The 131,125-nt window shown below is 46.9% G+C and overlaps 3 protein-coding genes and 1 non-coding gene across 5 annotated transcripts; 2 read left to right on the top strand and 2 right to left on the bottom strand.

The window, feature by feature from the left end:
• Positions 1-967: 967 nt before the first annotated feature.
• LOC118641093 lies at positions 968-1,094 on the top strand. The gene has a single exon (XR_004961553.1).
• Positions 1,095-3,761: 2,667 nt separating this feature from the next.
• FSD2 (fibronectin type III and SPRY domain containing 2) lies at positions 3,762-27,282 on the bottom strand. Its single transcript, XM_036277932.1, has 15 exons — positions 26,927-27,282; positions 26,555-26,741; positions 24,133-24,334; positions 20,511-21,234; positions 20,277-20,372; positions 18,253-18,483; positions 16,935-16,957; positions 15,938-16,059; positions 14,509-14,664; positions 12,420-12,554; positions 11,570-11,720; positions 10,673-10,806; positions 7,948-8,080; positions 6,355-6,531; positions 3,762-4,611 (listed from the first exon to the last, which is right to left on the bottom strand). The coding sequence occupies exons 4-15, from the start codon at positions 21,081-21,083 to the stop codon at positions 4,359-4,361; spliced, it is 2,184 nt and encodes a 727-aa protein (XP_036133825.1). The 5' UTR covers positions 21,084-21,234; positions 24,133-24,334; positions 26,555-26,741; positions 26,927-27,282; the 3' UTR covers positions 3,762-4,358.
• A 59-nt stretch (positions 27,283-27,341) lies between these two features.
• Positions 27,342-44,933, top strand: WHAMM (WASP homolog associated with actin, golgi membranes and microtubules). Its single transcript, XM_036277931.1, has 10 exons — positions 27,342-27,962; positions 28,649-28,822; positions 30,793-30,943; positions 32,077-32,246; positions 33,347-33,512; positions 36,421-36,608; positions 37,688-37,774; positions 38,173-38,268; positions 41,360-41,852; positions 44,131-44,933. Exons 1-10 carry the CDS (start codon positions 27,402-27,404, stop codon positions 44,436-44,438), a joined length of 2,394 nt encoding a protein of 797 aa, XP_036133824.1. The 5' UTR covers positions 27,342-27,401; the 3' UTR covers positions 44,439-44,933.
• A 14,015-nt stretch (positions 44,934-58,948) lies between these two features.
• On the bottom strand, positions 58,949-125,922 carry HOMER2 (homer scaffold protein 2). Of its 2 annotated transcripts, none has more exons than XM_036277818.1 (9): positions 125,783-125,922; positions 90,090-90,246; positions 80,227-80,358; positions 70,433-70,525; positions 65,315-65,421; positions 63,223-63,379; positions 61,363-61,473; positions 60,633-60,713; positions 58,949-59,787 (listed from the first exon to the last, which is right to left on the bottom strand). In XM_036277818.1, the coding sequence occupies exons 1-9, from the start codon at positions 125,785-125,787 to the stop codon at positions 59,599-59,601; spliced, it is 1,032 nt and encodes a 343-aa protein (XP_036133711.1). In that variant the 5' UTR covers positions 125,788-125,922; the 3' UTR covers positions 58,949-59,598. The 2 variants fall into 2 exon arrangements, with proteins under 2 accessions (XP_036133711.1, XP_036133712.1); XM_036277819.1 differs by lacking the exon at positions 125,783-125,922 and adding an exon at positions 98,821-98,933.
• Between the last annotated feature and the right edge of the window lie 5,203 nt (positions 125,923-131,125).

The following is a 131,125-nucleotide window of genomic DNA, read 5'->3' as shown; positions in this document are numbered from 1 at the left end:
TTTAGCAGAGGGACTTCCATATCGGCGATATCCCGTGTCGCGTAACGTCCGGGCCCGTAAGAACCCAGATACTCGGAATCGGTGACCCCTGCTCCAGGCATCAGCTTCTGTTGTGTTAATTTGGTCATTTTGAAGCGTTCTGAACCTGCCAGCAAAGTTACTTGGTGTCAGAGGCGGAAAGAGCCACCTAAGGCATCCATCCCCCTTGGCTCAGTTGAAACGGAAACAGTGAGAGGAGACAGGCTGGAAGTCACAGCTTGTTAGAGCCGGGACTGGAAGCGAGCTGTCTCCATTTCCAGCCCAGAATTCTTTCCTCCACACGGGACTGTCTCTTTGGATTGCTAAACAGTTCTTTTTCTGCGGGTAGTGAGGAGGAGGGAAGAGGATGTACCTACGTTTAGGTGCAGTTCACACTCCATCAAAGGCAGAGTCAGTACATGTCAGGCGTTAGAATGTTTTATCTACATTTTAGATACTCTATGGATGGAGATAAGTCGTGTCACGTCTGTCATTCTTATTCAGCAATGCATGTGGAGTAACAACATGTAACAATATGTTGCCTGTTACACAGAAACGGGGTTTCATAGATATGTGCTCATCCTGGAAGACTTCAGCGAACTATTTATTATCTGAGCTCTCACTATGAATGCTTGCTGTAACCACCTGTGGAAACATTTACCCAGAAGGCTGTCTGAATCAGCAACCAGTTATAAAGGGCTTTAAGTTCCTCGTAAGTCTAGGTAAGCTGCTGTAGAATGCGCTGCAAACCTCAGCTGTCTTCTTAGGTAACGTTGCATTTGGTACGCATGCATTTAAATGTATTGTGTATTACATCTCTCATATTAATGGAAATGTCTTATAGGGCGTGAGCAAGCCTTGGAGGTCTAGAAGACAACCTGTACATTAGCAAATTTTGAAAAACTGTTAGCATCACCTAGAGGAAATCTTACTACTTGGTTGTGTTCTTCTGGAGACTAAGAAAATAGAGTCCTTGAAGTCAAGCTGACTCGGCTTTTAGCCTCCTAAATAAAAAGGTAGATAGAACAGGTCTTCTTTGCAAAATAAATCCAAGACCTACTGATCTGCCAACAACAATTAGGTACTTTCCATTGTCTTACTATAGAATAGCAGTGGTAAATTTATAGTTTAGAAAGGGTAGAGAAAGACAGGGTGAACCCATGAGAATCTTACTGTATTCAGTGATAGCAAGTGACCAGAAATTGGAGACGTTTAGGAAAAAAGGAGGAGAGGACCTTTCCTGTGGTGCAGTCTTCAGTGGGTCCAGGAAGTTTTCCGGTAGCTAAACCTCCCTGGATAGACACCCACATAGTCTCATTGACAGAAGGCCACACACATTGTGGTGAATTGTGCTGGGGGCCCCTGTCATTGTGTGAGCCATATAAGATTAGGATTTTAACAAATTTTGGAGGGTGAGAAGTATTTTAAAAAGGCCTCACTGCCCATGCAGTTGCTCTGCTTATATGATGTGCTTCAGAAATATTTTATTGGATGTGTACAAGTGATCATATATCATTGTTTGAACCTGCAGAAGTCACTGTTAAGCATACACTTTCCCAAATAAAAGGCAATTTATACCAGAAACCAATGTCATTTTATATGCCAAGTCTAACCATCTTTCTAGTCCCATGTAATGAGGGTGCCTTCAATTATGAGTATTCTGAATTACTAACCTGTTAGTTTATACCAAGATTTTGGGCTTTTTTTTACCACATATTCTCTTTCCCCTTTGTTGACAGAAGCCAAGCTTACGTTAATGCTCAGTAATTATAAAGTGATAGAGGTAAAACCAAGAAAAGAATAGATTTTGATGTCTTTTGTTTTAAATGCCCAGTGTCAGGGATTGTGGCTACAATGGTTTGGCTTTTTCTTTTTCTTCTTTATAGATTTTAGAGAGGAAGGGAGAAAGAGAGATAGAAACATCGATGACAGAGAACATCGATTGGCCGCCTCCTGCATGACCCCTACTGGGGATCTGGCCTGCAACCTGGGCATGTGCCCTGACCAGGAATCAAACCGGCCACCTCTTGGTGCAGGGGTCGACGCTCAACCACTGAACCACACTGGCTGGGCTGGTTTGGCTTTAAAAAAAATTTTTTTTTTTTTTAACAGATTGCAGGTTGCATGTGAACATGGCCTTGAGGTAAGTCCTGCCCCTTGTGGAAGTTTAGTTTCAGCAGATTATTTCTGTATTTTAAGGAATCGGAATATTTTACAAGAAAACGAAAGTTTTGTTTGCTTCTGTTCTAGACATTTCTCCTTGTAGAAGAAACAGTTTAAACAAAAATTCTTTATGGTAAATAACTGTGATGTTTGAAATTGGTCATCTGCTTTGCTTACATGAAGTGTATTTTAAATGTCAAAGCTACTTCTAGATGGGTTTTATTCTTGGTCAAATAAAATTTTCCTAAAACCTTCTAAGTGTCAAATCTATTTTATCCACTTTCATGTTGTTTGTATAGTACTTGGTAAAGCCCACGAGAACCCTGAATTCAAACTGGCCTTATCTGTGAATAGCCTATTTCCTACTCCTTAGTTTCTATTCCAGGAGCTGAGAACATTTTTCAGTATATGCACATGTATATTGTAATTGTTTACAGCTTGCAGCATCTCTGAGCTTACATGGGCAGTGTCTTCCATGTTGCAGGTAGTGATCCATTTTGGCAGGGCAGGTGCACGTGTGCGCGCGTGCGCGCGTGTGTGTGTGTAAAGGTGAGTTGTTAGTTCAGGAATCTGAGCTGCTCTTTATAACAAGAGGCAGAGTTTTGAGACAGGAGATGAGAGGTGTTCAATGTGTCAGACTTTGAGCATGACTGTTTAAAGTGAAAGATTTTTCAGTTAACAGAAAACTTTAAGTGATGAGATGATGGACTGTAGTTCAGAGAGGCTCCATGGGGCACAATACTCGGTTGCCTCTGGGAATTGTTTCACAAATGGAGTCATTTACTCTGCATCTTGACTCAAAGGTTGAAACTGCTGTGTTTGCGGAGCTTTCAGTGGCAACTAGAAACTTGAACTGGAGAGCCAGGAATGCAGGCAGTGGGGCCGGGCACTGAGGTCATGGAATGGCATGAGAGTAGTGAGGCAGGATGCCCAGGGCCCTGGCTGGAGACCACTTCTGCCACCAGGCTCAGCTTTGCACTTGGTAGGGTGATATTCTCTTTTAAGAAATTGTTGTGCATTTACTATATGCCATCCACTGCTCTGCATTCTCACATCTGTCATGAAACCTCCCAATCCTGTGAGTCAAAAACATAGTATTTTTTTCTATTGAAAGGGAAACGGAAGCTCTGGAAGGTAAAGTGACTTTTCTAGGATTATAAGGCAAAGTAACTACAAAGTAGCAATCACACCTAGGTTTTGATTTCAGATCTGGTTTTTACATTACAGGATATTCGTAGAATCTGTTACAACTAATGTTTTACGTTTCCCCCAATAACCCCCCCTCCCCCATACACACAGTGAAAGTACCGTGTTTATGTACAGGTGTCTGTGACACGAGGAAGTGTGCAGTGTAAGTGGTGTTCCATTCTCCCCAGTCTTGCCATCGAGCCACAGGTGCCCTCCTGTTCCTTCCTGCCTCCCTTCCAGGTTCTCCACCTGCAGGTCCTTTGTTAGGTTTTGAAAGAGCCCTACCGCCCTTCACATGGGGGCAGAGAAAGGACCAAAAGCAGGGTTAGACGAACAAAATCCTGGTTTATTCAACATACAGTTGGTGTGCACCTTCTGTGTTAGCCCTTGGGGACCGAGTGATGAACAAGACTCACTGTCCCTGCTTCATGGAATAGGCATAGAAGTCATTTCACAAATTAGAACAGGGTGAGTGCTATGGAGGAGGAATGGTGTTACAGAGCTTGTACCTCATCACAGTGCTGCCAATTACTAGGAAACAGGAGAGGAGACGGCACATGGCTTCCAGTTCTCTATGGAAAACCTCCTGCCTTCTCAGGTCTGTTCCTGGCTGACTAATGAATGGAGCACGCTGGGGCTGTTGCATCCATTGACATTCACGCATCTCTTCCCCTTCTCTCCCCCGGTCTCAGTAGGCCTTAGAGACTAGATACTTTGCATAAACACAAACAGACCAACACCATTTGACAAGCCAAGGGACCTCTGAGTTTATTTAGTCTGAGCCCTCACTTTACAGCCAGGCCCAGTAATGACTAACAGAATCTCACAGGTGGCACAAGACAAAACCCAGGCTGGGGAAGCGCTGCCGGAACACCATCTGCAGGTGACATGAGCCGTAAGCTGTGCTGGTGCACGGTGCTTGAATGCTGAGGCAGAGTGGCTCAGAGGAGGGTACAGAAGACAGACAAGGAGCTGGGCAACAGACTGGTCTAGTAGAAAGTGACGTGCTTGGGCATTGAAATGCCATTGTGTATCTTTAGACACCCAGGCTTTTCCAAAGAAAAACAGGGATGCACAAACTGGTGAAGCTGACAACTAAATGTGTATAGATGCTGAGAAATGTCCACATTAAAAAATGACAATTTTGAATTTTCATAGTCTAATAGAATGCCAATCTTCTTTGGGGAAACGGTTATTCTTATGTCTGGAGTCATCTTGTTGTGTAGAAATTCGTACTTATGCCTGAAATATATATATATAAAACAAAATTTAAGAAATTCTGTAGATGGTTATTTTCAGAACTTATATAGCTTTATTCAAATTCTCCTATGTTTATGTTCTTTTATTAATGACTACCAAAGTAACAAGCCACTTCTATAACTATTCTCTGTATCTCTTTTCTAAAATTTGTCCTAAAAAATGTGTTTGAAACTTGATTTTTCAGCAACCTCTTAACCTACAGTGTTATAAACTCATATTGCATCCAAATTTGTATAGATATATGTTTTAAAATTCTGGATTTTGAGGTTCAAAATCCTTTGTAATAAAGAGATTGAAAACAGGGAGTGTCGTGGTCTTTCATGTAACAGGATGGGCCTTTGGGTATAATCTGTGCACAAAGTGCTCAAAGGCACCCAATTCTAAAACTTCCAAACAGCAGGGCATCCTGGGGGCCTGTCACTGGTCTGTGTTATATGGCTCCAGCACCCTTTTACCATGCTGTGTCCTATGTGCTTTAAAAAATGGCTGAAACCAAAACCAACCCCAGGAATTCCCTAACCCTGCTACCTACAGACATTTAAAGATCTCTGTGCCAACATGCTGGTTCACATGATTGGGAAGAACACAATGTACAATCTAAACATGTCAGAGCCAACTGGCCTGTCTCCATCCCAGTCTACCCGTCCTCCCCTCAGCTTTTTTTAACTAAGCAGCCACCAGAAGCTAAATGAGTCCTTCCCTCTACCTCACTCCCACCACCAATAAAGTCTAAGACTGAACCAAAAAATACAAGTCAGCTAGGAAACCTTACTTCATCCTCCACTCATAACTGTCTCGTACATCTTTCCGAGATGGGGCTAAGAATATTCTGCTCCAGCGGCAGTGCTGGCTTTGTCTTCCTTTTCATGCTGTTTCATGTTCCTGCCCCCTCTGCCTTCTAACCTCACCAGTACACAGACACCTACTCTTCCTTTACACTCCTCCCATTTTTCTCTGCCCTTGTTCTTACCCTCCTAGGAGAGGAGACCAATTTCTAGTCTTTGTTCTTACCCTCCTAGGAGAGGAGACCAATTTCTAGTCTTTGTGCAGGCAGAATCTCCAAATAAAGTATTTGGCTCAGTGCACAGTATTTCCCTACATTCCCCCACTGGGTCTAAGGTGCAGAAGAGTCCACTATAGTCTAAATGTCTTTAGGGGGAAAACTGGTCTTCCTACATACAGTGGAGCATGACAAGGTTTAACCACAGTGGAGGCTCATGGGCACAGAACGTCAGATGAAACGTTAATAGGATTCAGCAGGACAATGAGGGCCAGAGGGCCATAGTGCCAGGGTGCTGGGAAGGTGGTGTGGTGATCTTTTTGGAGCAACTTTTGAGATGAAGGGAGGTCAGAACAATGAAGGCTGCCTTCTAGGTCTGAAAGTGTCCTTGCCCTGGGCCTTCTGGGATTTTCCCAGCTTTGTGGAACTAGTATAAGGACAGTGCTTAGCAGCAGAAGCAAACCAGAGTTAGCCATTCCCATTAAGTCTCTGCCCACATTTACTTTAAAAGATGGAACTGGGGCTTCAAATCCAACTGTCTTCATGACACTGAAGACGAGCACAGATGAAAACCCACTGCTCAGCGGTGAAGAATGCTGTCTGGGGTGGTAATGAGTCCTGCTATATCTTAGGCTATAACACACACTGTAGGCCTTATTTTTGCTAATGCAAACCTCCATTCTTTCAATAGCAGATATTGGTCTTGGGTGTCCAGACTGCTTTACCTTGGTTTCGCCCACGTATGCCTCATGCACCAGGACAGGCAGTTCGCTCCCAGCTCTTCCTGTTTGGGAACATCTTCGAAGGCCACACCCACTGTGTAGTCCAAATGCTCATCCACTTCCACCTCCCAGTAGTGGCGCCCTCGGACTGGAATTAGGTCTCCCATGACAGCAACACACCTGGTTTTAGAAAGTGGAAACACATGACTTGAGGTGACCCAAGCCTGGCTGTGCTGGTGAGTGACTGCTGGGGTCAGTCAGTAGATGGTGTGTCTGAGTGGAGATAGGTGTGAGCACCTCACCTGTAAAGTGGCGCACCTTGAGCTCTCCAAGCTCACCTGACTGATACTAGAGGTTAGATGATGACACTGCTGGTAATGGAAGAGGAGATAAACCAATAGAAAAGGCTCTGTTTGCTTTTTTAAATGATGGGGCTTTTTAGTAATGGGTTTGGTTCACTTTATAGAAAAGGAAAGGGGCTGAAACCTCAAGAATCAAGGGACCCACAAAGTCACTTCATTCTGCATGGCTCCTCGGAGCTCCTTGCTCCCTGCTAGATGGGATGCTGCCCGACTCATGAATTGCTGAATAAAGCCATTAAGATCTTTCAAATTTACTTAGTTGAATTCTGGTTTTTAACACAAGCAGGACCCTCACTGCTTCTCGCTCCTCTCCATGCCACCCACCCTGGGCTGAACGGGCAGAGGCGGAAAGGCTGAGGTGACTGCTGCTGTGCCATGTGCAGTTCTGTTCCATGCTAACGGTACATCCGGCAGAGGCTCACACACGTGCAGGGAGCCAGCGTCAGAGGGAGAGCCAGCTGCAGACACAGTAGGACCCAGGCCGGGAAGCTGGATGCAGTTCTCCATCGTGACCCTTCCAGCCCCCACAGGAGAGTCATTTTTCTTCCTTAGAAGACCTCCCTGGCTCTAAAATCAACCCACCAAGACCTCTTTCTGTCATGACTACCTGGAAGCTACGAGCTACATTTAATGTTCAACCATGGAAACAAAATCAGGCCTTGAAGTTAACTGGTCTGTCCTTCATTTTCTCTCACACTTTCATTTGCCCCTTATTTTAAGTCTTTGGAAAGAAGTAAGGTTGTTTCAACATTAACTGAGTACAAGCTCTAGAAGTAACCCCAGGTCTAGACAGAGCCTTCTTGGTGGCCCGCCCCTCCCCCACACCGTGCCTTAGGACGATCAGCATTTCCCCAGCAGCTCTGCATGGGCTCACCGCAGGGCAGTCCTTCATCAGAGTTTAAACAGGGCTTCAGCGTGTGGGAGGAACAGCACTGGACTAAGCAGCAGGAGACCAGAGCCCTAGTTCTCCCACCGCCTGACAATGCGACCCCCACGCCATGGCTTGTGGTCTGATTCCTCCAGGTCCCACAGCCCAGGGCTGGACCTCAGAGTTCACGCAGGTCTCTTCTGCTGCACCAGTCTCCTCTCATCAGTGGGCAGGTCCTCTCCCCTCATTTATTTCTGGGGTTTCTTCCCCTCAGCTGCATCTGCCATAACCCGATTTCCCCCCAACGACAGCGTATGTGAGGGAGGTTCACAGAATGTCCCAGTGAGCGGTGGATGCAGTGCCGACCTGGTAAAGTGGGTGTTGCTGGGGGGTGGCTCCCCTGCAGGGGTCCTCCTCTCGCTTCGTACAGCTGTCAGCCCATCTTCAGAAACGGTCAGCCAGGGATGGCAGGTCTGCTCGTTCAGGCGGAAGTAGCTGCCTGTAGGGGAGCAAACCCAGGTGGGTGATCAGCAGCCAGTCATTCCTTTCTCAGCGTCGCTGCTTCGTGGGCACAGGGAGCACTCCAGGTCGCCTGCTTAGCTTCCTGAGAATCAGGCGCCAGCGAGGTCCTCGCATGAGAACCCCGGTGCCCCTGGGGATGGCAGTGCACAGGTACTGGACACTTTCCATGTCTTATCTCGCTCAAGACTCACAATCACCCTTGGAAACAGGTGTTATTACTTCCATTTGTAGATATGAAAACTGAGGTAAGGTGGTTAAGAAATCAGCTGGCAAATGCTAGGACTCAAATGTGAACCCCAAGCCCGATGCCGGAGGCTGTGCTCTGCACAGGGAGGCCGTGAATGCTGCACGTGGACAGGCATTTCTAACCCACAGGGAAACAGGAGCGGTGGGAACTTTTAATGATCAATATGACAAAGATAAGCAAATTTCAACATTCAACTTTCAATTAGAACAGTGGGGTGACATATAGCCATCATCCCCAAGTCATGGTTAAAACAAAGTTCATTAGGAAGTGGTACAGAATATTTATTAAAAATTATTTACTAAAAAACCATTATTTGGGATCCTTCTGTGCATCTGCTGTCCCTGCGCTGCTGTGGCTCTGAGTGCTGAGCTTCGCAAGGAGCACTAAGTCAGGTGGCTCCTCCCTCCCCTCCCAGAGCCAGTGCGGCTCATTCTCCATCACTGTCTCTCAGCCAAATTCTTGTAACTTCCCATTCTATCACCTCTCATCATCTCAAACCCTCGTTCAAGCATCACCATGAAGCTGTTCATAATTATTTTTGCATTCCAATGCTGCTGGAAATGTCATTTGCCATCTGAGGTGACTGGCAAGAAGCAGGCAGATTCCCACCTGGCAGCTGACACACATGGCCTCTGGGTCCGCTGCCTCATCTCAAACAAGCACCAGTTTTAAATATGTCTTTTGCTGATTCATGTTCTTTTGAGTTTTTAAAAAACACAGTCTTAAAAAATAATTTAAACAGCCTGGCCTGTGTGCTCAGTGGTTGAGCATCGACCCCTGCACCAAGAGGTCACACTGGTTTGATTCCCGGTCAGGGCACATGCCCAGGTTGTGGGCCTGATCCCCAGTCGGGGGCATGCAGGAGGCGGCCAGTCGATATTCTCTCTCATCGATGTTTCCATCTCTCTCCCCCTCTCCCTTCTCCTTTCTCTCTCTAAAACCAATAAAGAAAAAATATTTTTTTTAAAATTCTTTGAACTAATTCAGGACAACTATATGATCCAGAGCTGGCTATACCTTTCACTCTGTTCTCTTACTGAAATAGCCAGAGTCTGGCACAAAGTCAGCAAAGGAAACCAGAAGAGCAACCAAGCACAGGAGGATCCAGCACAGAATAAAGGAAAACACTGAGCCCTGACCCAGCACTAACACCTCTCACTGCAGGGGCCACTTAACTTGTCTTCCCATCTGTATGGAAGGAATGTAAGTGGGAACTAATCAGACCTCGCCTCCTGGCACTGAAATGAGGACAATGACACAGTGTCCCTCAGCCATCATCCCAGCAGAGGGAACGCTGTCCTCCGAGCCCTGGGCCCAGGCTTCTGGCTTCTGCTTCTTACCTGCACAAGACTAAATGAGCCAGCCCGAGCTGGACTGGCTCTGGGAGGGGTGGGCAGAGCCACCTGGCTTCAGTGCACCTTGCAAAGCTCAGCACCCAGAGCCACAGCAGCCAGGGACAGCAGATGTACAGGATGTTTCCAGTGATGTCCCTGCTGACTCAAGACTTGGACATGCGATGTGACAATCTGATAACATGACGATGGCAAGTGAGAAGGGCGGTGCTGGACTTGGGGGTGTGGGCACTCACAGAGGGCCTGGGAGGAGGTGGGTGGCCAAGTCTAAGTTGGGCCTGTGGGTGGGGACATGCCTGGGCTGATGGCAGGAACAGGGAGATGAGCCACAGCAAAGGGCTCTTCCCGGAATTTCATGAAGACCCCACCCCTGGGGGTGGTGTTCAGGCTATGAAAGATATGAGGTGTCTGGGCCACCCAGGTCCAGTGTGACAAGCTTCTAGTGCACCTGAGGGGAATGGAAAAAACCCTGAGTTCTCACACTTGTTCAGGCAAAAAGTGCTGTGACTTAGACCTTCAGTTTCCCCATCTGTAAAATGAGGCCACAGGGCTTTGACCACCTCTGAGGCCCTTCCCAGCCTGGTCTGCCATGTGTTCCTATCTAAGAACACTTATTTCTTTTCTTTTTTTTTTTTTATCCTCACCTGAGGACATTTTTCTATTTTTTGTTCAGGTAGAGTGGGAGGGGGAGAGAGGAAGAGAGAGAGAAACATCGATGTGAAAGGGACACATCGAGTGGCTGCCACCCGCACAACCAACCAGGGCCAGGGACAAACTGCAACCGAGGTACGTGCCCTTAGCGGGAACCGAACTCGGGTCTCTCAGGACCGCAGGCTGATGCTCTAACCGCTGAGCCAAACCGGCCAGGGCCTAAGAACACTTATTTATTTTCCAGCGAAGTCTCAGCAGCGCTAAGTCTGTCAGAAAGTGGCCACTGTGGAGCCCAGAGTGTGTGGCCCGGGGTGCAGACCTGTGGTGTGGACTGTGGCAGGCTCGCTTCTCGCGCTGGGGCCCCCGACGTTGAGGGCTCGCACGTAGATCGTGTAGCTCTGCCTGGGCTGCAGCTGCACCAGGGACGCGCAGGTGGGGATGCCCACAACAGACCTTGGCAAGAAGCAGAGCTGCAGTTACCACAAGGCCACGCACCAGGCCTTCCTTTCAAACCAGGGGACACCTGCGTTTCCCAGACAGCCTCTACCATGGACATGATATTCTTTGTACACTTAACTCTAATCGTTTCTGCCTCTTGCTGCTCTCCCTCTCCCCTTTCTAGTCCAGCAAGTGAGTTTTTAGTTCCTCCTGCACATCAAGTCATGCAGCTGCCTCCCCCAGGGGGTCCCTGCATCCATTGCTCTCAGACCTCCGTCCTTCCCACCCATTCAGGTCACCAGTGCAGGTCTGTTTAAACATCCACTCTGTCCAGGGGAGTTTCCCACCTCATCCACCACTCCTGTTTTCCTGCATTTCTTTCTCCTTTTAAAGAACATTTTATGCATTTGTTTTCTTGTTTCTTGTCTGTTTTCCCCACTCAACTGTCAGCTCCTTAAAGGCAGGGAATTTGTCTGTCTCATTCACGCGGACTCAGGAACAGGCCCTGGCACCACGTGGGCCCTCAATACTTGTTGAATGAATGAATGAATGATAAATCTTTGGGCAAAAAAAGCAAACCTGAGGTTTAACCATTTACTCACTTATCCCTCACTCTTCATTCACCTTCAGTAATAACATTCCTGCTACTTCTCATGAAAACTAAGCAAATTCTGTGGATCACAAATTCTGACCTCTGCAGACTCCATACATTTCCTGGGTCGTGTCACCATGTCAGGGGTGAGGCCTCCCATGCCCAGCAAACGCCCCTGTGACTCACTCAGTCACGCCCGAGGCTCCCGGCGTCTCTGCCTGGGTCAGCTCCACCGTGTACGAGTCCACAGGATTCAGGTTCCCTGACTCCCAGCAAATCAGTGCAGCCTCCTCGCAGCTCCTGACCTCCTTGGTCTTTATAACGGGGGGAGAAGGTGCTAAATGCAGGGGAAAGGGAGAGGTGAACCACCGCTCTGTTCATATCCAGCCACTCTGTCCAGAAAACATTTCCAAAGAAAACATTCAGGACAGTAAAAAGAAAACCAGGTGTCACAGACTGAATATGTACAGCCCCAAATTCATCTGCTGAAACCTCGTCCCCAGTGTGATGGCATCTGGAGTCTTTGGGGGGGGAAACTGGGTCATGAGGGTGGAGGGGTTTATTATAAGAGAACCAAAGAGCTCCTTTGCTCCTTTCCTCCATGGAGGACACAGCTGAAAGACAGCTGCCTGTGGACCACAATGGTCCACCAGACACTCAGTCTGCTGGCACCATGGCCCTCCCAGCCTCCAGGGCTGGGAGAGAAGTGTCTGGTGTCTAACCCACCCGGTCTGTAGTTCTGCTACAGCAGCCAAACCGACAGACACCAGGGAATCCTTCGGGTGTACCTGGGGTGGAGGACAGCTGCAAGGTTCAAAGGGCCTTGTGACCGACAGCAATACTTTCCAATACTTTGAGACCAACTACGAGAAAATGTCCCTAACATATAAGGTGTGAGGACTGGTATATTAAAGAAAAAAATGCACAGCTACTCCTGTCCATCCAAATGAAATAGAGACTCTGTCACATCAAAAAAGCTGTGACTCCTGTGTGCCCTTGAATGAAGGGCCTGCTACAGAACAAGGGGCCCCTTTACCTGTCATGTACACTGCACACTCACTGGCGGGGCTGACACCAGCCCTGTTCTGAGCTGTGACCCAGAACTCATACTGGGTATTTGGCACAAGGTTTGTCACTGAGCAGTATGTTTCTTTGACAGTCATTGTAAACTCTGGAAAAAAAAGAAAGAAAAAATAATTCAATCTAAAATAGGCCAAGTGGTTGCACAGGCTACGAATTCCTCCCTTCCCTGTACACACACCCTCTGCCATGTGCCATGTGCCATGTTTTGGCCAATGGGACAACAGCAAACATGATGTAAGCCAAAGCTTGGGAAGTGCTGCTGCATAGCTTGTTCCATGTGAACCAGCCCGAGCCTCCTCCTGGAGGATGTGACCACATGGACAGAGGCCCCAGCCACCAGAGTCATCCCAGGCATCCCAACTGAGGCCCCAGATATATAAGCAAGGACATCCTAGGCCATCTGGTCCTATCCAAGCTAGCCCAGACCAGAAGAGCTGTCCAGCTAATTCACAGAATTGTGAGAAGTAGCAAACGTTTGTCATTTTAAGCCAAAGTGGTGTATCAGCGTGTGAGGGGTGTTGCTATGCAGCAAAAGCTAACTGCTACACCTGCAAATCTCCCCAGACTCTTGAAAGGCAATGAGAATTCATTAACCCACCCCCGATATCAGTTCCTTTAGAATACAGTGGTCCATTTAAAAGATCTTTGATTGCTATCACACAGCCCTAACACAATGGCGTCTGTGTGTCACAGAGGGCACCAGCAGGGTTCAGTCATGGCATAAACTGTGATTAATAGGATCTGACTTGGTCCCCAACCTCCCTTCTCCCCTCCATGACCTTTTAAGTCCTTATTCTACCACGCTTGCCCTCCCTCATCACTGCTTAAACGTACTCTTACTTTTCTCAAGAATTTCCCTTCTTTCCTAGTCCCTGGGCAGAAAAACCATCCTCACCTTCAGCACTCAGACCCTCTACCTGCACGAGCTGGACAACGACCAGAGTTCTTGGCAGGGAGCCTGCAGACTTGATTCTTGTCTTAGTGCCACCATAACTCACGCCGTCTCCATGGACAGTTCATTTCTCTCTGGGTCTGTTTCCTCATCCATAAAATGGAAATCTCTAAGTCCATTTCCAGCATTCTCACTCTGACCCCACGCACACAGGATGGTCCTTGCCAGGCTGGCCCTGATCCGATCCCTTCAGATGCTCAGGTGCCTGACCCTCCCCTCTCAGCAGGAAAACGGCTTGTCTGTTGTGGGAGAGGGTACAGGGGTGCAGCTACCCCAGCCCTCACTCACACCAGTCAGTTCCATTTTCCTGGGAAGAGGCTGGGTCAAGAGCTGCCCGTAGTTGCCCCGGCTGGTTTGGCTCAGCGGTTAGAACATCGGCCTGTGGTCCGGAGAGACCCGGGTTCAGTTCCCGCTAAGGGCACGTACCTCGGTTGCAGTTTGTCCCCGGCCCTGGTTGGTTGTGTGGGTGGCGACCACTCGATGTGTCCCTTTCACGTCGATGTTTCTCTCTCTCTCCCTTCCTCTCTCTCCCTCCCACTCTACCTGAACAAAAAATGGAAAAATGTCCTCGGGTGAGGATGTTAAAAAAAAGAGCTGCCCGTAGTGGAGATCACTCCCAATCACTGGGTCAATCTGGAATGGGGTCTGCAGACAAACCCTCCATTTTCTCCAACACAGGGCTGCTCTGAGGAGAGCCAGCCAGTCCCCACATGCCAGGTCCTGCTAGATAGAACCCACCAGCTCAACTGGGCCTGCTCAAGCAAGGGCGTCCCCACACTTCCTGCACACAGTACAGCCAGAGACTTGTCCCGAGGACAGCGCTGACCTGACAGTGCAGGTGCACCGCAGACACCACAGCCTGGCCTCGTGGTCCCCCCAAGTCAGGCCCCAACTTGCCTTCCGAGCCCTTTCTACCTTGCTCACCTGCCAGCATCACATCCTCTGGGTAGTTCCTGGATGGTGACAGCTCCAAGGGGCTGGGTGAGCAGACTGATCCCATCCCCACTTTCCCAACTGCCAAGAAGGCAGGGCCAGGGTCTCTGAGGGGCCCTAGCCATTCTGGAGCAAGCGGTGTTCCCGGCAGTCTCACCTGCTTGGTCCTTCCCACGTGAGCCCTCCTGCACTGGGCGGCAGGACAGCTGGTAGCTCTCCACGGTGTCATCAGAGTACAAGCTCCAGCACACGCGGACTGAGGAACCTGTGGCTGAGTTGGGGGCCTGTGGGTTTATCACTGGGGCAGAAGGAGCTAGAAAAGGAGAAGGGAGGAAAAAAACACCAATAAGGAGACTTTAGTAGAGGTATGGGATGGGGTGGCCTCTTATACAGGACCACTGATTTCCCAGTGCACCCATGGGCTCAGGAAACAGACGAGGCAGTCCAGAGTGGACAACGATGTGAAGCCAAGCCTCCCAACCAGGAGCCTGCAGACCACAGCCAGTATGTCCCCTCCTGCTTTGACAAATCAGTATGAGATTGGGGAGGCGGGGTCAGTGACAGGTACTCAGGCTGGCATATGGTTTTCGAGTCTTGCCCGAGGTATGGTCCTCTGACCCTACCATACCATCCTAAAGGGCAGGACAGCAGGACTCCCAGCACTGCTGCCCCCAGTGAATCTAAGAATAGCACTCAAGTTCAGCCGATGTGGCTCAGTGGATTGAGCGTCATCCCATGGACTGAGAGATCCTGGTTCGATTCCCGGTCAGGGCACATGCCTGGGTTGTGGGCCAGATCCTCAGTGGGAGGCATGCAGAAGGAGGCCAATCGATGTTCTCTCTCTCTCTCTCCCTCCCTCCCTCTCCCTTCCTCTCTCTAAAACGAATAAAGAAAATGTTTTTAAAAATCTGCATAAAAGAAAAACCTAAAAGGAGATATACAACATTGTTAACAAGTTGCTGGGTGTTGGTAAGGAGGGAAGGCGAACTATCAGAAAAAGCTGAATTCCAGTATTTTCAGAAAGAAGTAATCAAAGGAATGGTTTTGGGAGCTGCCTGGCACCATGTGATGTGATGTGCATATAGCACCTCATTCAGTTCTCCACTTGTCCCCACAAGGCATCATCATGTCCATTTTATAGATGAAGAAACCAAGGCTCAGAGTGGTTAGGCAATTGTCTAAGGTCACACAGCTAAGAAGTAGCAAACTTGGGATTCTTGCCAACTCTATAGGATTCCAAAGCTCATCTTGTAACCAAAATGCTGGTAAGGAAATAAAAGTCAGGCTCCTTGTTTGGTGTAAATCAGATAGGAACGTGGTGTTTATGAACTGAGGCAAGCTGTGAATGAAAACTATTTCAAAGCTTCCCTGGGCCAGATGTTGGCACCCTGGAGAGTGAGGGTGGGCACTTACCCGGGGAGGTCAGCCTCTGTTCTCACTCATACAGGCCATAAAGACAAAAACACGAAGCCAGGGGAAAAAATACATTTCTAAATCTTTATGAGTTTTCTAGCCATCCAAGTTTCTACTTCGAAGCTCGGAAACTGGAACTTGCTATAACGTGCACACCCAGGGGAGAGGAGCACCTGGGATGGTGTTAATGGAGCCCAGAAGCTGCTCCACATCAGAGAAGTCCAAATTCTGGTCCTCCAAGGCAGGCTGTGCAGAGATTTCCACGTCTGTTTTTGTTTCCAGAAACTGTCTGAGTCTGTTGGTATAAAAAGACACACTAATCAGAATGGAGAGGAATCCTCCTCGGAGTCTCTTTATTGTACCGGGCAACTAGTAACACATGAAGAGGACTCTGCAGCTTAGGTGACTGACCCAGGATGTCTCCAGTGGGGACGTGTGAGAGGGGAGTGGAGGGGGGCGGGTGGTGTCAGAAAGTTGGGGTAGGGAGACATGCACCAACAAGCTCCCTTCCCCACACCACCCCAGGCCCAAGATGTGCAGACTCCCTGGGGATCTCCCCAGGGCCAAGCACCCTCAGCTTGGCCACCATGGAGTGGGGCTCTGGGTCTTCTCATATCTGCTTCCTGGCAGTCACGGGCTTTGTAAGTAGCAGGGGCAGAATCTGAAACCAGATCTGTCTTTTGCCAGCACCTATTACTAACTCTTACAGTATTAAGCTTTAGTGTTTGTGTTGCATTAGAGAGATTGTCTTATTTAACTCCCACAAAACAATCTCTGTTTGTAGATAAGGAAGGTGGGTCCTAGACTGGTTGGACACCCATGGTCATGAGGACAGCAGGACTTGAACTCCCATCTGACCCTAGGATGGAGTCTGGGTCCTGGCACAGCTGGGAACACTGGGGGCACTCTCAGGATCTCAGCTCCCCTGGTGGAACGAGGGGCTCATGGAGGAGATCTGACCGTGAGCTTGCGGGCTGGGCCTCCCCATGCACTCCCTACCAGCCCTGAGATTCTGAGATTCTGAGATTCGGTCTACAGTGTCCTTGTGCCTCCTCATCGCTGTTCTGAAACCAGTGCTATTTAATCTTAGGGGCACACACAGAAGCTGAGACTGGAAGTATACAACAAAGGAACAGAAGAAGAAAATACATGTGAGAACAAAAGTATTACCTGTCAGCCATAGCCATAGCATCCTAAAGAGGAGGAGAAGGAAGATAATAGTAAATTGCCTTTGGAAATAATGTTTAAAGCGATGTAACAATATAAACATATTTAAAAGCTTGGAAATTAAAAGAAGAAAATCAGCCATATCCCATGCTCTAACAGTCACTGCAACAGAGCCTGTGCAGTTTTTCTCATACGACTTTTTCACATTCACAGTACACAAGCACTTTCCATGTCACAAATGGTCTGTGGACCACCAATTTGAAAGACTGTATAACAGCCTGCCCAGTGTGGCTCAGTGGTTGAGCATCGACCCGTGCACCAAGAGGTCTCCAGTTCGATTCCTGATCAGGGCACATGCCCAGGTTGTGGACCCGATCCCCAGTGGGGGGCATGCAGGAGGTGGCCATCGATGTTCTCTCTCATTGGTGTTTCTATCTCCCCCTCCCTACCTCTCTCTCTCTCTAAAAATCAATAAAGAAAAAAAAAATTTTTTTAAGTCAAAAAAGAAAGACTGCATAACAGTTTATTGAAGGGGAACTCCATCTTTTTCCTGTCCTTCTATTGTTGGACATCTAGAGTGTCTGCCAACTTGCTTTCCAGCTTCGGTTGCAGGTCTCTTTCCCCAAGCGTGGCTGGAAGGAGGTGCTGATGGGTTTTAAGGGACCACAATGGGCTTGGTCAATGTGGAAACCATATTTGACAAACAGAAAGCTCTAGAGGCTGAAGGCCCCGCCCCTCCCTCACATCCTGGACTGCCCCATATTCCTGTGGGGCCATGTGAACAAAGGGGACCAGACTCTGACTGAGATGAAATTCCTATAGCCCAGCTGCATGCGGGCTTGGCATCAGATTTAATTAGATTTTAAGGAAATTATAAAGTGGATTTTTTTTGCACGTCTAAGTTTATGAAATAAGATGTATAATCGCTGCACTTGTAACCGGGAAACTGGAGGTGCCTTAACCTGGACAGCCTTCTCCACAGAGCTCCAAGAGGCCATGTGAATTGACCAGAAAACTCAAAGCACTGTTTTTGCTCAGCTCCAGGAAGAGGAGATGGGAGGCAGATCTCTAGGCAACCAGGACAGAGAAACAGAGACTCTGGTGTTACCTGAGCAATGGTGGAGGGAAGGGGTCAGCTGGGTATGAGCCCACCTGGCCACTTGTGGGTGACAACCCCACCATCATCAACATTCAGTGGAATCAAATGGATGCTGACCATGAAAGTCGATTCCAACACCTCCGGGCAGAGAGGGGACAATCTAACCTCCTCCAGCCATAACTGCCATTTCAGTTCATTATTTCTTTTCACTTCCTGACTGACCTTTATGAAGTCAACCTTTTCTTCATGACAAATCTCCTCTACTGTTTCCATTAGTTCTTTACAGGTATCCAGGTTTTCTCCACAGCTGACCAGTTGTCCATACAAGGCTTCCAGCCTCTCTTTCTTTTTCTCCACTAGAGCTTGTATTTTTGATTCATATTTTTGAGCAAGTGTTTCCAAGATCTCATTGTAATGGTACTCAAAGTTTTGTTCTTGTCTTCCAAAATTCTCCTGCAAGATAGTGGACCTCAGGCATCAGTTCAGTGTGTGGGATGTATCAGCCACAATCATTTGGGGCATGAACGTGTTATTTATGCAGAGATGTTTTAGTCCCTCCCTGTCATCTTATCATCTCTTGCCAGGATGCTGGAGTGGATGCTGGGGGACCTGAGACCAGGAGTCTCCAGCTAGAACCGCAGGGCTAATCCTAACAAAAAGTACTGCTTTCTTTCCTGGCAGCATTTTGCCATCCTCCTCCTCACCCTCAAACCACCTCTGTTTCTGCCACCTCCCATCACCATGACAACCATCCAAGGTGATTATCAGTGATGAGTCAGCCTTCCACTGGAACCTTGGACCTTAACACAGAGATGTTTGCTCTGGGAGACTCCCACTTGAGCTCTCAACATCTCGGGACCCTCAACATCCACTTGCTGATTTGTGGATTATACAAATACCAGGGCCACACAGATCTTCCACAGCAGCTAAGGGAAAGATAAAAGAAAAGGGGAAGGCAGAAGGAAGGTTATGACAGCATTTATCCTGGAGCACAATTGGTGGGAAATACTGATCAGAGCTTATCAACCTCTGGTCCCCAGGAGAGCTCTGCAGGTTCTGATTGATGTCATCCTCACCAGATAACAGGGACATTTACAAAGAAAAGAATCAATCATTCAGTGGGTGTTTACTGAGCATCTACTGTGTGTATAAGACTTGGCTCAGCGGTTGAAGCGTCGGCCTGCGGTCCAGAGAGACCCGGGTTCGGTTCCCGCTAAGGGCACGTACCTTGGTTGCAGTTTGTCCTCGACCCTGGTTGGTCGTGCGGGTGGCAGCCATTCGATGTGTCCCTTCACATCGATGTTTCTCTCTCTCTCTCTTCCTCTCTCTCCCTCCTGCTCTATCTGAACAAAAAATGGAAAAATGTCCTCGGGTGAGGATTAAAAAAAAAAAAAAAAAGACTTGCTCCGAAGGGCAGAAGGGAGGGAAAGCAGTAGATGCCTCCCCAGTGCTGAAGGTAAAGGGAAGAGCTCAGTCCTCTGAGGTGAAGGTACTCTGATTTGACAGTGAGCTGGCCGTTCAGAGTGTCACTTACCCCTCCTACCACCACCTTGTGCTTATAAAGGGAAGGACTACCCCCTCTCTGTGCCTTCCCTAGGGGATTAGTGCAATACCTCTCCTCCCTTTTAAGACTAGGGGTAAAGAGGATCTAGCTTCAAGGAAAGGGACCTGGGGCTTTGTTAATTCAGTGTTCAATCTCCTGATGGTTCAGTCTCAGGTGGCATTAACAGAAGTAGAACGTCCACATGAAGGGAGGGGGAAAGGGCAGTCCCAGGCCCTCAGTCCTGGTCTACTCATCTGGATGGCACCACAGTGATATGCTGCATACTTGTGGGGCACCCCCAGGGCTTTGTAATACGTTTGGGGACAGACACAGAAACTTATTCATCTTATGAGAAATAGATAATGGCTGAGGAAAGGAATGCTAATCAATGACAGAATGGGGCTCTTGCAAAGCCTTGTCAAGGTTAGCCCACAAAAGAGTCCTGCCTGGTAGTGGAACTGGAGACAGAAAGATGCAAAAGACACAGCCTGCCTACCGAGAGCTTATAGTTCTGTAGGGATGCTGCCAGGTAATCGGTTCCATGAGGTGTATGCCCAGGGCGCTGTGGGAGGGCGGGGAAGAGGGGCAACAGTGACAGCAATGTTCTAAGAATACAAACTCTCACTCCTCCCGGACCCAGCTGCTACCCAGACAGGGATGGAAGAAGCACCATGTGTCCAGTGGCTTCATCTTGTGCTCTTACCTCCACAGTGATGAAAACCTCCTCTAGGTGACTGGCAAAGTTTTCCATCTCGATAATCTGCGTTTCCAATTTGTACATGTTTTTGTGAATTTCATCCTATCAAACAGAGGATCACAAGACGTTAATGCTATTATATCCTTTCTGTTTTGCAGAAGGCATCTGAGACTTATTCCCTGCCTACTTGAGAAGAAGATGCAATATCAAGAGAAAGAAGAACTAACGAGACCTACTTACCTTGGCACTTTCCAGTGCTTTACTGAGTGGGATCACCTCATGCTCTTTGTGTTCATCCAAAACCTTCTCCAAAGCTCTTATTGGAGTTTTGCAAGTGACACAGAAGACGTCGGCAGCTTCTTCCTCGTCCTCCTCCTCTGGGATAACGTAGCACTCGTACTCCTCGCTGGCACGGCCATGAGTGTACCTGTAGGCCTCCCGAAGGTCTTGGCACTGGCCCTCTGAGCCCCACCCTCCAAAGCTCAGGTCTTCAGCCTCAGCTGCCTCTCCGCTACATCTCCAGTCTCTCTGCTCCATGGCTGCTTCTCTCCTTGCCATCATGTAAGGAGAATATTCTGAAATTTCTATTCTGGGTGTGTTTACGTTAACAAACTCATCCCCTAATTCATCATCATCTTCAAGTCCATATAAGTGCACAAGTTCGTCCACGTCCTCTTCAAGGTCTCTTTGGGGCTTACCTTTTACTGCCCCTCTTGGCTCACTGGTCATTTCAGCTTGGACGACTTCTCTTCTCATCCGACTGCTTTCTTCCGGGAAGATCTGCAGTCTGTCTCCAGAGTCATACAGATCCATAGGATGAAAGTGGAGGTCCTTGAGGGCCGAAGGCCTGTCCAGCTCTGGCTCCTCGACAGCTTCCTCCTCCACTGTCGCTCTGGAAGCCCTGGGCAGCACCTCTGCACTAGACAGATCCTTCCTGGACAGTTAATAGTGGATATCCTGAGTCCTAGTACACAGAAAGATGGGGGAAAACTAGTTTCTGAGAGAGTCATTAGATTGGGCTCAACTCATTCATAATTTTTAAAAATGATCTGATCAGCTCTGTTATCATTTCACTTCAAAACATCTGTAAAGAAGGGCTTGCTCTCGATTGGAGGATTTTCAGAAATGTTCTAAAGGTGTTCACAAGCACAAAAACCTTGAATACCACTGATCCATGCACGCAAAAAAAGATGGTCCTTTTTGTTTAGAGAAGCCGGTTTTTTCCATTTAACGGCACAAGTCACAAACAGGTATAACTAATGTCGATATTGGCCTAAATTTCCATCCACCAGAATTGTTGTACTATACTGTGACCATTAACCTGCACAAATACTTTATCAACAACATACTTCTACATAAATCTAGGAATTATATGAACTGCTTCTCTTATTCCCTAATATCTTTTAAAAAATAACTTTATTGAGATATAATTTATATGCCATAAAATTCCCGATTTAAGTGCACAATTCAATAATTTTTAGAAAATACCCCAAGTTATGATTATCACAATCTAGTTCCTAAGGCCCCTTTTAAAAAATTGTAGTAAACCTAATGCTTAAAAAAAAAAAAAAAGTAATATTATTAAATTATTCTAATATGACACATATGAAAAAAGTTTTGAGAAAAATAACAAAAGCAAAAATAATTTTTAAGGTACAGTTTAGCACCCCCCCCCCAGCCATAACTTTTATATCCAAATAGCTTCTTAACAAAATATTCAGAATTTTGCGCCCGGCCGGTGTGGCTCAGTGGTTGAGCATCAACCCATTCACCAAGAGGTCACATGCCCAGGTTGTGGGCCTGATCCCCAGTGGGGGGCATGCAGGAGGCAGCCAATTGATGTTCTCTCTCATCGATGTTTCTATCTCTCTCTCTCTCCCTGCCTCTCTCTCTAAAAATCAATAAAGAAAAAAACAATTTAAAAAAATTCAGAATTTTTGGGAAAAGGAACATGAATAATTATCATTTTATAAATTATGAAATTTAGGCTTAGAGAAATAAAGTAATAAATCACAGTCTATAATGACTATATCAGCTAGATAGCTTCTACTCTATGTCATAAGCTACAGTTAAAAATAAAAAGACTTCTGCAAGTCTTATACGGGAGGTGTGTCCCTGTGCTTTAATTAGAAAAGTCCTCCCAAAATGTTTTTTAACCTTTTATGGGTCATGGATGCCTCTAAGAATCTACTGAAAGCTGTGAATTCTCTCCCCAAAAATGAGCCCATAAGGGCACACACAGTTTTGCATATCATTTTAGAAGCTCAGCCATGTAGCTCCCCAAGCAATTTCTGAGCCACAGACAGCTAAAGAAACCTGTTTGAAAGTGTTAGCTGTACTGTTACACAAAATGGTTCAAATCAGCTTTACTGGCGTGGTCCAAACCTGACAACTATCTACGAGAGGAGGGGGCATACATAACAAGTAAGAAATGATGACAATGCTGTTTTTCAGTATTTGAACCAAAGCACGGATTTATGCTTTGTCAACATGCACAATTAGGGTTTGAAACTGTACTAGCAAATGGACCTCTGCACTAAAAATACTCTAAAGACACATGGCAAGACTCCCCACCATCAGAGGCCTTCACAGCTTGTACCAACACCACATTCAGCAAAGGTGAATCCCTGCTACAAGAAGGCACTGAAAACATCTGCAATTTACAATGCTATCTCTTCCACATAAAGGAAAGATACTGCATTAACACTGTGGCACTAAGTTAGTGGGTTTCAATAATACAATTAGCATTAGAATATTACTATCCAAAAACTTGCCTGTTATTTTAAGGATCCATAAACTCTTCATTTAACACTGAGGCCATGGGTAACTGCTAGAAAACTGCACCCCAGTTCCGGAGGCTTTCCCTCCCGGTGACCTCTGCGTGCCCGTGGGCTGCCCCTGCCTATGTTACACCAGGGTTCTGTGATGGGGCAGCAAAGGAGATGGAAACACGAGCTGGCTCCGGCTGCAAATAGCAACAGGCCTGCTATGAGTGAACGCCCAAATATAGACCTGCCCAGGCTGTCCTGTCACTTCTGCTCAAGTGTGGCCAGGAGAGGTCACATGCTGTACCCTGAGTTACTTCTTACTAGGAGATTTGAGTCCTGTGGTTTCACCAAGGGACTTCTGGTTGTTCATGAATAGAGGGCTAGGGCAGGAGGGCAGCACAACCACCTAGAGGGGGAGAACTTCTGAGAGCCCTTGCGCTGTGCACCTTGCACCTGCGCTGAGGGTCTTTCTCCAAAATGTTTGGAATAAGCACAGCTCTAGAGGCAGTCAAACACAACTTAAATTTTCCTCCCACTGTTCCTTTAACATCTGCTCGGGGTGGAACTTGTTCCCCATGCTGGATAAAAATCCAGCAGACCCGTTAATTTTCTGTTCCCTCTTAGGTCACGCACATTCCCAGGGGCACTTGAAGACCTAGTCTCCATTCAGTAATTAAATGTATGATTCAATATATTAGTCAAAAAGTCATACTGGTTTAGCCAGCATGAAAATCTTCTCTCTCTCCAGCTGGCCTCTGCCCTGGGAAAAGAGGAATGAGGTGGCGTCTCCTCCCCACACCTCCTCCCTGAGCTGCTGGTTTGGAGGCCAGGGCAGAGGTGCTAAGGTGATAAGACAGCTCCTATTTGAGTTGGTGTCACAGTTGGTGCAGCTGAAGGCTCTCTGGGGCTGGCAGATGCTTAGAGCTCTCAATCTCTCCCTCTCCCTCGAAGCCTACGTACTTCTCTGGAGTTTCCCATGGCCACCTTTCCTCTGAAGTTCCCACAACGAGGCTAAGAAACCCTCTATTCCAGGGGGTCCCTTGCATTCCTCCCCTAAGCCCTGGTGGGCCACCTCGCAAATGAGGTCTTCTCACCCAAGCAGCTGGTTCTGTCAGGCAGATCTAGGTGACTCCTTGCTGGGTCTGACTTCCTGCTGGCCCACATCTGAATTTTGGGAAGTAGGTCTCATCCTTGGTCCCAGAAAACTCTGGGATGCAGATGTCCCATTGCAGCCACCTCCCCTGGCTCTGCCACTGAAGCAGCCAATCCTCTAGCCTCAGGCCACCGTTGGTCCACCTGCAGGAAAGATAGCGAGCTCCATGAAGGATCCCTTTGCAGACCCTCACAGAGCTTAGGGGTTGAAGATGGGATTTCTAACCCTTCCCCCAGCCCAACAACAGCCCTCTCCAGAGAAACTGCTCCACTAGTCTCTTGACTCTGATCCAGTTTTATTTTGTTCAGTTAGCTGAGAACATAAATCAAGTTCTAGACTATTTCCTTTAAAAATCTGCAAACAGTCCTGTCTGGTTTGGCTCAGCAGTTAGAGCGTTGGCCGGCAGTCCAGAGAGACCCAGGTTCAGTTCCCGCTAAGGGCATGTACCTCGGTTGCAGTTTGTCCCTGGCCCTGGTTGGGACGTGTGGGCGGCAACCACTCGATGTGTCCCTTTCATGTCAATGTTTCTCTCTCTCTCCCTCTCTTCCACTCTATCTGAACAAAAAATGGAAAAATGTCCTCGGGTGAGGATTAAAAAAAAGAAAGAAAGAAAAATCTGCAAATAGCGATTTATCTCAGACTTTTACATCTACTGCTTTTGGGAGCCTCAATCAAAATCTCATTTTAAAATGTTTCTGTTTTATATGTTTCTATTTATTTATTTTGAGAGAGGAAGGGAGAGAGAGATAGAAACATCAATATGAGAGAAAAACACCAATCAGCTGCCTCCTGCATGCCCCTACTGAGGATCAAGCCCACAACCCAGGCATGTGCCCTGACTGGGAATCAAACTGGGACCTCTCAGTGCATGGGATGATGCTCAATGCACTGAGCCACACTGGCCAGGCTCAAAATCTTGTTTTAAAAATACCATTACTGCAAGACATCTGTGAAATAAAAATTTAGAAGCAAAACAAAATATCGAATCCAAAAAAATAATTAAAAGAAAAACTATGCAAAGCTGTCTGTACAAGAGTGTTCATCACAGCATTGTCTGTATTGGTAGAAAATTGAAATAAATCTATCATGGGGACTTTATTAAATAAATCAAAGTAGTCAAGTCAATATTGGCAAGATTTAAGAATAACAATATAGCTCTGGCCAGTTTGGCTCAGCGGTTGGAGCATCAGCCCGCGGACCAGAGTCCCGTGTTCAGTTCCTACTAATGGCACATACCTTGGTTGTGGTTTGTCCCTGGCCCCGGTTGGAGTTGTGTGGGTGGCAACCACTTGATGTGTCTCTCTCACATTGATGTTTCTCTCTTTCTTCCCATCTCTCTCCCTTCTGCTCTATCTGAAGATGAATGCAAAAATGTACTTGGGTGAGGATATTAAAAAAAAAAAAAAAACAGAATAACAATGTAGATGCCAATTTTTTTAAGTGTGAAAAATGCCCGCAATATCTTTGTAAGTAGAAAAAGAGTATGTAAAATATCATTACAGCATAATCGCAAATATATGTAGGTATGTATATACACATACACATACATAAAATGAGAGCACGTTTATTTCTTCTGAATTATTTTGCTTTATAGCTTTTATTTATTTATTTATTTATTTTTAATCCTCACCCGAGGATATTTTTCCATTTTTTGTACAGATAGAGTGGGAGGGAGGGAGAGGAAGGGAGAGACAGACAGAAACATCGACGTGAAGGGACACATCGAGTGGCTGCCACCCGCACGACCAACCAGGGCCGGGGACAAACTGCAACCGAGGTACGTGCCCTTAGCGGGAACCAAACCCGGGTCTCTCTGGACCACAGGCAGACGCTCTAACCGCTGAGCCAAACCGGCCAGGGCTAAACAGACTATTAAAGAATTATAAGTAAATCACATTAGCTAAAGTAATATATTAAAAAATAGTCTGAAGAAAAATAAAACACATCAGCTAAAAGGTTCTGTCCAAGAGGACTGGGTGACAGAAAGAGAGCAGCAGTTCTAAGTCCAAGGACCATAGTCCCACACAGGTGTTAAAGTGGGGGGACCTTCAGACAGAGGCAACTTCACAGCTAGATGCCCTGGGGTCATCTTCAGGGAAAGATATGTGCTAACCATAGCTTCCGCCTGGTCCTGTTTCATTTTGTCTTGTTTTTGCTGTTTACTTTGGACATAACAGCAAGTGCAAATCTGATTCAAGGCTATCCCAGCTCAAAACCTTCAAAAATCTGCTTCAACAGCTCCTGAATCAAGCCTTCACAAGTCTTGTTTTGGTGAAGGGTTCCAATCTTGGCTCCCTAGGACCTCCTCACCCCCTTTCATCTCTCTCAGTGCACTGATAGGATGGGAGCTGACCGGTACATACCTGGGCAGAGACCGGGGCTGTCGTCTTCCCCGTTGCCCGAGCTGGTCCAGCTCCACCCCACACTCCATCCTCACATGCAGACTATATTTCCCCATTTCTTAGAGGCCTTCAGCAGCCAGGTGGTCTTCTTTAGCTGGAGCGTCTCTGTATCTCGCGACGTTTCTCTTCTGGGCCTGGGTCCTTATTTCTAAAACGAAGAGGCAGCACACAGCTTTATTTAAACGTGCTGTGAAGACGAAGTGCAACTTTTCCGATGTCCCCCTCTGCCCCACCCCTACCCAGGCACACAGCAGACCCTCCACAAAAGCCTGCTGAATTGAGAGCAATACATTTTTGGCTCGTACCCAGTGGCTGTACGTCAGTAGCTCTTACGTTTAATTTAATGCTTGATCTCTCCAGGAAGTCTGCACCTTCCTTGAGAGCAGGAACCATAAATTCACTGGAGGCCCGACGCAGAAGACGGAATCCGCTGGGGCCCGGTTCTCAAGGGTTCACGGCAACGCGTTCTTTCGACAAGTGCCTCTTCCACCGCAGTGTGTACACAGGTGGGAAAGTTTCGGCAAGTTGGGAATTCCCGGACTCCGGGCGACGTTGCGTCACTGATGAACTCCGAGGGCCGGGTCCCAGACCAACACGGGCCTTTTCATTGGCTGCCGAGGACCCGCCCTCTGGGGCCCGGCCAATCCCGGACGCCGCTGGAAGCCTCCCAACAGCACACAGCCAATTAAAAGACGCGCAGGAGGGCGTCGGTGAGGCGCTGACGCGATGACAGTCCAGCGAAAAATGTCGCGGCGCGGGCAGTCCTGTCGAGGGGCTGCGAGGAGGCCGGGGTGCTGACCGCGGCGCCATGGAGGACGAGCAGCCCGACAGCTTGGAGGGATGGGTGCCGGTCCGCGAGGACCTGTTCGCCGAGCCCGAGCGGCACCAGCTGCGCTTCCTCGTGGCCTGGAACGACGCGGAGGGCAAGTTCGCGGTGACCTGTCACGACCGCACAGCGCAGCGGCAGCGGCGGCGCGAGGGGAGCCGGCCGGGGTCTCCGCCCAGCTGGGCCGGCCTGCTGTCGGCCGCCGGGCTCCGCGGCGCGCACCGGCAGCTGACGGCGCTGTGGCCGCCGCTGGAGTGCTACTTCCCGCCGCTGCCACCGGAGCTGGAAGCGGGCGGCGGCGCCTGGGGCTTGTGGGCGTTCGTGTGGCCGACGCGCGCGGGCCCCGGGGAGGCGGCGCTGCAGGAGCTGTGCGCGCGGCTGGAGCGCTACCTGGGCCTGGCGGCCGACGGCTGCGGCGGCGCGGCCGTGCGTGACGCGCTACTTCCGGCCGACGGCGGCGCGCCCGACTGCGAGAGCCCGCGCGCCTTCCGGGAGCGCGCCCTGCGCGCGCGGCGGGCCGAGGCGGGTGCACGGTTGCGCCAGGTGCGCAGAGGGACCCCTCGGAGTATCCTTGGGCCGTCGGGGTGGGGGACAAGGGCGGGAGTTAGGGTGTCCCACGAGACCCGGGCTGCGGAGGAGCAAGTTCATCGTCTGATACGGAGAAGTGGGCGCAGGCTCACAGGTGCCGTTCACCTGCCCGGAGCAGCCAGGGGACGCTGCGCGGTGTGCGGGAGGCCCAGAGAGGGGACCTGTTCACTTATATCAGAGCGCAGTTCATTTTCTACCCTGTATGCACGAGGAGCGTTCTGCAGACACTAGAGCCACCGTTGTAACTCTAAATGCATCCACCTGCTGGGGGCCGGATGGTACTGTTAACCTGGGGAGCTGAGGGCGTCTGTACGCCGGAGAAGTATTTGGAGGCACCTCTGTAATGTCCTCATGAGGTTTTACAAAGGAATACAGCATCACGAAACCTTTATCATCAGAGAAGTGATGAAGAAACATCCCCCGAAGTCTACAACCCAGAGTTAACCGCTGTTAATATTTGATGAAGTCTCTCAGGGCCTTTTCTCTGTGTACTTTGTGCGCAATTGAGAAAAAATGTTGAACTTTGCATTCCTCCTTGATGTGCTGAAGTTTAGAACATTAAGGTTTTTACATTTTGTCTGTTTGGTCTGATCTTACAAATACTGGCTGTACTTGAGCTTTATTTACTTTTTGCCTTCCAGATTCTTCAAGGCCATGAAAGAGCCAACACCATGGTAGCATTAATGGAAGTTTATCGAGAAGAAGATGAAGCCTATCAGGAGTTCGTTACCGTGGCAACCATGTTCTACCAGTATTTGCTGAAGCCATTTAGAGATATGCGAGAAGTTGCAACTTCATGTAAGCTTGATATTTGGGTATGTTTTCTTTGTTTTTACCTTATCTGATTTACTATTTGTCACATGTCATTTCTTTAGTCCCATTTAAGATTCAATCTGTGTTAGGCTGTTAGGTTCACCCTTATGTTTAAATGATATTGTAGAAGTCTTATTTTTAAAAAGTGATATAAAAAATGAAGATGTTTTACATAGGTCATCTTCTTTTTTTTGGGGGGGTCATCTTCTTAATACATTCAGCTTTCTGCAGATCTTCAAGGGTTAAACACATTCTTTGCTGATGACTTGTTTTTGATGTGATGTATATTTAGCTTACTTTCTGCCTGTAAGGACACGTGGAGATTTCTCAGAAATAAGATGACACGTTAAGTAGCAAGGCTTGGAATTGTAATTCAGTAATTTAAACTTTAGTAGACGCTGTCATCACTTATTTCCTTGAGTCCTGTGACACTAGTTAGAACAGGCATTCTCACTGTGTGTTACAAATTAATCTAGAGCCCACAGGGTTTCAGTAGCTTTCCTTGGGTCTCACCCCACTGGAAAGAGAAGACATCAGAGTGATCGCTTGATCTCTGTCCCCTGCACTGGACTATCCTTCCACACTTGTGATCTCCCTAGGCTACTGTACTGTAAAAACAGTATCATGTGTATATGAAACTCATGCCACTCTAACCTGTAGAGAAAGTTGTTCATTCATTATTTCAGATGTCTATTTGGATAATCTTTACTTCCTGTATATAGTTTTCTTTCTTTAAATAACAGCTTTTTTGAGATATAATTTACAGACCATACAACTCATCTATTTAAAGTGCACAATTCAGTGGGTTTGGGTATATTCAGAGTTGTGCAGCCATCACCACTGTCTAATTCCAGGACATTTTCATCACCCCCAAAAGAAACTCTGTACCCGTTAGCACTCACTCCCCATTTCTCCCCAGCCCTAGGCAACCACCAGGCTACTTTCTGCCTCTGTGGATTTCCCTGTTCTGGATATTTCACATTCTATGGAATCACGCAATACGTAGTCCTTTGTGTCTGGCTCTTTTCATGTAGCATAATGTTTTCAAGGTCCATCCATGTTGTAGTATGTATCTGAACTTCATTTCTTTGTATTGCCAAATAATATTCACTATAAAGAAATAGCACATTTTACTTATCCATTTAACAGTTGATGGACTTTTGGTTGTTTCCACTTTTTAGCTATTATGAATAATGCTGTTATGAACATTTGTGTACAAGTTTCTAAGTGGACATGTGTTTTCATTTCTCTTGGGCATTTGCCTAGGAGTGGAATTGCTGGGGTTACATGGTAACTCCATGCTCAACCTTTGAAACAAACTGCCAGACTGTTTACCAAAGGAAACGCTCCATTTAACATTCCCAATCGTAGTGAATGAGGGTTCCAGTTTGTCCACATCATTGCCAGTACTTGTTATTATCTGTCTTTTTTATTATAGCCTTCTGAATGGATATGAAGGGCTATCTTATCATAGTTTTGATTTACATTTTCTTAACGGCTTACTTGAGTATATTTCTTATATTACTAGTTTTGCAGAAGAATTGGATGCTGGATGATACAGTACATGTCATAATAATGAATGTATAGATTTTATTGTTTTGGGGTTATTGTATTATTTTTGCCCTTCAGAAAAGAACAACACAGAGCTCATTTAAACAGCTGTGCATCATTGTTAATAGAGAAACACAACTTGACAGCGTTCCTCTCCAGAGAACGTTACCCTAGTAATGCAAAGTAAAAGTAGGGTTTATTTTCCCTTTATGCCCCAGAGTATCCCTTTGTCTTCCAGGTAGTGGCCAACTTAGAGCCTTATTCATTCTCAATAAAGAAATCGCCAAATTCATGAGACTTTATTGACTGAGAAGTAGCAATAAATGCAGCTGGAATAATCCGTGACCAATTTTCTTTCCATTTCCTAATGTCTGTACGTTACTATTATTTCTTACTGTTCGGTTTTCTGTTCTTTCTATAGAAATCCTTGGATGAGGATGATCTGGGTCCTAAAAGGATAGTGGCCCTGAAGAAGGAAGCTCAAGAATGGACCAGACAGGCTGAAGAAGCTATAGTCTCTATTCAGGATATAACAGTGAATTATTTTAAAGAAACAGTAAAAGCATTAGCAGGTAATATAAAATGCTACACTAACATACATGTAATTTTAATTTTATTCAAAAAAAACATTTGTGTGTCTCTTTAGTACTAGGCACTAGGTCCGGGGGTCCAGTATAAAGATAAGCATAGACAGACACTCCAGCCTGCCGAGGGGAGATACATCTTAGCTACGTGTGCATCCAGACACATGGGGAAAGGGAAGTGGCAACAAGGCTCATGAAGATAAACATGGGCCCCTGAGCCTGAGAGAAGAGTTAGGCTCCATCGGAGCGGTCAGCAAGGGCCTCTGAGAAGTGGCAGTGGCCCTGACAGCCGAAGGGTAAATGGAATCTGAGGGAGCAGGTGAGGGAAGAGTGTTCCAGGGAGAAGGAATAGCACTGACAGAGGCCTCCTGGTTTGAGGGAGCTTGGCAAGCGTGAGAACTCTGAGAACACCATGGGGCTGGGACAGTGGGTGGGGAGCATGGGGTAAGGTGTGCAGGCGAGACTGAAGGATGAGACCATGCTGGCCCCTGTGCGCTGGGTAAAGGATGTTTCTCATCTCAAATCACTGTTGATGGTAGTTCCAAAGGGGAAGAAGCACTGTTTGTCAATCAGTTAGATCATTCATAGGGCAGAGTACCAGGCAGCTACTAAGCATGATTCTCTGCTTTATGAATGGCAAGAATCCCTAATACAGTAAGTGAAATAAACAAGATACACAGGGTTAGGCAAAAGTAGGTTTATAGTTGCAAGTATGCAAAACAAAGCTTATCCTTGTATTATTATTTATTAATTATTGTATTATTTTCTGTATGAACAACTGTAACCCTACTTTCACCCCACCCTATAAAGAAGACTGATTTTGTAGGGTTTTTTTTTTTTGTCAAACTATATAACCTTGTCAGTCTAGTCTAGAAGCATATGCACCAAAATGTAAGAAATAATTGCAAGTAGGTGAGATTCATGATTATTTTGCTCTTTTTTTAAAAAAAAGTATCTAAAATTTTATACCAAGGACCATGATTGTTTGTGTGATAACAAAAAGTCATTAAAATTTTCTTTTGCAGGTAATATGGGAGGCCATAAAGAATAAGCTCAGGATAAGTTTTTCCCTTTTTAATGAGTTGTAACTAAGTTTTATTTTATTCACTGTAATCTGACAGGGATGCAGAAACAAATGGAACAGGATGAGAAGAGATTTGGCCAGGCTGCCTGGGCCACAGCAACTCCCAGGTTAGAAAGACTCAAGCTGATGTTAGCTCGGGAGACACTGCAGCTCATGAGAGCCAAAGAGTTGTGTTTAAATCACAAAAGAGCTGAAATTCAGGGAAAGGTAAGACAAAATGAAGGTGACTTTGTTTTAGAAATAGACTTTGATTTCAGATATTTTTCCTTCCAGCCATTGTTAAAGAGCATCCTTTCTTATTCCAACACTGTCTTCTAGTAGATGAGAATTTCAAGACTAGGGAAGGTTGGCCATAAAGTTTCCCTTTGCTCAGGACGGTTTTGAAATATTATGTTGTAGCAGTCACTTGATTATAACATTGAGCTCAGTACTGAAATAAGTAATATACTTTAAAGCTTCTTTTATTATTATTTGTTATTGATATTTAGAGCAAGGAAGGTAAGGAGAGAGGAGAGACAGAGACCTCCATGTGAGAGAGCAACATTGCTCGGTTGCTTCCCACATAAACCCCGACCAGGGATCAAACCCGCACCTGGGTATGTGCCCTGGCTGGGAATTGAACTCACCACTTCTTGGTGTATGGGATGATGCTCCAACCAACTGAGCCACCCGGCCAGGGCCTGTAATATACATTAAAGTCAACCAAGCAATATTTTCAGCACAACTTTAGAATAATCAGAGGTGCTTCATTGTAGAATCATAGTCACTTAAATTTCTTCCTGCAATGTTATGACATTAAAGCAGAAAACACTGGCCCTGGCCGGTTTGGCTCAGCAAGTAGAACACTGGCCTATAGACTGAAGGGTTGCAGGTTCAATCCCCGGCCCTGGTCAGGGTGCTTGCGGGAGGCAACTGATCGTGTGTCTCTCTCACACTGATGTTTCTCTCTCTCTCTCTCTCCCTCCCTCCCTCCCCGACTCCCTCCTTTCCACTCTTTAAAAAATCAATGGGTGAGAATTAACCAAAAAAAAAAAAAAGGGCGGAAAACACTATAAAGATTTCATTGCCATTTATTTTTCTCAAAACTTAAAATGCTTTCATATGTTTCAAGGATGAGATAAAGTATTTGTAAAAATGTTTAATGGGGCATTTTTGTTCCATTAAATGAAATGGAAGAGTGTTTCTTCTCGATTTGCTTTTTTATATTTGGTACTGAGCAAGGAATAGAAAATAGCTCAAATGCTTCTAGAGTTTGTTTTCAGTATACTAAATATTTTATCTTGCTTTTATTTTTTTATGAAAACAAGATGGAAGATCTTCCAGAACAAGAAAAATATATAGATGTTGTAGACAAACTAGAAATACAATATTATGAAGTTCAACTAGAACTATATGAGGTTAAATTCGAGATATTAAAATATGAAGAAATACTACTTATTACACAGTTGGACTCTATTAAAAGACTTATCAAAGGTAAATTTTATATTATATTTAAAATATATATTAAAATGTTTAAATTACACATTTAAGGAAATACAGACCATATTATCAGTTACTTCTTGTAAACTGTCTAAAATATCTACTGAAATTTCCAAAAGTTTCCCTTCAGTATTTTTATTATTCAAGTAATATATTCATTGTTAAACATACAGCAAAATAAAGGAAAACTATTATTACCCCAGTTCCATCAGTTAGAGATACGTAGTGATAACAATTTGCTGATTAGCTTTGTAGCCTGATGTATATAGGTATCAGTTTTTCAACTAAAGCTGTCTATTCTGTTCAGTATCCTTTTATTCCTTTAATATATAATAACCATCATTCCATTTCAGTAACTAATAAAAATCTTCAAACATTTTAATGGCTGCATAGTATTCCATTAAATGGATATACTGACTGTGATTTTCAGTTTTTCACTGTTGTGAACAGCACTGTAGTGAAGAACCATCCTTTAAACATGTGTTTTTGTTTGTGTAGAGGACAGATTATTTGCTTGGAATACATTTCTAAAGATGGAATCATTGGGTCAAGGACGATGCAGAATTTACATTTGACAAATATGTGTTAACACAACATCATTTGATATATATTTTTCCTCACCTCTGTTATTTTCTAATTTCTAACTTTCATACTACATAATGATTGTACAAAATGACACTCCCATCAGCAGATTATGAAAACACTTGTTTCCCCATTCTTTCCAATTCTTGCCTAACTGATAAAAAGAAATGGTACCTTCTAATTTTCGTTTATTTGTTACAAGTGATGTTGAACTCAATTTTGTATGTTGACTGGCCATTTGTATTTTTTTTAAGTGCCTATTCACGGTCTTTGCCAATTTTTCTTTGGAATGTTTCCTTTATATATTAATCCTGTTACTCTATTAATTTGTCATATGTTGCAAATAAATTCTCCCCACTTGATTTTTCTTACATTGCAGAAATATTTATTTTTTACAAAGTCACATCTATGATTTTTCTGCTGTGTGTGTCATACCTGGCAAAGAAATCTGTGGTTTCTGCTTTTGGTAGCATGCCTGGCAGAGTCCTCCTCATCCCGAAATTGTGCCAATATTTCACTTATCTTTTTTCTTTTAGTACTTTTATAATTTTTAAAGGAACATTTAGCTGTTTAATCCAGACAAAATTTATTTTGATGTGGGATAGGAATCTAATGTTTCCCCCCAAGTTGTTAGCAGTCCCAGTCACTGATTCTGAAACCATTTTCCCCTACTGCTTTGACTTGCTAACTACTCATATCCAGAATTATTACATTTATTTGTGAGTGGCTTCTAGTCCCGGTACCAAACTCCTCCCATTGTATCGTGGAGGTCCATCTCAATACCTGGTAAAGCGCACACCTCCCTTATTACTCTACTGTTCCACACATTTTCTGACTGTTCTCCTTTATTCTTCCAGATGAACTTTAGAAACATTTTGACAAGTTCAAAACAAAACAAAACAAAAAGCAATAAACTCGGAATTTTTATTGAGATTGTGCTTAAAATTAGAGATTAATTTGGGGAGAATTGTCGTCTTTGCAATTTTGACTCTTCCCATCCAGCAACATGGTATGTCTCTCCATTTACTTAAGTCTTTTTTTCCTAAAGTTTCTCCAAGTTTTATCATTTTTTTATGCAGATCCTGAACATTTAATTTAATCCTAGGTATTCAAAAAAATTTGTAATAGTTTCAGGTTATAAGCATTTTACATATTTAGGAAAAATTTTATTTTAAAAAAGTTAATCTGGAAGGATGCATGCCAAATTGTTAATGTTTTCCTCTGGAGGGTTGGGATTCCAAAGGTATGAGAAAGGAAGAAGGAAATTTTACTTTTTAAAAATATATTTATTTTTATTTATTGATTTTAGAGAGAGAGGAAGGGAGAGGGAGAGAGAGAGATAGAAACATCAATGAGAGAGAACATCAATTGGCTGCCTCCTGCATGCACCCACTGGGGATCGGGCCCACAACCTGGGCATGTGCCCTGACTGGGAATCAAACCAGCAACTTCTTGGTGCAGGGTCGATGCTCAACCACTGAGCCACACCTGCCAGGCGAAAATTTTACTTTTTATTTTATGTACTTCTATAGGGGGTTGATTCTGTAACAGTTAACATGCATGTCTTTTTAAAAAATCAACGTGTAATCAAGATTATATATCATTAAGGCACCTTAATAATATACTGCTGGTAGAACATAAGTTGCTTTTCTGGAGGGAAATTTGATGTTAGTTACCAAGAGTCTTAAATATTCACCTGCTAAGGAAGTAATAAAAAATGTGCACAGCCCTGGCCAGTTTGGCTCAACGGTTAGAGCGTCAGCCTGCGGGCCAGAAAGACCCAGGTTCAGTTCCTGCTAAGGGCACGTACCTCAGTTTCAGTTTGTCCCTGGCCCTGGTTGGGTCGTGGGGGTGGCAGCCACTCGATGTATCCCTTTCATGTCGATGTTTCTCTCTCTCTCTTCCTCTCTCTCTCCCTCCCACTCTATCTGAACAAAAAATGGAAAAATGTCCTCGGGTGAGGATAAAAAAAAATGTGCACAAAGATCTATATTCAGAGATGTTCATCACAGTGAAATTTATAATAATGGAACATTCTAACAACAGAGATTGTTTAAGTTAGAGAATACTGTGTTGCCATTAAAATTACATTTCTATCATATGGAAAACGTCCTCTTAGAATTGTTTTATTGATATATGTAGCTATATAAGTTGTGTGTGTGTGTGTTTTTGTACACACACTCATACATAGATGTTAATAGTGGCTCTCCTTGGGTGGTGGGAATTACACATGATTTTTATTTTCCTTACATTAAAAAAAAATTTTATGCATTTTATTAATAAAAACATGTCTTTAAAAAATCATTAAATTTTGTTTTAGATAAACAGGATGAAGTTATCTATTATGACCCGTGTGAAAGTCCAGCAGAACTCGAAGTCATTGATCATGTGATGGGGCTGCAGAGCGGTAAGAGTCTGCAGATGAAAGAGCTCAGCCGGCAGTGTCAGCAGCTGGAGCACCAGCGGGGCAGGATCTGCGCCAGAAGAGCCCATCTCAGGAGCAGAAAGGTGGGCGCCAGGGCCCCTTGCTTTCTTTCCCCTTCCAGGCAGTTCTTCCTCCATGAAAGATAAAGAGGTAGAAAAAACAAAGCTCTTACCCTGTTTTTTGCGTGTTGATATGGATACCAGTAGCTGCAATTACAATATTTGCAAAATTTTTCTTAAAATGATTGTTTCTTTTGGGATTTAAGCATTTATCATAATCTCTAGCTATTTGTTGAATGCCTATTGCATACACTGGTATTTTTTAAATCTTTTTTATATTCTCTTTTTTATATTCTCTATTTTATATTCTCTTTTATATTCTCTTTTATATATTCTTTTTATATTCTCTTTTTTTTTTTTTGGTATGTGCCCCTAGCGGGAACCAAACCCGGGACTCTCTGGTCCACAGGCCAACACTCCAACCGCTGAGCCAAACCAGCCGGGTTTTTTAAATCTTAATAATCTATTTTTTAAATCTTAATAAATAAAAACTTCTAATCAGCTATAGTGAATTCTAAAATTCACTCTCTTGCATTGATGTTTCTCTCTCTTTCTCTCTCCCTTCCACTCTATCTAAAAAGCAAAGGAAGAGTATCCTTGGGTGAAGATTAAAAAAAAAAAAAGCAACATGCTAAGAATGGTTAAGCATTATTGCAATATAGTTTTTAATGTGATTTTCAGGTATTTGTAGGTTGACTATGCTTATTTAGGTATGTTTGGAAATATAATTACTATTTGTAACATTATGGGGAAATTTGCGTAAAACAACAGCATTGAAACAGAGTCTTCGGACACATCTCATTTAAGAATGGGGGACTCCTGCATATCCTCCCATTTCCCCTTGGTTGGAGAATTCTCTTTTTCATCTCTTAAAGCACTAAATCTGGCCCTTCTAATCGGGCACAACTGATACCTGCAAGTACCCATCAGCCCTTACCTTACCACATAGCTGAGGAGGCAGCAGTACCATTGAGCCTCTAGAAACTCCTACTCATGAATGCCTTACACAGCAGCCCAAATGCAATGCTTTTGTCTTTTAACCTCTTATGCTATAGCCCATGGTAATAGTAAAACCAGGTAGGTGATTTGTATTATTCCACCAGGATCAATGCAAAGAAAATCATCGGCTCCGGTTGCAAAAGGCTGAAGAAAGTGTAAAATATTTTCATCAGCACCATAATATTCAGATGGTGAGTAGTTAAAGAAAAATACTTTAGATTTGCATGATGTGACACACCAGCTTAACTGTGTGGACATTGGAGCTCCACTATTCTGGACCTCAGAGAGACACATCGATTGGTTGCCTCCCACATGACCCCCACCAGGGCTGGGGATCAAACCTGCAACCCAGGTATGTGCCCCTGACCAGAACTGAACCTGCGACCCTTTGGTCCACAGGCTGATGCTCTAACCACTGAGCAAACTGACCTCCAGAGGACCACTGCTCTGCCTCAATCTGGGGGAGACTGTGGCCCAGGCCTGCAGACACAGTGGTGGTCCGGGGAGCGATAATGTCAGGTTATAGTCCCTTTCTCTCTCAAGATTTTTATTTTAAGGAATTTACAAACACATATTTGTTTAAATATAGAAAAGAGACAAGATAAAAGAAGAGGAGCAAAAGAAAAAAGAATGGATAAACCAAGAACGCCAGAAGACACTGCAACGACTGAGAGCATTTAAAGAGGTAAGTCCCAGAATAGCGCCCTGCCTCTGTGTCTTCTGGGGAAATACATCAGGATCACCTGTCCTCAGAGAGAAGTATGAAGCATGGGCAGATCGTTTGGAACACAAAAGGTTCCCCAAATGCCATTATTTTTAGTATATAAAAGCCAAGAATATTAGAATATTGAGATGTTTTAACATTGCCACATGTTCTCCCCTCCTGAGTGGTGGTTTTTTTAAAAAGTAAATAGTTTATTTAAAAATAACCTTAAATTTGTTGAATATAAAACATAAACCTGTTCTCATCACACATCTATGCACGCACCATCATCATAAAGAATGATGTTTATTATTGTCCCCAAAGAGAAAATAGACAGGCCTCTGGAATAAGGTACTCAAGGTGTACTATGTGATCCCAGCCAGAAAAGTAGGGGCTACTGGAGTGAAAAATCATGACATACCAACATCATCTTTTTTTTTTGAGGCACTTACTACTCTGACCATTACCAAGTGCCTCCCATATCCCAGGCACAGTGCTAGGCTCTTACATTCTCATTTAACTTTTGAAACGACCTTGTAAGATACTGTTGTCACCACTTTACAGATGCGTAAGCTAAGCTCAGAGTGGTTATACCACTTAGCTCAGGGTTATACAGAGCTATGTCTTTCTAACCCCGGGCCACAACAGGGATTCTCCAACTGGAGCACATCAGAGCTCCTGGGGAGCTTCTGAAAAGTACTGATGCCCAGCACACCACCAGAGATGCTGGACGGGGTCCTGGGCGTGAATGGAAGTAGGAGGGGCGCACTGAAGGGGAGCTGCGTGAGTGTCAGTGGAATAGAGGGCAGATGAGCCAGAGAGCACCTGGTGAGCTGCCAGCAGAGGGTGATTGGCAGAACAGAATGAGCATGGAGGAAGGGAGTCGAGGAAGGCCAGCCAGCTCCTTAGCCCTGAGCCAGTCAGATAGATCGGTGATCGACTTCCAAACAGAGCTGGTGTGGAGGTGGGAGCTGAGACAGACAGAAGGTGGCAGAAGCAGGCCACCGAAGCTCTCAGCAAACTGGAACAATTAATTTAAAAAGTCTAACACATTGATCTCAAACTGGTTTAAGTTTCAGATTTTTTGGTCTAAAAATGCACTTATACAGGGGGTGGTAGGAGGGTGTGTGTGTGTGTTATTTAAATGTAGGGAAAGAACCTTGAGAATTTAGTTGCCTTTGGTTTAATGTGAAACACTTGGGATGAAGCTGCAGAAAAATTCATGAGTTTAGAAAGAACAGTAGCATCCTGTGTAGGATGAGGGAAGCCAAGAAATGCCACAGTTAAAGAGGACAAAGCCAATCTGAGCACATTTGGAATGAAGGAAGAACAAGGAGAAGACTAGAAATGAAATCATGTGGTATGTGATACTTGTGAAGCCAGACAAGTTGTTTTTAAATATCTCAAGGGCTGCTGGGAGATAAAGGTTTTCATTTGTTCTGGGTGGTCCCTCGGGGACGCAGACTGCCCAGCAATGTCAGCTGCAAGGAGGGAGTGCTTGGGTGGTTGGGGAGCCCGGACATCGGGATGGCTGGGTGACCCCTGGAGTTTGGCCAGTTTCTAGGATTCTGTTCTACTGGCCTGCTCTCTGAACAAAGAAGTGCAGGACGGCAGCTGCATCAGTCAGAGGGGCTTGTAGCCATTGCTTCGCTGTTTGCTTTAGAAAAACATGGGAGAGACAGAAATATGGAGTTTATCATGAATTGCGATTTTGTGTGTGTTTTAAGTTTACACATAAACTTAAGTATTTTAAATTGCAATGTTTTTTATTTAAGTTTACAATGGTAGTGTCCTATTGCATACATCCTCTGCCAATTTATTTTTTCACTTAAATTATGTTTTTGAAATGTATTTATTTTCATATGTATAGCTCTGGGTCTTTTTAATGGCTACATAGTATTAATATTTTGTGTTTTATTGGTTAATCAATGCTTTCATTAAGGAATAATCCCCACCCCTCAAGATTAGTTCTTTGTAAGGTTAGGTTTTTCTTTATCAAATGAACACCTGAGACACCAGAACAATTTTTTTTTTTATCCTCACCCGAGGACATTTTTCCATTTTTTGTTCAGGTAGAGTAGGAGGGAGAGATAGGAACAGAGAGAGAGAGAGAAACATCGATGTGAAAGGAACACATCGAGTGGCTGCCACCCGCACAACCGACCAGGGCTGGGGACAAACTGCAACCAAGGTATGCGCCCTCAGCGGGAACCGAATCCGGGTCTCTCAGGACCGCAGGCCGACGCTCTAACCACTTAGCAAAATCGGCCAGGGCATCCAGAACTATTTTTAATTCACATTTTTAAATTATAAAATTTACTATAAACCTAAAAATTAGAGAAAAGAAACATCCATAATTCCTGTTATAACTATCATTTTGAGGTCTACTCTGCTGGTATTTTCCACAGATCTGTTTTTTGCATAGTTATAAATTTAATACTGCATCATCTGTGTTTTTTCAGGCTGTTTCACAGACTTTATACTATTTATGATTTTTTTGTAGCTGCCTAATATTTTATTAAAAAATTTTTTTTTCCTTTATTGATTTGAGAGAGAGTAAGTGAGAGGGAGAGAGAGATAGAAACATCGATGAGAGAGAACATCAACTGGCTGCCTCCTGCATGCTCCCCACTGGGAATCAGGCCCACAACCTGGGCATATGCCCTGACCAGGAATCAAACTGGCAACCTCTTGGTGCAGGGTCGACGCTCAACCTCTGAGTCACACCGGCCGGACTGCCTAATATTTTAAATTAATTCACTATAATTTTTTGAGCTAACTTCCGATGGTTTATATTTAGTTTCTGATATTTCATACTAAAAATATGATGAATATTTTTATCTATTTGTATCCTTCCATGTCTGTTTTGTTACAGAGAAAGCATTCTATGAAAGGATATAAATGCTATTCTTAGATTGACTTAGTAGGAGTCTGCACAAAGTGGAGAGGAGCCACTCTGGGAACTAGCACAGTCCCTGCAGAGACTCTTCCGTGTTCATTGTTTACAGAAAGCTCCAGCATTTTAATGGTTTGCATTTGTGGCAAGTTTCTCACAACAGTTTTCCACTTGCAGAGATGTCAAGGTGGGTCTGTGCCAAAGACCCCTGGCCCAGCACCTGAGGCTGCACACCTGCCAGGCGCACTTCCTCAGCAGACCCCGCGGACTTCTCAGACGGAGACAGTGACCCACCCCTCCTCCAGGAGACCCAGGAGTGCTCCCTCTGCCGTCAGCAGTGTGAGAGCCCCCGAGATTCAAGACTGTCCTGGGAACACCCCTGTCCAGAGTTTTGTTCCAGGTGGAGACCAAACACACTCCAAATCCAGGGAGGAATTGTCACTGCAGCCACCACTTCCTCCCGCTCCCCCTCCTCCCCCTCCTCCGCCTCCTCCGCCTCCACCACCACCACCACCGCCGCCTCTACCTGCGTCCTCCTTTTCTTCTCAATCTGCAAATCATCAGAATTTACTTGTGAGGACTTCAGTCAAAGATGATCAGCCACTTCCTCTAGTGTGTGAGTCACCTGCTGAAAGACCGTGTGATTCCTCAGGCAGTTCTGAATGTCCAGGTAATCTGCCGGAATTCTGTACCTGCTCCCAGTGGGTTGTCGAGCATTCTGGCTTTAGAAGCCATCATCAAAATCCTTTCCAGAACTCTCTGCACTCTTAAAATATTCCAGTACTTGCTGCCTTAAATATTACTCTTTTTTTTGCAAAGTTAGCATAGCCTAAATCAGTTTGATAAATGAGACCTCATCTTGAACAAACCACGTCTATACATTTAATGGTCACACGACTTGAGATCTCTGAAGCTGTTAAAGAATCAACCTATTTCAGGTTTCTTTTTTTTTTTTTATCCTCATTCGAGGACATTTTTCCATTTTTTGTACAGACAGAGTGGGAGGGAGAGAGAGGAAGAGAGAGAGAGGGAAACATCGATGTGAAAGGGACACATCGAGTGGCTGCCACCCGCACGACCAACCAGGGCCGGGACAAACTGCAACCGAAGTACATGCCCTTAGCGGGAACCGAACCCGGGTCTCTCCGGACCGCAGGCGGACGCTCTAACCGCTGAGCCAAACCGGCCAGGGTTATTTCAGGTTTCTTAAGACTTCAGTATGTGTTTGATTTCTGCCATTTGCATGTTATTCATTGTTACTTTGAATTACACTTACTGTTGCACATCAGAGTCTGTTACAGAATTAACTTATTGCATCTTAAGCAGAAGATTAGTCGGGAATAATTGCAGAGGAACTAGTTAGAATATGGAGGGCTCTTCTTGCAGACTGACCAGTAGACTAAGGAACCTTCCTGTGGGAATCTTTTTAAAATGAAGTGGTTAAAAAAAAAGTGGACCACTTTTTACCTTTGCAAATATAGTACACTGAATATATGAGGGCTGTAGTTCTAACTCATAATCCTAATTAAGGTTTAGACATTGAGTACTGAGGACACTGGCTTAAATGTGCCCAGACTCTAGCCTGATGCTGTGTGTGTGTGTGTGTGTGTGTGTGTGTGTGTGTGTATGTGAGGGAGGGAGAGAGAGAGAGAGAGAGAGAGAGATCCTAACAGAATCCTGTATACATTTATTTTCAAGAGTAAGCTTGAGTGCCTCCTCCCAGAACATGCACAGGTACTGTGATAGGTGATGTGAATGACAGAAATAGAAGAGTTCCAAACTGTGGTTCTGGATAACTGAGTATTCTGGTTATTCTGAGTTCAAGGTATCACCGACCTAGAAGCAGGTATAAATGAAAAGGCCCCACTGTGGGGTTTGCAATAACATTAAGTGGGGCGGGGCAGCGTGAGTGCCTAGCCTGGAGTTTGGATGTGGGCAGATCCCTGTGCGCCTCATTCCACCGAAAAGAATAAGAAAGTGTGAACTAGCACTAAAAAAATGTCCTTGCCAGTAAACCTGTCTCCTTATTCCTAGGAGAGTATCATAGTAACAAGTTATAGGTTTAAGTCCAAAGTGAAATAGTGTTTTGTTAGCCAGCAAATGGCACTCAGTTCTGGGCCAGCAACGACGATTCATCGTGAAGCCTCCCTGGAAGATCTCTAATTAGTGGCCAAGTCCTGCCCGTCTTCGGTGGGTGGGCAGATTTCTCGCACTCAGGGTCTAACAGTGCCAGAGTTAAAAATAGTTTCTACTCACCAAGGCTTTGAAACTCTGATCTAATGTGTGTTTTGACAGCACTTCACAGTCAGGATAGACAGAGCGTGCATGTTCCCCCGGCGTGACGCAGGTGGGGCTGAAGACACTGCACAGATGCGCCAGTGCCACCCCCGCCTGGTTCATTGAGCTCCTGATTCAGGTTTCACTTTAAGCCTTTCATTGTGTGGAAACCTACTTGCTTCATTGTCACATTGACTCATTAGTCATCACTGACTAATTTCCCAGACTGAAGTTAGAGAAATACTGCAGGGTATATTTTTCAAATAGAGTTTTTCCAAGGTAGGAAGGGAAACAGAGGAGATACGGGTTTAGAGGTGTGCAAGTCACGCACACGGGATCCGACTATTCACCCGCAGGCACTCAGGATCGCGCGGAAGTACCAGCCTCCGTCCTGACGAGAGGTGCGCGGCTGTGCCTGTCGGTTGAGGGGCTTGAGCAGTGGAAAATGAGTGCAAAAGATAAAATGTCCGCCATTGAACTGTCCCGGATTCACGCGGGCTTATGGTCGAGCTCTGTAGATCGTGAAACATCTGTTTACTGGAATGGTGACCGTTGTTTATATCATGGCATTAACTGACAGTGACTCAGCACCTTTAACTAACACAGAAATGTCTCCATCTCGGGGAGAGAGGATGACTCCTTGACAGTGCTCGCTGTTTGCTCGCTTTCAGGGTCTATGGATGCAGTGCTGGCCGCATTGAGGAGTGGCAGAACCCCTCTCCGCAAGGTCGAAGAGCCCCCCGTGGCCCCTCCCCGCGCCTCCGTCAACGAGCACATCCTGGCTGCCATAAGGCAGGGTGTCAAACTGAAGAAAGTCCACCCTGACCCTGGCCTGAGCCCCAGCAGTAAACCAACCAGCGACCTGGAGAGGAGCATCAAGGCTGCCCTCCAGAGAATCAAGAAGGTGTCTGCCGACTCGGAGGAGGAGGAGGAGGAGGAGGACGAGGACGACGACAGCCTCGGGGAGTGGAACCACTAAGCTCTTCCCAAGGCCAAGGGCACTGCAGTGTGCTGGAGTGAAGCCACGGGGGCCCAAGGCCTCTTGAAAAGCATGTGAACAGGGTAGACTGGCCATATGACACCCGGAAGGTCGGGAGGACTGTGTGATATTACAGCTGTTATTTATGTTGTGGCTCCTAAAACCTGGAAGTGGGGGGGGGGCTTGCACACACCAGACTGTAGTTGAGATCTAAGAACCCACAGAATAGTATTTATTTTCACGTGGACGTGCTAGAATCATTCCCTTATTCTGAAGACGTTTACACGACAATGGTATGTGGTAAGCAGCACTCTAGACTACTGACCGTGTCCTGTGTGTGCATAGGGTTCCTCAGACTTGAAGGTTTGAATGTGAACATTATGTTAGCAATAATCAATGAATTGCTGATATTCAGGACGTATTTTAAATGAAATGTATTTTATGTATTGAACACTCTGTAAACTCATAATAAAGAACTAACACATCAGTGTCACCATGAGGAAATGAAAACATGAAATCTTAACTGATGAAAAGCACAGCCTTCCCTGTGTGTGTGGGGGGGTGCTATTAAAGTTTTTAATAAGATTTCAGCTAAACATTTGTTTAAGCAAATACTAAGGTTGGTGGAGGGGAGTGTTGTGCTGGATGGAACCCCTTCTCCTTGCTCTGTGTTGCAGTAGGGAAGGGGAAGGGACCGATACAGCGCAGAACGCTTGTTTGTCCAGTGGCCTGAAGTGTCCCGCTAACCTCGGACCCCCCCACTGCCATGGCATTGCCGGGTTCCCACAGCGTCCACTCCAGATCCCAGAGGCAGGTCAGGTGGCTGTGCCCCAGCCCGCCTTCCCCACCACAGACAGGCCAAGCTTGGCTCCGAAATACTTATTTGGAAAGAAGGTGATGTTTTTAAAAATGGCAAAATCAGAACTTTGTTGGACTTTTAAAATTATTGTCAATTCAATATTTTGAGACACCAGTGAGCTCATTTAGGCATGGGAAACTCAGATTTTGCTTTCTAAATTCTGCCAAAAATGAGAAGCCGTCAAGAAAAGAACCTTTTTCGAAAGAGTTCTCCCAGTTAAACCTCCTGGCCCAATTGTGTTGTTATGCATCAAAACTTCCTCTCTGGAACCTTCTCTCCCTCATTTCTCCCTTTCCCCACTTTTTCTAGCCAAGCCTTGACGTCAAGACTCTAGCCTCAGGGAATTCAGGCCAAGGAGAGGGGACACTAGCTCCAAAACTCTCTGACCCACCCTCTCCAGGGCTGCCCTTCAACTTCGCCTCCCCACGCAGAGTTCCTGCCCCCCAGGCCGTGGTGCCTCAGCCGATGGACCAGCCTGAGACCTGGCTGCTGTCCTCAGTGGCCCCTTCTCCACCTCAGGGTTCACTCCAGCAACACCAAGCCTGCGCCAAACAGCCCTGCTGACTTAGGTCCGTGGGATGCCTTCAGCCCTTTGCCTTCGGGTCCTGGCAAATACACACCATCGTCCTTCAGTCTCAACCCTGTAGCCCCCTGCTGTACAAGTCTTCCTTGCCCTCCCTTTCTCCTACATGACCACCTTGTCCTGGACGCTGGTCATGCTGCCCCCCCACCCATAGCCCTGGCTATAGGGGCAGCCATGTTTGACACCCTGGGCTGGCCCTGTGGGCAAAGCTGACGTGGGATAGCCAGTCCATCACTGGCAGCATCTCACCGATAGCCTTGGGGTACAAAGCGAGGAGCGGGGCCAGCAGACCCATCCGTTCCCTTGTTCTCTCCAGAAGGTGAACTGAATGAAGCAGGTGGCCGCAGGAGCTACAGCCACCAGCTGTCTCATTGATGGCCTCCCATCGTGTAAACTGGGCAGTGCAGTGGATTTATACAGCAGAGGTTCTCAAGTCTTGGTGTGTAAGCTCATGTGAGGAGTGTATTGGTTCTCTATTGCTACCATAACTAACTAACAGGCTTAAAACAACACCAGTTTATCATCCTACCTTTCCACAGGTCCCAGGTCCACATGGGTCTCGCTGGGCTAATATCAAGGAGTCGGCAGGGCTGCATTCCCTTCTGAAGGCTCCAGGGGAGAAGCTTGCCGTTTCCGGTTTGTAGAGGCTGCCCGTTCTCCTTGGCTCGCAGACCCTTCCTCTGTCTTCAAAGCCAGCAGCATCACATCTCTCTGACTCTTATTCTATCATCTATCTTTCTGACTCCAGCCGGGAAAGGTTCTCTGCTTTTAAGAACTCATGTCATGCCCTGGCCGGTTTGGCTCAGTGGTTAGAGCGTCGGACTGCGGATCGGAGAGTTCCGGGTTCGGTTCCCGCTAAGGGAATGTGCCTCGTTTGCAGTTTGTGCCTGGCCCTGGTTGGGGTCATGTGGGTGGCAGCCACTCGATGTGTCTCTCTCCCATTGATGTTTCTCTCTCTCTCTTCCTCCCTCTCTCCCTCCCACTCTATCTGAAGATAAATGCAAAAATGTCCTCAGGTGAGGATGAAAAAAAAAAGAACTCATGTCATTAGCGTGGGCCCACCCAGGTAGTCCAGGATCATCTCGCGGTCTGCAGGTCCGTAACCTTAATCACACAGGCAAGGTCCCTTCTGCCGGGTCAGGTAACATGTTCTGAGGTTTCAGGGATGAGCACGTGGACACCTTTGAGGGGCCGTCATCCTGTCTAGCACAAGGAAGTGGTTGGACTGCAAAGGTCCTAACACAGGGTTTTCAGAGAGGGGCTGGAAACCCCAGAGAGCCCCGAAACAGCTAGCCTGCAGACCACCCTTAGAAAAACTATTACACACAAGTCAGACTGGACATGAAGGGGCTGTGATGAGGGAAGAGGGAGGCAGGGGAGCGTAGAGTCACTGTGGGTTCCTCTGGAGGTTATGAGTCATGACACCTGATGTCTCACAAGGTCTTCAGGGTGGCCTGAGGTCACCCCAGGTCTGGAGAGGTGGAGCGTGCTCCGGCCCCCATTACTGGCTACCTGCGAGAGCCCTGCTGGGGGACAAGCCAACCCCATCAGTTCCGTTAGCAGCTCACTCCTCCACTGAAAGGTCACCGATCTGTGGGAAATAGCTATGTCCCAAAAGAAAAAAAAAAGGAAAGAATAAAGAGAGAGAGAAAAAAGTAACGACGACAAAAAGAGAAAGAAAATAACAGTGTCTTTTCACTTTTGTGTTCCCAGGGTCTGGGCAACAAGGTGCTCAGAAGTATTTGTTAAACGAACACACAAATTCTTGCTTTAAGAGCCGGGCGTTGAAAAGGGCGATGGACGCAGCACGAGAGAAGGCCCCTGGGCACCGCTGAGTTTGGTCTCGGGGGCAAGGCCTTTGGCCTGGGCCTTCGAAGAGACTGAGGTTAGAACAGGGAGAGGGTTTCGGGCCGCGGGATAGGCAGGAGCCGGGGGAGCCCCGAGACATGAGCCAGCCAGGCAAGGGCAGGTCTGGGAGGCGCGTGGCGTGGCCTCGTGGGAGAGGCGGGGGGCAGCGTGGCAGACAGAGGGCCACCACCTGCCCCATCCCCAGCTGTAGAAAGAGGCCTCTGGTGCTTTCGTAGGAGGAACCAGAAGACGGAGGAGACCCTGGAGTGAGAGGACTGGGAAGAAGGGGGACAGTGCTGAGAACAGAACGTGGCGACCAGGGTGAGAAGCACAAGACGGCGTGACTCACGGTGCAAGGAACAAGCCCCTCCACCCAGACCTTTGCTGTCGACCACGGCCGGCTGCGGAGAGGGCCTGGGGCCGCTCACGGAGAATTCCGCAGCCAGGGGGTATCTGCGGGATCCCTGTGTTCCCCAGCTAGTGGGGAGGTGCGGCAGGGGCGGGGCAGGGGCTGGAACAGGAGACATCTCAGCAGACACGGACCCTTCCCCCTGACACCTTGGGGATATAGAAGCTCCCCAGAACCTTTGAAGACTCACATGTGGAGAAGAGGGCACGGGGCCCCCAGAATGGACTGAGATCAACTCTCATGAGCCTGGTAGAGCGAAGGCTCAAAATAGAAAGGAACTTGAATGAAAGCTGTAGGCTGAGAGGCACACCTCCTACACCGGTTTGGAGAAGCTGGTCCTCGGCCCAGCACAGCCTCTGCCATGTGGACAATCTGTGCGAGCAGCTCTGGAAAACTCTTTTCTGGTGGAGGGAACCTCCGAGAGGAGCTTTTCCCTCAAGAGCCAGGAACACAAGCACACAGCCTCCGCTGCTTTCTGCCTGGAAGGCGAGCCCGGGGGAGAAACACGCCCCTTGGGTTGAGAAATGTGTTGGTGTTGGTCCCAAGGAGGCCACGTGCACCCAGCTGAAGGGCAGGTGTCCCCTGAGCTCACCTGAGCGCGGGGCTGTCTCCGAGCAGGAGTCCGGAATGTTACGTACTCAAAACCCCTCATTCTCATGCCTCCACCCACCCTGCCGCCTTGCTTGCAGCCCTGAAGAACCTACCCCCTGGGGGGACAGAGAGCTTTCAAAATCTTCCTAAGACACAGAGGCTTCTGAAAGACCTTTGTGGGCTTAAAGAGAGACACAGACATTTTACTGAACTATGTATTTCGACATAAACAACTGTTACAACAAAATCAGGTAAAATTCACAAAGGTATACAAGTCTTTAAGGGAAAATATTTTTTCCCTTCGATGTTAAAAGAGAATTTTCCAAATAACATCATACTGAAACCCAGAAGCGAAAACTGTAGAAACACAAGGGAAACAGACACAGTCGCAGTGGGAGACTAACACTTTCCTTAGTCTTTAATGACGCAAGTACGTAAAAATGAAAGGGCTATAATATTATAATTAATAAGATCAAACTAATACATATAGTTTGAATTTTGTTCCCTTCAGAGATTATATCATCTTTTGCAGTTTCCTGGATATTTATTAAAATAAACATTTTTTTAGATCCTAAGAAAACATAAATAGACTCTAAAATACAGAAGTTGTACAGGCCATACCCTCTTTGACAGCAAGGCAGTAAAACTAGACATTTATAGCAAATGTGAAAAACAACAACAACAAATATCAAACTGTCTGGAAATAAAAAAGTATGATTTTAAATAACTCCAGTAAAAGATCAAATCAAATTTGAAATTATTTAAAATACTGTATCTAAACATTTAAGGGATATGTATAAAAAAGTATTCAGAAAAAAAGCCATAGCTCACAATTACTAATAACTGCAGCTATTATTAAACAAGAAAAAGTTAAAATGGTATTCAACTTGAGAAGGAGAAAAAATAATAAAATAAAGAAAGAAATTAATGAGAACAAAAAACAAACAAACAAAAAATCATAAAATGGTAAAACAGTAAATTAAGGTATAAGTCCCAGAGTTGGATTTTTGAAAAGACTAATAAAACAAACTAATTTTTGGAAAAACTCATCAGAATAAGAGAAAGCATGACACCCAACATAAGAAATGACAATAGAAAATACAATAACTTCTTAATAGAATCATTATTTAGGACATTTAAATGGCCCAAAACGTACAGAACAGGAAGAAAGTTTGAAGACACCAATGAGCACAGAAAACACTGAAAAAATTGTCAAAGGTTATTTCCTAAAAAGGCACTAGACTTGGACAATTTTATACATGTTATAAAAACTTTAGGAGCAAAAAATTCTAAATATTATTTAAACCATTCCAGGGCATAGAAAAAAAGAGAGCTTCCCAAGTTGTTGTTTTGTTTTTTAAGATGTTAACATAATTGAAACACCATACCTGACAGAACAGAAAAAATAAATTATACCATTATCCATCTTAATATATGAAAAATTCCAAAATTAAATGAGCAAACTAAGTCTAGAATATTTTTCTTATTTTATAGCTCTTATTTTTATTATATAAATAATATATGAACATTATAGAAAAATCAGAAAATACAGATAAGAACACAAAAATCTACCATAACCAACCCATCATAAATAACCACTGTTAACACTGAAAGGAGATGTACATTAAAAGGATAATATACCATGACTAAATCAGGGTTTTCTAAAAATGCAGAGAGGGTTTACCATTAGCAAATCTATTAAAATAATTTATCTTAGGTCATGATAAAGAAAAACCACTTGATCATCTTGACAGATGGTGGGATAAAATGGCATTAAAAAAATTCTAACATCATTCCTGATAATACTTTCAGCACACTAGAAAAAAGAAGGGTATAGCTTTTAATATATAAATTCAAATATTAACAATATCTATATTAAGAGTCAAATTTATGCTTTTGGAGAAACACTGGAGGTAATCTTGCTGAGTTAAAAAAAAAAAACATATAAAGAAGAATGCACAATACTAGCACAATTATAGATGGTATGTAATGTTCTAAAAGTGCTGGTAAATAAGTTAAGAAAATGAAATAAGATTATTAAAAATATGGAAGTAAAATTATCATCGTTGCCCAGAACTATTAATCTACTTATAAAAGGCAAAAGAATTAACAACAATAATACAACAAAACTATTAGCATGAACGAGTATTCAGTAATTGGCTAGTTATAAAGTAAACAGATAACCAATTACCACGTTAAATAAACTACCACACACTGCTCTCTGTGCGGAGTTCAGAAGAATGAGGTAGATTGTTTAAGCACTGACACAAGGAAATGCCCAAGATCCATTGCCAAGGGAAACACCCAAGCCACAGAAGTGTTGTATCATATGGTCAAAATGATAAAACTTACCCAGCCGGTGTGGCTTAGTGGTTGAGCATTGACCCATATACCAAGAGGTCGCCGGTTCGATTCCCAGCCAGGGCACATGCCCAGGTTGTGGGTCCAATCCCCAGTGTGGGACATGCAGGAGGTGGCCAATCAATGTTCTCTCTCATCGATGTTTCTATCTCTCTCTCCCTCTCTCTCTCCCTCTCTCTCTCAAATCAATAAAGAAAAAATATTTTTTAAAAAACTGATAAAACATGTTTTAGAAAAGAAATGTGAGACATATGCATCAATTGTTGATTGTTCATCTTGGGCAGAGGGATTTTAATCATGAGGCATTTTCAATGTCTACATTATGGTTTTTTTATGTTTACATTGATACTTTTTTTTTCTTTTTTGATTTTTAGAGAGGAAGGGGAAAGGAGAGAGAGATAGAAACATCAATGAGAGAGAACACTGACTGGCCGCCTCCTGCATGCCCTCCACTGGGGATTAGGCCCACAACCTGGACATGTGCCCTGACCGGGAATTGAACCAGCAACCTCTTGTTGCATGGTTCAATGCTCATCCACTGAGCCACACTGGCTGGGTGACACAACTTTTAAAAAATATGTATGTATGTATGTATTATTGTTATTAATCCTCACCTGAGGATATTTTTTCATTGATTTTTAGATAGAGTGGAAGAGAGGGAGGGAAGGGGGGAAGAGAGAGAGAGAAACATTGATGTGAGAGAGACACATCGATTGGTTGCCTCCTGTACAACCCCCTACTGAAGCCAGGGATCAAACCTGCAACCCAGGTACATGCCCTTGACCGAGAATCAAACCCGTGACCCTTTGGTCTGCGGGCCAATGCTCTAACCACTGAGAAAAATCAGCCAGGGCAACACAACTTTTGTTTAATTTTCTTTTTTAATCCTCACCTGAGAACACTTTTTGCATTCATCTTCAGACAGAGCAAGAGGGAGAGAGGGAGGAAGAAAGAGAGAGAAACATCAGCGTGAGAGAGACACATCGACTGGCTGCCACCCGCACGACCCAACCAGGGCTGGGGACAAACTGCAATCAAGGTACGTGCCCTTAGTGGGAACTGAACCCAGGTGTCTCTGGACCTCAGGCTGACGCTCTAACCGCTGAGCCAAACCCGACAGGTTTGCTAATCTTCTTTGTATTGCTCTAATTTTAGTACATGTGCCGCTAAAGCGAGCACTATTCAATGTTTTAAATCAGAAAATCAACGGATTTACTTTTCATTTTAAAACAGGAGTGGTGTACCCTTATACAAACAATAAGCCATTGGAGAGTTCATTTACAATGATAATTACAACTACAAAAATTACCTATACCAAAAAAAAAAAATACTGAGAAACATAATACTTTATACATTTACTGAAATGAAAAGTTAGCTGTTATACATACATTAATTCTTTCTATAGTAACCTATAAATTTTATGCAATCCAATTTACAATTCTAAACATTATAAAGTGATCCCAAATTTCAGAAATATCAACATATAAAAACTACTAAAAAAGTTTGATAAAGTGTAGTCTACCTCTGGGTGGTAACAGTGCCAGAATGCACACAAGAGACCACAGCAGAAGTACAGGTAAGGCTACATAAGAATTGGATATATAGTAAAAATGGGATTTCATATCAGGAGAGAAAGGATGGATTAAAAAAAAAAAAAAAGATGTTGGGGCAATTTAGAAAATAAATTCCAGAAGAATCACAGATTTGTTTTTGTTTTGTTTTGTTTTTTTTAAAAAACAACCACACACAAAAAAACAATAATGGTACACAAGAATAAAACACTAGTAAATAGTTATAAATCTTGGAATTAGAATCAGGAAGATCTTCATAGCATGATGGCAAAGGTAGAAACCATAAAGGAAAAGACAGATTTGACTAAAAAGTGTTTTCGATGTTTGAACATTTTTTTTTTTAATCCTCATCCAAGGATATTTTTCTATTTATCTTCATATAGAGTGGGAAGGAGGGAGAGAGAGAGAAACATACATGTGAGAGGGGCACATTGGCTGGTTGCCTCCCGCACAACTCTGACTAGGGCCGGGGACAAACCGCAACTGAGGTATATGCCCTTCACCAGAATCAAATGTGTGACTTTTTGGTCTGCAGGTTGACGCTCCAACCGCTGAGCCAAACTGGCCAGGGCTGTCTGCACATTTTTAAAAAGCCTCACATACAACTTATTTTTATTTTATAATATTCATGGGGGGAAAAGACTCTTAGAAATGAATGAGATCGTTAAAAACATTATGAGAAAATTGGCCAGAGGAAATGAATAGGTAAATTATAAAAGAATATCATCCAATAAATATCTTTGCTAGTGAGAGTCTCATTTTAATTTTAAAAGACGCGTATGAAAACTAGTCTTCCAGTCCCACGGTAACACCAGTGTTAAAGATGGAGCAAGACATTTCCACACACTGCTGGTGGGAATAGAATTTGGTATCTCTCTGGAAGGCAATTTGACGCAATATATACTGAGAATCGCAGAAATGCGCACACCTTTTTATTGTTAGCCGGGATAGGGTATGCTGTGCTGCAGGAATAAATTAACCCTGAAACCCCCATGGTGTCGCATTTAAGGTTATTCTTTATCCATACTACATGTCCGTGCAGGGGGGTGGGTGGGGGTGTCATGGAGGGGGAAGGGGGCTGCTCCACAGTTACTCCCGGGACCCAGGCCGACAGGCGCAGCACCCCTGGGAACATCGCCAACTGCAGAGGGAACAGAGCTGGAGAACTGCATGCATGCAGGCATCGCAGTCACGGCCTGCGAGTTCCACGCGTCACTCTGCTTATGGTGCACTGGCCGGATTGAGTCACAGGGCCCTGCGTGACTCTGCGGGGCTGGGAGCGGAGCGCCCGTGCGCACGGAGGGGAAGGAGGAGACACGGAGCACGGGGACTGCCCACCACACCTCTGAGGCAGCCGGTCCGGCGTCAGAAAATGAGCCTAAGTAAACATTCTGAAAAGTTCAAAGATGTTGGAGAAGAAAGGATCTCATCATATCCTTGACTTAACAGTAAAAAACTGCAAACAACCTAAGTATCCAAGGAACCACCTACATAGGTGTTAAAAATGATGAAATTACATCTTTACTGACATAGAAATATATTACAATATAGTGCTAAGAAGAAAAAAAACAAGTTATGAAACAGTATGTATGCCTGCATTTTGTGAAAAAAGTAATAAAACAAATATAGAGGCATAGAAAAAGAGTCTGAAAAGATATATACCAAAATGTTAACAGTGGTTATAATCAGATGGTGAAAAACATGTGATTTTTTTTTTCTTTTCATTCATCTGTAGTTTCTTTAAAAAAAAAAGAAAAGTATATATTATTTATGTACCAAAAAGGCATTTTAAAAAGGGGAAAAACCTAGTACTCTTGGGAAAGTCTACTTGTCCACCTCATACTGATCATGAAATTCTTACATTTGATGCAAGAAATGCCTAATTGCCTGCCACATCATAAGACATCGCTACAACAATTAATTTAAAGTCAGGGCTTTATATTAAAAGTGGTACAACAGGGTGAGAACTAACACATTCCCCACAGCTGCAAATCATCAGACCCGTCAGCCATCTGCCAACATGTCCCAGAGTCTGGAGCCCACCGTGGTTTCTCCGGGCTCTGCCAGGGGCGCAGGAGGTCTGTGTGGCCGGGGACCACTCTTCACAACGTTCTGCATCGTCAAAGAGAGTAGGGCGCTGTACAATTCCACACAAAACAAGAGACCCACACACTCTTCTCATAAATGGATTCCACAACAGATAACATCACCACCAGGGTTATTCAAGAGTCTTCAACTATGTACACAGCTGTACATATTTTAATTGAAAATATTGTTTCTTCAACTTGCCCTTGCTACTTCCTCCCCCAACACACACACACACACACACACACACACACACACTCTCTCACTCCCTCCTAAATTCACTAGACCATTTCATCTAGCTGTCAGATTCTTGCCAAAGTCTCTTTTTTGCCTGGCTGGCATTTAAAGAGGAACTAGGAAACCCATATTCTTGAGATGGGCATATCGGAGAGACATGTAAGTCACACACACTCTCTAAGGATCCCCTCTCCATGCTGTCACCCCCACCATCCCCAGAATATATAACATTTCTTTTGGAGAAACCATGTAGTCAGAAATTACGATCCTTTTAAACCATGCATATCATTTAAAAATATATATGGACATTCATTTTGCAAGCTTTTAGTTTAAATCGTCAGCACTTCAAAATCCCGGGACGTTTCACGAGAACAAAAGAATCGTAACCTTTAGGACAGACAGCACAAAGAACCTGCTTTCAGTGATCCACAAAGAGCGGTGGCTGGCTCCCTCTCCAAGCTCAGCCTCTCTCCAGGGCTGCTAAGTCACATCACGGCTGCCTTCCTTCTGAGAGGACGCCTGGCCACATGGGAGGACTGTGAGGTCCCTGGAGGGAACGCTGGTTGGCTCTCGAGAAAGGCAGACTTTTCTATGAAAACTCTTTGTCAAATGGGCTGACGGTGATGCATCTGGGCAGCATGTTAGCTATGTTCTGTTCCACCCCTGACGTGATGTTTCATATCAAATGACTACATACCGGTCATGGGTCAGCACACCACCACCCTAAAGGCCGGGGTCGTGGCCTGCCTGAGCCTAGAGAAGCCCACGAGGAGGCGGCAGGCTGGAGGCCAGCTGCCTGCTGTGGACAGTCCTCCCGGGGTTGGGCAGGTCCTGTTCACCCTGCTCTAACCTGAGAAGGCTGCTCCCTGCAGAGCGGGCTCTCGTCTAGGAAGGGGGTGGGCAGTGCACGGCCGTCTCCCAGCCAGACCTCAGTTTACTGCCCTGGGGTCCAGGGCTTCCCACGTGCCTTGAACAAACCACTGCCTCCACTAAAGCCATCAACAAAGAACTCAACACGAGTCTGCCACAGGTCTGGCCTCTCGGAGCGTGGACATCAATGCGGCCAACACTCTTGGAAAGATCTCTGCAAAATCAGGATCCTTCCATTCTGATTTTGATTCCATTCTGATTCACTCATTTGTAAATTGTCACTGGCTGTGGACATTTGTAAAAACAGTGTATCTGCGGTATGTGCTCTATCAGAGTAAAAGACAATTCCTTTTCTTGGCCCCAGGGGTGACCAAAGGGAGAACAGCGGCGGGGCTCATAGAAGGGCACTGGACCAAGGTCCAGGAGACCTGGATGTGGGGCCTACGCAGCAGCTCACTCACTACCTGGTGACCCTGTGCATGTCACTTTCTGACTCTGCCATCTGTCTACAAAACAGGGTATGATCTCTGCTCAGTCCTCCCACCGGCTGAGTTCTGAGGTGACAGCATGCAGGTGAGCATGGCAGTGATGTACCCACCACACAAGTCTCAGGTCTCGAGTGGACACTGCCTCTCCTTCACTGCAAGGCCTGACCACCACCGGTCTCAACCTGCCTCTCAGGTAGCTTTCCATTCCCTGGACACTAGGAAGAGGTCACCCCCACTCACCACTCTCAACTTTGCAATGCATCCAGTTAGGTCTTCACTGGAACAAAAGTGATTTTTTTTTTTTATCCTCACCCGAGGACATTTTTCCATTTTTTTTTTTTTTTGTTGTTCAGGTAGAGTGGGAGGGAGAGAGAGGAACAGAGAGAGAGAGAGAAACATCGACGTGAAAGGGACACATCGAGTGGCTGCCACTCGCACGACCAACCAGGGCCGGGGACAAACTGCAACCGAGGTACATGCCCTTAGCGGGAACCGAACCCGGGTCTTCTCCGGACCGCAGGTCGACGCTCTAACCGCTGAACCAAACCGGCCAGGGCGGAACAAAAGTGATTTTTAAGGGTCATTACAAATAAAGGGCTTCAAGTTTTACTTTTGCCTCTTTGGGGCCCCAGGGTTCATGGATGCAGAAAGCAAGCTAACCCAGGACCAGGCAGCCAGTCTTGGAGATGTCCGGGTCAGGAGACATCACTTGCGAATGAAAACGCAGCCCTGGCCCTAAACCTTCCAGCAGCACAACGTGGCTGGATATTGGTTTCTGTCCTGCCTGCACCTGGCTTAAGAGAGTGACAACGAAAGGACCTCGGTGCCGAGACTGGAGATGGACGTCCTAATATACATTAGGGCGTGTTAAGCTGGTGAGAGTGACAACCAGGATGAATTCAGTGGGTCGTTTCCATTAGACTGAGTCCACCCTCAATGAGCCAGGGGCTGTCAGACAGGGCCAGTCTCTCCACTGACTGTCCAGGTTGTCCCTGGGTCATTTTTCTTAAGAGAAAGTAAATGAAGAAACATCCAGATCTTTAGAGAAAGCAGAGGGACAGAAAATTCAGTGCTTAGTGAAGCTGTGCTCTCCCTGCTGAACCCAACTTACCTTCCCCTCCGCTCCGCACCTGCAGCGATGTCAGAGCTGGATGAACCACCCAGCGGGGCCCTGAGCTCCTCACCTACGACCTGTGAGGAGCTCACCAAACTCCAAGGGTTGGTGAGCAGGGTCACAGGACACAGGGTCGCAGCAGCCACCATGCTAACAGCTCTACCGCTTCTGTGTTTTCTACAGTCACCGCCACGGAGCTCAAGGGCCGTTAGCAAGTCAACCTTCCTACGAACATGCCACCTGAGCCTGCGATCAGCTGGGACGGCTCCTCCCAGATCAACAAGCCACAGGCAGGGGAGGCGGGCGTCAGCAGACCCATGCTGAGGTTTTGAACTCCAGTGCCCACTGCTCCTGGGCAGCCATGTGTCCAGTCTGCTGATGGGTGGGCTGACCTGGCCTGAGAAGAATCCCTCTGTCCACTGCTGGGCCGCAGGCCGCACTCAGGGCCAGCCCAGCAACCTAGTCTCCTGGCACAGCCAGTGAGGAGTTGCCACCAACGGTCCTGAGAGCCACCTGGAGCTCTGGGGAAAGGGCAGGCCAGCAGTGCCTTATCTCAATCACCAGGAGGGCTGACTGCGCTGCATCTCCTGTGCGACATGCACACAGCCTGTGGGGTCTCCCCTGACGTGCCTGGAGCTCCAGGTCACCAGCTCTCCTTCCTTCCCCGCCCCTGCTCAGAGGGTCTCAGCTACATGAAGGAGAGCAGGAGGACCTGTCAACTCCTTGGGGCCCAGGTCATGTCTGTGGGGACCCCGCCCTCCCTCAGGCTGTTTTGTCATTTATCCAAATTCATCAGGGAGAAGTTCTACCCATGTGAGAGAAATCTCATAGAAGGGGAAGCTCTCTTAGTGGTTCTCAAAGCAGGTAAGGGGGCACCGAGGCCTCCCTTCTCCTGAAGGCATTTAGATTCAAACCGTGTTGCCAGGCATGGGCAGTCCGTCTCAATGAAGGATGCCAATGGCACACAATGCCCACTGAGAAACCCTGTCAGCGAGGAGAGGTTGGTGGCTCCAGTCTTCCCTTGGCAAGAACTGAGAGACAGAGGCAGACCTGAGCAGAACACCTCTGTCACCAAGACCAAGCCCTCTCCCCACTGAGCTGACTCATGGGCTGGTGGAATTCCTTTCTCAACTGGCCAAACCCAACAGAGGATCCCACCCTGTGGTCCTGGAATCCCCAGGCTACGGGCTCCCAGGACTGGAGAATAAGGGTGGTTCCAGTGGCAGACCCCAGGGGCAGAGCACCCAGGGATGTGCTCCTGGGCGGGAGGACTCAGACCAGCTCCTGTTGTCTCCACTGCCACCCTCCCTGCCCCAGGGCCATGCAGCCAAACCATGGGTTTGACCACACGGGTGCATTCACATCTGATAATGACCCTCGGCTCCAAGACGCTGATCTGTTCAACAGGGATTCTGCTGGGTTTGATTAAAACACTAAATTCTGTTTACATGTTTAATTGAACAAATATTTATTAAGCACCTACTCTGTGCCAGGTGCTGTGCTAGGCATCCTCGCTGCATGCTGTTCCCACGGCACAGCAATCTACTCAGAAAGTAAAACCAAGAAAAGGAGCATTGTCGCAACCTTACAAACTGGGGCGGGAGGAAGGGGGCAGAGTGGATCAGGGGCCCCCGGCCAGAAAACGCACCCTGCGGAAGCTTGTCTTCTTTCTCCGGGCAGAGCTGCTGAGCAGCTGCTTTAAAGCATCGGGACACTTACTGAGGGGCAATTTCCCATCTCCACGCCCCACACAAGGGCGCCTGGTGGACATTCAAATTCTTTGAATGCTATTCAGAAAAGGAGGGGTACAGGAGAGTCACATCTGGATTAGAAAACTTGTTTCAGTTCATATGGTTGCAACAATCCTTAAGAAAGATAGAAACATCCCTGCCCTGACTGCGTAAACGTTTAAGGTAGACCTAGTCTGGATTCCTGAGTCAGAATCTTCCAGTTGCCCACAACCTCGAAAGGCCAGAGAAGCGAGAGATTTCTATTCTGGAGACGAGCGAGTGGACGCACCATGGTGCTGGAGTCACGCCCAGCTGCGCCTGCGCTTACAGAAGCCACGCAAACAGCAGGACGTCCCGGCCCTGTCGATCTCACACACACCTGCGACTCCCGCGCGGGCCCAGGTCCCGACGCGCCTAGTTGTCGGTGCCCAGCTTGGAGAGGCCTCGGCGGAAGTCGTGCAGGTCGTCGATCTTCCCGTCCAGCACCTCCAAGAAGTTCTTTAACTCCACCTTTAGGTGGCGCTGTCGGTATTTACTCTCCTCAATGTCCGTCTTCAGCGAACGCACTTTGTCCTCCAGGTTTTGATTGTCTCTCTCTGCTGTCTGAAGCAAAGCAAATGGGAGAGGGTTTGAAGGGTAGTGATGGGAGCGTCCGCTGGGACCTACAATGGCCAAACTGTCTTTCTCCTGGGGGGCTGTCAGTCCCCCAGCACACAAGGCAAGGGGCATTTCACTGTGTCCTTCTTTTCTGCCTGTTCCCCGGCAGAGGTGCCAACAGACATGGTGTATGTCCAACATCTGGCCAGGAAAATGACGTTCCTACACAAAACTTAGAACTCGGAGGCCTGCCTGGGGAGCCCAGGGCTAACTGACCCTTTCACAAGTGCCCAGCAGAGAAAGTCTGAAATCACAGCATAAGGCATTTTCAGCCCCCGTCCCAGAATGGTCAGCAGGGGCCCATTCAGTTCCATTCTGATAACCCTGGCCCTGACCAGTTACTAACACTGGGGGTGTGCATCTGAATAAAGGACTCCTGACAGGAGGAGACCCTGGGAAGTAAAAGAGGAGGTTAAAACCCTCTTTTTGCGGATCGGAAATCTGAGGCCAGGGAGGGGCCTCTGCCCCAAGGTTGTGTGCAAGGTCACTGGCTGGGGAGTGGAGAGGTGGAACAGCACCCCAGTCTTACTTATGCCCTTAGCCCCTCCTTCTGCTCCCACTCCTAACCACCTCTGTGGTTCTGCAGGGGTTTCTGTGGACTGGAAACCTGCACTATGCTTATGGCAGAGGACACCTTCATGTGAGTGGAAAAGCCAGAAGACAAACACTGCTGAGCCTCCTCTGGGAGCAGAGGTGGCCTCTGGCACGCAGCCACTGCTGAGTATGAAGGGGGCCTCAGAGAAATGAGTAACATGACAAATGCCTCCTCATCTGAGCTTCCCTGCCCTTACCTCTAACTTCTCAGAGATGTATTCACACTCTGACATGAGCTGAGGTATGATTTCACTTTGTTTTCGGAGATCTTTCAACTCCTACAAGAAACAGAATTTGAAGAAGAACGTGAAAGCAAGTCAGATAAAATATATTCTTGAAAATCCCCCCACTTGTGCATATAGCAATGGAAGTAGCATCTGGAACCTGTGTTGTTTGCACAAATAACAAAGGTGATGACATTAACAGTTAACACACATCAGCTACTCTAAGGGCTCAGTGCACGACATGCATTATTGCAAGAGGTGTGTCACCACCACAGTAGATAGGTCTTCTTATGGTTCCCGCTTTGTAGACGGGGAAACCGAGGCTGAGAAAGGTTTGGTAACCTTCCCATGGTCTCCGGCGTCTGTGTACTTAGCTGTCCTGCTCCCCAGAAATAAATGACTTATTGCTGGCTCTCACTGCATTAACTTGACAGCAGAATTCAAGTTCTGATCATAGGGCATCTAAAAAACTTTCCAAGTGTGTGGTACAATGTTCACTTCCCTCCTGGACCTGAGTGACTGACCACATAGTAAACACAGTGCGGAGGCTGTAGTATTTGCGCCCCAATGTGACTCTTGGCTCTGTCGCCGAGCCGATGTCCAGGCAGCTGCCAGGGCGGTCATGTGCCCACAGTCACCTGCTGTGTCCTTGGGCAGAGCTCACCCCCAGGCCCAGAGGGCACCGAGGGGCTCCATCACTCACCATCTCCTTGTCTCGGAGCTCCGACTCCAGCTCCTCGATTCTCCGCTTCAGCTGGGCATTTTTCTCCTTCTCTCTGTTTATCTCACTGCGCTGTTCTTCCAGCTCATCAATCTTGGAGAAACATCACACATGAAGCAGCATGTAGTCCACTTTCGCCATTAAACAAAAGATCACCACAGCTCTGTCTATGCTTTCTTTTAAAACAAACCACTTGTGTTTCTTAGAGGCCACAATCAAACTCCATGCGGCTCCCGGAGGGGCTGCTTGTCCCTTCCAGCAGGAGCTGCCTTACTCACTGCCAGCAGAGCCGAAGAGTCACCAAACCTGGTCTTAGGGTGCTCTGGGCTTCTGGCTGCTACCGTGGCCACAGGACAGAAACCTTAGGTTTGCTTTAAGGATTCATCACAAGGAGGGGCCAAATGTTCCAAGAATTTATCTGCTTCTCCCAGAATGACTTTATATCATTTTGATCACATCCTGAATTATTCTGTTTCAAGGGTTTAATAAGCCAGCAGGGTAGACAACAGAGCACTGTGGGACAGTGGCTACCAAATGGGACATGATGACATTTCAAACGTTTTAAATCAAGATGACCTTTCCCTACTGATGCATGCAGGAGCCTGGCCTGCAGACCTCTTCCCAGGGGGGGGGAGGGGGGCGCAGAGGTGTCTGCTGAGTCGGCAGATCCCCAGAGTGCACCTTCCTCTCCCTCCCCATCCTGACCCCTCAGAAGAGAAGCTGAGGCCGAGAACCCTAGCATTGCTGTCTAGTGGTGAACATTTCTGGAGGCCAGAGTGAGCGTGCAGAGTGGATGGCAGGAGTGCAACCGATGTATAACACAAAAGCGCCACACTGACAGGTCCCTACAGCAGCAACAGTGGTCCTAGAGGTGAATGCACTGGGCGATGGCTTGAGGACACTTCCCAGAGGTGGCCTGAGCCAGGCCTCAGGACGTGAACCCCCCAGCCAAAGGGCTGCTGGAGATGCCTCCAGCTCCAGGGCCTCCCATCAGGGAAGCCGATGCTCCTCTCAAGGTGCACTTCCTCCACGCCCCACCCTGCACAAAGAAGAAAGAGGGCAACTGACCCCTCTGGCGGGCAGACCAGCCAGCCTGGAAAGGGAGCGTGCAAAGTCAGCACTTGGCCAGTGCCCCTCGCTGTCAGCACTGTGGGCACTGAAATGAAACCGTGTGCCATGTGTGCCAAGTAAGATGGTGAAACAGAGCAGTGGTCTCCGGGGGCTCCACTCAGCTCAGGTAGGCAGGTTATAAACTGGGGGCGGGAGGAGTGAATACCAATATCAATGTGACGTCTCCCCGACACGTCCAATGTGACATGTCTCCCTGACATGTGGTAAACGTGCTGACCATTGAAACACGGTCTGCACTGAGGACTCTCTGGCCACCCAAACCACCTCATCAACTGAGCCCAACTACAAAGAGTGTGCGTGAATTCCGAACAGGTCAAAATGCTCGTAGGTCAAGGGAGAGCAGCGGGCACATGAGAGCGGCCAGCAGCCGCCAACCTCCCCCTTTGAAGGCTGAGTCCCTTTTCTCACGTCCACACTCACATGTTCAGGAATAGCACTTTGCATGAAGCAGCACCTCAGCAAATGCTCCTCACCATTTCCTGCATCTGTTCTCCTCACTCACCCCCTGTAGCCCTGTTCTCCACCTTAGGTCACAGGACCACAGAAAATGCAGGAGTAAGAAGTCAGTTATTGGAAGGGAGGCTCAAGGAGGGAAGGCAGACAGTCTTCCTCCTGCAGTGCAGATGAAGGCAAAGTGGGCGTGGGGAGAAGGAGCCTGGGCCCCCTCCCGCCGCCCCTCCTGGCTGCGCCCGAAGCTCCCCCAGAGCCCACCCTGTGCCGCAGCCGGTCGTTCTCGTCGCGGCAGATGGAGAACTGCCGCTTCCACTGCTCCACACTGGTGGCAGACTCCTGCAGCGCCGTGGTCAGCCGGGCGTTGCTCTCCCGCAGGGTCTGCAGCTCGATCTCCCATTTCTTCACGTTGGCAGCACTGCAAGGCAGAGGCCGGGTGGTGACCGGGGCCCTGCACCCCCTCCCCACATGTGGCCTGCCTGGAGGAACGAGTGCCAAGAGGGACGGGCCGCGCTCTCTCAGGAGGACCGGTCACCTTGCTGGGCTGTTTCCTTAAAGAATCGCTTTAGAAAAGAACAGAATTCTTAGAGAAGAAAGAGACCAGGCTCAGAATGAAGCCATAGAGTAAGACCCCCTTCCTCCTACTCCCAGCTGACCTGACACAGAACAAGCCCCGTTCCGCCCTGAAATGAGCCTTAAGGACAGAGTTTCTGAAGTGCTGGGTCGACCATGGGGCACTCTGAGAATTTCACCGATCTCGGAGCCAAAGGACCCCAGATTTAACAACAAACAGGTGATAATGGTCCCACTTGTACCTCCCTCAAAGCCTTTAAAGGAATTCAGATTTGCCTGGTGTGGCTCAGTGGTTGAGTGCCGACCCATGCACCAAGAGGTCCCCAGTTTAATTCCCGGTCAGGGCACATGCCCAGGTTGTGGGTCTGATCCCCAGTGAGGGGCATGCAGGAGGCAGCCAATCGATGTTCTCTCTCATCGATGTTTCTATCTCTCCCTCTCCCTTCCTCTCTCTCTAAAATCAATAAAGAAGAAAAAAAAAGGTTTTTTTATCCTCACCCGAGGACATTTTTCCATTTTTTTGTTCAGATAGAGTGGGAGGGAGGGAGAGGAAGAGAGAGAGAGAGAGAGAGAGACATCGATGTGAAAGGGACACATCGAATGGCTGCCTCCCGCACCACCCAACCAGGGCAAAACGGCAACCGAGGTACATGCCCTTAGCGGGAACTGAACCCGGGTCTCTCTGGACCGCAGGCCCACGCTCTAACCGCTGAGCCAAACCAGGCAGGGTAATGAAGAAAAAATATTTAAAAAAATAAGTAAATAAAGGAATCCAGATTTGACAGCAGAGGAGGCAGTGACTGGGACTCCCCTGAGGGCAGAACTGGGGTTCTAACCACAGGCCTGAAGGATACCTCTCCGCTGCCACGAACACCCGAGTTTATCCGTGATCCTATGCATTCAGTGAAGCTGCTCTAAAGAACCAGCTCAGGCTCCCCAGATTCTGCTTGCCTCAGGGGCCCCTTTCGTTTCCTTGCTGGGGACCCCACGGATCTGTGCTGAGTGTGACCTCAGGTGACGGGCAGAGATTGCACTACTAGCCAAGAGAAAGTCCTGGCTTCTACTCAATTCTGCCTGGCTGAGGAGAGTTCTGCTTCTAAAGGCTGTTTTAAAGAGCAAATACAGCTGTCTCTGAATGATCTGCATTATCTTCACCCCACAGCCTCGAGGACCTGGGAATGTGATAGGAATATATATACATTCAGTTTCAAATTATACAGACTGAAAGAATAGAAAGTATTATTGTCTGATTAATTCCAGGGGTAATGATTGAGAACTTAAGCTGATTTGGGGAAATGGCTTCACCCCCATTCCTATAATTCACTTCTCCATTAAATCAGAATTTTAAAACATCGATTTTTAGGGCTAAAACGTTTTCATCGGGCAGCTCACTGTGACTTAAACAGCCAAGCATCGTCCTTATAACTGCCTGATGAGTGAGAAAACAGACTGGTCACCGTTCTGTCCTTTGAAATACCTGCCCAAAGCCACAATCCAAAAACGGTGGCTGGGCCTAAGGGTCACGGTTCTCCCTGGAATCCTCGGTCAGGTCACAGGAATTAGGCTCCAAGAACGGGCCAGGCCAGCTGGGCTGAGAGGTGGGTGCCAGCACATTGTGGATGATGTGGTCGGCCGGCAGAGAACAGCCACGAGGCCAGCTGGTTGGTCTGCCTGTGGCCAGGAGCTGAGACTGGTCACGTCTCCTGAACCCAGCCCAGCAGGAGCGCCGTCAGGGAAGCACGGAGCCTAGAGAAACGGCGTCTGGATTTAAACCACGTACCTCTGTGTCAAGGCGATCTTCAGCTTGTTGTTCTCAGACTTCAGGTGGGTGTCAGCAGGGCCCGCGTGAGACGCCTTTTCATCGTCCGTCCCATTGACGCTGGATGCCTGAGTGGAAGATGAGGTCTCACACCCGACTCCTGGCCGGAGTGGATTACACCTCACACAGTACTGAGGCCTGTCCGCGCCAGCAAGCCAGGCACAACGAGAAACTGTCTCTGCCTGTGGGAGAACAGCTCATCTGGCCCGCACACAGCAACGACTAACAAGTCGAGGACCACCGAGAACAAGGACGAGGCCTAGAAGGGTCCATGTGAGCTCGGTCTGTGCGCTTCAGGACAAGACAGCACCTGGGGCCGTTACTCAGGGCCATTTTACTCACACTTTCCAGATAAACCTACACGCCTGGATACCTGGTCTCCTTAAGGAACACAGGCAGAAGCCACAAATTAAAACAGGAGGAAAGGTTTATAATAAAGAACAAGAAACAGTAAATGAGGACAGAGAAAAACTATTACACGCTGAGAGAGTCTAAGAGTCATGGGCTACAAAGAGGAAGACCCACACACTCATTAAAACAACAGGAACCAGACATGGACGTCTGCTGTCTCCATTACTGTTTAGCATTGTTATGAATATTCTGAGATGTTTTCTGTAATGAGTTATCCCACATGGTGGTGAAATCTCATCTGGTCTTGGATAAGATCTCAGCAAGATCTTATTTAGCCTCCAATATGCATAAAGGCAAAGGAAGGAACCATGAAGGGAAGGATGTATAAATTTGACTAATTTTACATAAAAGCCATAAACAAAATTAAAACACAAACAGAAACCTGGGGAAATATCTGCTGCTAAATATTTGCAGATACTAAAAGCAAAATGTTAATACCATTCCTACACTGAAAGACTCTTAGGAGAGAGTATTCATCTTTTAGAGCTAACCACTGAAATATTGGTGGATAAAATGATAGGATGTCTGGGATTTGTTTTAAAACTTAAGGGGAGGGAGCCCTGGCCAGTTTGGCTCAGCGGTTAGAGCGTCAGCCTGCGGTCCAGAGAGACCCAGGTTCGGTTCCCACTAAGGGCACGTACTTCGGTTGCAGTTTGTCCCCGGCCCTGGTTGGTCGTGCGGGTGGCAGCCACTCGATGTGTCCCTTCACATCGATGTTTCTCTCTCTCTCTCTCTCCCTTCCTCTCTCTCCCTCCCACTCTATCTGTACAAAAAATGGAAAAATATCCTCGGGTGAGGATAAAAAAAAAAAAACTTAAGGGGAGGGAGAATGGGTAATAGATGAATCAATTGGTCATAAATTCCTAACAGTTAAAGCTGACCTATGGGTCGATGCGTGTTCACTATAGAATTGTGCCTAGCTTTGTATACATTCAAAAATAAAGTTCTTGGAGATCAACACAAAAAGATGAACAGTTTAATTTTTAAAAAGGAAAAGAACAGGCCCTGGCCAAGTAGCTCAGTTGGTTAGAGCGCTGTCCCAATATGCCAAGGTTGCAGGTTCGATCCCCAGTCAGGACACATAGAAGAATCAACCAATGAATGCATCAATAAGTGGATCAACAAATCAATGTTTTTCTCTCTCCTTTTTTCTCTCTCTCCCTAAAATCAATTTAAAAAAGGAAAGAATTCACAATTGACATTTATGGAAAAAAATGCAAAGATGATTAACATTAAAAATATTAATCTCACTAGTAAAGAAATACAAAATGGAAAAAGCCAGTAAGATACATTCTTCTCTTGTCAAATCGACACGATGTGTTGGTGAGGGTGTGGCATTCTCATTCAGGCTGGCAGGGGCTAGAGCTGCGTATTTCTGAGGATGAGCTTACAGTGTTCATCAAAAATTTTCTAAATGTCCCTACTTTTAACCTAATACTTCCACTGCAAGAACTTATCTGCACAAACCACGCAGTGCACAAAGATGTGTGAGAATGGTCATCACAGTGTTATTTATATTAATGGAAAATTAGAAAACACAAAAATGTCCCAAATTACAGGATGTTAATGGAATAAATTCTGGCACAAACACTGGCATACTGTATAGTCATTAAAATAGTTTTGCAAAGGGATATTTGGAAACATGAGGAAATGATGACATAAAGTAAAAAATAAAAAGTTAACAACAGTATAAACTAAAGTAGGAAGATACACACCAAAACATTAACAAAATATCTTTGAATGATGAGAAAGCAGGTAATTCTTATTCCCTTTCTTATAGTATGGCATCTTTTTTATTTCTGCAATAAATACAGATTGCTTCTATAGTCCGAAATAAACCCCAGATGAAATGTTTTTGAATTAGATGATTTAAAATCTTCATATATTTGGAAAACTTTGTCAAAGTGTTCATTCCTTAAGCGATTCAGGAAACCAAAAAATTGTATGATTTCAAATAAAAACAAAATAAAAAATGTACAATGGTTTCTGTAGCTGGAGAAACATTAGGAAACATAAGTAAAAACTAAAGCTTAGAGGCAAAAACATTATATATAATTTATATGTGTGTATATATATATATATATATATACACACACAAACACACACACACACATAGTCATATAGAAGCATCTCATGGATATACTTAAATTTTTTAAGGCTTAAAATGCTTTTAGGGGGAAACAAACATTAAAACAAAAAGACATATAAAAAATTCTGATATTAAAATGTAAAGATGTTGTTATGTGGTGTAAAAAACTGTATGTTAGAAATTTTCTTTAGAACATGGACTATTTCAAGATCCCAATTTTATAGATCTTCAGAGATTTCTCAGTATGGTAATTAAGTATACTAAATTAATAGTATCACTTAGATTATATTAAAAATTATTTAGAGCCCTGGCCAGTTTGGCTCAGCGGTCAGAGTGTTGGCCTGCAGTCCCGAGAGACCCGGGTTCGTACCTTGGTTGTATGTTTGTCCCCGGCCCTGGTTGGGTAGTGCAGGTGGTGGCCACTCGATGTGTCCTTTTCATGTCGATATTTCTTTCTCTCTCTCTCTCTTCCTCTCTCTCCCTCCCACTCTATCTGAACAAAAAAATGAAAAAATGTCCTCGGGTGAGGATAAAAAAAAAAAAATTATTTAGAAAGACTTAGGGCCCTGGCCAGTTTGGCTCAGGGGTTAGAGCGTCAGCCTGCGGACCAGAGTCCCAGGTTCGGTTCCTGCTAAGAATACGTAACTCGGTTGTAGTTTGTCCCTGCCCCCAATTGGGGTCATGTGGGTGGCGGCCAGTTGATGTGTCTCTCTCGCATCGATGTTTCTCTCTCTCTCTTCCTCCCTCTCTCCCTCCTGCTCTATCTGAAGATAAATGCAAAAATGTCAAGTGAGGATTAAAAAATAATAATAATAGAAAGACTTAGGAAAGTTGAAGTCTAATATACATTCATTTCCATAAATCCATAGGGGGCATCTTTTATACAATAAGCACGGGACAAGGTGCTGGGACTATAACTCAAAACAAAGAAAGGTTCTGCCTTCATGGAACACCTGAGCCACCCAATCTCTTGTCCTAAGAGTCAGTCACAGCCGCTGACAAACCCAGGGCTCCCCTGGCATCCTCTCCCCTCCTCTCAGTAGCAGACATGCTGAGCGGGCTCCTTCCTTGGGTTCAGTGATGGTGGGACTTCTCTGCCTCCCTTGCGGGCTCCCTGCCCAAATGCTGTTCATTTCCCCGAGGCTCTGGCTCTAGCCCTCCTTTCCCCACTGCTTCTTAGTGACCCTGAGCTTTAGCTATTGCCTCTGTGAGATTGATGGTCAAGCCTTGGGTGTCAATCTTGACTGCTCAAGGTGCCCAGGCCTCCTGTTCTCTTCCTACCAGCTGTCCCTAACATCCATCCCTTCCTTTTCACCCCTGGGGCTGCCCTGGCTGGGCCATTCTCCACCCCACAGTCTCCTCGATGATCCTCTCTTGCACCCTGACTTCCTTACCACCCACATGGAATTCTCATGTCAATTCCACATCAACAGTCATAAAACACCTCCAATATCTGCCAACTCCTCAATAATAAATAATTCAGTTAAAATCTAATGAGCCCTGGCCAGTTTGGCTCGGTGGTTAGAGCATTGGCCCGCAGACCGGAGAGACCTGGGTTCAGTTCTCGCTAAGGGCACGTACCTCGGTTGCAGTTTGTCCCTGGCCTTGGTTGGGGTCGTGTGGGTGGCAACCACTTGAGGTGTCTTTCTCACATCGATGTTTCTCTCTCTCTCTTCCTCCCTTCCTCCCTCCTGCTCTATCTGAAGATAAATGCAAAAATGTCCTTGGGTGAGAATAAAAAAAGCAAAACAAAAAACTAACGAATAATAAACTATCTGCTAGTGAAGAGGTTTTTCCCAGTATCTCCAGGTGCATCTCTGTCCTTCCCACAGCACATCCCATTCCCAGTCCCACTGTCTCCTGGCCATTTCGCTGTTACACATGCTTAATCCCAAACCCAAATCTTTGCTCCTGATGTCTGCCTTTCCCTGTCTCTCTACATATAACTTTGTCACTAGGTCAAGCCTTCCACCCACCACAACATACACCAATCTAGACATCAGGAAGGCAGATATTTTTATTTCAGGTCACAATAGGTCCCTCTTAGTCAACCATCACACCATTAAATAAATAGACTATTCAATTCTTAGCAAAGCCACATCTCCTTTGGCTAAACCAAAGCAGTTTGGAATTCCATCTGCCACCTGACTTTTGTTACAATAGGGAGACAGAGACGAAGGCTCTCTGGCATCAATCAAGTTTTCTCTCTCACAGGCACTGGTATCCGAATTTGTTCATGAGCATCCTTCACGTAGACCCCACCTCCCACCCTGGAAGGAAAGCACACTGCCCTGTCACTGGTACTGAAACACAGTGACCAGAGAACGCCTCTTGGGGGCCAGGGACAAGCACTGTCCTAATCTCAACAACCATTTTCTATCCAAAATACATCACCACATCCCCAAAAATTCAGGAGTCTCACAAACACAAGTCCTGTCCACCTCGGTGTGAGCAAGCTAAGAGTCAAAAAGCCTTTAAGATGCCCAGCCGCCAAATCCCCTGTTTTTTGTCAAAGTGACAAGGAGCAGAGTCGCGATCACGAGTCACATTCAGATCTATGCTACGGACAAATGACTCACTTGGGAATGATTGCTTGAGGTCTCGATTTTCTCCTGCGACTTGTCTCTGGCTAGTCGGGCAGCTTCTTTCACCTCCTGGAATTTCTCTGCAAACTGAACGTGAAGAACAATTATTAAGGTTTTTCTTAACCTTATACATGGCTGATATTCAGAACCTACCTTTATTATTTTGCATTCATTTTAGGCCAATAAATTCTGTACAAATCCAGAAGAAGAATTTTACTTGAGATAGAAAAAGAAATGATTATAAAGGAATACTTCTTCCAGTAAACACCGTTGGCCAAGGTCTGATCCGAATCAATTCCTAAGCTACTGAAGAACTCTTACAAGTCAACGTGATAAAAAATGAAAACATCCAAAAAGTTGGGGAGAATGAACTGTTCTAGATTTTAAAAGCTTAAGATATAAAATACCAAAATGGCAAATGGCAAAATACGCCAACCCTGTTTTGAATGGACCAACCATAAACCACTGGGGAAATGTGACCATGGATTGGATGAGATGATACTGAGAAATTACAATTAATTTTATTAAAAGTGCTAATACTGTCATGGTTATATTGAAAAATGTCACTGTTTCAGACATAAATTCTAAAGTTTTTAGGCATGAAATGCTTTCTTTGTTGTCTGTAATTTAAAGTACTTAAACAACAATAAAACAGATAAAGAAATGTAGCAAATGTGAACAATGAGGTCATGTGTATTGTACATGGGTGTTTATTCTACCATGCTCTCTAATGTTTAAAAGTAATAAAAAATTCTTAAAATCCCAGAACACTTACACCAATCACAGGCTTATAGTCACTGGCAAGGCAACCGATTTTAATTAGCAAGTACATTGTTTGAACTGAGAACATTCTGTGATAGACAGTGCTGGCATTACAAAGCAAGAGAGCTCAGTGTGGTTGCTGAGAAACAAAAACAGCTAGCAAGTGGCAAGGCTACCGACAATGCTGTGGCTTCTGCTAAGGGCTCATTAATTTTTGAGCACAGGCTACCCTCTGAGTACGTTCAGGAGGCCAACACCGTGGACTGCTTGGGAACCCTTGCCAGAGGTCGAACGCTGGTGAACTGAGCACCCTGGTCAAAGCAGAAAAGGTCAGCCTTTCTGTTCTAGCCCGTGTTGCTCCTATAGGCATGTCAATAAAGCCACAGCCATGGGGCTTCATATTTAACCATCCCCGAGCTGTCAGAGGAAAATCACAGTACCTGTTGATTAGAACATATGAGGTCCCACAAAGGTTGAACAAACCATCCCCCATTTCCTTTTAGGGGCCCCCTTAAGGAAAAACATTCTGTCATGAACTGCTTGATGGGCAGCAGGGTCTACACCTTTCCTCTCTCAGCCTCGCCCCCACCTCACGGAAAGCAGGCACAAGTCAGTTTGTTGAGTGAATGAATGAGCTGTGGCTTCCAGACTTGCACACTCCTATCCACTTGAAAAAAAAATCATGTCGCGTCCGCCTGCGGTCCGGAGAGACCCGGGTTCGGTTCCCGCTAAGGGCATGTACCTCGGTTGCAGTTTGTCCCCGGCCCTGGTTGGTCGTGCGGGTGGCAGCCACTCGATGTGTCCCTTTCACATCGATGTTTCCCTCTCTCTCTCTTCCTCTCTCTCCTTCCCACTCTGTCTGTACAAAAAATGGAAAAATGTCCTCGAGTGAGGATAAAAAAAAAAAAAAAAATCATGTCAAAGGTACAGGCCTAACCTAAGAATGACACAGCTCTTTGTCTGCTGGACAATGGAGAATTCAGCCCAGGGATGTACTACTGGGGAGAATATGTGGAAGTATTCCGCCCCAACTTCCCACTTCCTAAGCTTACCTGACTGGATCCACCTAAGAACTAGGTAGAGTATCACTCAGAATACGAATGTTAACCCCGAAGAGATTTTGTGCAGGCCACAAAGGCCTTTCCATCTTATTATGACATCAAAAGATGCAATTTTTAGGAGGTTTTATTTTAAATGTTTTTGTGCTCAGAATCAATTAAAAGTCAAATACGGTTTGAAGAAAACTGTAATGCATCTGGTTCTCTAATAACAGACACCCCTGCTAATCGAGCCTGGCCCGTGCTGTGCTCTGCTAGGTGGGGGCTGGCTCTGTCCCCACAAGCATGTCAATCCTTTACAAAACAAAAGCACTGGTTTTTACAGCCCCTTCTTGACCCTATCAAGGTCCCTTTCTCTCATGCATCTTATTTGAAGTTGCTTGTAAACTAGTTTGAAAATGTCATCAGGCCCTGGCCGGGTAGATCAGTTGGTTAGAGTGTCATCCCCATTCAGCAAGGTTGTGGGTTCAATCCCTGGTCAGAGCACATACAAGAATCAACCAATGAATGCATGGATAACAAATCGATGTTTCTCTCTCTCAATAAATAAAAATTAAAAAGAAAGAAAGAAAGGAAATGTCATCAGCCAGTGTCACGTTCATTCAGTCAACAAAAAAGGCCTAAGCACCACTCACGACTTCACTGGACAGATATTTCCACTGTACCTGAGCTGGGCTGTGCACAGAGCTGGGTGCTGAGATGTCATGCACACTGTGTGAGTATCAGATACTGCTTCTGCCTCCCAAGAGGCCAAGAGTTGAGCAGCAAGAGACAGTGGCACACAAGTCAGTAAATAAAGCCTTGACATGCTTTGATAAGACAAGTTGCCTGTAAACAGAGCTCAGGGTCTCCATTCTCTCTGTCCCCTCCTACCTTACCCTGAACATCCCCAAATAGTGAAGACCTTAGCTCAGCTCTTGGAGACCCAGGGCTCAAACTTTTAGTTCCAATGCACTTTCCTTTTTTTTTTTTTTCCCAATGCACTTTTCTCTGTCCCCAGCACCCACCAGTGGCCCCTCCAGCTGTCCCACAGCTTGCACGCGTGAACATACTTGCACCCTCCTCCCACAGTCTCTCAGAGCTCAGTGGCTTAACACACTTTCATTCTCTTGCTCCTCGCCATCACTCTGTAGGACAAGATTTCTCATTTATAGCTTCCATGTAAGAAAATGGACTTTAGAGAGGTTAAGACTTGCCCATGGTCACATGGCTAGTAAATGGTAAACCTGAACTTGGGCCCAGATTGAATTTCCACGTGGTCATTCTACACATTTAGTAACCTCCTGAGCCAACAAGAATGCCAAGAGTCTTGCCCATAGCAGCTGCTAGATATTTACTAACTGGATTTTCTATTTGCAAGGAGAAGGCCCAATACTTTTAAGTGTAAAATAGAATTGTACTCACTTCCTCTTCAAAAGAAAATTTTTTTATAAAAGCCTTAATTCCAAAACAGGCCAGACGACTTCCAAGGCAAAGACAAGGCCTACGGAACAGAACACCAGATACGGACTGAGGGGCCCGGACAAGAAATTTTGACTTCACAGCCCTCCTCAGCTCCATCGTTTAACTGTTCTCCTTCTCATTTATAAAAGCAAGACAATGAACAACTGTCACACATATGTCGAAACACACATCCTACATGACTTCAAGGTGATAGTGCTATTATAAATAATAACCGCCCAGAACATCAAAAAAAAAAAAGGAAGAAAGGACATGGATTCTTGGCTCTTCGAGGTGAGATACAAAGAGCAGTTAGAACATAGAAAGTCTTACTACACGCTCACAGCGACCCTCAGGTCCTTTTACAACTGTCAGTATACAAATGGAGCACAGATGGTCTCATAACTAGCCAAGGCCACGCTGGGATTGAACACAGGCCGCGTGACGCCAGCACTGGACTATAGTGTCCCATCATTTACCTGCTTAACTGCTACCTGAGCTAAGCTGTCCAACCCTGACCCTACGGGCCTTTCAAATGTAGGAAATGAACAACTTGAACCTCAGTCTCTTCATCTATGAAATGTGAACGATGGCACGACCTCCATGGATCACTGGAGGGTGAGAAATGGGGTCTTGCTAGGCATGTGACGGGTTCAACAAAAGGAAATGAGACTTCTCTTGCCTTGATTTGATTTCTTTCTACAAGGGAAATGACAGCTTAAGTCTTAAAACCACAACCTGTAGTAAAGGAGCTCCACAAAAGGGCAAATTCATTCACTCAAAGATATTTACCAGTTTCTCTGTGCTGGACTGTGCTGGGGACACTGAAATACTTAAGAAAGATCGAGTTCCTATCCTCAAAGGAATTCTGTAGAGGACTTTGTTTTACATTCAAGTGGGTGATAATCAAAAAGAAAATTTCATAAAATAAGCTGAAAATGTAATAAAGTAGGATAAGCCAATCAGATAAATTTAAAATAAATAATCACTTAAAAAGATGTGGTATTAGCCCTGGCCTGTTTGGCTCAGCGGTTAGAGCATTGGCCTGCAGTTCAGAGACCTGGGTCGGTTCCCGCTAAGGGCATGTACCTCGGTTGCAGTTTGTCCCCGGCCCTGGTTGGGTCGTGCAGGTGGCAACCACTCGATGTGTCCCTTTCACGTCGATGTTTCTCTCTCTCTCTCTCCCTCCCACTCCATCTGAACAAAATATGGAAAAATGTCCTCAGATGAGGATAAAAAAAAAAAAGATGTGGTATTAGCAGATATATGATGGAAACAGGCCCTACCATTTATATAAAAATTAGTGTATAAGAAAGGAAGAATCCTAAATTAATGTGGGAAATTATTCATCACAGGACTGAGATAACTTTAGTCAATTGGGGCAAAATGAATTTAAATCCTTACCACAAACCAGTAGCATGATAAATTATTGATGAGGTTTTTTTCCAATCAAACTTTTAAAAATCTGCATGCAAATAGAATTGAATATCAAAATTCTGCTTGAGGGGTGAGAGGGTAAAATAAGTTTGGAAGAAATAAAAGAAAATCACAAAAGTGACAGATACTGATGACATAATAATGTAAAGCTTTTAAATATAAAAGGAAAAAAGACTCCATCAGAATGGAACGGAGCGCCTGGGGAAATATCACGGCCAGGCCAGTCCAACAGGAAAGGGGTCGTTATCTTCAGTAAAGACAGAGTTTGTACAAATTTGTGTTGTTGTTTTTTATCCTCACCGGAGGACATTTTTCTATTTTTTGTTCAGATAGAGTGGGAGGGAGGGAGAGGAAGGGAGAGAGAGAGAGAGAGAGAGAGAGAGAGAGAAACATCGACGGAAAGGGACACATCGAGTGGCTGCCACCCGCACGACCAACCAGGGCCGGGGACAAACTGCAACCGAGGTACATGCCCTTAGCGGGAACTGAACCCGGGTCTTCTCCGGACCGCAGGCCGACACTCTAACCGCTGAGCCAAACCGGCCAGGGCCAAATCTGTGTTTTATAAGAGAAAGTTTATTTAGAAAGTCACAGAGGTAGTAGAAATGAGCCAGCCGGGCTGTGTGGGCTCAGGAAACAAGTTACAGAAGCAAAGAAGGGCCCTGGGAGCTTAGGAGAGGGAGAGACAAAGGAAAGGAGCCCGTGAGGAGCAAGCCGGGGAAGGGGAGGCTCAGGCACCATCCAGAGAGGGAGGATGCTGAACTTGTGCATTGAATGCAAACTGAAAAGGAAAATATAAAAAGCCCAATAGAAAAATGGCAAAATTCATGAATAAAAAATACAATGAGTAAGCAACTTACAGAAAAAAGTGCTCAGCCTCACTAAAAATGCAAATCAAAATAATGAGGTCCCATTCTTTGCCTGCTAAATTAGCAAACACTAAATACAACTATAATACCCGGTGCTGGCAATGTACTTCTGGTAGCGTGGTGTACTGGTACAACCCACTGAGAAGCAATTTGGAAAACTGTACCATGAGTGAAAAAAAATCATGCCCACTGACTTAGTGATATCACTTCTGGGAAACTATTCTATGAAAATAATTGAGAATATGAGAAAGAAGGCCTTCAGTATATTAAGATCCTAGGTTTATTTGTAATAATGAAAACTGGAAGCAAGCCAGACACCCCGGGAGAACATTCCCCTCATAGCCTCCAACTGTTAGAGAAGCACTTGTCACTGAGAGAGGTGCCAGATGGCTGTTCTTTGCTAAAACATCCCTCCCTCCAAGTCTTCAGGTTTATAATATTCCTCCTTTATTATAAACAAACAAACAAACACATTTGCTTATCAATTTAGAAAGCAAAGTTTAGGAAAAACATTTTAAACCTGTAGTCCCGTCTCCCAGAGACAAACACTAACCACATAAACCTCTGATATTTTTCTATCTATAGCTATACATCTGTTACACATATTTCTTTTTTAAATGAAATTATATTGATCTCATTTTATAGCTACTTTCAAAATTAACAATATGACATCGACATTTCCATGCAATTACATGATCTTCTATTAGATCGTCAAAATTTCAGTACTATATTACCCTAAAGGACACACTGGAGTTTATTTAACTAATTTCCTACCTCTGGACATTTAGGTTGATTTGGGTTATTTGTTTTTACTGTTATAAATGATGCTTCAAGAAAAACCCTTATAGCTGAGTCTCTGTAGTCAGTTACAATTATTTCCTTAAAATAGATTCCTATAAATAAAATCCATTAATCAAAGGATATTCAAACCATAAAGGTTTCTGAAATATATGCCGAGTTCTCATTCTTTTCTTATTACAGTCATTTTCTACAGTGGTTATGTAATCATTTTAATCAAAATGAAAATCATCATCATCATCACAGAAAAAGAAAGACATTTATTTTACTTTATTTGTGGCTGTTTTTGGCCTTGGCAACTGAAGACACTACAGCAGACACTACCTAGTTGCTTTCAAAGATCATTTATTTTTCTCCCTTAGCTTAACACAATCTCAGATTTGTCTGGAGCAAAAAACTTCTTCTTTTTTTTTTTTTTAAGTTATCCCAGATGTTTTGGTGGAGCAAAAAACTTCTTAGGTGATAAAGAATGAGAACGGGTCTAAGCCAATCATAGCAACCCAATTCCCTGGCCCCCTTTTTATTCTGGGGGAATGGGAGGATGGCCGAGGGACCCAAGACAGACAATGGCACCCGAGAAGTCTGCCACGGGAGTTTACAGGGAAGCTCTTATGGTGCCACCCCTCCGCCTCCTCCCTCTTGCCACAAATGCAGATGGGACAGACGAGTTCAAGAAGTCATCTTATCACCACGAGGGAAAGGCTAACAGAGAAAAGAGCAGAACACACACAGCCCTCAGACCCAACACCATGGAGCTCTGTGCCAATGCTGGCAACCGTGTGCATGACTCCTCTTCCATATGAAAAGAATAACTCCATCTGCTGAAGCACTGTGATTCGGTTCTGGTACTTGCAGCCAAAGCATTCTAACGGAAACATCAAAAGGATTAATAACTCTCATTTAAAAAAAAAAAAAAAAAAGGCCCTTAAATGAGGAGAAAGAAAGGTATGAGATGGGGTAGTGTTCTTATGGCGACACTGAGTTAGTGACGTGAACATGAGCGTACAGATTTGAATTGCAGGTGACATCACCGAAAGGGGTCAAAGCCGATGCCAGTGAGTGTCAGGGCTGTGAGGGATCAATCACAGAGCCCGAGCACCCCATCCTGCATCGCTCCTGGTCATGGCGGAGTGTCCCCTTCTGCCCGCCAGGAGTGAGACAGCAGCACACCTGGAAGGTGACATCTCAAGGTCAGGGGCCAGAGAGAACCTACTTTAACGACGCGCTCACTCTCACATTTGGCTCTCTGTCCACGGCTCTCCCTCTTGTCGGACAGCACCGTGCCCTTCCAGCATTCCCCAGCAGACTGAGCCGCTGCGTCCTCCCCAGGGGGCGGACAGGCGAGTCCCAGTCTGCCCCTGGGAATACGTAGCTTCTGTTATTTTTGGAAAGCTCATCTAAGGAGCAGTGTCCCCGTGATACTTGCTGGGTTGTGGTGTAAAGTGGTCCTTATATGGAAGCAGTGAAGATCAAAGTATCTATTTTCTTTCTGGGAGGTGGAGAGAGCAGTGTGTCTACAGTGTTCTTAAATGAGAACATCCACACCGGTGTTCCTTTATCTAGCCTAGTTATAGTGTTTGATTACCAAGCCCCCGTTCAGGTCTGTGGGTGGCTGCTCTGTGGAGTCAGGAATATCCAGCCACAGCATCCCCTCAGCAACATGCCTTGGGAACCCTTTCGGCCCAGGCTCCTCTATGCTAGTTAATTGCCACTTGCCCAGACTGCCAGCCTCACTTCATAGTAATTTATCAGCGTGCGGTTAATCGTTCCCTCCGAAGAGAAGGGAAAAGCTGATTTGAAACATTTTGAACAAAGGAGACATCTGAGTGCTTATCTGATAAGTCTTTGTGACAAAGGCAGGCCACAGTCACAGAGCAGGGGCTCCAGGCTGCCGGAGCAGGTGAAATGACTCAGGGAGACCGGCACTCCTCACCTTAAGGAAAGGACATTTTCTTATGTCGGGGAGAAATTCGAAGTGGCCACACTTGGAAGTAGGCAGGTTAAGGTCTCTCCAGAGCTCAGAGCACCAAAACCTGAGCTCTAACAACTTGCTCTGATTTCTGTTTTGAGTTTTTCCTTCTTTCAAATCTTTTCATTGGAACTTTCCCCCTTTATCCTTCCTACTTTGATTCCTCCAAAGACCGAAGAAGGACCGGATCTCTGGCAGGAGCCTCCCCATCGCGCCCTTCCCCAGCAATCTGAGGCTTCTACCGAACCAGTTTGAACAGGAGGAAGGTGTGGGAAGGGGCCACCTGGCAGGGGAGGAATTGATCCGCCCCCCGCCCCCAACCAGGCACTAATTCAGGATGGAAAGGCAGGCAACCCTCAAACCCACTTCAGACAGAGGTTCTGGTGGCATTCTTTCAAGAAATCACGGTCAGCCCTGGCCTGTTTGGCTCAGCGGTTAAAGCATTGGCTTGTGGTCCAGAGAGACCCAGGTTCAGTTCCCGCTAAGGGCATGTACCTCGGTTGCAGTTTGTCCCCAGCCCTGGTTGGGTCATGCGGGTGGCAGCCACTCGATGTGTCCCTTTCACGTCGATGTTTCTCTCTCTCTCTCTTCCTCTCCCTCCTTCCCACTCTGTCTGAACAAAAAATGCAAAAATGTCCTCGGGGGAGGATATAAAAAAAAAAAGAAAGAAAGAAATCACGGTCATACTTGCTTTTATTTGATGTAAATCCTCTCTGATCCTCTTCGTTTCAAAAAATGGCATCACTGTTCTCCCCGCGGCCTGGACTTTAAACTCTCCCTTGGATTTCTTGAGCTGCTCTGACATTCTTCCACTAAGTTCCCATGTCACTTAAATTAGCCAGTCTTGCTTTCAACCAGTATATCCTCAATAATCACAGAGTGCTCTCCTACCACCCACAAGGAAGCCAATTTTCCTGAAACAAGCTTTCGGCTCCCGTCATCGACTAGGTGAGGCATCTCAAGAGGCCCCCAGTCTGTACCCTCGGGCCTGCGGTCTCTGAGTCTGGGATCAGTCATGACGGGCTCCCCATCTCTCCAACCATCCAGAGTGTGTCTTAGACCCCTCAGAGAAGCGAATCAAGGCTATGAACCCTCTCCCTAGGAAAAAACACTGTGTGACATCTTAAACAGTGTGGGGACTCCAGGTTAAGAATGCTATCAGGTGTCATCTTACTCCCTCCCTCTAAGGGCTCCAACTCGAGGGTCCATGACACCGAGGGCTGACGCGTGGGGCAGGAAGGGCTGGCAGAGCTGCCTCCACGCCGCAGGCTCAGGCTCTGAAGCAGCATTTGTCAGATACGCTTTCCTTCCCCAGACGACATCTCCATTTCAAGGAACCTGGCATTTTTAAAAGGTCATCTGGTCTGGCAGCCCTGCGGAGCCAGACGGGGCGGAACTGCAGGCAGAGAGGCGTCCGGCTCCCCAAGCACTTCTCCGTGGAGAGGACCACGTTACCTTTGTCAGCTGCTGCTCCGACGAGAACCCCAAACCAAACACCGTGTTGGCTCTGCTGTCGGCCCACTGCCCAAACTTCTGCGACGTTTTGGTGAAAGTCATATTGGGTGTGATTGTGCTGTTTATAATCACCTGCAGGGAAACAGCCCAGAGAGCGGAAATGTGAATACTGAGTCAGACGCCACAGTGATTCTCACAAAGTCTTCCGTGGGTAAAGCCGGGACCTGATGCATAAAGCAGGCCCCACCAGCCTCCCAACTCTGTTGCCTCTGAACGGCCTTCCTCCTCTCCTGGCACCTCCCATGCTGAGTCACATGCACAGCCGGGGCGAGGGGCCACGGCAGAGACTTAGAAACAGACTCTCAGAAGAAAATAAGAACCTACAACTTATCAGTGGGAGAGTCTCTCCTAAGTATAATTTCCAAAGCTGCCATTCCCCAAAGCTGCCAGGCACCCCATGGCCCTTAATGGCCAGCCATGCCACACGTTCTCTGAAGAACTTCATGTCACACTTTCTCAGGCACCTGGTGTCCCAGTGTCCAGCTCAAACAACTTAAAAGTTTTCATGAGCAGCTGGGCCTTGCTGCTTCCACACAGGAAGGAGGATACACTCCCACTGATTTACAAAGAGACTAATTACGCCAGCGTGAGCAACTGCAGGGGACGGTGCAGGGACCTGCTGCTGGCCATCACGCCTCCTTGGCCTAAACAGGTGAGGGAAGGAAGAGGCTACAGGACGTGGAGGGAGAGAGTCAGGGAGAGCAGACTGCCATGACAAGAGAGGTGGCCTTCTGCTGAGGGACGCACCAGGAGGGGAGCCAGCAAAACAAACACGCTCGCCCTGGCTGGTTTGGCTCAGCGGTTAGAGCGTTGGCCTGCAGTCCAGAGAGACATGGGTTCGGTTTCTGCTAAGGGCATGTACCTCGGTTGCAGTTTGTCCCCGGCCCTAGTTGGGTCGTGTGGGTGGCAGCCACTCGATGTGTCCCTTTCACGTCGATGTTTCTCTCTCTCTCTCTCTCCCTCCCACTCAATCTGAACAAGAAATGGAAAAGGTTCTCAGGTGAGGGTAAAAAACAAACAAACAAACCCCCTCACCTCCCTCCCTCTGATATGCCACCTGCACACCTAACCAGAAGCCAGCGGCCCAGGGAGCTGAGTGAAGTAGTCTGCAGGTCAGCCTCTCAGGGGCAGAGCAGGGTGAAGAAGGGCAGAGAATGGATCTGGAGGGGTAAGAGGATGACATCCAGCACACGGCGCACTCATTCATTCAATACACATTTCCTGAGCATTGACTGCAGGCCGGGCATTCTTCCAACCAAAGATACAAAGGTGAGTGAGTCCAGAGTCCTGCTCTTCGAGTTACAGATGAGCAGGAAATGGGTAGAGACAGGTATGTGAAGTCACCAAAGAACTGATGTATTATAAAGTATCAACGACAGGCTCACTCTGGCAGAAATCCTTGGAAGCCCTAAGACTCTAAGAAACACTCATGAAAAATGCCCTTGGAAATAAGAGATGGCTGGACGTCTGCTGGCCAGCACAACTCACTGGTTACTTCCTCACAACGTGGCTTTGGATAATCTGAGCAGGAGCAGTGGCAATCTGAGTGAAGACTCTAAAAAGTGAATTTACCAGCAGCTTTATTTATTAAGGCTATATTTATTCTCAACAGTAAACTCAGAACACGTTTTTTAAAAACAGATAAAACAATGAAGAGAAAACATTTTTGAATGGCAGAGCCTTGCTTTCTTTGGTAAGAGCTTCAGTCCATTATTTTGCTCAGGGACCGATGTCTGGACACAGACTCTTTCTTTCCTTAAATAATAAAGACATCGGGGCAGGAAGTTACACTTGTCACTGTCCGATGGCCTGGGGGACTGGCGCCAGGCAAAGTGCTCGACCATTGTCTCCTTGCTCAGCCTGTCTCCCACCCTGAACGGCCTGCCTCCAGCCTATAGATTAACTCCCATCTTATCTATTCATATTCCAGAGGCTCCATGCATAACCCCCGCAGGGCCAAACCCTAAGAGACAAATTCCAGCTGCAACAGGCAGATATAAAAGACACAAGCCCCTACATTGAGCGCGGCTTCTAGGACTCGACCCCCGGAGTCTGTGAACCCGCCCGGAGTGTACCCAATAAAGCCTGATCCCTGTTTATTCGGCTGATTGGCTCTCCAGTCTCTTCTCTGTTTTATTCGGCGGCGCCCCCCGATTCCTTACAGTCACTAGTAAAGGTGTCAGTGCAATGTATATATGTAAGAGCCTATTGAGTTTGCCAATGAGGCATCAGCTTAAGAATAAACCTTAGTTCATTTAGGAAAACAATTTTCAAAGTTAGCATTAACAGCAGCAACTACTACTTATTGAGCACACATTGAGTGCTTTCCTTATATCAGCTCGCCTAACTTCACGACAAGGCTAAGAGGTATGACCATCACCTTCATTTCACAGAAGGAGAAAGGGAACTGGTAAGTAGCAGAAGAGAGGTCATCATGTATGAAATGAGAACTAAGCCCCCCTGAGTCCCCTAGGTCCCATCTCCTTACCCCCATCCGCAGGATGTCCCTCCCATCCACATGCCTGCACGGCACTCACCACCACAGACCTAGAGCAGACAAAAGTCTCTCACCCCTGGAACACAAACGGCTAGCCTTGCAGGAGGAGCCCTTCATCAGAATTTTGCAATGGGAGTGCCTTTGTCCCCCTCATTCCCTACTGATGTGCCTGCCCTGAGGGGGTGGGGGACTGCTTTGATCCTGATTCAGCACAGCTACCTCTCACTCTGTCACCAGCATCGAGGTGTGCAAGCATTTACCAAACACCACCTACAGGATCCCCCAAGCTGGAGGTCAGCCAAGCAGATAAAGGAAGCCCCTCCTTTCACTGTGCTGCTCTCGCAATCCCTCGGGCTGGTTCCTGCAGGCTTTGCAAAGCCCTGGCTGTCTCCTGACAGCTTACCAAAGGCTCTGGGGCTTCTGGAAATTCCTAGATCCAGGGGGGGCGGCGGGAGGAAAGGGGAAGAAGGGAAAGAAAGGGGCAGGAAAGCCATCATTTACTTCTACATGGTCCTTTACATTCCCTTGACTCGACAGAGGTAGCCCCTCTGAACACTCAAGGCCCTACCAGCGAGCCCATCGCTCGGATCAGTGAGACCACTGCTGCTGCTCTCCCGGGAAAGCCAGGGCACTGGCCTTCTCAGAAGCAGCAGACTGACCGCAGGTGATCACGCTGCCAGAAAGGGTCAGCCCCAGAGCCGTCCTCCCTCATTTCCCACTAGCACGGGAGCCATCCTGCGCCACCAGGACTGAGTCCTCCTGCAGAGCTGGGCCAACAGAGCTCTGAAGAATATGCTCCTTCTGCGCAGGGTCCTCCCATGCCCTCGGGTCACTTCTGGCTGACCCTCCTGCACCTGGAATCCACCTGAGTGCTTCAGTTTTCCTTTGAGGCTCTAAGGCATTTCTGACTCCGCCCTCCTCAGCATGAATGAAGAGGTGAGAGAAAGCTGGCCCTTATGAAAAGACCTTTGTCTGCTCTGGGTCTGCGGTGCTGGTGCCCAGTTCAGTTGTGTGGATGGGAGGGACGTCCTGGGGGTGGGGGTGGGGGAGGGGTGGGGCCTGGGGACTGAGGGGAGCTTAGTTCTGGGCAGGTGCATGGAGAGACAGTCTCTTGTGAGACTGAAGAGGACAAGGACCTAAGTTATACGCTCAATTTCACTAGCAATGTGGAAAATGCATTACTGTTATTATATACTCACAAAATTCAAACTGTCCGGTAAGACCAAGGGTGGGGCGAGGAGGGGGGGCAATAGGGGCTCACAGAATGGCAAAATCACTGTGGAAACAATGTGGCTTTCTCTGATAATGCAGAAAATGCACATTTCCTACCACCCAGCAATCCCAGTCCTAAGTGCATACCCGAGAGAAAGCTTTGTGCACGCAAACCAGGGGAAATGGACAAGAATGCGCACAGCAGCCGTGTTTGAAAAAAAAAATGTCCATCACCAGTGAATGGACCAACTGTGGTACATTCATGCAGTGAAATACTACCCAGCAGTGAAAGTGAACCAGGGCTGCAGGCCATCAACCTGCATGAATCACACAAATTTAACATGAACCAAAAAATAAAAATAAAAAGAAAGTCATAAAAGAAGACATACAGTATGAGTCTCCAGTATGATTCATTTTACATAAAAGCCTAAAGCACTCAAAACTCAGTAATATATCACTTAGCACAAGGATCCACCAACTAGTACAGCCCTCTGGCCAAGTCCACCTGCAGTCTGCTTTTGTAAATAAAGTTTTATTGGCACACAGCCACAGACATTCGTTTACACATTGGTCCGTGACTGTTTTCTTGCTACAAGAGAAAAGCTGAATAGCTGCCACAGATTATACAGCTCATTAAAAAATTACTATGAGGCTCTTCAGAGGAAAAATTTGCCAACCTCTGATTTAGGGATGCATACACAGGGGGCAAAACTAGAAAGAGAAGTAAGGGAATGCTTGATACAAACTTCCGAGAGAGTGGTAACCTCTTGGGGGGCAGTGGCAGGAGCATATAATTGGGAAGAGGCCCAGAAAGGCACTTCCTCGGCTGGGTGGTGGGTAGGTGAGTGTTCACCTTATTATCAGACAGTAAATGGTACAGATAAACAGTTAAAAATAAAGTCCACAAAACTACAACCAAGTCCTCGGGGAATCTGATGGTCACGGTGAGCAAAGGTTGGGAAAGAGGAGGTGGTACCCTGCACACCCACCGGACACTGGGAACCTGTGCTGGGAGCAGAGAAAGTGGCTGAAACTGTGGGTTCCAGCCTCAGGGGACAGGGGTGGCTCAGCAGTCTCTGAGGTCACAGGAGTGGAGGATGTCACCCAGTGGGAGGGGCAGAAGAACATGAGGGAGACCTTGCCGTCTCCAATGCACACCCCTCCTCTTTCGTGAGTTATCTCTGAAACTCCCTAGTAAAAGAGCCGGTTCCTGCTTCAGAAAATGCACAAAGCGCATGGAACAAGAACTACCTGGGAGAAGCACAAAGCTAAGCTCCTCCAGTCTCCAGCCCTGCTCTAGAATTCAGAGGAAACTGCCAGTCACAAAATGTCTCCTTATGGGAAGTCTTTCCCAAACCAGGGAGATGGAAGTTGGAAGAACTGGGATGTTTTCTACAAGAGGCTGAGACTGTGTGACAGCAATTAAAAGACATGCTGCCTGCTTCCAAAGCAGGTGTTGATGAAAGTGTTTGTCCTTTGTTTTTCACCACAGTCTGGAAAAGAAAGAAACCAATGTTCGCTGAAAACCTACTGTGTACCGAGACCCTTCCCTGTGCCTGAAGAGAATTAGAAAACTGTAGTGATGGGTGGAAGAGGGGACCCAGACTGTGTTCTTGAAAGCAATTTCACATTTCCAAAAGAAAACACCAAGCAAGTCAGATTTCAGAGGCTTACAGCCTCCGATCAGTCACGATTAGGCAGTGCTGGCTATCCAGCGGGTGCTGCTAACTACGAGTAGAATGGATGACCTCTAAGCCCTCTCCCAGTGTAAGTTTCTGGGATCCTATAAATAACTGAGAACCAAGGGCAGAAGAGCCATCCAGAGCACCCGGGAGAAACACCTGCTCCAGACAAGTCCTGTGCACAGGCACAGGCAGCTTCTCCCGGGGCGGCAGTGACTAACTCGGCCTGTGAGAGTGCCAGCAGCACAAGGGAGCCGAGGGCTGCGATGGCCCAGTGAACAAATGCTCTGGAAATGGAGTCCTTGGAAACGGAGCTGGTGGCTCGGCCCAGAACCCGCTGTGGATCACACGGTTGTTGGTGCTACGAGGGCTCCATCAGTGCTCCAGGAAGCTGGGTTTATGAGACGCCCTCATGTGGCTCCCATCTGCCCATGTGCAGGGCCGACCTTGGGTGACATTCTGAGGCTCCGATCCTGGTTCCCTCTTGGCGGTTACTCTGTCCCTGCCCACTGTCCTTCTATGGACACAGCACAGCTACCACAGGCCTGGAGAGCATGTGGCCAGGCTTGACCTCATCACCCTCTCACTCCCCCACCCACTCAGGGGCATTGCCCACTCTGGCTTGATGCCGGGACGCCAAAGACAAGGCAGCCCTGGCCCCTAGTCCTCAAAGAGCGCAGTCATTGGGCAGCCTCAGGCAGAGATGGATCCACACAACCCCTACAGTCGGGCAGTGCTGGGCGAAGCATCACAGTATTCTTCCTAATCATGTCTTGAGCAGCAGCTGGGAGGGAAACGTAAAATACATTCTTTGGGAAGAAGAAACATCTTAGTGTTTCAGAAAGAATGAGCAACAGTTCTGACCACAGATTCGCCCCACGATGAGCAGCACCAAGTGCTCTCAGGGAAGGGAGAGACCTTCCACACACCCTTCTCCAAGTAAACAGGACAGATGGTTGGACCGAGCAGAGGAGCCTGCCGTGCCCTGTGCGGAGAGACAGGTGCTAAAGCTGCTGGCTGCACCTCCTCCCTCCATGGAGCCTGTGCTCGGGGTACCTGCCGTTGACTCAGCAGCTGAGTTTGCTGTGGCCTTTGCTCACAACGACCTCCACGTCCCTTCCACACCAGCAACTTGTTCCTGAGTCACACCTCCTCCTTCCCTGGGGAGGGCGGAGCAGGCTTCCCTTCCAGCTGGCCCAGAAGCACCGAGCAGAGGCTCCAGCTACTAGACTTGATGTGGCCAGGCCAACAGAGAGAGGCAGGACCTGGGCCCTAGACCTGCCCAAGGGCAGAGGTGCGGCCCATGGGTCAGGACACAGCCAAAAGGCTAGAAGTATCTGACCATCTGTCATCTCAGTTCAGATCAACACTTGGGATCAAAGGTCTAAAACAAAGTAGGTCGTCCCAATGTGGTCTAAGGCGGGGTGGCAGTGGCCAAGGGCAGCAGACAAGAGCCCTGTTAATGCATCAGCTCAAGACACTGCACCCTATTCCAGTCTCGAGGAAGGAAGCAGATCCATCTGGGTTATGCAGGCAGGGCGGAAGCTGGGGCTGGGGGACTGGAGACTAAGGCCCGCCCATCTTTTATCTTCCCACATTCCCGCGTCCCTCTGCTCTACAAAGAATACTCCCTTTTGCAGAACGAGGCCCTGTCATGGGTCTTGTGCCCCGCTGGTAAGGCAGGAACTCTGGGTGGGCTCCAGGAAGAGCAGACAGCCAGGTGTCACAGGAGGGCTGGCCTGAGATCCGCAGGTTCCACCTCTGAATTCCAGGGGTCCCCATGGCCTGGGTTTCCAATTACTTTTTAGCTGACTCCTTGATCTGATGGATCCCCACAGAGTCGAAATTAGCCCTATTCTGCAGTGAGGGTGTCGCCCACCCGCCTACACCCCTGACTTCTCCCAGCTGACTCGCTTGGCCCAGACTCCAGCTGTCACAGCCCTCAGGACCTGCAGAGCCGCACGGTGCAGTGGCTGACACTTTGACAAATTGCTAAAAGCCCAGCTAATAGGACTGAAGCACTTTCTCTAAGAACATCGTTTTATCTGTATTTAAGCCCCATATATCCTTGGATAACTCAGCTGACAACAGTGCAAACGCATCTCAAGGATGGAAGATAAAATGATAGAATCTACAGATAGAAGAAAGCAGGTGAACTCGACTCATCACCCCTGTCAGGACATCATGGTGGAGTCGAGGAGATTCCAGCTCAAAAGCTCGGAGAGGGGCCCTGGCCAGTTTGGCTCAGCGGTTAGAGTGTCGGCCTGTGGTCCAGAGAGACCCGGGTTTGGTTCCCACTAAGGGCATGTACTTTGGTTGCAGTTTGTCCCCGGCCCCAGTTGGTCATGCGGGTGGCAGCCACTCGATGTGTCCCTTCACGTCGATGTTTCTCTCTCTCTCTCTTCCTCTCTTTCCCTCCCACTCTATCTGAACAAAAAAATGGAAAAATGTCCTCAGGTGAGGATAAAAAAAACAAAAACAATAAATAAATAAATACATAAATAAATAAGCTCAGAGAGGGGATGTGATAATACAATACAATGGTGGTATCACCATGTCTCCCAGAAGAAGAAACATAAAGGCCCCTCTCAGACATTCAGTCCTCAAACACAAGTGCTACCAACCATGTGCCAGGGACCTTCACGCACCCTGAATGCTCACCAGAACCCTGCCACGGCTTACCATCCTGCTTGCTTAGAGCAGAACACCAGTTCCCGTGTCTCTGTGGACATGTTGGCCAGACCAGCTGTTTCTACCTGACGTGCTCCCCGCACAACATGGTGTCAGGACGCTCCTCTGCCAGCCAGGGGGATGCCTGCTGCCACCTCAGGGACTTGGTGCCAGCAGCAGCCTGCCAGGACAGGCCACTGCCTCTCTTTGACCTCAGATGTAAAATGGGGACTCTGGGCTCCCTCCCTGACTAGGAGGAAGGGTTGTGGCAACTGGAAGGAGGAGAAAGAGGATCAGGGGGCCAAAGCACCTTTCTCCACAGTTTCCATGACGAGGAGAGCACAGAGGAGGTTCTTAGAGAACACAGGCTGAGGGGAGAATTTCGCCTTAAAACAGGGAGCCTCTCAAGAGATCAGGAGGCACCAGCAGGCTCTCATGCCTTGCCTGGGGGCGAGCGATGGTCTTCAAATGGAGGCTTCCCAGGCCTTCTGATCCACGGTTGTGGGGCTGGGGAGGGAGGAACCTGCAAGCATGCTCCATCCTGCCCCCCCGCTTCTGACTGCCTAGGAGTGCTGACCTGGAGGCAGCAGGCAGGACAGACTGCAGGTGGGGGAGGAGGAGGCCAGGTGGAAGGCTACTGCAAAGCTCCGAGAGAAACTGTGCCAGGAAAGAGTTATGGCCTCGAAACAAAGTATCAGGCATAAGTGTGAGACACAAAAGACAGACTGCTTTGACCAATTCAAAAGGGAATGCCTTTATGCTCGTTCTTTTCTTTCTTCCAACCTCCCTTCCTTTCTTTTTTTTTTAGTCCAAGTGACTGAGGAATGGAAATGAAGAGGTCGTTTAGAGGGAAAACGGGGGAATTCGGTTTCACATACATTTAATTTCAGGCGACAGCAGATAATTCATGTGAAAGTGTCCAGCAGGATGAAAACAGATGAGACAGAAAAGAAATTATAAAGCATGAAGTCTACTTTTTTTCTTTTGCAAATTTGGTGATGCTTGTATTGCTATCCCTTTTTTATTCCGCTTCCATATAATGTGGCAAAAATATATATATATATCAAGGAAGAGAGCAGAATAATAAAAGTACCAGGAAAAAAATTATTTCAAGAAATATTCCAAAACTATTTATTAAAATCTACTCCCATGCCTAAGAACACCAAAACCGGACTAGGTATAGTACCCAACGCTGGAAAGGGTAGAAAAACTGGCATTCTCGGATATGCTGAAAGAAAGACCTCTTTGGAAAGCAAGCTGGCAACATCCACTAAGAGCCGTAAAGTGTTAATGTATTACTTCCAGGAATCTAGCCTAAGAAATGTCCAAAAGAAAGCAATAGGTATGTTCGATGATCAAATGAGGGCATTGGCCGCATGAAGATACTCATTACCTATAATAGTAAAAAACTGGAAGCCACTTAAATATCTAACCATAAAGAAAGAGATTAAGAACATCATAGGGCCTTAGTGGGATTATCACACAGGCATTGAAATGCTAGTTATAAAGATAATGTGATAACAGGGAAATCTTTTTTTCTTCATTTTCCATAATTTTAAATGCATAATAATTGAAAAAACAAACAAACCAGGATATGTGATTATAAGACATTATCACAATAACACCTGTGTTAAGGTGGCAGGATCTGGGGTGCATCCTTTTCCTTCCACTTTTCAAATCTATCATCTTGCTTTAGATGAAACAGAAGTGACCGTGAATGTTAAAACCAGCCAGGGTGGTACCTTGGCTCCATCCACACTGATGATCCGATAGCTGTTCCTTGTGACATCGTAGAAGTAGGAAACGGTGACAGCCTGCTTGCTCGCAGGCACCCAGTTCTTCTTGGTGTTGGGATCAATCTGGAAGACGTGCGCTCGTGTGGTGAATATGGGCTGTTCTCTGCAAGACAAGAGATGGGCGCGTGAATTGATGGAACGTGACTTTATGTATAATTTATTATTTATAAGGCATCTACTGTTCCCAAAGATTTTAATAGCTTATAGAGAAAGATACATATGCATGAGGACAATTAAAATAAGGGAAAAAAAAGAGAGGAGAGAGAGAAACACCAGAGAAGTAGTTACTAAAACCTAACACTCTGAGACTGTGGGGCAACTGGCCTAAAAGCTTTGGTTAAAATGCAACTGCTTGGCCTTGATTAGTGGCCGTGGTTAGAGCATCAGCCTGCAGTCGAGAGAGACCCGGGTTTGGTTCCTGCTAAGGGCACATACTTCGGTTGCAGTTTGTCCCCGGCCCTGGTAGGGTCGTGCGGGAGGCAGCCACTTGATGTGTCCCTTTCATATCGATGTTTCTCTCTCTCCCTCCCACTCTATCTGAACAAAAAATGGAAAAATGGCCCTGGCCGGTTTGCTCAGTGGTTGGAGCGTCAGCCTGCAGTACAGAGAGACCCGGGTTCAGTTCCCGCTAAGGGCACGTACCTCAGTTGCAGTTTGTCCCTGGCCCTGGTTGGTCGTGCGGGTGGCAGCCACTCGATGTGTCCCTTCACGTCGATGTTTCTCTCTCTCTCTGTTCCTCTCTCTCCCTCCTGCTCTATCTGAACAAAAAATGGAAAAATGTCCTCGGGTGAGGATAAAAAAAAAAAAAGGAAAAATGTCCTCGGGTGAGGATAAAAAAAAAAATGCAACTGCTTGGCCAGTAAGTGTTTTTGCACTCCATGAAGCATCCTATTCTTTTTCTGACACCCTGTTGGCATTTTTAGGAATTTGCAACAAATTTATTTTGGGGGCTCCTGCAACAATCTTGGGATTTTGCAAACCATTTGCAACTTCATATTATACTTCTATTAAGTGCTTCTCAAATTCATAGTATTTTATGAATGACACATTCATCCGTAATTGACCGAGTCTTTAAGTTTTATGTTTCCGACTTATGAACCTTTTGAGTTTTATGTAAAAGTCATCAAATCAATCTCTTTTGCTATTCTTGCCTCTATATTGCTGTTTTTTTCATTCCACACACCTGTAAATTCTTCCTGTGGTTATTAACCATGTTAGCACATTATCTGTTTTTCTGTTGAGTGGGGAATTAGTTAGATGTTGACAATAACCATTAAGAGATAAGGCAGATGTATACAAACTATAACGGGTTTCACTGTGTTTCATATTTTAAGGTACCTATTTCACAAAGCAACAACATAAAACAGACTCATTACAAAATACTCATTATCAAAAAAAGGATCTTCAGGCAAACTGGCTCAAAAATTCTTTTAAGTGTTCAAAATGAGATAAGATGGGGGGAAATGCCACCAGAATATAAAAATCTTCCCATTGTTCATTAAAATGCTACAGAGTTAATAAGTCCTTATTAGAGACAAAAATTAAATCAAAAGGTAACTTAGATAAATTAATTTTTAGAATCCTTACAATGTCAAAAAAGATAACATAAAAGAATAGGACACCCAAATGGAGACAAAAACTCAAAAGGGAAAAGTGAATGTTAAGTGTTCTGGTCTCTAGCTGCAGTGGTTTTAGGCAAAGCAGTCTTTGAATCCATCCTGACTATAGGAGGCTCATTACTGGAAAGAAAGCTCTTTCTAAGGACAGAAATTTCTTCCTAGAAGAGCAATGTACTATGAGAGCATCTGCAAGGGATCCTGAACAGCACCATGAATACCGGCATCAACCATCCACTGCAGTTGCAGAGAAATGCAGAAACCGTTTGCACGACTGTTTTTCTGAATGAATAAAAGCCAAGAGCATGCTGTTCGTGCCACCTCAACGCAGCTGCTTCGAGAGGCTTGCTTTCCAGAACACAGAGATCAGCATTCCTTGCCCCTGGATCATTCCTTCTGGGAGCAGGACAAGTGCCTCTAGGAATGCAGACTACTACAACATTTCTCTTCTCTCAGCAGTGACTCAGGTCACCTACACCCTTCCAGCATCAGGGTGAGAGCTGTAGAAACACAAGGAATATTCTCACTGCAACTGCCCGCATCGCTGTCGAGGGCAGCCTGTGGGGAGCCCTCCTAATCATGGGCAGGCTCACATCTGGAGGCCAGCTGTGAGACTGGCAGCCCAGACAACGTATCTGGCTAATCGTCTAAGCACACCGCCACAGAGGAAAATACTTGCTCACATGGTATTCTCCAGCATACGTGAGAGGAGGGAATGACTGAAGAGGCAGCAATATAGAAAGAGGTTTTTAAAGAATCAAATTATGCTAAAATCTCTGCCTCCCTTGTGCAGAACACTAACAAGTAGGCAGGGGTCCTCCCTGGGAAGGAGCGGGCTTTCAGACCTCCCCTCGTGTCCTCTACACCTAGGAAGAGGGATCGGGTCTGGGTTTTAGCACCCTCAGAACTCTGACAGCAGTTAGCCGGGGCACTTCAACTAAAAATGTAAGTGCCCTGGCTCCAGCCCAGCCCCCAGGAGCCTGGCTCTCCAGCAGGGGCCTGAGGAGCTCATTCTTCACAAGAGCTCCAGGTGTTTTTTATCCTTAAAGAAGCTGGGGAGACGTTATCAGGTGATCTAGAAAAAAAATAGAAGAAGTGACAGATGCAGCCAGTATCTCTCCTTCAGAATGACATAGTTCACTGTGAATGACACATAATGTCCTCCCACAGCCCACAGGAGACAACAGAGGGACCAGGTATGAAGGATGGGGGAGGGGCAAAGGGAGGCAGAGGTGCTCTGGTCAAGAAAGAGGGCAGCTTGTGGTGGCCAAGCAGTGACCTTCTTCAAACATTCCACGTCCCTGAAGCCCACAGGAGTGAGAAAGTGAAGCAAGCAAAGCTGAGAGAGACAGAGGAGGAGGGACAGGGAGACAAGAAAAGATGGCAGGCCTTTCTGATCAGGGACAAGCAAACACAGAGAGTCATCTGCTTGGCATGATTCTGGGCAAGGTGAGCATGCAGACAAGAAGGACCCATCTCCAACTCTGCTTGCTCCGCTCTGGGGATGAACTGAAGCCATGACAGGTTGCCCTCAGGACCCCAACCAGAAACGCAGTATCTTGGGAGAGCACAGCTGGCCACATCCTTGGTGGCGGCAGCCCTGGTCACCGTGGCCAGGTCTCGGCAGGGAAAGTGGCTGCTGATTGGTGGGGAGAGGCACCGAGGCCTGGGAGGGGAGTTGCTGGGATTCCCGCCAGCTCCGCTCGGGGAGGGCACCATGGCCAGTGCTTCTCAGTCCTGAGCACCTGCACAGCCAGTCTGGCAGCAGCTCCGTGCCCAGGAAACTACTCAAAGGACTGAGGTTTCCACATGCATAATCAAGTCTGAAGCCACTGGGATGTTCTATTTTAGTCTTCTAAAATTCAAAAATCAAATGGTATTTAAAGAAAAGGCCAAATATGCACAATGATAAAAAGAACAGCCAGTAGCTAATATTTACTGACTACTTATTCTGCCAGGCTTTACATGTGATCTCTCATTTAGGATCACGATGATCCTGTGGGGAAGGTACCGTACAGGTCAGGCAATGAGGCGTAGAAAGGCCAAGACACAGGTAGAACGGCAGACTGGTAGAGCTGATATTTGAAGTTAGTGCAAGTGACATGGACGCCCTCCCTCTTAATCATTACGCTGTTCTCTCTCCCTAAAATAACAGTGTCTTGTACCTGGCAGCATCTGATGTGTCTCCCAGTGACCCTGCCTCCTGGTACTCACGCCCTCATGCAATCCCTCTCCCTCTGAGCAGGGGTAGGACCTGTGACTTGCTTTGAACCAAAAGAATATGGCAAAGGTGATGGATGTCACTTGTGCAAGCCAGCTACATAGGATTTGACTTCGTCTTGCTAGCAAACTCTCTCAATGGAGTCTCTCTTGCTGGCTTTAAAGTTGCCATGGTGGGGAGGCCCACGTGGCAGTAACAACGGAGGGTGGCCTCCAGCCAACAGCCAGAGAGTAACGGAGGCCCTTAATCTAGAACCACTCAAGGAACGAATTCTGCCAGTAACTGCTTGGAAGCTTAGAAGTGGGTCTTTCCACCGCTGAGATTTCAGGTGAGACCCCAGCCCTGGATGACAACTTGACGACACCTCCGAAGAGACTCTGAAGCTGAGGACCCAGCTAAGCCTGGACTCCTGACCTGCAGAAATGTGCTTTATTTGAAGCCGTCAAGTTTGTGGCAGTTGAACACACAACACTAGGTGAGTAGACATTGACCTTCATAGAAGTTAACTGTACACCAAGCAAAGTATATACATTCTCACTTAATCCTCCAACAGGGCTGTGAGTGGGTGGCATCACCCATATAGAAAAGTGAGGGTCACAATGATTTCAGGTGACCTGAACAAATCTTTACATCTTTATGGGAAAAATCAGAGCACTCTACAAACCTCACCACAAAATCTAGAGAAGCAGACCCCAATTCTGACAGCATCCTGTCTTACCTGAGAAAGTAAAAGAGATAGAACTAGGACACAGAAGTCAGTTCCCGTAAGTGTGCAAATCAGTATAAATAGAAAACCCGAGAGAAGCAGAACTTTCAGACCCAGGAGGCCACCTTTCCTGCCCAGCAGGGAATCACTGAAGAGAGTGCGGGTCAGAGAACAGAAACCACCTTCATACTTGATTTATTTGTTCGAGGCTTAGGGAGTCTATTTCAAATAGACTCCCACTCCCTCTTTGGCACTTTAAATAGAAAGCAGATGTTTCCGGATGGCAAAGTGTTTTTAGGCGGACAATATAACCTACTGTTCCCAGTCTTTTTAGAGCTGAATAAACACCAATTGTTGCTCACTGAACACATTTTGGAATCTGACAGTAACTGTCCTCAAGAATAATTAGACACTCTGCAAAACATGTATGTTTGGAATATGAACACCACTCAGCAGAGAGACCACTCTGGCTTAGAACAAATTCTGGCTCCATGTGAAATGATTCGACAAAGAATTGGCATGACTACTTTTTGAAGAAAAATAATGTTTTAATTTCCAATAATCCCTCACTTGCAATGCTCGGCTCTGGCTGTTTCTAATGCATGCCTGTAAGGCCTTACAATTCTTATTGTTCCTACGTCTACTTGATCCGAATGAAAACAAACCATTCGAACATTATTTCACAGCCATTCAACAGTGTTTCCAGGTGTAGGATGCTCTCATTAGCTTATCTGCCCTGAGTCTTGAACACCTTCAACTCTAACCATCATTTGCACAGCACCAAGAGGAAGGGCTTTCCCACCTTTATGGGTAAGGCCCTGCCCACCCAGCTTCCAAGCTTCCGTGACTATTCCCAGCTCCAGGCGCATTAGAGTGACCCCACAGGCTCCTGACCACCTGGTCCTGCCCCCTCACCAGATGGGCCCTGCTGATTTCCTGCTAGCACTTCCAAACCACCTGCATTTTCATGTGACCATTCACATGACCTTCACTGGGCCTAGAATGTCTTTCTAGGTTGGTCAGAAGAGTTCCTATTAGTCCTTCAAGTCCCACCTTAGCATCTTGAGACACCTAGTTTTTTTTTTTTATCCTCACCCGAGGACATTTTTCCATTTTTTGTTCAGATAGAGTGGGAAGGGGAGAAAGAGAGAGAGAAACATCCATGTGAAAGGGACACATCGAGTGGCTGCCACCAGCACAACCCAAACAGGGCGGGGGACAAACTGCAACTGAGATACGTGCCCTTAGCGGGAACCGAACCTGGGTCTCTCTGGACCACAGGCCGACTCTCTAACTGCTGAGCAAAACCGGCCAGGGCGAGACACCTAGTTTGTGGTCTTAGGGCACAGATCCTGAATTGAACTCCAGTCACGAGACACCAGAAGCATGGGCTCAGCTGGCTCCTCCAGCCCTCTCTCTAGATTGTCAACAGACCCCTCTGCTGGCAGGGTAAAATCCCCAAATCCTAGGACACAGAGCTGGAGAGAAAGGAGATATGAACACGCATTCTTCCATGCAAAGAATCTAACTCATGAGCACATTGCGGTTCTACAGTCGTACAAAATCCCCATAATAAAGTTACCACTGTTTGTAGATAACATCACACATCTAAAACAGCCAAGAAAACCAATTGAAATAAGTGAATATGAAAAATAAAATTCAGTAACATTGACAGGTATACAATTACTAATAAAAAATAAAATTGATAGCCTTCCTAGATATGCAAACAACCAGATAGATAACATAATGGATTTTTAACAATCCCATTTACAGTAGTAACTAAAAAGATGTAATTTCTAAGAATGTACTTAAGAATTATGCAAGCCCTGGCCAGTGTAGCTCATTGGTTGAAGTGTTGTCCTGTGGACTGAAGATTTGATTCCTGGTCAGGGCACATACCCAGATTGTGGGTTCAATCCCCAGTTGGGGCACATTCATGAGGCAACCGATCAATGTTTGTCTCTCACACTGATCTCTCTCTCTTTCTCTCCCCCCCTCTTCCTTCCTCTCTCTCTCTCTCTCTCTCTCTCTCGCTAATCAACGAAAAACATATCCTTGAGTGATGATTGAATTTTGCAAGATCTGTATTTTAAAAATAAATATAACTTCTAAGGCACACAAAAGAAAACTTTAATAAGATATATCCTGCCCTGGCCAGTTTGGCTCAGTGATTAGAGTGTCAGCCTGCGGACCAATGAGTTGCAGGTTCGATTCCAATCAAGGGCACATACCTTGGTTGTGGTTTGTCCCCGGCCTGGCTGGGTTGTGTGGGAGGCAACCAGTCAATGTGTCTCTCTTTTTTTTTTTATCCTCACCTGAGGACACCTTTCCATTTTTTGTTCAGGTACAGTGGGAGGGAGAGAGAGGAACAGAGAAAGAGAGAGAAACATCGATGTGAAAGGAACACATCGAGTGGCTGCCACCCGCACAACCGACCAGGGCCGGGAACAAACTGCAACCGAGGTACGCGCCCTTAGCGGGAACCGAACCCGGGTCTCTCAGGACCGCAGGCCGACGCTCTAACTGCTGAACCAAACCGGCCAGGGCCGATGTGTCTCTCTCACATCGATGTTTCTCTCGCTCTCTCTCTCCCTCCCTCCCACTGTATCTGATGATAAATAAAAAAACGTCCTTGGGTGAGGATTAAAACAAATTTTTTTTAAAAAGACATATCCTGTTTTTAATGGGAAAAGTCAATATAAAGATGTCAATTATCCCTAAATTAATACATTCAGTTAATACAATACAAATATCCACAGGATTATTTTTAGAACTAGACAGATTTATTCATGGGGTAAACTTTCTATGTGAAAGTAGCCAAATAATTCTGAAAATGAAGAGCAATAAGGGGGCTTAGCCATATCAGATATTGAAATATATTATTATAAAGTTACAGCAAGTGACACAAGGAGGTATTAGCAAGTAAACAGACAGATTAATATTACAAAACAGAGTCCAGAAATGGAAGGTCAAGGAATTAAGTATATGATGCAGGCGCACTGCCCATCAGTGGGGACACAGAAATCATTTCACAATCCCTATTACAGCCAAGGGTTAAGCACGCGCTGGGGAAGACCTGCCCTTCTGGACCTAAGCCAGAAGTCCGTCTCCCTGCCACGTCTGAATGCCTCCAACATGGGTCACAGCAGACCCATTCTAGTAAAGTTACTTTCACCTGCCTCAAACTGTCCAGATGAATACACCTCACAAACGAGAGGTCTCATATAGGTTACATTTGTCACAAGTCCTCCTACTCCACTGACAGGGGATTCCCTTTTCACGTCAGGGGCTGGAAAGAGGCAAGTGGCCCTGATGAAGGCTGATGGGCTTTCTCAACAACATTACAGTTTTCCAGAGCCTTCTGCTGGGCTCCTGTGACGTGGGTCTGAGTCTGGGACGGGCTCACAGGCTGAGGGCTGCCCCAGAGGGACCAGAAGACCACTCCCGTGTGCTTTGGACAAGCGTGAGGACTTTCCAGAAGGGGTGATGGTTCCAGAGAAGTGGGTGAGGATCCCAACAGTCAGGAGCGGGAGAGGCAGTTTCAGAAAAGCAAAGCCAGGGTGGAAGGCAAACATTTGCATAGCTGTGAGGTGGGGAGCGTCTCTGAAGACGAAGGCTAGGTCAACAGATTGTGAGAGGACGAGAGCAAGGACAGAATCCAGGGAGAAAATAAAACAGAACTTACCAGCAACATTCAATACCATCTCATGTTCAAAGGGCACCCCTTTACCCCTGCACAGAAAACCCTCTCCTCCTTCCACACACAGACACACGGCCAAGCTCAGAGCCCAGCAAATGTGAAGGGTTTGGCAGGAGAGGTGGAAATGACTCTCCAGGTGTGAGAGGTGTACTCAGGGACCAGCAAGAGCCACTAGGTGGCTACAAGAGGCGGCTGGCAAGAGATAAGACCCAAGGATGGGCCCAACTGAATAGCCATGGACTCTGAATGTCATGCTAAGGAAATCAGTCTTTGCCTTAAGGTCTCCTATCTCCCAACTGTGTGCCATGGAAAATTTATGTCAAAGCTATTTTCTCATCCATATATATTCCAAGATTATACACACACACACACACATTTGCATATATATGAAAAACATTAAATGCACTTGGATAGCTGTTCTTATGTGACATCACCTTTAAGAAACTGTATTCTCTCCCCGAGACTGCGGGAGATCACATGGGAGCTGTGTGATGCACCAACATCTGTCACTTGAACCACACACGGGCCTGTGACCTGCCCTTACAAACCAGCCAGGGCATCGATAGGCACCTTCCAGTCACAGTGTTTCATCTATAGAAGATATCCTGTGTTAGGATGTCAACATACATTCATGATTTTATTCCTCGTATGGTATATTGAACATGCATATGGTAAAAACTAATTCTATCTGAATCTAAGGTTAAAAAAAAGGGGGGGAGGGCTTTAAATAAAAAGCAGTTTTATGATTTGCACACTGTGAACTCCACAAGCCAAGAATCAGAGTCCATCCAAGTGATGTTTTCTAAAAACCAGGTGGCGAGCTGCCCAAGTCTTAACAATTAATGGTTCCTGGAACAGCCTAATTCAGAGCACAGAATATTGCCGAAGGAGCAGCTTCTGTTCTTTTTGCTGTAACATACCTGCACACAGAAAATTTCATACTACACGGCAGTGAAACAAAATACAGAAGACTTTATGCTGTACCTAATGTGAGGATATTACTTGGCAATATTATTCCTAATATTAAGCAGATGTGCTTTTCTTAAAGAAGTGAAACAATAGTGTTCTCAGTTTTAAATGTTGAGGGCTTTTGTATTCAGCTATAGTAAAAATAACATTAGATGTCTGGCCATCTATGATTTTGTTCTTAATAAACTAAAAATAGAACATTCAAGTATAAATGTGAACAATCTTGCAGCCATTAACTCACCTGGGAGGCTACATCTTGCTATCCAATTTTTTTTTTTTTTTTTTTATCCTGACCCGAGGACATTTTTCCATTTTTTTGTTCAGGTAGAGTGGGAGGGAGAGAGAGGAACAGAGAGAGAGGAGAGAAACATCGATGTGAAGGGACACATCGAGTGGCTGCCACCCGCACGACCAACCAGGGCCGGGGACAAACTGCAACCAAGGTACGCGCCCTTAGCGGGAACCGAACCCGGGTCTCTCCAGACCGCAGGCCGACGCTCTAACCGCTGAGCCAAACCGGCCAGGGCTTGCTATCCAATTTAACCAAGAATATGTTTTATCTTATGATCTGTTGATCTCCCAATATCTTAAAATGAGTAAATTGTACCATGGTAAATAAATTCAGGCAGTGCCGATTTTTGAGCAAAGAAGCAGCACAGTCAGAACTATAACTCAGAAGGAACAATTGGCATTTGTACTAAGAATGGATTGAAGGAGAAAGAGACTAGAGGCTAATAAAAAATCACTACACAGCCCTGGCCGGTTTGGCTCAGCAGTTAGAGCGTCAACCTGTGGTCTGGAGAGACCCGGGTTCGGTTCCCGCTAGGGGCATGTACCTCGGTTGCAGTTTGTCCACTCGATGTGTCCCTTTCACGTTGATGTTTCTCTCTCTCTCTCTCTCTCTCTCTCTCCCTCCCTCCCTCCCACTCTATGAACAAAATATTGAAAAATGTCCTCGGGCGAAGATAAAAAAAAAAAAAAATCACTATACAAACGTCCAAGCACAGGAAGAGGAGAGCCTGGCCAGGAGCAGCGGGGACAGAGGAAGAAGCTGGATTTGCAAGGTTTCAAACATGCCATCAGGAGGACTTGTCAATGCATCAGATGTGGCATAAATACCAAAATAAAATAAAACTTTAGTGTTTCAATTGATATCATCAAAGAAACTAAAAAGATAACCCACAAAATTGGAGAAAATATTTGCAAATAATAAGCAATGTGCATCCGGAACATATAAAGAACTCTTAGAACTAAAAAAAAAAAAAAGGGGGGGGGAGCAAATAACCCAATTAAAAAACAGGAAAATAGCCCTGGCCAGTTTGGCTCAGCGGTTAGAGCGTTGGCCTGCGGTCCGGAGAGACCCGGGTTCGGTTCCCGCTAAGGGCACGTACTTCGGTTGCAGTTTGTCCCCGGCCCTGGTTGGTCGTGCGGGTGGCAGCCACTCGATGTGTCCCTTCACATCGATGCTTCTCTCTCTCCCTTCCTCTCTCTCCCTCCCACTCTATCTGTACAAAAAGTGGAAAAATATCCTCGGGTGAGGATAAAAAAAAAAAAACAAAAAACAAAAAAAAAACAGGTAAATAATCTAAACAGACACTATCTCCAAAGAAGAGATACAAATTGCCAATAAGCACATGAAAAGATGCTCAACATCATTAACCATCAAAAAAATGAAAACCCAAATCACCATGAGATACTATTTCACACCTATTAGCTGGGCTATAATGAAAACGACAGACAATAACAAGTGTTGTCAAGAAGGCAGACAAACTGGAACCTCATACACTGCAGGTGGGGATGCAAACTGGAGAAGCTGCTTTGGAGAAACAGTCCCGCGGGTCCTGAAACAGCAGTCCGGGCCCTGGTCTCCTCTGCTGTATTTCTGATGCTGCCATTCCTCCCCTCCTTTCTATCACCCATAAATGCAATCTTTCAGCTGCTGGTACTTCCCTCCCATTCACTTTGCTGTCCTAGGATCCTATTTTTAATGATCTCTCTATTATCATTTTAATAGATTCTGGGAGGAAAAAATATAAATAAATACATGTGCTGAATCCTCCACCTTCAATGCTAAATTAATCTCATTCTTTTTTCAGTTATAACGTGCATATGCGTGAAAGATAACAGACATTCCAGTCTAAGCCCCTTGCCCACGAGCCCCTCCTGGCAGGAGGGGAGGGCACAGGGCTCCATCCAGCTTTCCCCACCTTCCCTCCTCTGACACACAGACCCCCCTCCTGTGAGCACCGCTGCTCACGACACAGATCTGCTAGCACAAGTGAGGGGACTGGCAAACTGCATGTGGGTCTCCTCTTTCCAGGACTTTCTTCCCCTCTTTTTTTAAAGGGGGGCGGGGGATGGAGAAAGAGAGAGAGGAAACATCCATGTGAAGGAGACACATTGATTGGGTGCCTCCTGCATGCCCTTGATTAGGGCCAGAGATTGAACCTGCAACCCAGGTATGTGCCCTTGACCAGGAATCGAACCCGTCACACTTTGGTACTTGGCCTACGCTCTAACCACTGAGCAACTCCGGCCAGGGCTCCAGGACTTTTTAAAAAGCAAATTACTGTGTGGCCTTCTCTATAATGCCAGATTACATAAATTGAGGTATTAAATAAAGAGAATGTTCAACTTTAAACCAAGGACATCTTCTGCAGGTTCCATCAGCCCAAGGGGACCTTTTTACTCAAAAGCAAAGCCTGCATGATACATCCCTGCTTTACAAAGGCTCAAGTTTAAAAATAAACATGGGCATTAGCAGGACCACAAAAATAGTGCCACCGCTCCACGGAGCCCTCAGCACTAGGTGTGTGCTTACACAGAAGGAGCCGAGCAAGGCACGTTCAATCCAAAGTAAGCCCTTGTGGACTTCAAACAAGTGACACACGAGTGAAGAATACCTCTTTTGTGCTTTATTCCCTTGTACTACACCCTGTCAACCTCACCCCATTCAAACCAACCACAGGCGCCCACCCTGTCCACTTTTCACAAACAGGCTGTGCAGAGAGAAATCCAGGTCCTCGCCCAGCCTTGTCTCCACCTGACTCTGTGGCCTCCTCCCCATCAGTCCCTTACCCAACTGACAGGCTTTACCCAATCTGCCTTCTGGTAAGCTGAGCCTCCCCCTGGAATGCCTCTTACTGGTCCCCTGGCTCAGCCCACCTTCACTGGTCAGAATCCTACGTTCTTCAAGGTGAAGTGCAAATTGGTCACCTTTTCCAGCAGAGGTACCGGCTTTAGCACCAGACCGATTCTCTCCCTGGAGCCCAGCTCCTCTGAGGTCCTCATATATTCTGCCTTGTCCTTGGGTAGCTATAGACGTGTCACACCCTCCAAATTGGGCCATAAGCCCCCTGGGGCAGAGATCAGGTGTTCACTCCTAGAGCCCCTGCAGCACTTGAGAGATGAAGCACTTGAAGTGTGGCCAGAAGCTCTGTGGGAACCCAAGTTGCAGAGGCCCAGAGTGACCAGCTGCCAGCTAGTGGGACCCTGCATAATCCCACAAGGCCAACAAGCAGATTTTTTTTTTCCCGTTGCGGAGCGGGGAAAGCCTTCTCTCCAGCAGGACTCCTCGGTAATGTATTACACACACGCTGAGCTGTATTGACTCACTCAGCTCCAGGCTGAACCAGCACAACTGGAGGCCCAGATTATGCCTCCCCACCAGCAACCTCCTCCCTCTACCTCAGTGTGCTGCACGAATGACCTTTCCCATGTGCTCTGCCTGGCCTGGAAGAAGCTGTGAGCTCAGGGGCTGTGACTACATCAGATGCCATGTGGAGCCTGGCACCCAGAAGACGTGTCTAACAGAGGGCGAGAGAGAGGGGTGCACAGAGAGAGGGACCAACAGGGGGCAGGAGCACACATCCCGCAAGAATCCTTCACACTTCTTTGGGTTTGGAGGGAAAGCGTGCAGAGTGCTGGAAGGCCTGCGGTCGATAGAAATAAATGACTAGAGGAAGAATGCTGTGTTTCCCCGTCACTCTGGGAAGTGCTCTGGCTCCTGTGTGGGCAGCAGGTTATGATGAATCAGATATGGGGCCACAGTACTGGATCTGCGACAGTTTCTTCTCCGTTTTGGAAAAGGTCCGATGCTTGACTTTCAGCGGACGAGAGGAGGCAGCCAGCAGGTGTCAGACAGCTGGCCCCGGAACAGCCCGTGCTCGTTCCCATGCTCCAAGGACACGTCGCCTGGCTCCTCCAAAGGGCCAGATGGTGTGTGTAGACTTCTCCCCACTTCGTGTTTACTTCTCCTGGTGCTCTGCTTCAGCCTTCCATCCTCAGACTCACGGGTTTCCACGCACGGTTACATCTTCAGAGCAATTCCTGTTCTTCCACTAAGAGGTCTGGTTTTTACATGGGAAATGCCTTTCCATGCATACAGCAATGATGCAATCCTCAGCACCCAGCTCTCAGCAGTGCCTGCAAGGTATTTCCTGGATGTTCTAACGCGTATTAACTGTGTGCTTCCATCATGCTGGGCACTGACATACGTATGGCACCCAACTGTCCCAAGTACCTTGAGAAATCAGTCTGTGTCTGTCTTCATTCCACAAAGGAAAACAGAAAAGGGGGAAAGATTAAGTCAGTTGCCCGAAGCCACACAGAGCTATTAAGTTGAGTCACCTAAGTCATCTAGCCCAACACATGCACTAGGCTCCTTTGCACCCTCCCCCTGAGCCTATCACCAGTGATGCCCACACCTGTTCTACTGACCCTCCTTCCCAGACTACTGCTTTGCTCTCCCCCCTACCACGTCCAGGCTGAAGCACCCTTGAGCTGCTCAGCAGGTCTATAAGCAAAGAGGTTCATGCTTACCCATCCCTTACCAAGGCTATCATCCCAGGCCTTAAGTCATATCCGGAAATCCCAATCCTGCTCACCAACAGCATCCTCACAGCCTTTCCCCAAGTCCCAACAGTCAGCACAGAGCACAGAAAATACTTCCTGAGTTCCCCAAACCTCAGGTTCCTGCCCAAGGGTTCACAGCCCTAAAAGTGCCTCTCCGGCCTATCTGAACCATGTTGATCAATCACCCGATCAGTAAGTCAGGGCAGCAGGCAGCAGCTGGCAGACCTGGAGCTTCAACGGCCAGCCTCCTGGGTGGCCACTGAGAGTCTCCATCTGGCCCCTGGGGTTTCAGGTCTCTTTCTACCGAAGCAATGGACAGACACCTCGGGAAACCCTGACCCGTGAGCCAGGACCCGCCTTTCTGTGCAGCCCTAGAGGGTTCCTGCTCAGTCTTGGCCTCCTCTGGACCACATCTCCCCACGTGTTGCCCCCTCAAACAGCACGTGCTCGGGGAGTCAAGATTCTGCACCCAGTTCTAATCATCTGAGACACCAGCTGGGTGTCCTATACTTCAGCTCAACTCGGATGCTGTCTACTTGGAGAAAGCACCAGAACCCACGGGTTAAAAGCTCAGTCTCACAAGACTGCCTCCGTATCAGACAAATCACCAAGTCCAGGTGGTCACCTGTGCTTTTGACTGATTGGTTAGAATCAGAGATTCCAATGGACCCCTCCTTGGGTTCTATTCATTTGCAGGAACATTTTACTTACGAGGTCACCAATTTATTAGAAAGGGTACAACTCGAGAACGGCCAGATGGAAGCGAGGCGCAGGGCAAGGCGAGGGGAAAGGGGTGGAGCTCCCTGGCTCTCTGGCACACCACTCTCCCCAAATCCCATGTGTTCACAGAGGCTCATTACGTAGGTACCACCAATTAAATCACTGGCCACGGGCATCGTTCAACCTCCAGCCCCTCTCCCTTCCAGGAAGGGGTAGCTGGGGGGCAGTGAAAGTTCCAACCCTCTAACCACAGGGCAAGCAGCCCACCCCAGGTGCTTTCCCAAAGACACCTCATTAACATAACAAGAGACACCTTGCTCACTCTCACCCAGCAGATTCCAAGGGTTTTCGGAGTCCACTGCCAGGACTGGGAGGAAGATCAAATATAGGTATTTCTTGTTATAAACCACCGTGTCACCAAAGCCTGGCCATTCCAGACCAGACACCCCTGCCCTCTGCCCTCTGCCCTCTGCCCTCACAGAGCCTGTGACCCTGCAGAGCACTCCCCACGCCTGAGCCTCCAGGCTCCTCACTGACCCGCCAGACAATTCTCTTCCCTCCTCTCTAAAATCTCCATCTTTGAATCTCTTGTCGTCAGACTGTCATCTACTACCCCTCAGTGCTGCTGTCTCCACAACCTCTGTGTGACTCCTCCTCATTTCTCCATGAGTTTAGCTCCTGGATCATTACCATCTCTCATACACTATGGCTTCTCTTGATTCTCAATCATTTCGATACACACTGCTGACCCCACCAGCTGGCCCACCGGAACTTCTTCCCCTCTCCCTCAACCTCCCCAATTCCCTGTCATAACCATCATTTATCCTTCACTCCAATCCATCTATCTTCATTTCATGTGTCCCACTCTGCAACTGGCACACACACCCCCCACCTGGCCACCCCACACTCCCAATCACCTTTACCTACCTCTGCTTCCCAGGGCAACTTTTGTTTTCTAACATGCCAGAAAATGTACTTGCTTGTTATATTTTTACTTATCATGTGTCTCATTAGAATGTAAGCTTCCTGAAGGCAGGGGCTCATCTGTCTGGTTCGCTGATCTCCCTAACATCATGGACAGTGCCTAGCACGCACTGCTCAACAAATACTTGAATGGATTACTTTTACAATGACTCAATAGCCATTTTCCCTGCTATACTGTAGCTCTACAAGGACAAGGGCCAAATCATCTTACTCACCCTGGAAGCACTCAATAAATACTACTTAACTGACTGAAGGAAGGAACAAAGTTAGGATGTAAGACGGAGTCTGCTGCTTGCCCGGCAGCTTCCACCTGAACTGCGTGGAAGCAGTTTTGTTGTCGCTGGCTGCCACCTGAACACGGCGACCTAAATAAAGCTGGTGATTCTAATAAGCTCAAGCAGAAAACACCAGAAGACCTTGGGCATCGAGGTCTGAACGCATATAGTGGTTTCTGCCTCCAACATGCAAATGAATATTTGATCCCATGAATGTGGGGAAAATTGCTTTTATCTGTTCCAGTGGCAGCATAAAAAATGTTCCTTCTAAAAACAGATTGCCTAGCCCAGCAGGTGTGGCTCAGTGGTTGAGCATCGACCCATGCACCAAGAGGTCGCCAGTTCGATTCCCAGTCAGGGCACATGCCCAGGTTGTGGGCCCGATCCCCAGCGGGGGGCATGCAGGAGGCGGCCAATCAATGTTCTCTGTCATCAATGTTTCTATCTCTCTCTCCCTCTCCCTTCCTCTCTCTCTAAAAATCAATCAATAAAAAATAATAATAAAATAAAAACAGATTGCCTGGAAGACCCTCAACTGTCAACTTCTTCCTGCAAAAGACACTTAACTAGACCCTGTCTAGGGTTCAGATCGCCTTTCCGTCTGACTTCCTCTTCGAGCTGCACCCGAGACCCACTAGGCTACTTCAGCTGTTACTGGGTAAGAGATTTGCTCTAGGAAACAAAGACAAACAAACTAAACAAAACTAAATTTTGTAAGGTGTACAGAGAGAAATCAGCCTCAGGCTGACCTCTTTCCTAGGACGGAGGGGCTTGAGTGACGTGCTCTGTGACTGGGGAACCAGCTCCGAAACCGCTTCACTAAAGCACCTTCTTGCTCACTTTCCAGCAGGCCCAGCGCAGCCAGGAGAGGCCCAGCTACAGCAAAGCAGCTGCAGCATGTGGCAAACAGACAGACAGAAACCACTCTGTGCGTTTTTGAGACAAACAATGCAGGTACACACCTGGAGCATGAACCCTGACGACTATGGGAGACTGGGAAAGGAGTGTGGAAAAATTCTGATTCATGGCCCGAAAGAAAAGTGAGCAAAATGGTCTCTGGAGAGCTTATACCCCTCTTGTGTCAACATTAATATCGATACAACTAATCTGATGTAGACCCAGCCTAACAGGTTTATTTGAGATTTAGATTCCTATTATGTTATCTGAATAATGTCTTGATAGATGTGATCACAACCTGCAATTCAGCAGGACTGCATGTTGAAGTCATTCTGAGAACCTCTACTGAAATCTGAGAAACAGGACCAGGGGGAACTGGGAGACAGAAGGACGTGAAAGGGAGACAAAGGAATGGCTCAGCAGATTATTGGTGAGAAATCTGCAGGAAACCCAGAGGACTGTGTGAATGGCCAGGCGATCCTATCAGAGCAAATCTCTACTTTTAGCCCCTGCCCCTGCCCCTGCCCCTGCCCTCTGAAAGGCAGGCTAATGGAACCTTCTTGAGCCTCGTCTCTGCTTTTCTTTTAAACCTCAAGTTGTACTTTTGAAACAAAGGTTGTTTTCCTCATGGAATTGTAAAAGTCTTGCAGAGTGTGAACCTCAGAGCCAGACAACTTATATAACCACCAGTCCCACTCTGTTCTGGCTGTGTGATCTTAATCAAGTCACTTAACCTCTCTGAACTCATTTCTTCATCCATAAAACATGAAGCCTAAATGATACGATGCATATCAATAATCAATCAATATTAGTTCCCTTCCCCCGGCAGAAGGCACTCTCTACAGGAGCCAAGTGAGACTCCACACGGACCACCCGACTTGACCCACTGTCTGTTCAGCATACTATTCCGTGGCCTCAGAGAAACAGAGCATATGCGCCGGAGAACGGCAGACACCCGGGAAATAATCGGCCAGATCTGTGATGTCACCATTATCCTGAGGGGAGGGTCTTCTGCCAGGAGATAAAGTAACCTTCTCTTTCCTGCACAGATGAAAAATGTCCACCAAGTACACACAGAAACCAGTGCCAATGCTGTACTGGTTGGGGGGACACACACTTGGTCCGAGGCCACAGTCATCCCTCGTGGCAGTCACGTGGCAGCGAAGGGATACTTAAGACCAACTAAGAATTCATGGGCGATATAAACATGAGGAATGAATACAGCCCCTGGGGGAAACCTGCAGGCCCCCTTCCTCCTTGTTTGTGACATTTCCAGGGTTGTGCCAATTTCACCAAGTGCTTGAAAGGCAGATGTGTGAAGCTGCGTCAATTTTTCTACACAAACAACTTCTTTGGACACCTGCCCAAGCTCTCCCCTCGAGAGAGAGGCTCCGGGGGCTGCAGTGTGACCAGGCCTGGCCCACACTCCATTCTCAGTGAACTCCACTTAATTATTTAAGGAATGAGGCATTGTTTCCTTTGCAGGCAAAGCATTCTGAACATTTAAAATGCATGGGAGACGCCAAGGAGTGGCTTTTTTTAGCTTCCTCCCTTGAAGCAAGTGATATAGCTTTCAATCAAGCTGTGGGATTCCAATTCCAGTTTTCCAGAATATTCCATCCTTGGTGAGGTATGCCTGCTTTAAAAGAAAAAAACTGAGAGGAGAGAACAACAGAAATAAAAGGGGGCAGGAAGCTCTGACAAAGCTAAACTTGATGAAGTACCAGTTTTGTCCCATGGGAGTCACTTTTAAATTTAGCAAATTTATCTGATTCTGTTGGTGTCAAAGCGAGGTGGGAGGCCGCCCATCACTTGGGAACGCACTGCGTGCCGGGCGTGCAGAGCCCCCTCCCTCTCAGAGATAACGCTGTGCTCAAGCCAGACCCGCAAGTCCACTTCAGCGCTCCTGTCACCCCGCTCCACCTCAGGAGGGACCCACATCTAGCTGGTGACTGAGGGCATGAGGTGTGGGGAGGGGCGGAGCACACCCAAGGCAAGGCCATAGGAACATGGTTCCCATACCACAGAGGGCTGATTGAGGCCCCCAGAGGTGCAGGGTCCACTCCCTGAGATGATATTGAATGTGCTGTCTCCAGAAAGGAGGTCAGGGTTCTAGGGACCTCTGCACCTCAGAGCTGCACACCTGAGCACCTGCAAGGGCTTTGTTGCTCCAGGAAACCTCAGCCCTCAAGAGTCTGCCTGAGGACGTGGGAACCCCAGTAACACCCAAAGCTATTTACTCCTCAGAACAAGGTTTAGACAAAGCTTTTGCATAGAAAACATCACAGGCCACCTCCTTCTGTCACCTGCCCTGTGCACACTCCACCTGTGACATCTGCTCTCAGGCTCCCTCAGGCACACACAGAGCCAAACCCAGGCTCCCTCTGCTCCCTCCCAGTGATCTGAGTTCCCCCAGTTGAGTTCACTCAGAGCAAGCCCTCCCGTCCCCAAATGGCAGCTGGTCATCTCTCCTTCCCTTACCCCCATGTCTTGGGCAAGTTCTCCCTTCTCTAAGCTAAAATGCCCAAATTCATTAACCAAGTGGTTCTAATCTCTTTTGGGTTAAGGACCCTTTGAAAGTCTGATAAAAACTATTGACACACCCTCCCCAGAAATGCACATATGGATGTACAATTCTCCACACACCTGGGGCAGGGGTGTTCACAGACTCCCTACGCTGTATCTGGAGGCCCCACTTGAAGAAACCATCCTTCAAATCATCCTCACAGACCCATGTTCAGATCCCTCCCTCTCTGCTCTCCCTCCTCCAAATATCCCTCCACTCTAAATGTGGATCAACTCAGGCGCCAGAACCAAATACCACATTCTAGATGCCGAGGGAAGCAGACCATCGCCCCTTTATACCCTACTACAGCTATTGCACACTGCGACCAGGGTCTTCCACGTTGTAGTGACTGGGACAGCCACATCACCAGGCTGACTCACACGGAGCTCACCGTCAGCTCACAATCCCCAAGTCCTACCCATGCTCAGAAAGATATGCCCTGCTCCAGACCCCAATACACAAACACCTCCCACCCCCTTACCTCAGGGAGAGACCACACCCTCCCAGTCACCCAACATCACTCAGGCTCTTGGGACCTCCCTGCTCTGTTCATGCACGAATCTCCGTCCCACACTGGCCTTCCCTCCCAGGGCTCACTGAGCTCCTTGAAGTCAGCAGGTGCCAGCTGCCCAGCCAGCACACCCGCAGGTCCATGCCTGACGGACACCAGGCGGCCCTGAGGAGACCCTCTCGCCGCACACACAGCTGACTGGCTCCTCTCCCCTCCCACAGAAGCAGAACACAAGAGGTCAGGGTGGCCAGTGTCCTTGTGCCTCCCCCACCCCCGCAGGTGGCTCTCTTCATGCAGCTGGAGGCCAGGCCATGACAGTCACCTGCTTCCCACCCAGCCTCCAACTCATTTCCTGCCATTGGTCAGGGTTTCAGTCCCAGGCCCAGCTTCTTCCTCTGCCTAACGCCTGCCACTGTCACCATCCATGTGGATGACCCCCAACATCCCGGACAAAGTTCCTTCACCTCCACGAAAATGCCTCCATCCCAAGGCCCCTGCGGTAACTCCGGCCCCTCCCACAGCCTCACCAGGACCCTCATCTACAGGAACGCACCGTCTCAGAGTGTGAATCTCCAGCCCCCTGCTTCCTGCCCACACCTCCCATCCCTCCAGCGCACTGAGGTGGCCCCGCCTCAGAGTCCCTCCACTCACAGGCCCACCATCAATCACCCACCTCCTGGCTGCCCCCATGGTCTCTACAGCTCTCACTGTTACCAGTCCATCAGAACACCCCGCCACCGTGGCCTGATGCTTCTTGCTCTCTGCCTCCTCATACCCACACCCAAGCCACTGGGCAACATCACCAAACTGGGTGGACAAGTTTCACTTTAAATGCATGTTCTCTGACCTCAAACTGTCACTCTGCCACACTCCACAAGCCTGGGTTTCTCTAGCCGCCTTGCCACCCACTCCCAGACAATTTCACACCTCCTCCTCCTCAGACTTCCCACACCCTGTCCTCCGCCCATGCTCTCAGGGAATAGCCTGCCTTGGACTTCATGGAGCAAACAGGAGCCATGGGCTGGGGCTCATGCATCTTGCACCACACCCAAGCCTGCCTGCCTGTGTCTGCCCCCTCCATGGCCTCCTTCCTGCCTTTCCAGGAGAGGGTGCCTCCTTCTCGCCCTTGGAGGGACAATTCTTCCGCTGGTCCTGGACCCACAGTTCTCATCTTCTCCAGGCTTTGGCTCCTCTGTCATCCCTTCTTCTGGGGCAGCATTCCTGTCGACATCCACACATGCTGGAGTTCTATCTTAACTATATTCTCCCTCTGCCTACAGCCTCCTGTGTTAGTGTCCTGTTTCTCTGCTTCCTTTACAGTCAACTTCTTGAAAAAGTGGTCCACATATGCCCATAAGTGCCTTTTTCAGCCTCCCATTCATCTTCTATCCACCTGGCTCCTGGCTCCACCTTGCCGCTGAGCTGGTTCAGATCAGGGCCACCAGCATCCACCATGTTGCCCAGTCCCCAGCCACGTCTCAGCAGCACTCAGCACCAATGCCCAAGCCCTCCTCTTTGAGACACTCCTCCATCAGCCACCTTGCCGCCACCACCCACTTTCCTCCTCCCTCACTAACCACACCTCCTCCAACTTCTCAGCTGGCTGCTCTTCCTTGATGCACCTAAACACAGTGGGTGCTCCAAGCTCCCGAGCCCTCTCCTCCTCTGCCTACCTGTCTCGGTCATGACCTCACCCAGTGTCTGCAGTCTGACCTCTGCTGAGCCCCAGACGCACATAATTCACTGCCTCCTCCCCAGCTCCACGCACCACCTCAAGCTCACCATGTGGATACCTGAACTCGATCCTCTCACCCCACTCCAAATCTTCCCCTCCAGCTTCCCCACATCTACTAGATGCTTAAACCGAAAACCAAAGGAGTCGTCTGTAGGTCCTCCTCTCCCTCATCCCTTACCCCGATGTAATCCCTCTGCAAGTTCCAGCAAACCCACACCCAAAACATTTGTGGAACCCGTCCACTTCTCTCCTTCTCCTCTTCAGCCTTCTCAGCCCCAGCCAGTCCTCTGTCCCTGAATGCCAGGGACCGTCACTGGCCTCCTTGCTTCACTCCCTGTCCCTTTCTACCCCATTCTCACAGAGCGCCAAAGCAGTCTCCTTGACACAGAAGAAGGGTTGCACGGCAGCCCCGTCTCACAGCATCCCAGACAGCAGCCACGCCACCGCCGACTCCAGCCCCCCACTTCCCTCCAGCCCCACACTGCGTTCTCTCTCCTCCCTGTGGCCATCCAGCCACGAAGGTCTGATTTTAACCTCTGGAACATTTCGGGCAGCTCCTTCCCACTCGAGGTCGCTGCGCCTGTTCCTCCCTCCACCTAGAAGGTTGTTTTGCTCTTCTCTTGAGGTAACATCTTCAATGCCACCTCTTCAGAGAGGCATCTGCACCACACATTCTAACACTGGTCTCAGCCTCTGCTCTTTCCCCACGCAGCCCTGAGCACAGCTTGCAGCTATTTTATTTGTGGATCCATTTCCAGGTGTCTTTGGGGAGGGGGAGGGCGGCAGAGACAGGTAGGGTGTCTGTTTCCCTTGCTAGAATGTAAACTGCATAGGAAGAGGAACCATATCTGATTTACTCACCACTGATTACATGTTGAAATAGTAATATTTTGGATATGTTGGGTTAAAATACATTAAAATTCATTTCATCTGTTTCTTTTTTTTTTTTTTTTTTTATCCTCGCCCGAGGACATTTTTCCATTTTTTGTTCAGATAGAGCGGGAGGGAGAGAGAGGAAGAGAGAGAGAGAGAGAGAAACATCGATGTGAAAGGGACACATCGAGTGGCTGCCACCCGCACGACCAACCAGGGCCGGGGACAAACTGCAACCGAGGTACATGCCCTTAGCGCGAACCGAACCCGGGTCTCTCTGGACCGCAGGCCGACGCTCCAACCGCTGAGCCAAACCGGCCAGGGCTCATCTGTTTCTTTTACTTTTTTAATGTGTGTACGACTAGAACACGTAAAATTACGTAAGTGGTACTCATATTTCCATTAGCCTGTACTGGTCTGGTTGGTGAGGGTGGGGGAGATGTATATTATGATAATATGTTGACCTAACATTGTATTATAAGTAAAAGTCTTATGTGATAAACAATATAAAGAGGCCTGGGCCAACTATTCAGGGCAACACAGAAGACAGGCAGATCAGGCTAGGTGATAGAGGCTTGAAATGCCAAACCAGTGAGGATGAAGCCATGAATCACTGCCACTCCGACGGATGCCTAGCAAGTAGCTTACATCAAACACCCAATATGTGCACGATCTGAAAGCTAACACAGGAATGACAGAGGATGTGTTCCAACAAGACCTCACAGCAAACACCCTGATCCCCTCCCAAGGGCAGTGGATTCCGGGCCTGTGTCAATGGGCACAGAACAGGTGTTCTTGTCCTCACAAGACGCGATGCTCCCATCTCCTCCTTTCCCTTCTCATACTCAGAAGAATCAGACTCATTGAAATAAGTGAGGGTTTGTACAGTTTGGTTTCTCTGACCATCTCAACCTGGGGCCAGTGTGAGCCTCACTGAGTGGGGTGCGGGGAGAGGGATGTGTAGAAGCAATCACCCCATCTTCCACGGGACACGCTAAGTCAGAGGATGTTCAGGGAAGAGTGCAGATAAGCCGCCCCGACTCTGCCTCTGCCCTCAGGCTCTGAGCTCACCTTCCAAATCACCACATTACCGTCATTTCCTCCAACAGATTATATACCCCCATGGAGCAAAGAAACCCACTTCTCACAGAGGTTAATAAACTTACAAATCTCATTACTCAAGGAGGTCATGCTAGCAATAATTTCAATGCATTTTTTAGAAAGGGTCTGGAAGTTATTAACAGAACAATGACTGGCTACTTAGAGAAGCAAGGGCAGAAAGGGGACTGATGGGGATAGAGCGGGTGCTTCCCCCTCCCATGCAGTGTCCCCCAGGGCTGTGGGTGGCAGTGCACTTGGAGTCTAACCAGAGTGAGCCACAGATGCATGCCCACCATCTGGTGTGGGACTGCTCACCTCTGTTCCTGCTCCCAGGTCTAGCTGTGGCGACTAGCACCTTTAAAACCCTTGTTCTTTTTTTTTTTTATCCTCACCCGAGGACATTTTTCCAATTTTTGTACAGATAGAGCGGGAGGGAGAGAGAGAGAGAGAGAAACATCGACGTGAAAGGGACACATCGAGTGGCTGCCACCCGCACAACCAACCAGGGCCGGGGACAAACTGCAACCGAGGTACGTGCCCTTAGCGGGAACCAAACCCAGGTCTCTCCGGACCGCAGGCCGACGCTCTAACCGCTGAGCCAAACCGGCCAGGGCAAAACCCATGTTCTTAAATCTCCAACTGGCCCCTCGGGGTCACTCAAAAACTTATTTACCCCAACCCCACAAGCAGCTACATAAAATAATTTCCTTTCCTTCTGATCCACCCAATTCTCAGATCAACTCCTTAGCTCACACTAAGAAGGAAGAGCCAGCTGGCCCAGCCCCTTCATCCACTTCCCACCAGAGCCTCCAAATCCGTGTGCCCACACCTTGCCCATCTCAGGATGCTGCTTGTCCTCTTCTGGAGGTTGACTCCTCCTCTAAGCTCTTGCTTTAGTTCCCTCCTGCCCACAACCTCACTGACTCTCATCTTTCCCTAGTATCTTTAATCTCCTCTTCTTTTTTTTTTTACCTTATACTCCCAACATGCTCAACTTACAAAACAAAAATCCACCTTCCTTCTACACTGATACACCTTCAAGCTCAAGCTCACCTTCATCTTCAGCCAGACTTCTCTATTCCCTCACCACACTCACTCCTTAAACCGCCTGCAAATGGATTTGTGCTGTCACACTTCGCTAGAGCTGCTCTTAAAATCCAGTGGTGCCCTGACACTCCCAACGCACAGCAGTATTTAACAGCCGTGCACCGTGGGCCACCCCCAACCCTGAGCTTCCTAAGGACTTCGCTCCTGTTGAGCACACGCCCTTTCAGCCTCCTCCCCTCTGGCTTCTACAACATGTCTCTCCTCCAGCCCTCCTCCTTCTCATCACCCCTCAATCTCATCCACTGGCTTCTTTTCCTTCTCTTCAACCACAGTCCTCTCCTAGAGCTCCCTCTTCATCTCCGATTCCATCTTAACTGCTGAGCTGAATTTCTACTCACAAGTGGAAATCCACCATATCCACCGAAAACTAAAATCTCATTATTAACCCCACCCCCAAACTGTATCTCCTCTTGTGCTCCCAGCCTCAGTCAATGATACCACCGTCAGCTCAGTCACTCAGTCTATAAACATGAGAATAGCCAGCAACTTAGCCTCTCTCTTTCTCTCAGCTCAGCCATGGGCAGCTCTCTCACCTAAATGCCTCCCACTACCCCCCACCAAACTCCTATTCATCCTTCAAGACTCAGTTCAAAGGTCACCTCCTTTAAGTAGCCTTCTCTTGAAGAGTTAAACATGTTATTTTTGTTCACTGCCCTGATTACCTGCTCACCATCCATCTCCCGCAGGAAGACCTGCCAGCCCAGAAAAGGTGCTCAATGGCTAGGTCAAGGTCATTGTTCAAAGGGTCTGGAAAGCTGATAAACAGATGAAGGGTGATCAGAAAGGAGTTCAGATCCATGTGAGTAGACAAGAGTTAAGAGATGTGAGACCCTGAAACCTACCAGTGTATAGTCTACTTGGTCCCTGGTTCTGTATCCCCCATGTTGACCCATTAGGTAATGGCTGTTGATATCCACCTGCCCCACCGAACTGTAAGCATCACGGGGCCACAGACGCTCATCACTGTGTTCCTGGCACCTACAACAGTGCCTGACACCAGGTAGAAGATCACTGTTTCTTGAATGAATGAGCAAATAAATATACAAATAATCAAATGAAGGGTTCTCTGACCAGCGAAACAAATCCTTAGTTTGATTCCCACAATGGGGAGCAATCCTTCTCTTTTTTTGTCCACCTTTGCATCTCCCCATGTAAGCAACTGGTTGGCAGACTGGTTTTCTTGTTGGCATATGTGGGTCAGCTCTCCTGACCTTACCCGCCCTCTGGCCTATGACAGTCCTCCACCAACACTACCTGAGAGGCTTAGTGATAAGAGGCAAGGCTGGGTCACAATGACAGGCACTGCTCAGGACTGTGAATGAGCAGCTGAGGACTGGGGCGTACCCAAGGGGATTAAAGACAAGAGATTGACTATCTCCAACCATGTACTGCAGAAGGTACCTCAGGGGTCACCTGCCAACCTCCCACCCAAAGCAGAGATGATGATGATGATGGTGGTGGTGGTGGTGGTGAGAAACTTGGCTACCACTCACTGAGTACTTATGTATGTGAAAGGCATCGTGCTAAATGTTTACACACATTTTCTCCCTCAGTCATCTCAATCACTGAACAGATAAAGCTTAGAGAGATGACTTGTCCAAGCTCACACAGCCAGCCAGGGGGCTGCAGTCTGACCTGTCTGTACTTCACCATCCTCCCCGGCGCCCCCCCACAAGGGGCCCCCCATGACAATCAACTCACCCCTTGGTGAGACAGTCAGTTCTATCTTCAGTCTGCACAGAAGAGTTAGAGAACTTTGCCTTTGACCCACTGAGCTGAAACCTGCCTGGATGCTACCTCCACTGGGTATTCCTTTTCCTGCCCTTTGGAGCCTCCACTCCTTTTCCCTACGAGGACCTTCTCCGTCACCCTCCTGCCCCAAGACAACAGAAGCCAAAGCAACTTTCCTTTTCCCCATTTATCTGAACAACTCCAATTAAAAGCTTTTCCAATTAAAGACCCCAAAAGGGATCCAATGCCCAGGCAGCAGGGTCTGCAATATTCCTCACTAATTGGATCCCTGTGGATGCCTCCCAACCCCATAACTGACAGAAGAAACTCCCCCTAGGGCTGAGTGAGAACAAAGGGCTGCCGGGTGGGCCAGTCCCCCTGGTAATCTGGGCCAAGAGTTCCCCAGCTCCAGGCAAAGAGATAGGGGCCTGCCCAAGCCCTTCCGGTGGCTGGGACCTAGCCTCAATTCAGCTGGGAGGCACCTGCATGCTAAAGGATTTATTTTTTTTAAGGAGGGTATGAGGGTGTGGTTAGACTCATTTGAGCTCTCCACTTATTCCTCTACTTCTTTTTTAAATCGTCACCTGAGGATATTTTTCCATCTATCTTCAGATAGAATGGAAGGGAGGGACAGACAGAGAGAGAAAACATTGATGTGCAAGAGATATCGATTGGTTGCCTCCCGCAGGACCCTGACCAGGGCCAGGGACCGAAATGCAACCAAGGTACGTGCCCTTGACTGAAATTGAACCCGAGATTCTTTGGTCTGCGGGCCAACACTCTAACCGCCAAGCCAAACTGGCCAGGGATTCTTCTTTCTTTTTATTTTTTAAAAGAATAGTAGTTTATTCTTTCTTTTTATTTTTTAAAAGAATAGTAGTTTATTGATTTTTAGAGGCGAGTAAGGGAAAGGGAGAAAGAGAAAGAGAAAGAGACCAATGGAAGCATCGATCTGCTACTTCCTGCACACCTCCTACCAGGGATCAAGCCTGCAACTTGGGAATGTGCCCTGACCAGGAGCTGAACCAGCAACCTTTTGGTGCATGGGACCATACCCAACCAACTGAGCCACACTGGCCAGGGCACTAAAGGATTTCTTAAAGGATGGCTCTAGGTTAACTGGTGGTAATGCCTTATCCTAAGTTTTTCTGCAGAGAGGGGACACCATGGTCCCTAATTCCTCAAAGAAATAATAATAAGACTATCACCCAGGCTTGTAAATAAAAATGTTTTTTTTTTAAAAATCTCTCTAGTTGTTGACAAATGTCTAAATGTGTTCCCCACAAGCATATTTTTATTCTAACAGGCTAATTTGAAATACAATTTAAATAAATGCTACCAGAATGATAACATGTCACTAAGAGAACTAATGAAGATTTTGTCATACATTTAGCATAGGCTTCCAACCTGACGCTCCTCCCACACAAAGCACACCCCACTAGGAGGCTGGTTCCTGATGCCAGTACTCATCTCCCAACCTATAAATATGACTTGGGGGCAGCCTGTGTGCGCAACACCTGGACATGCAGACACACAGCAAGCCATGCTTAAGGACCAGTATATCACAACCAACCCAAATCAGAGGTTCTGGCCCTGAATTCCTTATCATGCTTCGTTTTGCTCCATTTATTTTCATTGGGAAAAGAAAAGACAAAATCTAACTCTCAAGATCTTTAAGGTCAGGACTTGATAACACCTGAGATTTCTAATATTCTGGAAAACGCTTTCTCTCTATTGTAAATCTGTTTTTGGACTGCTGTTCACTTCACTGTGACAAAGGTGAAAGAGGCTTTTCCTTTCAAATGGAAAAGGTAATCCTACCTCCACTTCATGAATAGTCTTTTTCTTTTTCTTTCTTTATTGATTTTAGAGAGATAGAGGAAGAGAGAGGGAGAGAGAGAGAGAGAAACATCAATGAGAGAGAACATCAACTGGCTACCTCCTGCATGGCCCCCACTGGGGATCGGGTCCACAACCTGGGCAAGTGCCCTGACTGGGAATCAAACCGGAGACCTCTTGGTACATGGGTTGACGCTCAACCACTGAGCCATACTGGCTGGGTCACGCATAGTCTTTTTCCAAAGGTTTTGTATGCTGGTGTTGGCTAAGGTGATATATCACAAGTTTTATCCAGGTTTTATGGGGTTCTTTTTCATTGCCTTACAACTGAAGCAGAGACTATAATGTCCTTTCAGTCCGTATGTCCCTGCCAATCCCCTGGCCAAGGGAATTCTGTGGAGGAGGTGTGATGCCCACCAACAAAGAGCTTTTGAAACAGAGGGGCACTCAGATGGGGCAAGGATGCTTTCTGCTGGCAGAGAACCTTCCCACCCAAGTCTCAAAGCAGAATCTTTCTGCCCTGATATTTCCAAACAAGCAGAAACAATCTAAGCAGCTGGGCCCCAGTCCACCAACCACCCTTAGCAACAACGATGAATCCTCATGTTCTCACCAAGATTCACCAAGGAGCGGTGACTCACCCAAAATTACAGTGCCACTGCAAATTACCCAATGTTCACTGTGATCTTGGTCTCCTCCACTGTTTTTCTCTTTCAGTAATTCATTTAAAGCCAACAACTGCTTTAAGGGATTGTCAAAATGTCTTTTTTATTTTTTAAAATATACCTTGCCTTGTTCTGGAAAGGATTTAAGCAGTTTATAAAGATGTATAAAATCCAGCAAAATGACAAATTAGAAGTAGGTGTGCATTTAAATGATGATGTAGATTGATACTTATTAGCACGGAAAAATGTCCACTTAAGGTATTTTAAGTTAAAAACTTAAGTTACAGTCCGGCCGGTGTGGCTCAGTGGTTGAGCATCAACCCATGCATCAAGAGGTTGCCAGTTCGATTCCTGGTCAGGACACATGCCCAGGTTGTGGGCCTGATCCCCAGTGTGGGGGCATGCAGGAGGCAGTGAGTCTATGCTCTCTCTCATCCATGTTTCCATCTTTCTCTCCCACTCACTCCTCTCTCTGTAAAATCAATAACAAAAAAAAAAAAAATTAAAAAAAAAAAAAACTTCTTAAGTTACAAAACAGATGTATGATATGTTGTCATTTTGTTAAAAATATATTTGCTCTATGTAGACATATATATTTCTAAACACACAGACATATATACACGGGGAAAGTCTGCAAAGACAGACAACTGATTGATGATGGAGGTTATCCCTGTCACATGGGATGACAAATAATTTTCACTTCTGTCTTTATGCTGTTATGTTTTAGTATGAACATGTAATATTTTTTTATATCCTCATTCGAGGACATTTTTCCATTTTTTTGTACAGACAGAGTGGGAGGGAGAGAGAGGAAGAGAGAGAGAGGGAAACATCGATGTGAAGGGACACATCGAGTGGCTGCCACCCACATGACCAACCAGGGCCGGGGACAAACTGCAACCGAGGTACGTGCCCTTAGCGGGAACCGAACCCGGGTCTCTCAGGACCGCAGGCCGATGCTCTAACCGCTGAGCCAAACCGGCCAGGGCTGAACATGTAATATTTTTATAAAAAGCAAAGTTATTTTCATTTTGTTTTGTTTTTAAAAATAGTGGTAGATGAGAAAGAGTAAAGGCAAACACAGTAGGGCTATAAAACTGAGCGAGGGCCCGGCCAGTGTGGCTCACTGGTTGAGTGTCAACCCCTGCACCAAGAGGTCTCCGGTTTGATTCCCAGTCAGGGCATATGCCCAGGTTGTGGGCCTGATCCCCACTGTGGGCCCTGCAGGACATCTCTCATCAATGTTTCTCTCTCTCTCCCTCTCCCTTCCTCTCTCTCTGAAATCAATAAAAAATATATATTTTTATAAAAACTGAGCAAGGGAATGGATAAATCTGCTAAAGGTGACTACACATTTAACTCTAAGTTCCCAGGAGCCATTACAGAAAAGTAAACTAATAATTTACACAAAATCACTGAGTGCATTAGACAACAACAAACCATCCTTCTGCTCTGGGCCCTCCTTCAGGGGACTGTGTACAAACATCAAGTGTGCCCTGGGTTCCATCCTAAAACACACAAAGCCAGGAGCTGCCAGACTGTTTCTAACGAGAATGATGGCTCTCCCTAAAGTAAAAGTCAACCCAAAGAGAGTATTCATTCATTCATTCATTCAATACACTTCTTTGTAGTACCCACCCCATTGCAAGTATTATGTATTTTTCCAACTCTGACATAAGGGAGATGGCTGTCTAAATAATGAAGGTGACCCTAAATGCTACTAGCTTGCCCAGCACCTCCTCATAGTGTACTGATCCCCAAAGAACTGGGCACCACCTCTGACACCCTGTGGATCATAACATTCTGTTTAAACTCATACACAGATCTGGTACGTGTATATGTGGCTTATCTCCCCTTACAAACTAGAAACGCCACGAGGGTAGGAACTAACTCGTAGGTCTGCTAATCCTGGGTCTCCAACAGACTCTCCAATTGTATTACAGATGAAGAGGCTGAATGAACCTTAGAAAGTAAAGTCCAAAAAAACCCCCAACAGGACAAACAGATGACAAGTTCCCTCCATATATCTGAGAGACTGCATCTCTCTTAGTCAACACAAAACCCGAAGGCTGTAATTTGTAGGGACTGCATAGTTTGGTGTGATTCAGGGGGAATGGAAAATTAAAGGAGAGGGGACGAACATCAAAAGAAAGTTAATCGGTATAGATTACTGAAAGAAGGCCCAAGGTATTAGATAACCAAGATTGTGGCCTCTGTACATTGCAATGTAATCTTGGCTGAAGAAAATAAATGAGTGTAAGCTGAAGCCGAACAGAACTACAGTAGATCTTGTTTGTAAACAGACAAAATCAGCTATAAGTCACGACAGCAGACAAGCCGGCTTTTCTGTTAGCCTTTCGCAGGCAAGTAAAAAGACAGTTTACAACCCCAGTACTCGGATGACAGCGATGGCCTGAGAACTAACCCTGCCACAATAAACTCTAAATGGCTTGCTTTAGCATTCAAAGAAAACTGCATCCAAATGTGATTTCTTTCTCTCTTGGCCCTTGCAGCTCTCAATTAAGCATGCTATATAAAAGGTAATCCAAAAATTATCACAACTTCCAGGCCAGCATCCAAGCGAGGCTGCCCAGCATATGCAAGCATTAACTCAATCAAAAAATATTTATTGGGAGCCTATTAGGCCCCCAGTGTTGGAATACCTGGTGAGAAAGGTAAGTCTTTATCCTTGCCGGATGCTGTTGGGGAAGAGATTATAAATAAGTAAACAAAGCCCAGACGATTGCCGCGCTGTGGAAACAAAGGTGTGCCTATATTCGCGAGGAATGGGGGTGGTCAGGAAAGACTGAGCAGGAGAGTTTGCTGCAACAATTGGAGAGCCTGTTGGAGATCCAGGATTTCGACCTTGATGTTGAAATCTCAAGGAAGAGAAGGTATGTGCAGAGCCAGAGCAAGAGCACACCAGACAGAAGGAACAGCAACTTCAAAGACCCCAAGGCAGGACAGGAAAAGCCAAGGAGGCTGGGATAGCAGAGGGCAGCGAGGGTTGGGCAGAGTGGCGGGCACAGGCGGAGAGGGGGCACAGGCCAGCCTCTTGATGACTAAAGGGTGTACAAGTAAGAGAGTGATGGGATTTGCGAGTTGAAAAGCCAATCACTGGGTGTCCAGGGTGGAAAATGGACTGGGAAACACCCCAGAGTGGAAGCTAAAGGGCCTTTTAGGAAGTTAGTCCAGGAAGGAGGCAGCGGTGGCCAAGAGTAGAGTGGGAGCTAGGATTATCGGGAGAGGGGAATGCAGTCCTGGGAACAGACCCACAGGACCCACTGACAGCCTGGACATGGAGGGGTGGGGGTAGGTGAGGGAGAGAAGAATCCCGGATGACTCTTAGCAAGTGAATGGATAGCAGGGCCACTGACTGAGACGGGGAGGACGGAGAGGGGAGAACTCACAGGAATATCAAGAGCTCCATGCATGGTTGAGAGTCAGGAAGCCCATGGAAAACGTGGGACTGATCGGCATGTAGCTGATAGTTAAAGCCATGGCTGGGGATGACTAACATGACCTGGGAGGAGAGTGTTGACAGCGGAAAGGAACCAGGACCGGCAACCCCATCACTCCGAGGTCAGGCAGGGAGACTGAAAGGAACCATGGGGAGGTGAGAGGAGAACCGGGGTGCACTGGCAAGAAGCTGGGGGGGAGGTGTTTCAAGGAGGAGGGCGTGGCCATTGGTGAAGAACCCTGCTGAGCGGCAGAACAGGACAAGGACAGAGTCTGGCAACCTGCAGGTCATCAGTGACCCTGGCAGTTTCGGTGGGGAGATGGGAGCAGAAGCAGAGTGTAAGGGGTGAGCAAATGGTGGGCGAAGAAAATGAGTGGAGACAGTGGGTTTGGACATATCTTCTGAGATGTTTTCAGGTGAAAGGGAGCAAGGAAATGGAACTGAAGCAGGAGAGAAACATTAGATAAGAAAAGTTAAAGTGGTATTACCCATATGGCAGCCACTAGCGACATGTGGTTGTTTAAAAGTAAATTAAATTTAAAAATTCAGGTCCTCGGCCACTCCAGCCACATTTCCAAGTGCCCAACAGCCACGTATGGCTGGTGGCAGCCGTACTGCACTATGTAGAGCACTTCCCATGAGCACAGAAGTCCCGCTGGACAGCACTGAACTGAAGCATGCGGTACCCTGATGGGAAAGTGCCTGGAGAGAGGGAGGAGAAAGATGGGGAACTGTTTTCTGAGGAGGTGAGAGGGGATGGGATGGACAGTCCCCAGGAAGGGCAGGGTTATGGTAGGTAGGACCAGAGGAGGGACTGGTCATCCATTCAGCAAAGCAGGGGAGAAGGAAAACTCAGGGCAGCTACACAGGGGAGTGTAGGCGTGGTGGGGAAGTGAGGCTGTCCTTGGCCTTGGCTCCTCTTCTGTCACCGAAAAGGAAGTTAGGTGTGTGCATGGGGAGGACGGGGAGGTCTGAGGAGGGAAGAAGGTATGAAAAAGCTGCCTTGGGGAGTGAGAACACAGACTTACTGGGGAAGCCACACACAATGTGAAACACTTCACAGAAGAGAAGCAGGACACAGGGACACTGAATGAGGAAAAGCATCTTAAATGGAGAGAGATAAGCTAGGTTTTTTTTTTCCTTAAATCCTAGTCGTGTCTACAAGTACAGCCATGATAAGGCTGTAGGACCACAACAAAATTTCCTACTGGCTGCCCTTTCCTGGTTCTTTCTCCACCATCCAACTCAACTCTCAGAAAGAATGACATTGGTTCTATTTTCGGTTAAAATGGCTCCCTCCACCCCCCTCTGTCTAAACTGCTTATCCAGCCCTAGCTCCATCTCAATTTACAACCGTGGCTTGCTTGTGCACTCCCATAAATTATAGAAATGGATATATTAAAAATGGCAGAATTAGGTAGGAGTTACAAACCAGCCCTTACCTATAAGAAGTGAGTAATAAGACATTTATGGATGATATTAAAATTACATGAAAGACATATTCCACATTTAAATAAAATCCCTAAGCTACTCCTCCCTGTTTCTCCACAACTAAAATTATTTTCTAACATTTTCTTTAAGCTTTTATGAGTAAACATTTTCATTTCCACAGAACTATTTGATCTCAACCGGTCAGTGTTTCAATACTTGTTTTTGATCACGCGTGTCTTACGTTGGTTTTGTGTTGGCTGGGGGGTGGAGAAGGGACAGGGAGTTAAAATTACCAGATCCCTTTATCTCCATCTTGGGATCTACATTTGTCAACTCCTTCTTCCTGTACATTTTTTTAAAACTATGAAATCTGAGAGCTGCAAAGATTCCCACTGCTCAAAGAGCAGCCCTTTCACAGTCTACCAAAGGGTCACTGGAAATGTTTCAGTAAGTCTGCTTCCCAGCTGGACTGCCCCTGGCAAAATCTCCCAGTTTCTGTAGAGGAGAAACCTTTTAGATCTGCACCAGTGTCTTAAGCACGTCTCCTGGCCCCTCTCTGTCCTCCTGTCCTGTCATGTTGGTCCATACTTCCCTTCCTCAGAATTCCTGTTGGCCTGCCTCTGGTTCCTTCAAGCACTATGCAGACCCCACAGATAAAGTTCATTAGGTGAAATGACTCCAGAAACTTTTCCAGAGCAAGGCACAATAAAGCCACTGACCCACGGGAGCTGGGTCCAGCCCCCAGGACAACCTTGCCCCTTTCCCATCCTCACCCATTCCATACAGGAAAGCAAGATCTCTAGACCCATGGAGCACAAGTCTTTGGGTCATGATAAGGACTGCAGGAAGGATGCTAAGCTCAGCAGCAGGGGACATAGAGATTGAGGAAATCTGGTTCACTTGCAACCCCACTCCTCAGTCTGTGGCTTCCTGCTGCCCACCCAGTGTCCCTCTACAAATGCTAATCAGCTGCCCAACCTGGGGGAAGTTACCGAACCACTTCAGGCCTCAGTTTTCTCATCTGTGGAACGGGCATAATAACCGTTCCCTGAACACTGACGGCACACACTCCAAGCACTCACATGGGGAGAGCAAATGTAAGGAGTTAACTGTTATTAGCACAGTGGCTCTCTGACTCACAGCACCTACTACCCTGAGAGACGCTGGGAGAAATCAATCCTGCTTTTTAAATTACTTTATGTACTCAGAAGCATTAGTCACTTCGACAGAGTATTGCAACTTCTCTCCTGAGCATCTCAGTTGTTTCGAAGACTAAAGCCTCGCCGAGCTCCTCACAGACTGCCATCATCCTCAGCCATCTCAAAGGAGACTCAAAAGTCCACCCTCCCTATGCTGGGGGGTTATTATTATCTCCTTTCCAGGAAAACTTGGATTTCCATGTTGTTTGTAATAAACCCAATTGTGAAGAAGGACAAACTGCTTCCTACACTCACAGGCCCTGGAGTTGACCGCGCCCGGGAACGAGGGGACCGCCGCATGGCCGAGGCAGCAAAGCTGGCCAGGAGGGGGTCTCAGCGAGGTGCCCGCCTTTGGAAAGGGCCGCGGCCCGGGCGGAGGGCGCGGGGTCGGTGGCATGCTAGCCCAGGCTCCAGGCGCAGGGGCTCTGAGCCGACGAGGGTGGCGGCCCGCAGCCCACCGGTGCAGCGGGCTCACTCACCCCATCTCCGGCGCTCTCCCGTGGCTGCTCCCACGGGGCCTCTCGCACTCGCTGTCCGCCCGCTCGCTCGGCAGCTGCTCCCCGCGCAGCACATGCGGTGGCCCGTGCGCGCCCGGCTCAGCCCCGGCGCTGCTCCATTCCGCGGGCTGTGCTGCCGCTGCCGCCGCCGCCAGGCGCGGACAGGCAGGCGGGGGCTGGGCCACCAGGGGCAGGGCAGTCGCGTTTGGGCGGTGCCCGCCCCGCCCCACTCCTTACGTAAACTAGTGGCCCCCAGGCCCCGAGCCCAGCCCAGGGGCAGCGGGGTGCCAGTGCACGGTGGCAAGCAGCCTCCCAGGCAGACCCCTTCCCTTTGCGATTTAGCGTCAGCGCGCTCCTGCCGCATGCCCAGGGGGGCTCCGCACAGTGCTGCCAGCGAGCATTCTGCCTGCCTTGTCCACCTGCAGTGGAGGGGGCTCTGGGGCTCCCCTTCGTTTGCAGGTGAGGGTACCGAGGCCCCAGGAAGGGGAATGATTTGCCCAAGGTCACACATTCAGATCAGAGTTAGGGTCTTCCGAAACCTAAGATGGGCAAGGCCATGCCGTTCAAAGCCCACCTCACCTTGCTGGCCACTGCCAGGCTGGGTGGCTCAGGGACCCATGAAAGCCCAGTTGGCAGGGAGGATCCTAACCTGATCCTAAGCAGATATTTTGGATTCTTCCCTAAGAAAAGATGGGATGGGAGCTCCCACCTAGAGGGAAATCAATTGCTTCTAAGGAAGCTTGGTCAAGCTTGTCCTTATATTAGAGCAAGGAAAACTGAGATGACAAAAGTGGACCTTAAATAAGGGCAGTCTCCTGATCCCCTTCCACAGATCGGGTCCTGAGTCCCTACTCAAGGCTGCACTAGGACTAACCCAACCTTCCCCCACACTCTGGGCCTTCCTGTACTTTTTCTTTATTGTACTTATTGTTAATAGTTTAATATGTCTCCCAGGCACATCTGCAAACTCTATGAAGCTACATCTTTCTGCTCATCATTATATCTCCAGTGCCTAGAACTGTGTCTGAAAGTCCTCCATAAATATTTGTTGAGTGAATGAATTAGTGAATAGGCCAGGCCACAGACACACAAAATTGGCCAGGGTCTGGTAAGATCAAGTTTAGAGCCAGGGGTGGATAAATGCTTGGTCTTAGAGGAAACTTATCTATCATAAACTGAATTCTAAAGACCAGGGCTGGGGGAGTTCCCGGTAGTGTCAAAGGGGAATAAATGGCAGATGCCAGCTCAGCTGGTGTAGAGGTACCAGAAGACAGCTTGGCTGGTGTAAGGGTACGGCGGGGCCAAGCATGTCCAAATTCTGCAGGAGCTTCATTTGCTGCACTGATGGAAAGGGCACACCCATGTCACCTTGGGAAGATTCGGGAACGCCAAACAGGTGGGGCTGGTGAATCACTGGGCTGCTTCACACAGTCATCAGAAAGCAGGGCAATGCTGGAGGGGGAGCCCAAGTGAGGTGGAATGCTTCCTGACGAAGTAGCTGTCACTCTGGGTAAAGCTCTCGTAACAGAGTGAGGAGGGGAAAGGGTTGACCAGACAAGGTTTGGAAATGGGGGCCCCTCCTGTCCCTGGTGGGGAGTGGCCTCCACCCCTCTCCTTTCATCCCCACCCCAGGCCCAGGAGCTTTCCTAGACCCCAGAGCCTTGTCCACGGTTCGGGGTTAATCCTTATCAGTAGTATTTCATCATCCTGAAATCTTCCCTAGAGATGGGCCACCTGATTTCCCTATCGGTGCCCCCACCCCCGCCGTCAAAGCCAACACAGTTACCCTTTTCCTGTGGAAAATCTCCCATCAACAGGGTCTCCATGGCCCCAGCTGTCAAGGGAGATGATGGTATAGTGTCTTCTTTCAAGAGGCCTAAAGTGAAGGAGACAGACAGAGATATTCCATGCTGGCTGGAGGCTGAGGTGAGGCCAAGGAGAGTCATTTTAGGCCAACACTTGAGTGTCCTTTTAGGCTGAGCAAGAGAAGCCAGCGAGAGGGGACAAGAATGAATACGTGGGAAAGAAGGGCGGGTCCTGGGGAAAATGGAGGGGTGAGCCTTAGAGAGGGGAGGAGGGCACAGCAGGGAAGGCGAGTGAGGTTGAGAAAACTTGCCTGGTGGGCTACTTTTCCTAAAGGGGACAAGGACACTTACTGAACATGCGTAAGAGAGACTAGAGATTTCTGCTGTTCTGTGTGGGCAACAGAGGCTTCCGGAATCCACTTGCGAGGCACTGCCAATCGGTCTGAAGACCATTCTGCACTCTAACTGGGCAGATCAGATCGCCGTGGTGGTTCACCAGAGCGCTCTATAAGCCCGAGAAACAAAGGAAACGGGGCAGCTCCACATGCGCCCTTCGTCTGTGCTGCCAACTAATCCTCTCAGGTGTCCTGGGCAGAAAAGTACTGTGCACCCCCTGTACCAAAGAGGGTAACTTCCACATCTCTGCTTCTCGTCTTTCAAAAGCTAGGTCCTAGAGGGATGACTGATTTTAGTCTGTGGCAGGGAAAATACAAGAGGAGCTAGAGCATCTTGTAATACCAGAAAGTAAGGCAGTGCTCAAAAAAAAAAAAAAAAAAAAACCACGAAAGGATGGGGGCATGTCAGAGGGACACAGGAGCCAACGGAAAGAGTTCCCAATGGCTAAAGCTGGAACATGTGAGCAACACAATAAATAACACTGTACAGGTTTATAATACAAAATATAAAATAAATATACCTAACTCCATACTGATATAAATTACTAAATAACTAGCGAAGAAACAAACCTTCCCTACATACAAATAATATGTGTAGAGTCTCTCACCTCCAGGTGGAATTTAACATTCCCACCCCTTCCCCCTCTGAGAGTAGGCTGATCTTAAGTGTCTTAGTGATTTGCTTCTAAAGAACAGAGTATGGGCCCTGGCCGGTTTGGCTCAGTGGTTAGAGCTTCAGCCCGTGGACCAGAGAGTCCTGGGTTCAGTTCCTGTTAAGGGCATGTACCTCAGTTGCAGTTTGTTCCTGGCCATGGTTGGGGTTGTGTGGGTGGCAACCAGTCAATGTGTCTCTCTCACATTGATGTTTCTCTCTCTCACTTCCTCCTCTCCCTCCTACTCTATCTGAAAATAAATGCAAAAAAAAAAAAAAAAAGTCTCCTCGGTTGAGGATAAAAAAAAAAAGAACAGAGTATGGGATGGGAAAAATAATAACTTTACAGTGGAAAAACTTGGCAGACACACTGAATAAGTAATCAAGGTTAGCATCACCAGAGATAAACCATGTTGATATCATGCACCCTCTGATAGGATGTGATGAAATGTATACTTCTTCTGGGTGATATTTTTTCTCTAATCCTATAACCCCAATCTAATCATGAGAAACACAGCAAACAAATCCACCCTGAGGAACATGCTACGAAATACCTGACCAGTACTCCTCCAAACTGTCAAGGTCATGAAAAACAAGGAAAGACTGAGAAACTGTCAGAGGCTAGAGGAGACTAAGGGGATGTGATGATGAAATGCACATGGGATCATGGAAAGATCTTAGGAGAAAGCAGAAACTGGTAAATTCCCAATGAAGGCTCGAGTTCAGTTCATAGTGATGTACCAGTGTTGGTTCCTTCTACTTGCCACATGATTATGTAAGATGTCAACAAGATGGGAAACCGAGTGAGGGGTATAGAAGAACTCTTTATTATCTTTGTAACTTTTCAGTAAATCTAAAATTGGACCAAAATAAAAAGTTTCTTAAAAAAGAAACTAGTCCTTGGAGTCTCCTGCCTACCAAATCCCCCAAGCAATCTAGTCACTGGCCACGTCAGAAAGGTAAGCATGTGAAACCCGGAACAAGTAACTCATCAGATGACATTAAAATTGTTTTCCTCACTCAAAGCAAGCCACTAAAATATGTGCTTCTCCTTTTTATTTTTACTCCTCACCTGGGGACATGCTTATTGATTTTAGAGCAAGGGGGAGACAGACAAACAGAGAGAGAGAGAGAGAGAAACATCGATGTGAGAGAGAAATATCAATCAGTTGCCTTCCCATATGCACCCTGACCTGGGATCAAACCTGCAACCTAGGCATGTGCCCTGACTGTGAATCAAACCCAAAGCCTTGTGTGTATGAGATGACACTCCAACTGAGTCACACCGGCCAGGGATGTACTTCTTCATTTTTTAACTACATCCCCCATTAAGAAATATACTTTACACAGCAACCCAGTACTTACTTCAATTTTATCTGCAGTTATATCTATATAAAATGGAAACAAAGTTATATATATATATATGTGTGTGTGTGTGTGTATATATATATATATATATATATGGGTGTGTGTGTGTGAAAGTTTTACAAAACAATTCTTATCCTCCTGCTTGCAAAGCATTCTGACATTTCTCATTCTGTTCTATTTTTAAAAGCTGTGCTGCTCACCCTGCTGGTGTGGTTCAGTGACTGAGCATCAACCTATGCATCGAAAGGTCACTGGTTCAATTCCCAGTCAGGGCACATGCCAGGGTTGCACACTCGATCCCTGGTGGTGGGGTGTGCTGGAGGCAGCCGTTCAATGTTAATGTTTCTCTCTCTCATCGATGTTTCTATCTCTCTCTGTCTAAAAAAATTAAATAAAAGCTGTGCTGCTCATAACCCACTAAATTGATTCAAAACCTATAATCTGTATTTTTTTTCTTCCAACAGCAAAATGAGGCTCACCATGTACACATGTAACGTGATCACTAGTGTGTTCAGACTTCTGATACTGCTGGTCCAGAGACTTAGAACATGTTTTTCTTTTGAGTGTAAGAGTTAAATCCTTTCAACTGCATCTGAAACAAATGTTTTACTGAAGCCATTAAATGGATAACTGTCGGGTATTGTACAGCTATTATATTTTTGAGGACTATACAGTAACAGAAAAATAATATTTCAACAAATATTGATCACTACTTCACATCTGGTACTTTGGTGCACACTAGCATAAAGTGCTCAGCAAAATAAATAGTTTTTCCATCATGGAACTATGAGACTGGGTACAATATATTAATCAGATAATCACACAAATATATAAACTTTGATCTGTGTGAATAAAAGAGTCCTAATTTACGCTGAGAGGGGTGGTGAATAATGTCTTCTTTGAAGAGGTATCTAATAAGATGCCTGAAGAACAAAGACACGTTAGCCAGACTAGTGTTTCTATCATAGTGTGGAGGGAAAAGGTCCCAGGCAGAGGAAACTGCAAAAGCCTGAGGTGATACAGAACTGGGCAGTTTTGAGGAACTGGGAGGAGGTTCATATGGTTAGAATGCTGTGAGCTAGCAAGGCAGGGGATGAGGTGGGAG

The sequence above is a fragment of the Molossus molossus genome, unplaced genomic scaffold, assembly GCF_014108415.1.
Source record: "Molossus molossus isolate mMolMol1 unplaced genomic scaffold, mMolMol1.p scaffold_m16_p_24, whole genome shotgun sequence".
In the NCBI taxonomy this organism is placed as follows: Eukaryota; Metazoa; Chordata; class Mammalia; order Chiroptera; family Molossidae; genus Molossus; species Molossus molossus.
The sequence above is the reverse complement of the archived record's forward strand: the minus strand, read 5'-3'. Positions and strand labels throughout refer to the sequence as shown.

Excerpts from the sequence above, each read along its gene's own strand:
- FSD2 (XM_036277932.1), bottom strand. The coding sequence starts at position 21,083 with ATGGATCTGTATGACTCTGGAGACAGACTGCAGATCTTCCCGGAAGAA. Across the intron at positions 12,555-14,508 it reads ACGTGGGAAGGACCAAGCAG|AGTTTACAATGACTGTCAAA; the intron begins GTGAGACTGCCG and ends TTTTTTTTCCAG. Across the intron at positions 8,081-10,672 it reads TGCCACAGTCCACACCACAG|GCAGCTACTTCCGCCTGAAC; the intron begins GTCTGCACCCCG and ends GCTCCCCTACAG.
- WHAMM (XM_036277931.1), top strand. The coding sequence starts at position 27,402 with ATGGAGGACGAGCAGCCCGACAGCTTGGAGGGATGGGTGCCGGTCCGC. Across the intron at positions 27,963-28,648 it reads CGGGTGCACGGTTGCGCCAG|ATTCTTCAAGGCCATGAAAG; the intron begins GTGCGCAGAGGG and ends TTTGCCTTCCAG. Across the intron at positions 30,944-32,076 it reads AACAGTAAAAGCATTAGCAG|GGATGCAGAAACAAATGGAA; the intron begins GTAATATAAAAT and ends GTAATCTGACAG.
- HOMER2 (XM_036277818.1), bottom strand. Across the intron at positions 65,422-70,432 it reads CCTCAAGCAATCATTCCCAA|GCATCCAGCGTCAATGGGAC; the intron begins GTGAGTCATTTG and ends TCTTCCACTCAG. Across the intron at positions 59,788-60,632 it reads ACATCTCTGAGAAGTTAGAG|ACAGCAGAGAGAGACAATCA; the intron begins GTAAGGGCAGGG and ends GCTTTGCTTCAG.